Source organism: Cornus florida, unplaced genomic scaffold (assembly GCF_030987335.1).
Source record: "Cornus florida cultivar Cherokee Brave unplaced genomic scaffold, ASM3098733v1 CherokeeBrave_3.0.0_Hap2_Chr03, whole genome shotgun sequence".
NCBI classification, from domain to species: domain Eukaryota; kingdom Viridiplantae; phylum Streptophyta; class Magnoliopsida; order Cornales; family Cornaceae; genus Cornus; species Cornus florida.
Genome location: NW_026775573.1, coordinates 13,574,657 through 13,718,835, shown reverse-complemented (window position 1 = coordinate 13,718,835; position 144,179 = coordinate 13,574,657). Strand labels below are relative to the sequence as shown.

Genomic DNA, 144,179 nt, shown 5'->3' with positions numbered 1-144,179 from the left:
AGATAAACTTCCATCTTTTGTAATATATGACATGTAATACGTATTTAGTTAATTTCCTGTGTTTAATTTGGTATGTAATATATACTTAAATGGTATATTTTGGACTGCGTATTAGTTGCTGTTGTGTTCTCTTCTCTGTCATTTTGGGAGTAAGCTTTAGGGCATTTGTAAAATTTGCTACTGAGGTCATTTACACTCTATTTGCAACATTAGAGAAGAAAAAAAAAAAAAGGTTAGATATATCTTGTTTACTACTTCTAATTATTTCATTCCTACCGTGTGTTATTTTGTTTTTCTCTAATGTTGTTCATGTCTTTTGTTTTGCATGAGGTCATTTACACTTTAAATTTACAACTAAGCCTGAAAAAAGGTTAGATATATCTTATTTACTACTTCTAATTATTTCATTCCTACCGTGTGTTATTTTGTTTTTCTCTAATGTTATTCATGTGTTTGGTTTTGCATGAGGTCATTTACACTTTAAATTTACAACTAAGCCTGAAAAAATGTTAGATATATCTTGTTTACTACTTCTAATTATTTCATTCCTACCGTGTGTTATTTTGTTTTTATCTAATGTTGTTCATGTGTTTTGTTTTTGCATGAGGTCATTTACACTCCAAATTTGCAGCTTAGCCTGAAAAAAGGTTAGATATATCTTGTTTACTACTTCTAATTATTTCATTCCTACCGTGTGTTATTTTGTTTTTCTCTAATGTTGTTCATGTGTTTTGTTTTGCATGAGATCATTTACACTCCAAATTTGCAGCTTAGCCAGAAAGAAGGTTAGATATGTCTTGCTTGAATTAAATTTGTGGATGGTGTCCCTTGTTAATTGAATTTTGTGGGCGGTGTCCCTTATTGAAATAATTTTATGGGCGGTGTCCCTTATTAAATGAATTTTATGTGCGGTGTCCCTTATTGAATTAATTTTGTGGGCGGTATCCCTTGAGTTTATTGTGTTTGAAATTTTGGAAATGTCCATTTTTAAGGAGAAGTCATGCCGGATTTTTAAAAATAATAATAAAAAAAATTGAATTTAACTCTGCTTTATATTTTGCCACTATAGGTAATGTCTTGTTTTACATTCAAATTTATTTTTTGCTACTACATTAAAGGACATGGCAGTAAGTTATAGGCAGTGGCACCAGTGGGATTGATAGGAAGCATTCTCCAGTTGCTGCAACTCCAGAAAGTTAGTGATCTCTAAGTTAATCAAATGGAGGCCTATGTAAGTATAAAAAAGTGGGTGTACATTTTATGGAATGAATATTAGTGATCTCCAGTTGTGTATACATTTTATGTAAGTGTAATGAAGTGTGTGTGTGTGTACACATATACTATTTTAAAGGAATGTCTAGCTCCTTATATGTGGAAGTATATATGTGAATGATGCAACACTCAAGTTCTTAAGATTGTGATGTATAAAGCAAAACTATACGTGGAAGTATATATGTGAATGTTATTCAGTCTTATAAGAGGGATCTTCCTTAATTGCTTGCTTTTAATCTTTATTCATATTTATCAATTCTGCTTGTGGTTGGATATTGTATGAAATATTCACAAGTCCGTTATCAAAATAAATACTCAACAAAAGAGGAAATGGTCCTATGACTAAACAAAAAAAAATATTACCAATTTAAAAGACCTCCACTACAAAATTTCAAACTAATCTAAGTGAAGTAAAACTATTCACAAGCTTCAATGTTCACCAAATTTCAACTCTGACCAATTCAAGACGATTAACGTTTTGACTTTGTTTCTTGTTAGTTTCAACTACAAGGATCTCTCTCTCTCTCACATTCATCATGAATATATATATATATATATATATATATATATATATATATATATATATGAAACAAAACAAAGTTAAATGAAATGCAAGCCAAAAGAAAAAGATAAATGGAGTGCAAAGATCTAGTCTCATTGAAAGATTATTACAAAGTTAGATTTGTAATTTGGTTGCCATTAATCATATTTATGCAGATTTATTCATTATTATAAAGTAGTTTGGTTGCCATTATACATGTAAATTTAACCAAAAAAAATTTCCTAACTCTAATACAGAATTTTTTTTTTTTTTTTCTCACAAATGATCTCAAATCATAAAGAAAAATGGACTATTTTACATATAAACTTATAATTTTTTTGTATTCATATATATAATTTTTATAAAAATATATCAATTCCAAAACGGTTGTTTTTATATCATACCAAAACATAACATATAACGTTATCGTCATCCAAACGGACCATAAGAGGCAGTGGACCAACTCCTCCGTAGGGAGTTCAAGTGTCTTACGGAGAGGATTACTCTGTGGGACCTTGTTGGTCACACCATTATTGTATTAGTTACAAGATAGTGCATATACTCCATTTTACTTTAGGATGACAAAACAATACGAAGACAGTGTCAGAGGTTCGGATAAAAATCGTGCAAGAATAGATATGCATTCTTGTCTCATATTAGGGCCGGATGAAAAAAAAAATTTAATTGTATAAAAATAGACATTTTAATTATATAAAAATAGATATGCAGCAGTATCTACCAATTTCATTAATGATTCTTCAAGTAAATTCGATCAATTTCATTAATGATTCTTCTGTAAACTCGATCTATGCTGCTATATATAACATATCAATCTCACTTGATATATAAGCTTGATATGTTACATATAGAACCATAGATCGAGGTAATTCAACTAATTTTGCATCCATGATTAAAAAAAAAGGTTGGTGTGAAATGCAATTTCTGTGAAAATGATCAAGCAGATAGATCCCTATTTCATATTAAATTCAGAAATTAGTCATTTTGAATTTATAAATCTGTAATGGACCAGTACAGCCTCAATGATGGTCAGTAACAAAACTAATTAAAAACATTAGAGAGAAAGGTTGAGGTCTAAGCCGCCGCCACCACCGCCATCACCACCGCCGCCGCCACCACCTCCTTTATCTTCTACTTTATGTTCATCTTCACTCTTCTTAGAAGGACCTGCAGCCGTCATTGCTACGGTTGCTGCCTTACCACCTTTAGACAGATCACCAAAATCCTCCATGAAATCCTCCGGTATGAACGCCGGCTTCCAAACGGCAACCCTCTTCTCCTCCGCTGCCGCCGCCTTCTTCGTGGTGTCTCCGCCGCCGGTGGTCATTCGGTCACGCACCTCTCGGATATTTCTGATCAGAGCAAAAAACTTCTCCATCTTCTCCTCCTCGTCTTCTTCGTCCTCCACCTTTCTCTTCCTTCTTTCCCCATCCATACTACACAATATTGTTTTACATAACCTTTCAAAATCAAAAACAAAAACAAAACAAATTGTTATATAACTTATATGTAATGCACCAAAGAAACGCAAAAGGTTAGAGAGAGAAAGAAGAGTACCATAATGTTTGCTTGTTGACTGGTGAACAACTTGCAGTTGAGACTACTTTATATATAGAGAGTGAGAGAGAGGAAGAGTCACGGTTTCCCGAAGGTGCGCGGACACACCCACGCACGTATGGTGACGTCCTAATTTCAATTTTCTCTTCAAATATTTTCAACTTATTTGAAATATGAAATTCGGATAATTTCAATTGGTTTATGTAATTTTTTATCATTATTTTCTGTAGATAATCATATAATTATTTTTTTTTTGTGTAATTTTAATTAATAATGTGAAATAAGTGTAACTTTTTTCACATTAATTGGTAACAAAATCCTATCAAATATTCTACACAAATTATAATATCTCCTCTTCAAACGGGGAAGGTTTTTAGTGCATCGATAGAAACAGAAAAATACAAATATATATATATATATATATATATATATATATATATATGTATCACAGGATTAAAATTTGGAAAAATTACATATAAATGGAGTTAAAGTTTCATATTTACTTAGAGACTGAGTCAAAGTACCATATTTCTCTAAAATGGATTGCTGAGGTGGCACATAGTTTTTTACTGTTTAGAAAATTGTGGTGCCTAAAATGTCCTTCCCTAATAAAAAAGTAGTACCTTCAGTTCAAAAAAGTAGTACCTTCAGTTCAAAAAAGTAGTATCTTCGAAGAAAAAGTAGTACCTTCGCGGGTGTTTAAAAAATATGGTACCTGGACACCAAAAAGTAGTACCTTCAGTTCAAAAAAGTAGTACCTTCGAAGAAAAAGTAGTACCTTCGCGGAAAGGTATTTTAGGCACCACAATTTCTAAACAGTAAAAAACCATGTGCCACCTCAGCAATCCATTTTAGAGAAATATGGAACTTTGACTCAGCCTCTAAATAAATATGAAATTTTGACTCCATTTATATGTAATTTTCCCTTAAAATTTCAGTACTGTTGCCGTGTTTTTGTGGAAGATTTCACACCAGGATAACAAAAAAGGTTGTTTATCATTTTCCAAAAATTGATTCGATGGGTGGGTGGCAGAAGAATCTGCATGTTTAGGGTAATATGGCCCGTAACCTAACGTTTCCCCACCAACTCTACGTGACAGAGCCCATACTCTCTACCTGACATTGATATATAGATACAGTATATGTATATATATGTGACGTCTTTGCTCATGTTGATGGGAATGCTTTCGTACGTCATCACGTCCCCACGCGTTTTTCCCCAATTCCCTATTACGAACCCATCATCCCTCACGAGTCGTCTGACTCCTCTTTCTTCTTTTTCTTCTTTGGATGGGATCACATGGATATAATGATCGATCCAAGTGGATATTGAATTTAATGCCAAATCCCAGCCAAACTTCAATCGCATTTGAATTTCAATTCGAATTCAGACTTTAAATTTAAAATTGATAAGGATACAAGTTCTGAAAACAGTGGGCAAAAGTGAAAAAAATACTTATGAACTATAGAGTGAAAAATACCCTCTGAACTAGAACCCTCATCTATGTCAACCTTGTAAAAAGAACCCTCTTGATATCGGACCACATTTTTTAGCGTCCAATCTAGTCCAGAGGGTCAAAATTACTATTTAAAAAAAAAAAAAAAAAACCCACTTATTAATTTATATAAAAATTGTATAATATCAAGAAGTGTAAAATATCCATAATACCAAATAGGTCATAACAAAAATATATTGCTTAGTTGCAAGATATGTAAATCATTTTATGCCTGCGAATTAACAATAAAAAGAATAATAACTAATAATAATAATAATAGTAGTAGTAGTAATAATAATAAAAATGTAAAATAATAACTGATGGGAAAAAAATAACCTACCACTTTTTCTCGTCAAACATGTTATCATTATATTTACAGGATAAATGAAATCGGATGATAAAGTAAATCTCAACCATTAACATCAATTGAACCAACTTAATTCCAATCGATAAACATAAATAAAGCATCAAGCCATTAAAGAAAGTATGAGAAAAACTCCCACTTAACAACGATTTTATTTTCTCTCTAAACCCCTATTAACTTGATCGTCAGAGTGTCTTCGACCGGCACCACACTGGTCACTGACTTAATCATCTTAGTTTTGCAGGAAACGGTGTCGTACCAAGCCGTGCGGATTTCTTCCCCACAATAACAAAAATAAATTGATTGATTAGTTATTTCATGGATCCATATACCTATAAATAATTTTTGCAAGCTCATAAATTATTAAAAAATAATAATAATAATAATAATAATAATAATAATAACTAATAGTAGTAGTAGTATAATAATAAATACATAAATTATCAAAAAAAAATAGTTTTAATAATAATAATAATAGTGGTGGTACTAATAATAATAATAATAATAATTTGAAATAATAAAAAAAAAATAAGTTGTATAGTTCATGGTTTGATTTGCAACCCGAGATAGTTCAAGGGTTATTTTTCACATTCTTGATGGTTCAGAGGGTTTTTTGTACTTTTGTCAAAGGTATAATAGTCATTCAAAAGGATAATTTAGACATTATTTAAAAATATACCTACCCGTGAATGAACAACGTCGAAAAATGTGATCCAGTGATCGGGAAGGTCATTTTTGCAACGTTGGAATAGATTGAGCATTCGATTTACAACCCTAGATAATTTAGGGGGATAATTTTCACGTTTGGTGATCATTCAAATATTTTTTTGCACTTTTGACAAAAAAAAAAAAAAAAAGGTGTAAATTGTTTGGTAAGAAAGGGCAAAGGAAAGATTAAAAAAAAAAAAAAAAAAAGATGAGTAAATTTTCTTCCTTCTTGTCCCACAAATTTTAAAGTAAATTGTTTGGTATAAAAGATGGTGGAAAGGAAGAAAACAAGAAGGGAAGTAAAGAGGAGAAAAGAAAAATGGGCCGTCATTCTTGTCCCACAAATTTTTACTCCTTTGGAAGTGAACCCAAGGAAAGAAAGAAGGAATAAATTGACAATATTTTCTGTCAAAATTATTGTGTATCAATCTATATAATGAGGGTATACTAGTAAAAAAAAATATAAAAAATCTCTCATTCCTTTCATTTTAAGTTTTTAACAAAAGAAAGAAATGCATCACCTAAAAGTGAAGACTAATACACCTTCCTTCCTGAATGACCGAAAATTCTTTAAATAATTTGAGACAACATGGTCCTACCAATCACAACAACACACCCAAGTTTTCCCTTTTTCCTTCTATATCATACATGCATACATACATACATATATGTATGGTGATTGGTCAAGACCATGTATTCAATGGCTTAATTGATAGTCTCGTGTTGACGTGACACTAATGTACATCCAAAACAGATCTGTCTTGCAAGGTTTTTATTCTGATATTTCTTTTCTTTTTTTCCCCTCCTGGATTTTCGGGATTTAGAGCAATTTATTTATTTATTATTATTATTTTTTTTTCCAAGGCAAAGACAACCACAACAAAGGAAGCAAAAACTACCACAACCAACTAAAACCCAACATCCGCCACCGCAAAAGGGACAACGGAAGGAAGAAGAGAAAACAACAACTGGTCTGACACAAGCCCAGGCAGCGACAAAACTGCCAAAGCATGAGCCACCCGATTACACTAGCCACACACAAGTCAACTTAAGAGATGAAAATCGCCTCAAGTCCCTATTAATGTCAAAACATAGAGAAGCAATTGCTGACGGACAAGTCTTATCACATAACACCCCATCCACAACAACTTTGGCATCCGATTCAAACCATAAGCAAGAAAAATCCAAATTGAAAGCACAAATAACCGCACGCTGACACACCAACGCTTAAGCAATTTAGAGCAATTTACTTAAGCAATTGATTTAGCACTCTTTTTTACAAACATTAAAAAAAATAAATAAATAAAAATAAATCCCAAAATAAGTGTGCCCCTTTGAAAAGTCAATGTGTTATTTATCTATTTATTTATTTTTTATAATATTACCAATTTAATCTTCTAACTTTAAATCTATAAAAATAAACTTTCACATCTGACATCACTGGACCCTATTAGGGTAAATTTGGTAATTCACTCACTGTTAATACAATAAAAAATAATAAAAAACATTCTCTTTAAAAAATTAGATTATAAAAAAGGAACACTTATTTTGAGATGGGTGGAGTATTTGTTGAAGGAGAGTATATATCAAAATAAGGTACCTAACATACCTGTTCAGATTTCAGGATCAGTTCAGCTCAAGAGTTCCGTTTGTCAGGCGCAATACATATATTCTTCGTATTAAAGTGGGGATTATGTAATCTTTCTACCACCTAGAAAATCTGTGTATGTGGAACATGAACATTTAGCACAATAGATCATCAGAATAAACCCCACCAAACGTTACCAGGAAAGGCACTTTCTCACTCATCTATTTAGCATGATGTTGGGAAGACCGTTCCAGTTGTTTTTCGTCACCATGGTGAAGATTAGAACACAAAAATCTGTGAGTTTTGCTAGTCTTCTACCCATCGAACCCCGTGTTTTGCCCAGAGATAGAAGGCTTCAACTGGACCTCTACCCCCCAGCTCGTACAGTTCCGGTGCTATATTGCTCTTGTCTATCTCATCCAAAACCGGAGACAAAATATTCCATGCAGCAGTAACCTCATCGCTTCTCATAAATAGATGGTTGTCTCCGTCAATGACATCAAGAAGCAGCTGCTCATATGAATCAGGTACTTCCACATTATACCTAAAGTATTAACACAATGGAAATGAGGTCTTGAGATAAATGTGGAAATGTGCACAAGGAGCAAAAGTTTCACAGCAATAAACAGCTTACTTATCCTTGTATAGCAAATTCAGTTCTGAAGCATCCAACACCAAGCCTAATCCTGGAATTTTATTGTTAACCTTGAGTAGGATTGCTTCATTGGGAACGTCACGTAAAATCAGCTCATTAGTGGCAAGATCAATGTTGTGCCCTATGCGATCACGATATATGCTTCCAGGAACATGATGAAACTGTATACGTATCTCCACTCTACGTAATAAAGTTCATATGGGTGAAGAAATTCTATAATGCAAGCCTAATACAAACATAAACCAAATTTATAAAGTTAATATATACAGACAGTAATTATCTAGTAATAAGCATAATGCAAGTGGATCCCCCTCCCAAAAAATAAATAAAGAAAGAATTAAAAGAAAAATAGAATAGAAGACCGTGAATGAAAACGGAAGGGTTTCTTAATTATTACACGATTCCAGCCCTTCTGTGTTTGAGCATTATCACCAAGAGAGGATGCAACATCTAGAAGTGCTTCTTGTGGCACAGAAAGGTAAAAGATTCTGTTTGCTTCAGATTGCCCCTGAGGTAAGCAAGCTGTTAAAGAATCAATTACCAAAAGCCTCCAAACTGTACAATTAGGACTTATTAGAGGCTGATCGAGCATCAGGTGGTTCTCCAAACTATTGACCTGATCTCTTTTACTCTAAGATTACCTCAATCTGCTCCATCCGGGTATGGAGCTTTGACATCCCTTCCATGTTGTCATGACCTCCGTTCAGATAGTATGTTCTACTAAGAAAAGCATCCAGTTTGTCCTCACAATTTTGCCTGCAGCAGAGTAATACTTTCTATTCTTGGTTAATAAAAATTGAACATTTAATATAAAACTACTATATATGCAATTATCCATGTGTGTGTGCGCTCCACTCTGTATACACCAAAAATCCAATAAGGATTTGTGTTAAAAGACAAAAAATTAGATTGAAGACGTAGTTTGCTGTTGCACTTGAATCTCAACTAATTAGCTAATTGGCTTCTGGCTGTATGCACTTCAATGTTATAGTAAAATAAAACACTTCCACCCACAAAATATAAGGACAAGCCAGGAGTTATGCAAGCCATCCACAATGCTACTGATTATTTTTATCTTTTTCAGAAAGTTGAAAGAGGGCAATCTCTTTCTGTTGAAAGTTTTTAATGAAATGATTAAATGCACAAAATTATAGACTCTTGCAAAATCTGTCAGCTACAAGTTTTAATCTGCTCCGCAAGCCAAATGGAAAGTAAGCAACCTACAGAATTTTGATGCATGCCACAATTTTCTTCTGGAAATTAATAAGTTGAAGGGTTTAAATAAGAAATTTGTTTATGAGGAAACATAAAAGAATAATTCAAGATTATCTGAAACGAGGACCGTACTGATGATCAATGCGGCAAGTTAAAGTTGATGCTATCATGGATCTGAGATCTTCATCCTTCAAATTCTTTCTCGAATAACCAAAAATACCAACATTCTGCAGCCATTAAAGCAAAAGTGAGGCTGGAAATTTTACAATATATTGTTGGCAAAACAAATTGTCGATCCAATTCATAAAGTATCTAATTCTATTTCAACATCAAAATCATGTTAATTGCCTCAACCCAAAACTATAAAACCTTGTTTTTCTTAGTATTTTTCATCCCCTTATATTTTTTCTTACATTTTGCATCTCAAAGCCCAAATTTTGATTTACCAGTCATCTCTAGACTAAATTTACTCATGATTCATGCAGATAATCTTTTGAGTTTCTGCAGAGAGGCTTGAAATTCAATATGAGTTTAAAGTAATAAGACGTGGACATAGTGGCCAACTAGAGTAGGGAGCATAGCTGTCCTAGAAGATTAAGTGGAGTTCTATTTTTGGATTTCTGTTCAACCAACCAATACTCTTATTTGTAAATTATCAAACCACCTTCGCAGAATAACCTATGATATTGTTCGCTTACAAGTTATTCATTTTAAGGATCACTCAAACATAATAAAATCAAATTTTCAAGTAAATGACAAACTTTACTGGCTCAAACGCCCTCTTCAGGAGAAAAAAACAAAAACAAACAAACAACAGCACCAGCAGCAGCGGTAACATATAAGGATACAGCAAAGGAGTCCAAGATACACTCAATATTCAACATAATGATCATAGAAATGAGACATGTATAAAAGAAAATTGAAAATGACAACAGTGATTGACATATTTAGAAATATCAGTTACTATTTCATACAAGTTAAGAAAGTAAGCTCAACTGGAAGGAAAAAAAAAAAAAAAAAAACTACTGCAATAAAATTATTGAAGTAGTTCTACCTCAGGAAGAAAGCCACTGTAATACAGAGCAAATAGTGCAGGAAAAATCTTACTCCTCGCCAGTTCACCGGTAGCTCCAATGACAGCTATGCAAAGAGAGGGTGGTCGAGCACCCTTGTCATCATTATTGAAGGAGTGAGTTTGAGGCGAAGGTGGAAATTCCATGGCAGCAACTCCTCTCGTGGAAATACCAGGTTTAGAATTAGGTACAGAACTTAGTTCAGTCTGGGAACTTGTCTGCATTACCTCTTCAGTTCTTGGGAAGGATGAAGGAGATTCTATGGATGTGGCTACGCCAGTGGAAACATGAGGTTGAAAATTTAGTAAAGAACTTTCTCCAGGCTGTAAAGCCGTCTTCTTCGGTCCTTCATTGGAGTCTGTATCTTAAGCCACATAAATTATGAGAAGTTTCAGAATTTTATTGTTAAATTTGAGAGAAAATACAAATCACAAATAAGATGTTTCATAGATTAGAAATACACTAGATCTTAATATGGCTGTTTTATATTTTTTGTAGTTTCCAGAAGAAAGAAGAAAAGATGAAGCAGGATTAAAAACTCAATAAAACCAAGTAATTTCATCAAGTTCTAATGCTTTTAAACTTTTTCCTTGGGTACCCAATTATAAGAAAACCAATTCAATTTTACGTTATATTAATCTATTTTTTTCCTCCCTCTTCTCGGCATCAAAATAAAAATATAATGACACACACACACACATATATATATGCAAGTATAAATGCGTACAGGGAGAAGAAGAAAGAGAATATTACTAACCATTTGGCAAATGGAACATTTGTGCTCCTTCAGAACCTTGACCTTCAGATTTTTCCACATGCTCTGTCGAATTATCTTTATCTTGAATATGTAGACTTTTAAACTCATTTCCCTGTTCACGCTTTCTATTGGGATAATGTTCAAAAAGTAGAGAATGTGTAAATCATATAATGTGAAAGAAACAGAGCAAAGCTACTTTTTCCAATATGTTTCAAAGTTGGTGCTAAGATAATAATTTACTTAGTTTTAAATAACTCTAAAGTTTATAACTCACATGCAAATTTCGCATGCCATCCACTAGTATCAAAACAAAAAGGAAAACAAAAAATTTAAAAAAAAAAAAAACCTAAAAGATGTAAATATTATAAAGATGAAAGCAAGTCCAGTAAAAAAAAAAAAATTGTTCATCTTGGTTTGATATGTGTGAAAATATGAACACATCTTTTTTTTTTCATAATTGAAAATATGAACACATCAATAACAGAAAATTTAAACTTTATAGTAAAACTGCTTGAATGTGTATTATAATCCATTTTTCAAACTGTATCTAATGAAAGAACGGTCAAACTGAATTTAAAAAACAAATGAAAGTCTCACAAAAATATTTTCAATGTGTATAGCAACAGGATCACTAATGCTCAATCACAAAATGTTAAATACAGTCTTAATTCTATTAAGGCAATCATCAAAAGCCTCAATTCTATCATTTCAAAGTTGAATAAATAAAAATAAAACAACAACAACAATACAACATCAAGTATGATCCACTTGCATTATGCCAATTATGCCAAGAAATGAGATCTGAAATGAAGGATGCTATGATTGTCTATGTAGATATATATGCCATCAAGTATGATCTAATTGCCAACTCTAGCAAATACGGTAAGCTTATTAAATTTATCTTTTTTCCAATTAGTGAGTTAAAAATTTTCCGACCCTTTTTATGCTGCAATCATGATGATTGGGATCAGAGTTAATTTGCTAGTGCTTAGAACATTCATGTGATAGTAAGATGCATCGAGAGAGCTGGAGGATCCTCGTAAACTTAAATTGTCTTGCATGAGTTTCAGATGAAAAAACAAAAACCAAAAGACAGAAAAGGATTTTAAGAACTAGATATATAGAAGTATTCCATCTAGGATGAATTAAGTTCATTGTGTGGACAATTTTTTTTAGATTTTTTCTTTCTTTTTTTTTTTTTCTTTTTTTTTTTTGGGGAATGATAAAGCAAAAACACACCCTTTTTGTCCATGTCTGCGCTCAAACCCCTCCCCTCTTCTTTAAGGATGGGGAGGTTATACCATTGGGCCAAAGGTCCTTAGGTTTATTTAAACTTTTTTGTGCTAACAAATTATCAATTGAAGGATTTTGATTACTTCAATTTTGTAGGTTTTGATGTATCATGATATCAGTACCTTAAAAGTTATTAGTACTCTCCGATTTAGATTTTTTTTTCTTTGTTAGTTGGTACTCGTACACACATGCCTCCACTGAAGTCTGAACCCGTGAGCTCCCTTTGGAAAGTAAGAGTATGCTACTGCTAGGCCACTGACTGGCCTATTGGTTCCGATTTAAATAGTTTCCTCCCTCATTTTTTTTCTTTTTTAACATTGATCCAATGCAAGTTCACTCAACTTGTGCAAATTCTTAAAATGCTCGGGGAATCAAATTTTCAGTGTTTGATGGATATTCCAACTCAGTTGAGAAATCTTTTCAAGAAGAAAAATAAAGCTTGACATCTTTAATAGCTTATAGTTCTTATTTCACCTTTCAGGTTTCTCAAATCCACTAATGGCGTGTTGCGGCTATGGAGGACCACCATACAACTATAACATTCAGGTAACGTGTGGTCGGACTGGCTACCAAGTCTGCAACTTGGGATCTCGATATATAAGTTGGGATGGAATCCATTACAGCGAAGCAGCGAACACCTTTATAGCCTCCAAAATACTTTCCATGGCCTATTCAACACCCAGCGTCGCATTTGATTTCTTTTGCCTTGCATGATTGTTCGTCAAGACATTTTGGTATCATTATTTAATTTGTTGCAAAAATGCATGATGAAATGTTTACGAAAATGGAACTGTTTAGGGTTTCTCATTGCTTCTGGTAGATTCAGGTTTAGCATTATCTTTGAAATGCCAGACCTAATAGGAATATATCACAAAATTGTTCTGTTTCAAAGTGACAAAACTTATAGTTGAGGTATTGATGAAGAGAACATTAGGTCATAAGAAATTACATTGGTAGCAAATTTCGACACAGATCATGTACACAAACTCCCGAGAAGACATCTCGATAAATTAAATCGAGTTTCACATGATTCTTAGTTGAGTTTATTTGACAGGTATAGTCTTGAGCTTTTCATTTAGTTCAATTGAGTCTCACATCACTCTTAATTGAGTGTACAAGAGTTTTCAAATCTCAATTTAGGTAAAACTCTTAGATTTTTTTAAATCATTATATATATATATATATATATATATATATATATATATATATTTATTTACTTTTACACTACTACTCTTTTATAACTATATATATATATTTATTTACTTTTACACTACTACTCTTTTATAACTTGAGGGCCACACGTGCATGTACACACTGAATTCTAAACCCAATTAATTTGACCACGCGTTTATAATTTTTGACACAAATTCTAATCACATGTACATGTTCCCATTGCACACATGTTTTACACTCATTGACAAATTTAATTTACTGTACATTTTTTTCTTTTGCACTTGTGGGTGGATTGTTTTAGTAAAAATCGAAAATACGATTTTGAAAACAAAAATGTTAGGTTCACGAAGTGTTTTAACACTGTATAAAATATAGGATAAATTACACTCAGACCCCCGAGGTTAGGACATATTTCAGTTAGATGAAGATTTTGGTTTTGGATTTCACATATATTTGAATTAGTAGTTTAGTATTTCATTCACACCCCAAATGTCATTTTTCATGGGTGGCAGAGTACTTTTACATGCAAAATGACTATGTTGCCCTTGTTGACTAACTCTTAACTTACAAGAATGATATTTTAATTTTTTGAGGACAAAAATACCCTTCACCCAACTTACCCCTCTCTACTCTCCCTCTACAAAAACACATGCACATCTTCTCCAAAACCAAGAATGTTACAGACCCATGCCCGCCACCTCTACCACCAGTCACCACCACAAGTCACATACATATATATACACACTCGCACATGATAAGTGCTTAAATGTTGCACATTTCAGCATCTAAGGTAGGGTATTTCAGTCTTTGCATCTATCTTAATTTCATGTTTTAGTCCTAATTTATATTTATGTGTATTTCAGGGCAATAAAGTTAAAATGAGCTAAGAACGGTCCATTAAAGCCTTTTTGGAGTTAAGAAAAGATATTCAGAAAAAGTTCAGAAAATGACAAAAAGAGGTCGTAGCCCACTGCTCGTATAGTGTGTTTATTCTTCGAAAGCGGTCAATCTCGGGCCTTTGATAATGTTCCCAAAGATGAAGAAGCAAACCAATAAGCCCGAGACCAAAATGGAGCTAAATAAGGCTTAAAGGAAATTTCCAACTCTGGGGGGATCGATCCACCAAGAGTTGGCAACATTACAGATTTTTTTTATTGTTTGGGCTTATTTTGTGAACTATTAGGCTTTAATAGAGTTGTTACTTAAGGCCCAGTGAGCCATTAGATTAAGGTTAATATTTATTTTATTTAGGTGAATATTATTAGAATTATTAATTTTTTTTTTCTGCACCGTGATATCACGTTCTCTCTAGGAAAAAAGAAAAGGTAGGGGTTGAAGAACATTTTTATAGAGGCTTTGTCTACAATTGAAGGAAGAAGAAAAATGAGCCAAAAGATGGAGATGGAGCTTGTTGACACCATGATCATCTTCTCCATGAGCTAATTCTTCACTTAGGGCATAGATGAGCCCTAAGTTCATGTAACCCTAACCTTTGTATTTCTTTTCTTGGGGAATTATTATGTTGTAATTAAATTATATGGCCTTGTGATTTCTTTATATATACATGCTTGATTTGATAAATTAGGGTTTGTAATGATGAATTCTTCCATTGAAATCTCCAATTAATTGTATGTCTATGTATGATTAATTAGGGATTTTATTCTTCATTAGATGATTAGAACTTAATTCTTTCATTAATTCTATATGTAATTTGCATGTCTATGTGTGGTTGCTTTAGAATTATATTCTACATTAAATACTTCTTGTAGTTATGTTTAGTGATGGCCATAACATGATACTTATTTGATACATTTGTCAATTAATTTGATGGATAAAGGCTTAATCTTGATGGGTTGTTCTAAAAATTAGCTTTCTTGTTATTAGTTAATTGTAGTTAAGTAGGCAATTTGTGCTTGATTATGTTAATCCATACTTCTAATTACAATTAGTATTATTCTCTTGATTGATGTGTGCTCTTATTTGACACATTTGTGAATGTGTATGGTGGGTTATGACGTAGTCTTGAATGGGTTCTACACTTTAGTTTAATTGCCATTAGGTAGACAATTCATTCTTGATGTTGATAATCTATGCTTACAATTGTGATTTGTGATGATAATGTGACCACATCTATAATTACACTAATGAATTCCCCATTAATTGAAAGTATATGGTTAATTGCATGGGCTTAGTGGTGAATCATAACCCTAAGACTCTCTTCATATATCTTTAATTCTTAGTTTAATTTAATTTAATTTACTTGCATTGTCATTTCTATTTCCATGTTTTCAATTTAACTCTAGTTTAATCACTTCACCAAAAATCTTTCTCTCTCTCTCTCTCTCTCTTGTGCAATCTCATTAGCACTAAAATCAAGTTTAATCCCAACACGTGTTCAATCCCTTGGGTTCGATCCCTACTCGCTTCATACTACATAGTATAAGTGTTTAGTGGTTTTATAAATTTTAAAATATGATGCCCACTTGACATTATTTCTAAACCTAAAGTGTTGTGCATTATTTTGTGCACACGCTCGGGTTGCATCAGCACACATATACAATCTTTTCCCCTCCCTTACCAAACCTTAATTTATACACAAAATTAATAAATACAGTCAAACACACATATACATTATATATCTATATCTACATAAACACACTATATATCTATGTGGTGGTTGTGTGCCGTCTATTTTCTGACCTGTCGACGGCATTGTCGGCTTCTCTTCCTCCTCCTCCATCATTGTCGGTGGCATCTTCCGCTTCACTGTTGCCTTCTGTGCCTTTGGGCAAGTCGAGGCAGCCGGATCTGAACAATTGCCTGAGCACGCCTCGCCTGGTCACAGCTTTTGAACACACCCGACCCGACAAACATCCCATCGTATATTCCATCATCTGCGCCTGTGAATCCAACACCGCATGTTACTTTGGACCTCTGCCAGAAGGGAAACTCTGCCCAAAACCCACAAATCGCTGCTTTTCGTCGGCTGTGAATCTAACTCTACACCGCAGCTTCTATCTCGGCGCAGCATAATACCAGCCGACGGCAGCAATTTCGATGAGATTACTTGTTCCTCGCCGGAATTCGAAGGCGACACCATTTGCACCATCGCCACCGGAATTGACGCCGCCGTAGCCCCAGCTACGACGAGGATACATTTTCCCATTTAAAGGCTATCGTTGTCACAGATCGTCATCGTTATTGCAGATTGTTGTCACTGCCGTCGCCACCGCTGGAAATTGCGTCGATGATTGTCGGATCGTTTTGTGGTGTGTTGTTATCATTGTTGCAGATTGTTTTCACTGCCGCCGCCGCCACAAATTACATCAATGGTCATCGAATCGTCCGGTGGTGTGGTGTGGTGTGGTGATTGTTAAGAAGGTGTTTTGGAACTTTGACGGGAGAGGGAGTGTGTGATTTGCTCTTAATGATTTTCACCATAAGCAAGCTTCCTGTTTTGCCCCTGGCGAGATGAGAATCTCCGACCAACCTGTGATGGCGATAGTGACTTGAACGACAGTGGAAGGGGAAGCGGTGGTGATGTGCTACGGCTACTGCTGCCCATTTTTTTAGATAGGTGAAAGAGAAAAGGGAAATAGTGATTTGGAATATTAGTATTTCATAGGATATTTTTGCCATTTTAATTTGTAGAAATTTTGTATTAAATTGTATTGAAAAAGGTGAGGGTAAATAGGTCAATTCACATGTGTCAAAGTTCAAAAAGCAATTTGGGGTATAAGTGAAAATTAAAACCAAAATTTTTATATAGGTGAAATATGACCTAACTTCAGAGGGTGTCGGTGTAATTTACTCTAAAATATAACAAAGTTAAACATATTTTTATTGTCAAAATCGATACTGTAATCATTCAAAAATAAAAATAATAAAAACAAAACACATGTAAAACAGATTTTAACATTAAATTTAAAGGCATCACCCCTTTTCTTTTTCTTTTTCTTTTTTTTCTTTTTCCCGAGAATCAAACACCAAAGGGCCTGTTCGGAGGCCCATATCTGATATTGTTTTGGTGTTTTGATTTTGGTTTTGGGCCAATATCATGTTTGGAACGGGCTGATATGGTATTTAACAGTGCCAAAACATTATCATTTTTGGGCCAAAACCCATATCAACATTTTGGTGATATTAGACTGATATGGCACTGTAGCGGTGAATTGATCTCAAACCAAAACCAAACCAACCCTCGTTTTTACTGTAGCAGTGATATCACGTATATAAGGTCGCATATCAGATTTTAGGGCATTTTTCAGCGCCGTTTCTCTCTCTTCGCGTAGCTCCCTGGAAGGCGACTTCAGTGGCGATCCAACCTCTTCCACCACCGATCTGGCAGAGCTCCTCCACCAGGTACCTCATTTTGTGTCTCTGTTTGTATCTATAGATCACATATATCTTCGCTTTTGAGATTTACATTTGGGAGGTCCTCGTGTTCATTTTCTCTCTCTAATATTGTGACAATCAGAATCTATATTGCGTTTCCAAGTTCTGATATTTATTCCAATCATGTTGTGAATGTTGTAATTTAGGGCATTTGTGTCCAGATCTCAAGTTTCATGAGGCTGTGACGGAGATCTAGGGTTTGATTTTAGCCTTGTTTCTGGGTTTTTTCTTCTATCAACCATGGTTCTGATATAAGGGTTTATATGTCATCCATCGATTGTGTGTGTTGCAATGTGGAAGCAATTAGAATGTTGACTGAGTTAATTATAGCTATCAATTTTAGCAATATTTTCAAGATCTGTTCTTGGTCCAAATTACAATTTTGCAAAGGATCTGTATTATGTATAAATCAACCTAACAGGCTCTTAGATCATATTAGGCTTGATCCTGCATTAAAAAGCAAAATTAAGATTGATATTTGTAAATTATTAAATTGTTTGAATGATCAATTTGTTGTATTATATTATTTAAGGACAAATGGGAGGACAAAAGATTCGACAAAAGGATAAAATTTAAACATTCATCAACTTTTAAATTCTCAAACTTAGGATGATGAAATCTATGGCCAATATTTTTTTTTTTTTTTAAATTTGTGTATTATATTGGCTGGGCCCCGCCAATATTGTCATGTATTGTGAAACTACTCGGATCCGAGACACAGGTTGATCAGGCTCAGGCCCAAACCCGAGGGAATATCAAACAATTAAAGTATTTTAAAACGAATACAGATGACAACAAGAAACAATAAAGATAAAATAAAGCTGAAAGAAATAATAATAATAAAACCCTCCATGTATAACTGAAAATTGAAACTCCAATCCTCCAAAACTTCAAGGTTACAACTTGGGAATCCACTGATGGACCCCTAACCAAAAGTTCAACTGAAACTGAAAACTGAAAATAGATAATGCTAAAAACATCAAGAGAAGTCCTACGTAATCAGACGAAGGTAAGACTGTCCTCGACAAGCACGATCAAGCTCTAAGGCTGGAACCGTCCTGTACCTGAAAAGAATAATGAAGGAGTGGGTCAGACCCACGAGCAAGTTCTAATCTAACTGCAATCCATACAGTGACCCGATACGCAGATACACCGTAGACACCTCACAATATCTATCTAGTCCATACGTATAAATATATTCACACTAAGGGACATTCACTAGTCTATAATAGGGGTCTCAACCTGAATAGAAGGCAACATGCGAATATGCACCCAAAGGTGGGCATGAGTACCTAGACCTAACAGGGCACACCTCAACCTATTATAACCAGCTACGCATCCACTGCATATACGCACCCTAACCAACGAGTCTGAGACTCAAGCTCAACTCGTGGTACCATAAACATATATATAAAGTCCGTCCAAATCCAGGGTATGTAATTCAACTATTTATTAAACTGACATACAATAAACCAACTAGTTAGTCACTCAACTTATTCAGTTGATATGACTTAACTACCATCTGTTAATCCAGGAAGTCATCCAACTTGGTTACAGCTGATCTGACTTAGTCACAATTAGGATTTTGATATCTTTCAATCCATTCCATTAATCCAATAGGTTAGGTTTATGCGTTTTGAGCTAAACCGTCCCTAGTATGTCACCGTCCCATACCGGTACATACAATCCTCTATATCCATGTAAATTACAACATATATAGCAGTTCAATAATTTACAGACCAAAAAGCACCATCCAAATAATTGCAGAAAAGTATTTAAGATTTCAGCAATTTAAATCCCAGAATTAAACCATGTAGTTGTAGGAAACATTTTAATAGTTTACACAACTAGCATCCAAAGCATGCATAGACCCAATCCAATATATCAATGAATCTATCATGCATTTAGAACAAATTCTATAATCTTATTATAGTCCAACAAATTGCTAAATTAACCTAAACAATTTATTTCGTCCCATCCGATAATAGTGTATTAAGTCATACGATTTTATACTGTTTTATCTTTTATCTTAGAGACTTAAACCATGCATCAACTAGTTTAATCACACTTAAAATCAAGTAATTAAATCCTCTGTAAAGTCCCCACAATCCATTAGGAACATCCAAAAGCTCAAACAGTGCCCAGAATACCAAACAGTACCTTAAAAACTAAAAAAAAATAAAATAAAATCGTATATTAGAGAGGGAGCCTGCTCCAAATTTTGGGAGCAGGCTCTTTCAGCCTAGAGCCGGCTCTAGGAGTCCTTAGATCCGGCTCTACTTGTTGTCGGAGCCGGCTCCCACATCCATGGAGCCGGCTCTCACCTCCTTTGAGAGCCCTGTTCCCCGTTGCTTCGTTTCAGTCCGTCTGCTCCCTCTCTGATCAGTTCCTACCACTCGATTGGTTTCTAAAACTAATCTTAGGAGTCTTAATTTAGTCTAGAAGCATCCCCTAAGGTTGTTTACAATAATTTTGAAAACAATTACAGAATTTAATCAAGCCACTTAAACTAGCATACTTGGAAAACAATACTGGAACAGGTTTCAGAAACTTTCAGGTCTCTATTGAACCCTCTATTCCTCTTCACCACTGAACCTACAGATCTTATATCAATCCCAATAACACCCCCATGGTTCATTTACAGAGTCAAAAAACATAATCCAAAGACTATAGTTTCAACAGAGCAACATGCTTAAAGAACAGAAAACTGAAACGAGCCATGCATGAACTGTAACAAAACGGTTTTCAACATAAACAGATCGTTCATATGACATATATTAAACATATATCTTCCAGTTATTGATTGATTAAACCCTAGAGATTATCTAGGTGCACAGAACACGAGCCAAAGAGAAGGAGAAAGAAAAGAAGTTGCCTTTGAGTTTCAGACTTGAAACTCTAAATTCCCAGTTTCTGTATTTCCCGTTCAATTCCCCACTGCTGTTCCACAAACCCACATTCCTTCTACCTTGCTCCCACCTATCCTTCCTCTCCTATCTCTCTCTATTCTCCCTCTGTATCCCACGGTCTCTGTTTTTTTTTTTTTTTATTACAGAAATTACGTTTAATTATTCTAAAACCCTAAACCACCGTGACACACATACTTATAGGCTTAATGATTAAACCCTAATCCATGTATAACTCGGCCCATAAAAACCTAGGTTATACTCACTGTCGGCTCATAAAGCTATCTAGGTTATAAGATACTCGGTTTAATACAGTAACTGATACTAATTTAGTCTATAATTTAATCTAATTAAAATATTTAAATAAACCAATTACACATTAGAAAGACCAAACCAATCCAAATACAGAAAACAAGAAATAATTAACAAAAAAAAAAATTCATAATTAAACAATAAATACCAGTTAAACAATTAAAACACTTAAACAATAAATGCCAATTAAATACATGTCACATAGGTAAACAATTAAATAAAATAATTAAACCAAATAATCACGCAAAAATACAATAAAAATAATAAATAAATGCCGAGACTATCCTTTTAAAATTAGGGGTATTACATGTATGCTTCACAGTTCTGTAAACATTCAAACCAGTATAATTTAGACGACTTGAAAAAGAAGAATAAATACAAGTAAATCCTCGAATAAAATTTAAACTAGGGAATTCAAATATCAACAGAAAATGGAGTTTCACTATTATCTTTCCACAAGACCATAACCAACAAAAACAAACCCTAAATGTAAAAAACAGAACAAGACTTGAGAATACAAGAATTAGAGTACTAATCTTGATAACAAAACAACTTCCAGTTACAACACCAAGAAATCCAAACGACAGCCCTGATATTATGAAGAATGCACCTAAAAAAAAAATAACAGACCTAGTCAGAGCTAACAGGCCTGCTGCAGAGTAAGAGATAGCACAACATAAGCAAAAGCATTAGATCCTCAAAACACTTTCAGGCAAATCCAAATCCTGCACAATCATTATGTTAGAATGATTATCTTCAAGTCTGGCAGAAGAGAATAGCTTCAGTCTAACAGTCTCTATCAATTCCTTTTATACTCATTATAAAAATTCTGGAATTCCTTTCCCTCCAAAGAACATAGATTGAAGCAGCAAGAACCATTTTATTTAAAACTGTTACCAAAGACTTTCCTCTAAGAGTCAAAACAGCCCAGTTCAAAAGAGTACACCAATTACCAGTAGGCCAGGGCAGTAAGCTTCTAACAAGTAGCAACAGCATAATTCCATAGTCTCTTAGTAAAGCAGCATTGGAAGAGCAAGTGATCTATGTCCTAAATGTTTTGCCTGCAGAAAACACAACTAATTCTAGAAATCACCCCCCATCTCAGTAATCTGTTCTGAGTTAGCAATTTATTTAAACAGGCAAGCGAACAGATAAAAGAATGCTTGTGAATAGCTCCTTTAAACCAGACAGTCTCATTCCAAGCAACAACATTTTTCTTAGGTCTAATATTTTCCCAAGCAGTTTTAATGGTAAACTGCCCCTTACTAGGTAACAAAATCACTTGATCATTATTTAGAAAGGCTGGAAATCTGAAGGTATGGCATTCCTTAGCTCAATAAGCTCAAGGGTGTTGGTTTGAGGCCACTGCCACTGGTTATTAACTATAATATCAGCCACAGTTGCTTGTTCACCCAAACCTGAGTCAAAGATGACTCTATTACCTATTCTCATCACAATAGGGCCCATAGGGAGCCAATAGTCATTCCATAACCAAGTGTGTGTCCCATTACCCACTTTATGCATAATAAACATTCTAAAGTCAGTTCTAATTTGTAAGATTTTCCTCCAGCTCCAAGAACTACTTTGAGGAATTTTCATAGACCAAAAGTCTCTATTTCTAATAAGACGAACTTTAACCCATTCAGTCCATAGAGATTGAGGCTTCACTTGAACAACTTCCCATAAGTTCTTAGCCATAGCGGCCCTGTTCCAAGCATTCAACTCCAAAGACTCAAACCACCTTCCTTTTTAAGGTAACAAACATCCTCCCAAGCTACTTTAGAACCAACATTCATTAAAAAACTACCCTTCCACAAGAAATGCATTAAAACTGAATTTATATCTTTAAGAACAGCCTTATTTAATTTTTTTTTTGTTATAAGTAATAATATTTAAAAAGGCGTTCAATAGGGGAACTCGTCCCGTAGACATAAAAGAAACCGGGGTCTAAGGCCCCAAAGAATCCAAAAAAGAAATTAAATCAACAGAAGAGGAACACGAACTTTTGTTCACATAACTAAATAGAGAACGAATCGCTTATTGAATGTTTTAATATTCATTGGTAATATAAGAAAAAGAATAAACATTTACATCTCTTTCAAAAAAATGCACAAATAATTTGTCAAGTCTTGTCAATTCACATTTGCATATTTGTTGATATTATACAAAAATTCATAGGGTTGCAATTAAGTTTCTAAATAATGGCCTAAAGAATACTATTACACATTTATTTACTGGAACACTCACTATGCACTAAATGATTAGAATATTCTCTCAGTATATTATGCACACATCTAAAACATAAATATGATTGTTGCCATCCAGAGGTATTACTTCTGTGAAATGTGCTTGCAATAATATTTCCTTGAAATTTCGTAAAGAGATAAAGAACAATCCAGTGTGTTATATTGTTATGTACCACTTTCCTTCACCTTGCTCTTCGTGAGTGCTTTTTCAGTTCAGATGAGTCTCATCCAGTGTGTTATACTGTGATGTACCACTTTCCTTCACCTTGCTCTTAGATATGCCAAACTAGTCGTTAGTGTACAAACTAGAACAAAGAGCTAGCCTCAAATACTAAATTTCGACTACGCTAAACTAGTAGTTAGTGTACAAACTGCAACAAAGAGCTAGCCTTAAATACTAAATTTTGACTACAATTTTTGTTTTATTTTTGCAAAAAACAATTTTAAAATGTTGAAAATTGTTTTATATCTTAATCTTTGCAGTGCTTCATGTATACATGTATTATGTGTGGATATAAAAATATACATGAAACATTGTAAAATTGTATGAATATATACATACCAAAATCACAGCTTTGATGTTGTCAGTTGTAAGAGAGAAGTTGAGATCACTGCTCTTCTCAACCTTTAGGAGAACATCAACTAGAGAAATGGAAACTTATCCAATTTGAATCACCTAGCTTATATAGAAATTGCCTTTGAAATTGAGGAAGGAGACTGATTTTTAAGAAAATCATGTGGTTGATTTAATTGATTTTGACAAATAGAATTTGAACTGGAAAATGAAGAAAATGGTGAGAATTTGAATTGAAGAAAATGGAAGGAGACTAATTTTTATCACATTTTTACTTCATTTTTTTTTTTTCTTTTTTGCCCCTTATTAAAGTGTTTTATAGACAGTACCTTTTTTACTTATCATTGACGTGTTGAATTATGAGTCAAAACACAATTCAATGTATTAAACTGTTCAATTACTTAATAATAATCAGATGGACATGAACAATGACAATGTTGAGCAATACCCATCAAGAGACATTCATTCTCTTGATGGTGACAATGGTGAGGATGTTGTAGTTGTTGAACAGGCCGATGCCACTGTTTGGTGTGATGCCCATCAAGAGAAATTCATACTCTTGATGGAGGAATAGGTTAGAAAAGGAAATCGTACAGGCACGACTTTTAATCCAAATGGGTGGACACATATTGTGGACGCAATGTTATTGGAAACTGGAAAGAAGTACACAAATGACCAATGTAGACAAAAATTCAATAATATAAGAGCATTGTACAAAGATTGCAAACAAATATTATCTGAGACTGGTGTAGGGTACAACAGTGAAACTGGAATGATTGAGTTGGAAGCTGAAAGATGGGTTCGATTGTGGAAGGTTAGTATTTCAATACGTGTCTATTTACCATACATACAGTTAGTAATTAGTGATTTAGTATTAAAAGGGTTTGATAATAATAATTGTAAGCTGATAACGTATAGGTTATCAAGCATGGCAAAAAAATAAAAAAACAGGGGTGTAAGAATTATGAGCAGATGGTAAGGATTTTTGGGAATAGACATGCTACTGGCAAGCATGTTCATCCTTGTACAAAGCCACCCAGACCTCACCAAGTGCTAATAATGCCTCAAGTGGCAACACATGAAGCTCAAATTCATAACACTGAGGGCAATGTGGGCATGATTGATGTAGAACGACCTAATGTAGAAGGACCTATTGACCTCAGTCCTACTCCCAAACCTGTAGCTAAGAAACAGAAGAAAGAAACTTTTTCAGAAACAATGTCTTTAGTGATGGAATGTTTGACTAATATTAGAAACGCGAAAGCTGATAAAATTGCAAAAGCCATAACAGAATCATCTTCTAGTTGTCAACCACCTCGATTTACCGAAATGCTTAAAGTGACATCTCCCAATAAAAAAGAAAAAGAAATGGATCCCCAGCTTGAAAAGTGCGTTAAGATCGTCAACACATTAGTGGGGATTGATGATACCCATTATGCTAAGATCATAAAGATGTTTGGTAAGGACAAGGTGTGGAGGGACATATTTCTTCGCATTCCTGATGAAAGGAAGGTTGGGTGGGTGATGAATCAGCCTCTATGATTTCTTCGGTATCTTACTTTTATATGCTTTTGGATGACTGTTTTATAACTGCTTTTACATTACTGTTGGATGACTGTAATGAATTTTTCTTATCTACTGCTTTTACATTATTGTTGGAAGACTATATTTAATTCCTCTATCTACTGCTTTTAAATTAATGCTGGAAAACTATTTATGTTCTACATCTATTGCTTTTACATTATTGCTGGATAATTGTATGATTTGGTATGTCTTTTTCATTTTGCTTAATTTTTGTTACAATAACTGCTTCTGTTTATTCTTAAATAGGATAGTAGCTATGGATATAAGGACAATATTAACCATTTATGATGATGATGATGAGGAGGAAATTCTTGTATTGATCGCAGCCGTATATGAGTACTATTATAAACATTTTGATAAGCAACGTTGTAGGGATTCCATGTTACAAGGGGAAGATTACATATTCGAGGTCTTAAATGGACATGAAGATAGGTGTTATGAAAATTTTCGGATGTACCCCAATACCTTTAGGGCATTGTGTCGTGACTTGAAATTGTTAGGATTAAAAGATTCAACATTTCTAACTGTAGAAGAACAAGTTGCAATTTTCCTACTTACCGTGTCTCACAATGAAAGGAATCGTGTCGTTGCTGAAAGATTCCAACACTTTACATCCACAATTTCATATCACTTTCATACTGTATTAAAGTTAATTTGTGAGTTAGGGACTAAGATTATTGTTCCCCCGAATTTGAATGAAATTCCTAAAGAGATAAAGAACAATCCAAAGTTTTACCCATACTTTAAGAATTGTGTAGGAGCCATAGATGGTACTCATATCCATGTTGTAGTGCCAGTTGACCAACAAATACCCTTTCGTGGTAGAAAGGGTGATACGACCCAAAATGTCACGGCCGTGTGTTCATTTGATATGAAATTCACATACATTCTAGCAGGGTAGGAAGGGTCTGCTAATGATTCGAAGATTTTAAATGAGTGCATTCAGAATGAGGATTTCAATTTTCCATCACCACCCAAAGGTAAAAGTATTACCTTTCCATATTTGTGCATTTAACATTACAAATACGTTAATTTTAATACTTAACATGACAAGTAAGTTTTATTTAGTCAACTCTGGGTACGCCAATCAACCGGGGTTTTTGGCCCCTTACTGAGGTCAACGTTACCATATGCAGGAATATCGTAGACATACTAGAGGACCACGTGGAGAAGAGGTATACAATTTTAGGCACTCGTCATTGAGGAATATCATAGAGCAATGTTTTGGGTTGGTAAAGATAAGATTCGCTATATTGAAGCAAATGACCCCTTATCACTTTGACACTCAAGTTCTTATTGTCATTGCCTGTTGTACATTGCATAATTTCATAAGATCCCAAGGTGAATCTGATGAAATTTTTTATTCTGAAACCCCTCAATCTTCACAAAATGAACCTGATGTGGATGACGATGTTCAGGTGGTCAGTGCTACTAATACACAAATACGACAGATGGATATTTATCGTGATGGTATTGCCAACCTAATTTGGGAGCACTGTAATCACTAATTATAAAACTGTCTAATAATGTGTAGAATTAAAATATTGATGACTGTAATAACTAATTATATTACGTAAATTAAACTCAGATGCTCCTTATTTATGGATAACTGTAATAACTAATTATATTAGAACATCAAATATTAAATACTTTAGTACTTGTAGACGCACTTATGTATAGGCTTGAAGGTGAGCGACCACAATGTGCATGTGGTAGAGGTCTTATGCATCTGTATAGGGCTCGAACTCCAAAAAATGATGGTTGACAATTCTATAGGTGTTCAGCTCGGGAGGTATGGTCAATTACTTTTAGGTGCTATTTCTGTTACTGTTTCCTAATTGTATAATTTATATTTCTTGTAGTCACATATTAATGCATTTATGTGGGTGGATGAGTTGCACCAAGGTGCAAAAGTTAAAGAACAGGTTCAATCTGACTTGGACAGAGTCATTGCAATGATTCAAAATGAACAATGTAGACAGAAGTACATGCTCTTCCTAGGTTGTGGATGTCTTGCTATCACAATCATGTTTATTGTTATTGTCCTCTTGTTGCTCATTATCGTTGTTATTGAAAGATGAAGTTAGATAAACTTCCATCTTTTGTAATATATGACATGTAATACGTATTTAGTTAATTTCCTGTGTTTCATTTGGTATGTAATATATACTTAAATGGTATATTTTGAACTGCGTATTAGTTGCTGTTGTGTTCTCTTCTCTGTCATTTTGGGAGTAAGCTTTAGGGCATTTGTAAAATTTGCTACTGAGGTCATTTACACTCTATTTGCAACATTAGAGAAGAAAAAAAAAAAAAGGTTAGATATATCTTGTTTACTACTTCTAGTTATTTCATTCCTACCGTGTGTTATTTTGTTTTTCTCTAATGTTGTTCATGTCTTTTGTTTTGCATGAGGTCATTTACACTTTAAATTTACAACTAAGCCTGAAAAAAGGTTAGATATATCTTATTACTACTTCTAATTATTTCATTCCTACCGTGTGTTATTTTGTTTTTCTCTAATGTTATTCATGTGTTTGGTTTTGCATGAGGTCAATTACACTTTAAATTTACAACTAAGCCTGAAAAAATGTTAGATATATCTTGTTTACTACTTCTAATTATTTCATTCCTACCGTGTGTTATTTTGTTTTTATCTAATGTTGTTCATGTGTTTTGTTTTTGCATGAGGTCATTTACACTCCAAATTTGCAGCTTAGCCTGAAAAAAGGTTAGATATATCTTGTTTACTACTTCTAATTATTTCATTCCTACCGTGTGTTATTTTGTTTTTCTCTAATGTTGTTCATGTGTTTTGTTTTGCATGAGATCATTTACACTCCAAATTTGCAGCTTAGCCAGAAAGAAGGTTAGATATGTCTTGCTTGAATTAAATTTGTGGACGGTGTCCCTTGTTAATTGAATTTTGTGGGCGGTGTCCCTTATTGAAATAATTTTGTGGGCGGTGTCCCTTATTAAATGAATTTTATGTGCGGTGTCCCTTATTGAATTAATTTTGTGGGCGGTGTCCCTTGAGTTTATTGTGTTTGAAATTTTGGAAATGTCCATTTTTAAGGAGAAGTCATGCCGGATTTTTAAAAAAAATAATAAAAAAAAATTGAATTTAACTCTGCTTTATATTTTGCTACTATAGGTAATGTCTTGTTTTACATTCAAATTTATTTTTTGCTACTACATTGAAGGACATGGCAGTAAGTTATAGGCAGTGGCACCAGTGGGATTGATAGGAAGCATTCTCCAGTTGCTGCAACTCCAGAAAGTTAGTGATCTCTAAGTTAATCAAATGGAGGCCTATGTAAGTATAAAAAAGTGGGTGTACATTTTATGGAATGAATATTAGTGATCTCCAGTTGTGTATATATTTTATGTAAGTGTAATGAAGTGTGTGTGTGTGTATACATATACTATTTTAAAGGAATGTCTAGCTCCTTATATGTGGAAGTATATATGTGAATGGTGCAACACTCAAGTTCTTAAGATTGTGATGTATAAAGCAAAACTATACGTGGAAGTATATATGTGAATGTTATTCAGTCTTATAAGAGGGATCTTCCTTAATTGCTTGCTTTTAATCTTTATTCATATTTATCAATTCTGCTTGTGGTTGGATATTGTATGAAATATACACAAGTCCGTTATCAAAATAAATACTCAACAAAAGAGGAAATGGTCCTATGACTAAACAAAAAAAAATATTACCAATTTAAAAGACCTCCACTACAAAATTTCAAACTAATCTAAGTGAAGTAAAACTATTCACAAGCTTCGATGTTCACCAAATTTCAACTCTGACCAATTCAAGACGATTAACGTTTTGACTTTGTTTCTTGTTAGTTTCAACTACAAGGATCTCTCTCTCTCTCTCACATTCATCATGAATATATATATATATATGAAACAAAACAAAGTTAAATGGAATGCAAGCCAAAAGAAAAAGATAAATGGAGTGCAACTCATTGAAAGATTATTACAAAGTTAGATTTGTAATTTGGTTGCCATTAATCATATTTATGCAGATTTATTCATTATTATAAAGTAGTTTGGTTGCCATTATACATGTAAATTTAACCAAAAAAAATTTCCTAACTCTAATGCAGAATTTTTTTTTTTTTTTTTTTTCTCACAAATTATCTCAAATCATAAAGAAAAATGGACTATTTTACATATAAACTTACAATTTTTTTGTATTCATATATATAATTTTTATAAAAATATATCAATTCCAAAACGATTGTTTTTATATCATACCAAAACATAACATATAACGTTATCGTCATCCAAACGGACCATAAGAGGCAGACAACCAACGCACCTCTTCGTAAGTATGATAGCAGCAGTGGACCAACTCCTCCGTAGGGAGTTCAAGTGTCTTACGGAGAGGATTACTCTGTGGGACCTTGTTGGTCACACCATTATTGTATTAGTTACAAGATAGTGCATATACTCCATTTCACTTTAGTATGACAAAACAATACGAAGACAGTGTCAGAGGTTCGGATAAAAATCGTGCAAGAATAGATATGCATTCTTGTCTCATATTAGGCCCGGATGAAAAAAAAAATTTAATTGTATAAAAATAGACATTTTAATTATATAAAAATAGATATGCAGCAGTATCTACCAATTTCATTAATGATTCTTCAAGTAAATTCGATCAATTTCATTAATGATTCTTCTGTAAACTCGATCTATGCTGCTGTATATAACATATCAATTTCACTTGATATATAAGCTTGATATGTTATATATAGAACCATAGATCGAGGTAATTCAACTAATTTTGCATCCATGATTAAAAAAAAAGGTTGGTATGAAATGCAATTTCTGTGAAAATGATCAAGGAGATAGATCCCTATTTCATATTAAATTCAGAAATTAGTCATTTTGAATTTATAAATCTGTAATGGACCAGTACAGCCTCAATGATGGTCAGTAACAAAACTAATTAAAAACATTAGAGAGAAAGGTTGAGGTCTAAGCCGCTGCCACCACCGCCATCACCGCCGCCGCCGCCACCTCCTTTATCTTCTACTTTATTTTCATCTTCACTCTTCTTAGAAGGACCTGCAGCCGTCATTGCTACGGTTGCTGCCTTACCACCTTTAGACAGATCACCAAAATCCTCCATGAAATCCTCCGGTATGAACGCCGGCTTCCAAACGGCAACCCTCTTCTCCTCCGCTGCGGCTGCCTTCTTCGTGGTGTCTCCGCCGCCGGTGGTCATTCGGTAACGCACCTCTCGGATATTTCTGATCAGAGCAAAAAACTTCTCCATCTTCTCCTCCTCGTCTTCTTCATCCTCCACCTTTCTCTTCCTTCTTTCCCCATCCATACTACACAATATTGTTTTACATAACCTTTCAAAATCAAAAACAAAAACAAAACAAATTGTTATATAACTTATATGTAATGCACCAAAGAAACGCAAAAGGTTAGAGAGAGAAAGAAGAGTACCATAATGTTTGCTTGTTGACTGGTGAACTACTTGCAGTTGAGACTGCTTTATATACAGAGAGTGAGAGAGAGGAAGAGTCACGGTTTCCCGAAGGTGCGCGGACACACCCAAGCACGTATGGTGACGTCCTAATTTCAATTTTCTCTTCAAATATTTTCAACTTATTTGAAATATGAAATTCGGATAATTTCAATTGGTTTATGTAATTTTTTATCATTACTTTCTATAGATAATCATATAATTATTTTTTTTTGTGTAATTTTAATTAATAATGTGAAATAAGTGTAACTTTTTTCACATTAATTGGTAACAAAATCCTATCAAATATTCTACACAAATTATAATATCTCCTCTTCAAACGGGGAAGGTTTTTAGTGCATCGATAGAAACAGAAAAATACAAATATATATATATATATATGTATCACAGGATTAAAATTTCAGTACTGTTGCCGTGTTTTTGTGGAAGATTTCACACCAGGATAACAAAAAAGGTTGTTTATCATTTTCCAAAAATTGATTCGATGGGTGGGTGGCAGAAGAATCTGCATGTTTAGGGTAATATGGCCCGTAACCTAACGTTTCCCCACCAACTCTATGTGACAGAGCCCATACTCTCTACCTGACATTGATATATAGATACAGTATATGTATATATATGTGACGTCTTTGCTCATGTTGATGGGAATGCTTTCGTACGTCATCACGTCCCCACGCGTTTTTCCCCAATTCCCTATTACGAACCCATCATCCCTCACGAGTCGTCTGACTCCTCTTTCTTCTTTGGATGGGATCACATGGATATAATGATCGATCCAAGTGGATATTGAATTTAATGCCAAATCCCAGCCAAACTTCTATCGCATTTGAATTTCAATTCGAATTCAGACTTTAAATTTAAAATTGATAAGGATACAAGTTCTGAAAACAGTGGGCAAAAGTGAAAAAAATACTTATGAACTATAGAGTGAAAAATACCCTCTGAACTAGAACCCTCATCTATGTCAACCTTGTAAAAAGAACCCTCTTGATATCGGACCACATTTTTTTAGCGTCCAATCTAGTCCAGAGGGTCAAAATTACTATTTAAAAAAAAAAAAAAAAAAAAAACCCACTTATTAATTTATATAAAAATTGTATAATATCAAGAAATGTAAAATATCCATAATACCAAATAGGTCATAACAAAAATATATTGCTTAGTTGCAAGATATGTAAATCATTTTATGCCTGCGAATTAACAATAAAAAGAATAATAACTAATAATAATAATAATACTAGTAGTAGTAATAATAATAATAATGTAAAATAATAACTGATGGGAAAAAAATAACCTACCACTTTTTCTCGTCAAACATGCTATCATTATATTTACAGGATAAATGAAATCGGATGATAAAGTAAATCTCAACCATTAACATCAATTGAACCAACTTAATTCCAATCGATAACCATAAATAAGGCATCAAGCCATTAAAGAAAGTATGAGAAAAACTCCCACTTAACAACGATTTTATTTTCTCTCTAAACCCCTATTAACTTGATCATCAGAGTGTCTTCGACCGGCACCACACTGGTCACTGACTTAATCATCTTAGTTTTGCAGCAAACGGTGTCGTACCAAGCCGTGCGGATTTCTTCCCAACAATAACAAAAATAAATTGATTGATTAGTTATTTCATGGATCCATATACCTATAAATAATTTTTGCAAGCTCATAAATTATTAAAAAATAATAATAATAATAATAATAATAATAACTAATAGTAGTAGTAGTATAATAATAAATACATAAATTATCAAATAAAAAATAGTTTTAATAATAATAATAATAGTAGTGGTACTAATAATAATAATAATAATAATAATAATAATTTGAAATAATAAAAAAAAAAAATAAGTTGTATAGTTCATGATTAGATTTGCAACCCGAGATAGTTCAGGGGTTATTTTTCACATTCTTGATGGTTCAGAGGGTTTTTTGCACTTTTGTCAAAGGTATAATAGTCATTCAAAAGGATAATTTAGACATTATTTAAAAATATACCTACCCGTGAATGAACAACGTCGAAAAATGTGATCCAGTGATCGGGAAGGTCATTTTTGCAACGTTGGAATAGATTGAGCATTCGATTTACAACCCTAGATAATTTAGGGGGATAATTTTCACGTTTGGTGATAATTCAAATATTTTTTTGCACTTTTGACAAAAAAAAAAAAAAGGTGTAAATTGTTTGGTAAGAAAGGGCAAAGGAAAGATTAAAAAAAAAAAAAAAAAAAGATGAGTAAATTTTCTTCCTTCTTGTCCCACAAATTTTAAAGTAAATTGTTTGGTATAAAAAATGGTGGAAAGGAAGAAAACAACAAGGGAAGTAAAGAGGAGAAAAGAAAAATGGGCCATCATTCTTGTCCCACAAATTTTTACTCCTTTGGAAGTGAACCCAAGGAAAGAAAGAAGGAATAAATTGACAATATTTTCTGTCAAAATTATTGTGTATCAATCTATATAATGAGGGTATACTAGTAAAAAAAAATATAAAAAATCTCTCATTCCTTTCATTTTAAGTTTTTAACAAAAGAAAGAAATGCATCACCTAAAAAGTGAAGACTAATACACCTTCCTCCCTGAATGACCGAAAATTCTTTAAATAATCTGAGACAACATGGTCCTACCAATCACAACAACACACCCAAGTTTTCCCTTTTTCCTTCTATATCATACATGCATACATACATACATATATTTATGGTGATTGGTCAAGACCATGTATTCAATGGCTTAATTGGTAGTCTCGTGTTGATGTGACACTAATGTACATCCAAAACAGATCTGTCTAAAATTGCAAGGTTTTTATTCTGATATTTCTTTTCTTTTTTTCCCCTCCTGGATTTTCGGGATTTAGAGCAATTTATTTATTTATTAATTTTTTTTTTTTTTTCCAAGGCAAAGACAACCACAACAAAGGAAGCAAAAACTACCACAACCAACTAAAACCCAACATCCGCCACCGCAAAAGGGACAACGGAAGGAGGAAGAGAAAACAACAACTGATCTGACACAAGCCCAGGCCGCGACAAAACTGCCAAAGCATGAGCCACCCGATTACACTAGCCACACACAAGTCAACTTAAGAGATGAAAATCGCCTCAAGTCCCTATTAATGTCAAAACATAGAGAAGCAATTGCCGACGGACAAGTCTTATCACATAACACCCCATCCACAACAATTTTGGCATCCGATTCAAACCATAAGCAAGAAAAATCCAAATCGAAAGCACAAATAACCACACGCTGACACACCAACGCTTAAGCAATTTAGAGCAATTTACTTGAGCAATTGATTTAGCACTCTTTTTTACAAACATTAAAAAAATAAAATAAAATAAAATAAATCCCAAAATAAGTGTGCCCCTTTGAAAAGTCAATGTGTTATTTATCTATTTATTTATTTTTTATAATATTACCAATTTAATCTTCTAACTTTAAATCTATAAAAATAAACTTTCACATCTGACATCACTGGACCCTATTAGGGTAAATTTGGTAATTCACTCACTGTTAATACAATAAAAAATAATAAAAAACATTCTCTTTAAAAATTAGATTATAAAAAAGGAACACTTATTTTGAGATGGATGGAGTATTTGTTGAAGGAGAGTATATATCAAAATAAAGTACCTAACATACCTGTTCAGATTTCAGGATCAGTTCAGCTCAAGAGTTCCCTTTGTCAGGCGCAATACATATATTCTTCGTATTAAAGTGGGGATTATGTAATCTTTCTACCACCTAGAAAATCTGTGTATGTGGAACATGAACATTTAGCACAATAGATCATCAGAATAAACCCCACCAAACGTTACCAGGAAAGGCACTTTCTCACTCATCTATTTAGCATGATGTTGGGAAGACCGTTCCAGTTGTTTTTCGTCACCATGGTGAAGATTAGAACACAAAAATCTGTGAGTTTTGCTAGTCTTCTACCCATCGAACCCCGTGTTTTGCCCAGAGATAGAAGGCTTCAACTGGACCTCTACCCCCCAGCTCGTACAGTTCCGGTGCTATATTGTTCTTGTCTATCTCATCCAAAACCGGAGACAAAATATTCCATGCAGCAGTAACCTCATCGCTTCTCATAAATAGATGGTTGTCTCCGTCAATGACATCAAGAAGCAGCTGCTCATATGAATCAGGTACTTCCACATTATACCTAAAGTATTAACACAATGGAAATGAGGTCTTGAGATAAATGTGGAAATGTGCACAAGGAGCAAAAGTTTCACAGCAATAAACAGCTTACTTATCCTTGTATAGCAAATTCAGTTCTGAAGCATCCAACACCAAGCCTAATCCTGGAATTTTATTGTTAACCTTGAGTAGGATTGCTTCATTGGGAACGTCACGTAAAATCAGCTCATTAGTGGCAAGATCAATGTTGTGCCCTATGCGATCACGATATATGTTTCCAGGAACATGATGAAACTGTATACGTATCTCCACTCTACGTAATAAAGTTAATATGGGTGAAGAAATTCTATAATGCAAGCCTAATACAAACATAAACCAAATTTATAAAGTTAATATATACAGACAGTAATTATCTAGTAATAAGCATAATGCAAGTGGATCCCCCTCCCAAAAAATAAATAAAGAAAAATAAAATAGAAAAAAGAAACATCCTGAGTATACCATCATGAGGGCGCTCTCACCCTAACTTCTTCCTACCCATTATATCTGAAGATAAAGACTTGTGTGTTTAACCACCTAAATCTCCATATTAAAAGATTTAACTAAGAAGCACCAAAGTAAGTCGCTCAAACTTAATCAAAGCATTATGATTCGAGTGTGTTCAATCATCCACTTTCAGACATCTCCCAAACCATAATTTAATTTATCATGATCATCAAAAACTTTCGTGTAAGAAAAAACAAATCATGCTAAATAATAACTTCCCTATGGGCAAAATATCCCAATCCAGAGAATTCAAATCACTAGTGAACTCCAGATATAGATCCCATGACCAAAAAATTCATTTTAGTGAAGTCAAGATGCAACATTCTTTGCAGGCAAAATCAAGATTTTGGGGATCAAATTGCCAATGGACTAATTTTAATATCGAAGTGTCAGTAAAAAGAAAAAAGGATCAACCCAAACTTTCAGTCGTGTACTGAAATCTGATACTTTGAGCAGTCATGCAGTAGGATCTAATAACATTACCGACATTCATACAATAGTAATAAAACCTACCTGTCTTTGACGAGTCCCATGCCAGTTTTGATCAGAAAAGGCACACCATCCCAGCGTGCATTGTCAATAAACAAAACAGCAGCAAAGAATGTGGGGTTAAGACCGTTCGAATAAGCATCAACCTTATCTTCAGAGCTACTTTTATACTGGCCAATAATGGCATCACTGAGTTCCAATTTCCTGATTGATCTCAAAACCTTGACCTGAGAAGAAGTTTCTTGTCAAATGTCAACACTACTAGATACATTCGTATTGGTATACTACGTGTTCATTGCGAAAGAAAGGTCCACACCTTTTCATTTCGAATATCTTCACCATCAAGACTTATAGGTGGCTCCATAGCAAGTAATGCGACTGTTTGGAGTATATGACTGTGTACTATATCGCGGATTATTCCATAATCATCAAAATACCTGTGAAAACCAATATAAGATAATTAGGAGTGTACTAAATTGATTCGTTTGTACATGATGCATTTCCTCCACTGAATGAATACCACTACTATGATTACCTTCCATGTGTCATACCCTCTTCTGAAAAGATGATCTGCAAATAGCAAAAATTTCAGATATAGTCTTTAGAGCCAAATGTTGGGCTCAATTCTCAAAAGGAAACATACCTGCACATTGCGTATGTGTGTTCGTTTCCATAGTGGCTGAAAAACTAGATTGGAGAACCTTAGAACAGTGAGGTTTTCAATAATGTTCCTTCCCAAAAGATGATCTATCCTGAAGAAAAAAATTATTTTAAATCGTATTTTTTATGAACAGGATTTTTTGTGTCAAATCAATTTTTAATAAATTGTGGATAATTTTTTGTGTGTGTGTATACAATGTACATGTAATGTGCATTCCCACCTATACAATTGTTTCTCCTGGAACTTGGAAAGAAGAGATTGAGTCAACTGGTGAGAAGACAGTGAATGAAAACCAAAGGGTTTCTCAATTATTACACGATTCCAGCCCTTCTGTGTTTGAGCATTATCAGCAAGAGAGGATGCAACATCTAGAAGTGCTTCTTGTGGCACAGAAAGGTAAAATATTCTGTTTGCTTCAGATTGCCCCTGAGGTAAGCAAGCTGTTAAAGAATCAATTACCAAAAGCCTCCAAACTGTACAATTAGGACTTATTAGAGGCTGATCGAGCATCAGGTGGTTCTCCAAACTATTGACCTGATCTCTTTTACTCTAAGATTACCTCAATCTGCTCCATCCGGGTATGGAGCTTTGACATCCCTTCCATGTTGTCATGACCTCCGTTCAGATAGTATGTTCTACTAAGAAAAGCATCCAGTTTGTCCTCACAATTTTGCCTTCAGCAGAGTAATATTTTCTATTATTGGTTAATAAAAATTGAACATTTAATATAAAACTACTATATATGCAATTATGCATGTGTGTGTGTGCGCCACTCTGTATACACCAAAAATCCAATAAGGATTTGTGTTAAAAGACAAAAAATAGATTGAAGACGTAGTTTGCTGTTGCACTTGAATCTCAACTAATTAGCTAATTGGCTTCTGGCTGTATGCACTTCAATGTTATAGTAAAGTAAAACACTTCCACCCACAAAATATAAGGACAAGCCAGGAGTTATGCAAGCCATCCACAATGCTACTGATTATTTTTATCTTTTTCAGAAAGTTGAAAGAGGGCAATCTCTTTCTGTTGAAAGTTTTTAATGAAATGATTAAATGCACAAAATTATAGACTCTTGCAAAATCTATCAGCTACAAGTTTTAATCTGCTCCGCAAGCCAAATGGAAAGTAAGCAACCTACAGAATTTTGATGCATGCCACAATTTTCTTCTGGAAATTAATAAGTTGAAGGGTTTAAATAAGAAATTTGTTTATGAGGAAACATAAAAGAATAATTCAAGATTATCTGAAACGAGGACCGTACTGATGATCAATGCGGCAAGTTAAAGTTGATGCTATCATGGATCTGAGATCTTCATCCTTCAAATTCTTTCTCGAATAACCAAAAATACCAACATTCTGCAGCCATTAAAGCAAAAGTGAGGCTGGAAATTTTACAATATATTGTTGGCAAAACAAATTGTCGATCCAATTCATAAAGTATCTAATTCTATTTCAACATCAAAATCATGTTAATTGCCTCAACCCAAAACTATAAAACCTTGTTTTTCTTAGTATTTTTCATCCCCTTATATTTTTTCTTACATTTTGCATCTCAAAGCCCAAATTTTGATTTACCAGTCATCTCTAGACTAAATTTACTCATGATTCATGCAGATAATCTTTTGAGTTTCTGGAGAGAGGCTTGAAATTCAATATGAGTTTAAAGTAATAAGACGTGGACATAGTGGCCAACTAGAGTAGGGAGCATAGCTGTCCTAGAAGATTAAGTGGAGTTCTATTTTTGGATTTCTGTTCAACCAACCAATACTCTTATTTGTAAATTATCAAACCACCTTCACAGAATAACCTATGATATTGTTCGGTTACAAGTTATTCATTTTAAGGATCACTCAAACATAATAAAATCAAATTTTCAAGTAAATGACAAACTTTACTGGCTCAAACGCCCTCTTCAGGAGAAAAAAACAAAAACAAAAAAACAACAGCACCAGCAGCAGCGGTAACATATAAGGATACAGCAAAGGAGTCCAAGATACACTCAATATTCAACATAATGATCATAGAAATGAGACATATATAAAAGAAAATTGAAAATGACAATAGTGAATGACATATTTAGAAATACCAGTTAATATTTCATACAAGTTAAGAAAGTAAGCTCAACTGGAAGGAAAAAAAAAAAAAAAAAAACTACTGCAATTAAATTATTGAAGTAGTTCTACCTCAGGAAGAAAGCCACTGTAATACAGAGCAAATAGTGCAGGAAAAATCTTACTCCTCGCCAGTTCACCAGTAGCTCCAATGACAGCTATGCAAAGAGAGGGTGGTCGACCACCCTTGTCATCATTATTGAAGGAGTGAGTTTGAGGCGAAGGTGGAAATTCCATGGCAGTAACTCCTCTCGTGGAAATACCAGGTTTAGAATTAGGTACAGAACTTAGTTCAGTCTGGGAACTTGTCTGCATTACCTCTTCAGTTCTTGGGAAGGATGAAGGAGATTCTATGGATGTGGCTACGCCAGTGGAAACATCAGGTTGAAAATTTAGTAAAGAACTTTCTCCAGGCTGTAAAGCCGTCTTCTTCGGTCCTTCATTGGAGTCTGTATCTTAAGCCACATAAATTATGAGAAGTTTCAGAATTTTATTGTTAAATTTGAAAGAAAATACAAATCACAAATAAGATGTTTCATAGATTAGAAATACACTAGATCTTAATATGGCTGTTTTATATTTTTTGTAGTTTCCAGAAGAAAGAAGAAAAGATGAAGCAGGATTAAAAACTCAATAAAACCAAGTAATTTCATCAAGTTCTAATGCTTTTAAACTTTTTCCTTGGGTACCCAATTATAAGAAAACCAATTCAATTTTACGTTATATTAATCTATTTTTTTCCTCCCTCTTCTCAGCATCAAAATAAAAATATAATGACACACACACACACACATATATATATGCAAGTATAAATGCGTACAGGGAGAAGAAGAAAGAGAATATTACTAACCATTTGGCAAATGGAACATTTGTGCTCCTTCAGAATCTTGACCTTCAGATTTTTCCACATGCTCTGTCGAATTATCTTTATCTTGAATATGTAGACTTTTAAACTCATTTCCCTGTTCACGTTTTCTATTGGGATGCCTAACATTTAGAATTTTAAATATCTGAAGTTTCAAGCCATGAAATCTACGACAGAACTGGGAGGCACTTCCACTGAGCTCATGGCTGCCATCTATTGCCAAAGGTAAATGGCTTGATGCAACCTACATACACCAAACAGTAAGGTACATAGAGAGTATCATGACCACCCAATATTGATAATCCACAATATAAATTATGAGAACTCAGAAGTTTTTCAATTAACTATAATAGTTTACTTGCCACATTGGCTGATTAAAACAATTAATGGTTCTACTCACAATGTTCAAAAAGTAGAGAATGTGTAAATCATATAATGTGGAAGAAACAGAGCAAAGCTACTTTTTCCAATATGTTTCAAAGTTGGTGCTAAGATAATAATATACTTAGTTTTAAATAACTCTAAAGTTTATAACTCACATGCAAATTTCGCATGCCATCCACTAGTATCAAAACAAAAAGGAAAACAAAAATTTTTTTAAAAAAAAAAATCTAAAAGATGTAAATATTATAAAGATGAAAGCAAGTCCAGTAAAAAAAAAAAAATTGTTCATCTTGGTTTGATATGTGTGAAAATATGAACACATCTTTTTTTTTTCATAATTGAAAATATGAACACATCAATAACAGAAAATTTAAACTTTATAGTAAAACTGCTTGAATGTGTATTATAATCCATTTTTCAAACTGTATCTAATGAAAGAACGGTCAAACTGAATTTAAAAAACAAATGAAAGTCTCACAAAAATATTTTCAATGTGTATAGCAACAGGATCACTAATGCTCAATCACAAAATGTTAAATACAGTCTTAATTCTATTAAGGCAATCATCAAAAGCCTCAATTCTATCATTTCAAAGTTGAATAAATAAAAATAAAACAACAACAACAATACAACATCAACATCAAAAACCTCCAATTCAAACATCTGGTGCTTAGATTCACTAGTCAATAACCAACGTTTTGCAATAAAATAGATCAACAAATCACTTATTAAAAATAAAAAAATAAAAAAATAGATCAACAAATCAAACATGATTGGACCATCGAAAAACTTAGAACATGATTCAGCGTTTAATTCACGATAAATTGTAGAAAAAGAGCATAAAAACTAGAGATTTTACATAAACGACTATTTGCAACAATTTAGAATCAAAACAGCATCGATCATAAAATTTAAAATTCAAACTCCATTGTACTTTTTTTCAGCTTTCTCGGCAACCAAACAGAGAAGTTAACAAAGCAATAGTTACCGGGAAGCAGCGAACTGCTGTGGCCGAGAGGATGATTTTTCGGCCGCTTGGACAGAACGAGATGGGTCGTACGACGTAAGTTTCCGAAACGGGTAGTGAAAGAGATGAGAATTGCATTGACATCTTGTTGAGTTTTGCTCAGGGTTTTGAACTTCTGATAAAGCCCATGAATGAAAATGGAAAGAAAATCCCCTGATTTTAGGGTTTTGAGGTTCTGAAATCAATCGAAGGTTTATTTATTACTGTAATTTTTACGCCATTTCATCCAACTTCAAACGTAAGCACTCCGTCCATTATGCTCCGTTCGGTAGGGAATAAAAAAAATGAATGGAAAGGAAAAAATAAAAGGATGATTGAGACATTTCTACGTAAAGATTAAGGGCCCGTTTGGTAAGTGTAGTGTGATGTAGTCTATTGCTCTAGTTTAGAACAGAACAAGTATTTTATAGTGTGATGTTTTGAAATGAAAACAAAACATGTTTGGTGTTCCAAATTTGCTCTGAAAATTTTGGAACAAAAACATGATAGAACATGTTTGGTAATGTATATTGTTCTAAGAAATATTAAAACAAAACATGTTTGGAAGAGTAAAAGTGTAACCAAAATCACTAAAAAAAAATTTATGAAATATATTTTTTTTTTAAGTGAGAAATTCCAAAATTATAAGTTACCAAAAAAAATTGTTGGGTTTGCTTTGTTAAAAAATTACCAATAAAAACCTGTAAATATTACCAATAAATTTCATTGCATGAAATTAGTACGAGTGTTGGTTTTTTTTATTAAAAAATTACCAATAAAAACCTGTAAATAAAAAATTTGCTTCTTCAGTACCTTTTTACTAAAAATAGAAAAACAAATTTAATCATATATTATATTATCTAATAATAAGTCACAACTATTTTCTTTCTCCATTTAAATTTAAATTTTTTAAATTTCAGATAGACAAATATAAAAAATGAGGATTCAAGCTATTTTGATATATATATATATATATAGAAAAAAAAATTTTATCATATATTATATTATATAATTTTAAGTCATATATTATATTATCTATAAAAAAAATTTTAAATTTCAGATTATATATATATATATATATATATATATATATATATATATATATATCAGGTGAAAAAATTGCAAGAGATATGAGAATTTGGATCAAACAAAAATTCAGTTAAAAAAACGCAGATGTGGGGTTCGTCGGAATCGGCAGACGAGAGCGCACAAGAGCTCGCCGGAGTGACAGATTTACGCGCCGAAGCTTTGGGTTTGTCGGAAAACACAGAGGTGGGGTTCGCCGGAAAACGCAGAGTTGAGATAGTTATTGAAAGAGAGAGGGGGGGGCAAGTTCACAAATCTGCTAGATTTTGTAGTTTGCAATTGCACAGAGAGAGGGGGCAACTTCAAAATTGAGAACGAGAATAGAGATGGAGGTGGGTTTCGAACTTCTGATTCTTGTAGATTTTGTAGCTTGCAGTTGCAGAGAGAGAGGGGGCAAGTCAAAGTGTTTTTTCAGAAATTAGGGCAAGTTCACAGTTGAGAACGAGAATAGAAATGGAGGCAAGTTCACAATTAGGGCAATGTTCCACCGATTCTTAAATATGTGTTCTCAGAATTCCTGCACTTTGGGCTGTTGTTCTCCTTTCTACAGTGAATAGTGGGCCGGCTGAAATTTGGGAACACTTTGGAACATGAATTTTTTGTTCCGAAAATTGGCCCAAAAACAGAAATTGTTCTAGCACTGTTGGACACAATACAGCCCATACCAAACAAGTTGGTGTCCTCAATAGTGTCCATTTGCACTGTAGGGAAGGGCATAGAACAAGATGGAGCATCCCTTAAACAGGCCCTAAGCGTGTGTTTGGATAAATAGGGGGAGAAAAGAAAAGAAAGGAAAGGATAATATTAGTTTTCTATAGAAGAGATTAAGGGTGTGTTTGGATAAATAGAAGAGAAAATAAAAGAAAAGAAATGATAGTATTAGTTAGGAGAGAAAAGAAAATATAGTAATAATTTCTATTCATGTTTGGATGGCTAGGAGCGAAAAAATAAATAAATAAATAAATAAAAAATAATTATTCTTGTTTGGATAAGATAGAGAAGAGAAAAGAAAAGAAAGGATAGTGATCAAATTAGTGTCCTACCCTTGCAGGTCAATAAAATTAAATGTTACATATTAAGTAATTAAATGTGTTTCTTTGGTCGTCAACTGCCAATTATATTTAAAAAAATAAATAAATGATTAATACTTGTACGAATAGAATCAGCCTTATAGCAGCAAATAATTTCAAGAAATTATTAAATGATGAGCGCTGAAAAGTGTGCATTTAAACCCCTTAAGCTTAGGTATTCTAGGACCTTTATCTATATTACTTTTTTGTTTTAGACTAATTTCGTATTATTGCCCTTTTTAGGTGGTTATCCCAAAAATAAGCTATTTCAGCCAAATAAGAGTTTCAAAGAAGCTAACTCAAGCTGGATGGAATAAATGAGCAAAGTGGAAGCAGATTGAAGCAAAGTATGGAAATTCACCAGGTTCGATCGATCTCAAGAATACTTCGATCAATCGAAAGTTCATCGATCTAGACTCTCCAAGATGGATCCAAGCTCTGTTGTCCTTATCCAAAGATCCCACAAAGTTCGATCGATCCAACAATTCTCAGATCGATCGAAAAGATTCTATCTTATCATGTTGTACCACCCTACCTACCACTTTTGTCTCTTTCCCCAAAATATCTCAGATCTGTCCTTATCCAAAAAGGCGCCGCCATAGGAGGATCGATCCAGCCAAAGTTTGATAGATCTCAGCCATGTTCGATCGATCACAGCACAGGTTCGATCGATCGAATCCTCTCAAATCCGAAAAAATATATATTTCCAGCTCATTAAAAGTTATCTCATTGTGCAATCATTGGAGGAGCCCTTGTGTACGAGCCTAGACCATTGGGTGTGACATTTGAGTTACCTATATAAGGATTATGAGCCACTTTTATGAAAAGGAGATACACAAGACAAAATACACAATATTAGAGATTGTCCTAGAGAGGAAGAAAATAGAAGAGGAGCTAGAGACACATTCTTGAGAGGTTTTGCATCTTCCTCAAGAAGAAAAGCACTTCTACCATAGAGATAGCCCTTGAGGGTTGGAGGATACCATTCGTGAGTGGCTAGACATCCTCTTGGGGCTAGAGTTAGCCCTAAGCATGCTTTCTTTACCTTGATTTATGTATTTTTGAGGGAATTTGTGTTGTAATACATGTTTTGACATATTTATATACATAAATCTTGTTTATTCAATGATTTGTGTGGTTTAATTCTTCCAATTGATCATTTCATTCTATCCATATATCTATGTATGATAGGATAGATGTTCATGTGTTTATCTCTATCTCTTGTGTTGTTGATGCATATCTATGTGTGTTGATGCTATAGATTTAGAGATTGTCAAGACATAGTGCTTAATAGAATGTTCTTGTGGTTTATTTGATGGTTCATACTCATTTCTTGATGGATTGTGCCTCTTCTTTAGTCTAATTAGTTTAATTTCCATGTCATTAGCTTAGATGTAGTTACCTTAGTTGTTAAATGGGAGGACAATCCATGCTTATTGTTTGATATTCCATACTTATGAATGCAAGTAGTATATTTCTCTAATTATGTGATGCGTTTGGATTGTGAACTTAAAGGAAGGATTAATGGCTTAGTTTGATGTATTGTGCTATTCATTGTGTTGTTTAGACAATATACACTTAATTGGTCATCCATGCTTGTTGAAACAATCACACACATTCACTATTATTGCAACATATGCCTTCCCCTCATTAATTATGAATTGGGTGTAGAGAAAGGTGATGCTTAATGATGATCTCTAAATCCCAAGATCTTTTTCTCTTGTTTTCTCTATCCTTTAATTACTTGTTTTATATTGATCTTGTTTAATCTTAATTATAGTTTAATCAACCAAACAACCTACCTTTGATCACTCGACTTACTAACCCTAAGCATTGTTTCCATTACTAGTAGCCCTCTAATCCCTTGGGACGATCCCTACTCACCTTTGCTATATTTTTAGTTAATGGTAGTAGTGACATTTATAAATGTAGAACTTGGCTACATTGCACATTTACTATCTTTTGCACATCTTTAAGCGTTGGTACGGCGACACCCCAAGTTTTTGGCGCCATTGCCGGGGATTTAATTGGCAACGCCGTGTTTTGGAAATAATTAGGGATTATTACTCTTTTGATCGTGTCTTTTCTTTATTTTATTTTAGGTTACTTATTGTGTTTGTTCTTATTTGGCTAGGTGAAATTGAGTAAGGAGGTTAAGCAAAGGAAAATTCAAAGTAAGGAGCTAAGCTAAGCACAAAAAGGACTAAGAATCTAAAAAAATACAAAGCATAGCAAAGTTTGGAAGTTGAAAATGATTTGAAATTGCTTAAAAACCCTTTGTGAGATCTTTCTAACTTAAACTCTAGTTAAATCTTCTTAAAAGTCCCCGTGTAGTTGTGATCCCTTCTGGTGATTGTATGCCAACCTAAACCCCGTAAAACTGTCCCTTAATAGTGTTAAAATTGAACACACTTACAAGTGCAGTAGTATAACCAGAAATAAATGCACACAATTGAGTTGGGTTTAAACTAAAAGATGCCAACTCCACCAAGTATAGCTTTACATTCTCGCTAAGTTTTCAACATCCTATGAATTCTAGAATGAAAAGTAAAAATGAAAGTATAATACCCCTAATTTTAAAAGGATAGTCTCGGCATTTTATTATTTATTTTATTGCATTTTTATTTGTTTCATTATTAATTTTGTTTGTTTAATTGTTTATTTGCATTTATTATTTGATTTTATTATTTGATATTTGACTTTCTTGAATTAAATGGAATTAATTGTATTCTTTGTTTTATTTTCGCTAAATGAATTAAATGTTTTAATTTTAATTTGAAATTGGTTTAACTGCATTCTTTGTTCTATTGTCTTTAAGTGAATTTAATGTTTTAATTAGGTAATTTAGTTTTATTAATTGGTAGCGGACATAGATTTAACGTAGGTTTTGTTCTGTGGGCCTACTAGGGTTTAACTTAGATTAGGGTTTCCGTCTTGGATTACCATTAGACTTAGGTTATATTTGTGCCTATAAATACATGGTTATAGTCTGTAGTAAGGGTTGGAGAAACCCTATTCACATATTAAAGTTACAGAGAGAAACAGAGAGAGATTTTGAGAAAACAGAGCACGTTCGGTGAAGGTTTCGGCTGCGGCTTAAAGGTCGGACTAAGGAGAAGGGAAGAGCAGGAGTAGTAGAATGCTTGACGGTGTTCAGTATTGCCGGAAACTTAGAGACGACGCCGAGATTTCATTATTGAAATCACAGTCACGTTCTTTTCTTCTTCTCTCCCGTTAGCTTGTGTTCTGTGCACCTAGATAGTCTCTAGGGATTAAATTGATCATTAACTGGAATTCGCATGTTTATTATATATTATATTGATGATCTGTATGCGTTGAATTAATTCAGTTATAGTTCTTGCATGTCTGAGTTTCAATTTTGTTCTTTAAGCATGTTAAATCGATATGGTTGTAAACACTGTAATTGCTTTCAATTATTGTAAACAAACCATTGGGATGCTACTAGGATTATATAAGACTCTTAGGTTCAGTATTAAAGAGGAACAGAGGGGTTAGAACGGCCAAAAACGAAGCAGAACGGTCAAAAACGGAGAAAACTGGATTGAAGGCTCTCAAAGAAGAAGAGAGCCGGCTCCATGGAAATGGGGGCCGGCTCCCACACTCATAGAGCCGGCTCCAAGAGTCATGGAACCGGCTCCAAGCATAAAAGAGCCTGCTCCCAAAGTTATGGAGCAGGCTGTCTCAATTTTTCTTTTTTTGAAGTTTTTTTGACGCACTGTATTGAGACTGTTTGAGGGTTGAACTGTTTTGATTAATTCTGGGACTTCACATAGGGGTTAAATAGTTAATTTAAGGTGTTATAAAGAACTTTAATTGATTAAAGTTTACCTCTAAGTTAATGGGACAAACAATATAAAATTAATACACTTTTTATGCTGTTAACGGATGAAAGGAAATAAATTGCTTGGATTAATTTTAGCAATTTAATGGGATATTATAAAACTTATTTTAAATGCATTATAGGGTCCTTTAGTTATTGTTTTGATCTATGCATGCTATGGATTCTAATTATTGAAATATTAAACCTTTTCTGCAATTGCATGGATTAACGCTTGGGTTTTAATTGCTGAAATATTAGATACTCTTCTGTAATTAGTTGGATAATGGTTTTGGACTGTAAATTGTTAAATTATTATTTATGTGTTGTAATTTACATGGATATGGAGGATTGTATGCACCGGTATGGGACGGTGGCATACTCTCAAAACGCTAAGACCTAACCTATTGGATTAAAGGAAATGATTGTAAAATATTAAATCCTAATTTTATTTAAGTCAGATCAACTGAGTAAATTGAGTGACTATCTGGATTAATTGTTGTTTGGGGTTAAGTCAAATCGACTAAGTAAGTTGAATGACTACCTGGATTTATTGTTGTTCGCGGTTAAGTCAGATCGACTGAATAAGTTGAATGACTACCTAGATTTATTGTTGTTTGCGGTTAAGTCAGATCAACTGAGTAAGTTGAGTGGTTAACCGAATTAGGAGTCTTATGTTAGATCAAAAAAAAATTGAATGACATACTCTGGTTTTGGACGGACTTTATATATATGATTATGGTACCACAATATGAGCTTGAGTCTCAGAGTCGATAGTTAGGGCGCGTATATGCAGTGAATGCATAGCTGGCTATGATAAGTTGAGGTATACCCTGTTAGGCTTAGGTACTCATGCCCACTTAGGTGCGTTTTGCATGTTACCTTCTATTCAGGTTGAAACCCCCCTATATAGTCCAGTGAATGTCCCTTAGTGTGGGTATATATATGTATGAACTAGATATCTAGGGTGTATTTGCGTATCGGGTCACTGTATGGATTGTAGTTAAATTAGAACTTGTTCGTGGGCCTGAGCCACTCTTATATCTTTTAGGTATCGGACGGTTCCAGTCTTAGGACTTGTTCATCGGAGCAGAGACGATCATTTAATCTACTAACGACGTAGGATTTCACTCCATGTTTTGGATTTGGATTTTATTTTCAATTGTTTTAGTTTCAGTTGGGATTTTATTTAGAGGTACACATGATGGATTTCCGAGTTGTACTCTTGAAAGTTTTTGAGGAGAGTTGGATTATTTAATCTTTATTATTTGAGAATTATGTATTTTAGAATTCTTTCAGCTTTAATAATTATTTTTTAAATCTTTTTGTCATCTGTGTTCGTTTTAAAATATTAATTGTTTGATATTCCCTCGAGTTTGGGCTTGGGCCTGATCGACCCGTGTCTTAGATCCGAGGGGTATCACAGAAAGTAAACTAATCAATTAGAATACTTTTGGTATTCTTAAAAGTTAGCAATTAAGACTATTTTGGACATTCTTAAAAGGGTAGTTTTTAGGATTTTTATACATACATAAATATTAGATATAAGTATTCTGAAAATTATCATTATTTATCAATAAGAAATCAATTTTCTTATTACTCAGCTTTATAAATTTGAAATTGTCCGAGTTGTTTGCTTGCTTTCACATAGAACAAATCATGAAATGCACTACTTGTACTATTAAAAATCTTCAATCAACAAAGTAAAAGCATATAATTAGTCGCCCATCTATATTCTTGAATTTTCTTTCCATTTCCAATAAAACAAACTGGTACAGATAATTCTGCTAATTCAGTACAAGTATACTTCTCGAACAATACCTCCCAAACATTTCCATGGAAAGAAAGAAAAAAGAAAGAATTAAAAATGCTAAACAAAAAACAATTATATTAGGGGAGTGTCTGCGCAAATTTCTATCTAGGCAATGCCATATGCCTCGAATTCTCGACCCCCAACTCATCACTTCATGAATTTTCTTCACACCGGATGTTGCTTCCACACCCTCTCGTTCATGACATCGATAGGGACACCCTTTGTTTCCAGCAATAGGAACACCACAAACAACCTCATCACGAAAATCCAAGCCGAGAAGAAGAAGAATATGAAAGCTTTCATATGGCATAACATTGACAAGAATGCCTGAGCAATGAGGAAAATGAACAACATGTTGGTGCTCACAGCAAATGCAAACCCTGCTGTTCTCGTCTCCACTAGGAATGTCTCACTCGGTATCAACCAACCTAGAGGTCCCGAGATCATGTGTGCACTAATGCATGGTTTGGATGGTAAATTGTCTTTCCTGTATGTCCCATATACTTTAAAAGCAACCTGTCACTAATGTATACAAAAGACTCAACCCTGCTAAATTCAAAGCATGAAATTTCTCAGATAAATGATAATAATGACTAAAACATCCCCTTAGCATAGAACAGAAGACAAAGTCTCCTGCTCCTAGATAATATCCACATATTGTCATCGGTATGCAAAACAGGAAAAGAAGTAACAGAAGAAGATATGTATACATCATCTACTGGTACAAAATAAACAGAATTAAAAGTATTATTTTTACTTGGAATTACAAGAATCTCATCATTTTTCCCATCAAACAACAGCAGTAGAAGGAACACAACCGCATAGCCACCAGAATGGAACTCACCAAATGCTTCCACCACATAACAGAGACACCAGTAGTGAAAAAAATAAATAAAGAAACCCATATCAAGCATTCCATAATAGAAACCCATATCACCACTCTCTGTGCATTAACTTATTTTTTGGCACTATTTTTCTCTCTAGTCTTTACTATAATTACTCTTACCTACATTTTGTTTCATTTATATATTTTTTCCCAGGGAAAGTATATAGGAAATATTGTTGCTATGAGCATATATTGTAGCTATGATTAAAAACTTAATCATTGTTAAAATAAATAAATAAATAAATCAAGGGACTAAGGATTTTGAACTTTTCTCTTAGATAATCCGGGAGTCGTTTGTGCGCTATAAGGTAAATATATCAAGCATTCCATAATAGAAACCCATATCACCACTCTCTATGCATTAACTTATTTTGGCACTATTTTTCTCTCTAGTCTTTACTATAATTACTCTTACCTGCATTTTGTTTCATTTATATATTTTTCCCCGGGGAAAGTATATAGGAAATATTGTTGCTATGAGCATATATTGTAGTTATGATTAAAACTTAATCATTGTTAAAAAAATAAATTAAAAAATCAAAGGACTAAGGATTTTGAACTTTTCTCTTAGATAATCTGGGAGTCGTTTCTGCGCTATAAGGTAAATATATTGTGAGTACAGGCATTTGCTTGAACTTTTGAAGAAAAAGAAAAAGAAAATAAAGAAGACAAGTACGAGTTAATTTTGAAAAAATAATTTTCATGAACTTTAAAAGCAAAAACTACGTTTTCTGAAACCGATTTTTCTATGTTTTTCTTCTTCTTTTTTGGTTTTTAGGTAACAGGTTTTCTAAAACACTATTCAGATGAACTTTATAAATACCATTTCCAAGGAAGTATTCATGTTCATTTTATTTCCTACTAACCCTCATTTTTAGTTAAAACTAAGTTAGTCTCTTATTGATCAATTAATGTCCAATAGTCAGAATCCTTAATTATCATCATCATTATTATTAACATCATCACCATCTTCACTCCTTTGATGAAAGTGCAAAGAAATTAAAAACTAGGGTTTACTAAAAATTAACAAGAAAAACAAATCCAAAAATTGATTCAAAAGCATCAATTGATTGCAATAATACTAACCTGATCTGATTAGAGGAAGATTTTTGGTGATGGCCGAAGCTGGAGAAGAGAAAAAAGTAGTGTCGCCCTTGCCCGAAACTGGAGAAGAGAAGGAAGCATCGTCGCCTCTCAAGTTAATCGGTTTTAAGCAGCGTCGCCTCTCACTTCTTAATCGGTTGTTGCCCTAGTAAGAATAATATATAATTGGGACATGAATGAAATTACATTTCAATATGTTGATTTGTAAAGGGCATTTTTGGTATTAGGACTTTACAACTTATTCCACTATCACTTCTCTCCTTATCTTATCGAATTGGAAAAGAAAGGCAACAAGTGATAGGGAGGGATAGCCCTATCTCTCCCTATCCCTCTCTATCCCTACACTTAACCTACCGAAACAAACCCTCACACTATCCTCTCTTTTCTTTTCTCTTCCTATCCCTCCAAATCAACCCTACCAAACACACCCTAAGTATTTCCTCTTTTTGTTTTATTCGGTTAGATGAAAAAGAATGAAAAAAATGATAATTTAATTTGATTGGTAAAATAAAAGGAAAGATAAATTTTTAAGTTGTTTTTACCATTAAACTCATCCCTTACTTTATTTATGGGATTTATTAAATATTTATGAAGGATGACGTAGTAATTTAAAATTTATATAATAGGCTCACTTATTTCTCTCCTATCTTCCGCCCATATTTAAACGGATGAAAATTTGTGAAGAATGAAGAATGAGATCCTTCTTATTATACTTTATTTCCTTATATCATCACCACCAAACGAAGGAAATTTGTTCCTTCCTTCCTATTTTTCTTTCACCGCTCATCTTTCTTTCCTACCGAACATAACATTAGTGTGTTGATAATTAATTCATGGCTAAAGTGCAAAAAAAAGAAAAGAAAAGGGAATTACATAGGAGGTCTTTGGTTTCTTTTATGTCCTCGCTGACTCTAGTGGTAGCGCAAATACCGATTTCAAGTAAAAGTTCATCTTTTTCGTTTCTGACTGACTTTCTTCAAAGCAATGCTTTGCAGTTCGCTAGATCTACTGAAAAAATGATCACAACTTATATGTGGGCTACCAAAAGAAAAACAAAGGAGCTCCCGAGATGGACTATCATTTCCTATCACAATCCATTTTCCTTTTTGTTCATCAATCGGCATAGCATGTTCGAAGTGATGAGACTGAGCTGAAAGCGAGCAAGAATAAAGAGACTTTCTGTCAAACTTGGTAACAATTCCTATTCTCAGAGGTTTTTTTCGGTGAAAATGCCCCAACAAAGGCTATTAGACTATAATAAGTAGGATCGCATAGGCAATTCTCCTTCCCAGGCCTTCAAGCTCCGCCAACCTCCGAGACTTCAACACTTTTGCGCATTTCCTCTCTATAGCCAGTCTGTCTAGACCCTTCTTATCTTTATTTGATGTGCCAAGATTGAGCTTTAAAAAAAAAAAAAGGGGTGAAGTCCGAGCACAAATTCGAGGGATACCAAACAATTAATATGTAAACAAGCAGGAATACAAAAATGAAATAAGAATAAAATAATAAGCTGAAAATAATTCTAAATACGAAAATCCTCCAAAATTATAAATTAATATAATTTAAACTTTCCAATCCGTACAACTCGGGAATCCATCTAGTGGAACCCTAATAATTCCAAATGAAAGTAAAACACAGAACCAAAATCCAAAACTAAAATAAGAACGGAAGTCCTACGTAGTTGGAGGAGTGAATGACAGTATCTGCTCAGCACGATTAAGCTATAAGAGTGAAACTGATGAACACCTGAAAAATAAGAGTAGGTCAGGTCCACATGCATGTTCTATCCTATTACAATTTATACAGAAACCCGATATGCAGATATAGCCTAGATAGCTCGGCAATAACTAAAATAGTCCATATAGATATAAATACACACTATAAGACGCTCACTAGACTATAGTGTAGTCTTAGCCTGAATAGAAGGTAACATGCAAATCGCACATAACGTGGTCATGTATATCTAAACCTATCAGGGAACAACAACTATGTCCAGTTATTCATCCTAGGCGATATACATACCCTAACCATGATCTTGAGACTCAAGCTCATATTATGGTACCATAAAGATATATATATAAAAGTCCGTTCAAGGTATGACATTCAAATGTTTATTGACCTGCCATATATATAAGTAACACTTAATTTTTATAGTTAATCCACCTTACTTCAGAATAGGTAAGACTTGGTGTTTTGAACTAATCCATCCCCATAATAAGTAGGTCTTAGTGTTTTGAACTAATCCATCCCTGATATGCCACCGTCCCATACCGGTTCATGTACATATATATAAGTAGGACTTAACTTTTATAATTAGTCCAACTTATTCCAGAATAGGTAGGACTAAGTGTTTTGAACCAATCCGTCCCTAATATGCCACCGTCCCATACCAGTGCATACACACACAACAAATCCAATAATTGACAAAACAGAACAAGCAGTTTATCAATTATAATCTAGAACAATATAATGATAATCAGAATCATTACTGAGCACATTATAATGAAATTCTTAAACGTAAATGTCATAAAAATCTACAAATCCAACAATTGATGAAATCTAAACAGTTAAAACATCAATTAACTCCATATAAGCATACTACAGTTTCAAATAGTCAATTATGCTTATTACAGTGCTTAACCATGATTAATACTGTTTAATCATACATAGACAAATTGTTAGAATTTTAGTAAGCAATTAAATCCTTCAATCAGTTCATAAATTGATACAGTTTATAATATATTAAAAATATCAATTTAATCCAATCCAAGCACAGCTATTTTCAGATAATCCCTTACACTTATAACACTGTTAGAATATGATTAAATATTATTAAATCATATACAAAAGATTTGCTAAGTTTTAGCAAGCAAATAAATTAACAGAATAGTATTCCACTTGTAGGCTTTTATTTCACTTTATGTTACTCCATTCCTTAATACATTAATGTGATAATGCTTCCTAATATTTTCATAGGTCCATCACAGCTATTTACATCCTTCAGTGCAATTTAAACAGTTTAAAAATACTCCAGACAGCCCAAACAGCTCCAAAAAAACCAATTGTGCGCGTTTTAGGGCTAGAGCAGGCTCTCAAAAGTTAAGAGCCAGCTCTCCCCTTGTGAGAGCCGGCTCCCTCCATGTGGGAGCCGGCTCTTACAGTAAGGGAGCTGGCTCCCTCTTTTTGGAAGCCGGCTCTCTCTCCCTTAAGAGCCGTAACTTGTTTTATGTTCGTCTTCTTCGCCTCCGGCGATGTCCACACCGTCTGTATTACTTTATTTAAGATTCCTAGGGTTCAATTTATGTCCCAACAGTTTCAAAATTTCATAAAAATTCATTATGCATTGTTAACAAGAATTTAAACCTAATCTGAAACAATTGATTCAATAATTCAATTTAGTTAATCAATACACAGAGATAGTTCAACGACAGAATTACCATGCATAAAACATCCATTTTAAATTCTGATTAAGTCCTAGAGACTATCTAGGCATGCACAAAACACATGTTTAAGAGAATGAGTTAGAATATGAACTTGCCTTCAGTTTCAGTTTTGAAACCTTAAACTGTGATACCCCTCGGATCCGAGACACGAGTTGATCAGGCCTAGGCCCAAACCTGAGGGAATATCAAACAATCAATATGTAACCGAACACAGAATACAAAGTGATATAAGAAATAAAAATAATAAACTAAAGGAATGCTAATTTAAAATCCTCAAAATATAATTATTAAAATCCGATACTCCAAAACTCCATAAGTTTAACAACTCGGGAATCCATCCAGTGGACCCCTTATTAAAAATCCCAATAGAAACTAAAACATCATAAATAGAATCTAAAGCTAAACATAGAAATGATTCCTACGTAGTCGGATGAATGAATGTCTGTATCTGCACTGCACGTCCAAGCTCTAACCCTGGAATTGACGAACACCTGAAAAATAAGAGAGTGGGTCAGGCCCGCATGCAAGTCCTATTCTACTACAATCCATATAGTAATCCAATACGTAGATACATCTTAGATAGCCCAACAATATCTAGAGTAGTCCATATGTATATATAGTACACACTATAGGACGTTCGCTAGTCCAATAGGTCTGTCTCAGTCTGAATAGAAGGTAACATGCGAAAACGCACCCAAAGGTGGGCATAAGTACCTAGACCTACTAGTGAACAACACATATGTCCAATTATCCATCCTAGGCGATATACGCGCCCTAACCATGATCCTGAGACTCAAGCTCATACCATGGCACCATATAATAAGTATATAAAGTCCGTACTCCTCTAATACAAAATACCATCCATCTGTGTAGTGGTTTGATATATGTATAGACATCCATCCTGAAACCATATTAAGTCATTCAACTATTTTATTGACATGACACAAGTAGGTGATGGACTTAACCTATATGGTTAATCCGTCCCTTAATCCAAATTAGGTAAGACTTAGTATTTGAACTAGTCCATATCTAGTATGTCACCGTCCCATACCGGTACATACAATACTCCAGTTAACAAAGTTGACAAAAACAGTAATAAATACTTATCAACCATACTCCAGAATTAGCATAAACACAGTTTAGTATGTGTATGATCAAATTATACATCCAATATAAGATTTAGAAATCCTATTCCAGTCCTTCAAATTTATAAAGTAGGACTACGTATACAACTCCTCCAAACAGTATCACAACTGATGTAATATAAGTCGATTTTAAAACATCAATTAATTTCCATTCAAGCATACTTATTTTTCCAGATATATAACTATATACTTCTAACACAGTTGAGACATGATTAACAGTTTAAAATCATGCGAATAAACCAAATTGCTTTAGAAAAACAATAAACAATTCCAATGTATAATCCAACCTTCCACAATCAGGTTTATTGTTTAACCTTATATTATTTCCTGTTGTAACATATTATCATCAACATACTTTCCAAGAGTTTTTACAAGTCTGTAACAGATATAAATCTCATTCACAGCCACTGGAGCCATTTCGAAACAACTCCCACAGTCCAAACCAACCCAAAACAAAGGAGCCGGCTCTCCCCTTGGTGGAGCCGCCTCCACCTCATATGGGTTGTAGAGTCGGCTTCCTCTTTTGGTGAGCCGGCTCTCCTCCTTTGAGAGCCGTATCCCTTAACCTGTTCATCTTCTTTGCCTTCGGTGAAGTTCAGAGTCACTGTACAGTTTTTATAACTTATTTCAGGGTTCAATTAATGTCCTAGAATTAATTATAAGTATGCATCCAATCCCAAATATACCAAGGTTAAGCAAGATTAAAACCAATGCAAACAGAATCTTAAGCGAGAACAACATTCAACACAAAACAGATTTATGCAACGATTTAAAAGTTGTTTCAAACATGCTTACAAGATTAATATTAACTTCAAATTTAATCTGTTTTAATACTTGATTAATCCCTGGAGTCCAACTAGGCATGCACAGAACACGAATTAAAGGGAATGAATAAAATAGAGACTTGCCTTGAGTTTCAGTTTTGAAACTCTAAACCACCGTCTCTAAAACTTCCGTTCACGTCCAAGACTCATGTTCTACACCTCCGGTGCTCTTGGTTCAACCCAGAAGCACTCCGTCCAGTTATCCTTGAACCTCTCTGAAAATCTCTCAAAGATCTCTCTGTCTCACCGTAGTGAATGGGGTGTTGTTTGTAACCCTAAACTAACGTACTGTTATATATATATATAGACGTGAATACAAACCTATTCCCAGTATGATCAGAGACAGAACCCTAATCTTAACCCTAGTCGGCCCATAAAATAACTTACATTTAAAATCTATGTCGGCTATAAACTGTAATCCAAATATAACTATATGTGTGTCACCATACAGTCACGTTAAAACCAATTAAATTTAATTAACTTAATTCAATTAAAACAACTAAATTAAACACTTAAATAATGAACTATAATTAGGTCAATTAAAGTAAAGCAAGTAAATAATTAAATTCAATTAAATCACCCCAATAAAAATAATTAAATCAACACATATACACGTCAACGATTAAAGCAAATATAAACAAATAAAACAACCAAAACGAAAATTAATAATAAATAAATAAATACCATGAATATCCTTTTTAAAATTAGGGGAATTACATAAACCACCGTCTCTGAGTTTTTCGACCGATTCCCGACTGCCGTTCAACACCTCCGTTGCTCTTGGTTCAATCCAGAAGCAATCCCTCCCTTCTCCTTTAGCCTCCCAGGTTATCTCTCAAGACCCTCTCTGTTTTCCTCTCAAGCTTCCCTCTGTGCCTTCTCTGTTTCTCTCTACCTCCAGTCACGGGAAAAGGGTTCTAAAACCCTTGCAGACATAAAACCTATATATATAGGTTTCTATAAAACCTAATCCTAATTCCAACCTAATTATAAGGCGACTAACCTAATTACACAAAATAAAACCCTAAACTATTTATGACGTAAATAATTTATAAACAAATGACTAAACAAATTACGTCTACCAGAGCACACATGTAACTAATACAAATAAATCATAAGGATAATTTCACTTACTTCCCCTCAGGTTAGGCTTAATTACAGGCAGTACCCCTAACGTTTCAAATATTACATCGACCTCCCTCCAGGTTAGCTCCGTCATAACAGTCTGCCCCTCCCGTTAGTAGTTAACGCTGTCTTTTGATGATGTCAGCCTCTTCTCAATGTGAAATACCACATTTGTCCTTAAAAAGGTTGCAAAGACATTTACACCCTCACTTTTGATTTAAAATTCTTTAATACCCTCAATATAAAGACAAAAAGACCTACTATGTCTATATATATATATACATATATAGATATACTATATCATCTCCTCTCTCCTCTGTATGAGTCTCTCTGAACTACCATATCTATATATAGAATTTCTCTCTAAAATTCTATATACAAGATCTCTCTAATGCCATATGTTTGTCTATTTATTAACAAACACCAAAAAGTAAACAATGAATTTCAAGAAAACCCATACTAAACATTTTTTTTTTTTTTAGGTAATTACCATATTAAACATTTTGTCAAAGGGAAGGCCATATATAGGAGTTTCTGATAATGAAAAAAAAAGGAAACAAAGAAACCCAATTTGGGTCTCTACTTGGGTCACTGAAGACAGGGAAGAGTTCTCAAAGACGGAGAGGAATTTCCAGGCCGTTGTTGCTGGGGTTAGGCGGTGGCGATCTCGGCGGTGATGAGGGCCTCCGGGTGCGCAGGTGAAGGGGAAGAAGAAGAAACCGAGGACGGCGAAGAGAGGGCCATCGGGTTAGACTACATGTTCTTCGCCAGAGAGGTGGGAAAGATAACGAGAAAGAGAAAGAGAAACAAGTGACAGGAGAGATCCAGTGGCCCGGTTTGCTTCGTAATTTTTTTTCTATGCTTTGTTCTCGAAACCCCAGTCCTTGCTTGCTTCTTGTTTTCTATCCATAAGTCTTTCTTTCAAAACTACTTTACCTATGGGATTGTTCAGCTCACTTTGGCCAATTGAACCCACATGCATCCAGAAGATCCAACTCTAAACCCATAAACCATCCCCTATTCTTTGATTGATTATCTGTTCCATAAAGGTAGCATGAGGTTGTTTGGTTGTTTTGTTTTTGTTTCCTAGGAAAAAAAAAAAAATCTAAGCTCAAGGGTACAAATGGTCATCTGTTAAAATAATTTGATAATATTTTATATTAATATAATAATAGAGGGTATATTAGTACTTTCATTTGAATTTCTACCAGAATCTAACGCCGGCCACATTGAAGGGAGGTTGGTATAATATTTGAAACGTTAATGGTACTGCCTGTAATTAGGCCTAACCTCAAGGGAGGTAAGTGAAATTATCCCATAAATCATATAAGCTATTAAATAAAATATGTCAATTAAATTACCAATCAATCAAAGAATTAATTTAAATAAACAATTAAACAATTAAGTTAAAATAAACAACAATAAACAATTAATTTAAATAAATACACAATTAACCAATTAAGCAAATAAGCACATAATTCAATAAAAATGTAATAAAATTCTTAATTAAAATACCAAAACCATCATTTTAAAATTAAGGGTATTACAAAATGTGATAGTTTAAGGGGTTTTATGCACAAAACATAGTTCAAAGGAGTTATTTGCAAATTTAGACATAGTTGGGGTTGCACTTTACCCTTAATTCATTATATTATTTAATAGTTAATATCTATTTTAATCAGGACTGCAAGTTGGGCTGGCCCAACCCAGCCCAGTCCTAACCCAACCCAACCTCAACCTCAACCTCAACCTCAACCCGAAATCGGGTTGGGTTGGGTTGGGCCAGCCCGAATTGTATCTAATATAAGTTATGGTCATAACCTGGTTTGAATATTTTGGACGGGTCAGCCCGGGTTTCAAAGGTTGATTTATTATTATTATTATTATTTTTCCTGAAAATTTTCAAAGAGAGGATTATTGAATCCATGGTGGTTATAAGATTGAATATATCCAAAATAATTGAAATTGCAGTAATATATATTTAGAAAATTAAACGCAAAATAAGAAACGTAATATGACAAATTCTCATGGTTTTAAGTTATAATTAACCTCCAAGAAAAAAAATTACAGAAAAGAAAATCAGCTTCTCAAATCTTTTTATTTTGTTAGATGGAAATACAATTTTTACATGGTTTTATTAATTTATTCATAAATTGTATGTAATATATATTAAAAACCCTAATTACTTCAAAATAGACCCATTTTAGGCTATTATATCATAACAATTACAACACATATATTTTCCCCATATATATGTGTTGATTCTTTGGCAGGGATAGATTTGATGAGATAGGCAAGAAGATTGAGAGAGAAACCGATGCCTCTCTGGGCTTTGAAAAAAAAAATGGAAGTGATGGCAACCGCGGTGGAGCAACGGCTAAAGCAGGGACGACGACGGCAAAAGGACGGCGGCAGCAGAGGGAAAATGTGTCCTCTCACAATTATTCGGGTTGGGCTCGGGTTGACCATGTTCTAACCCGAGACCAACCCGAAAATAGGCCCAGGTTGAAATGTGTCAACCCAAAGCTAACGCAATTTGTAGGTGAACCCAGTCCAATCCAAAAAATCTTGGGCTGGGCCAGCCCGTCCCAAGTTGCACCCCTAATTTTAATACAACGTATTCATTAGAAATATAATTTTGTTTCTTAAGTGACAATAAAAAATAAAAATGTACATAATTTTGTTTTCTCGAGTGACAATAAAATATAAAAATGTACATAATATTTTTTAATTTTTTTCGCTACTATCAAAAAGCCTTAAAATACCCAATACATATAATAAAATATAATATCTAATTTAAAATCACAAATTCTAATAATATTCAATACATAAGTACAAAATAAGATGTATTAGGACAAAAACACTCTTACCTAAGTGCATGCATATGCATCATCTATACATTTATTATATAATATATTTAACATATAGTATATTATAATAAATAAAAAATATTAAATAACATATCTATAATATAATATAGATATGGTATATAATAATATATTATATATGTTGTATAATAATTTAATAATATTGTATAAAATAAATAATAAATATATTAAATCATAAATATTTTTTTGTCCCAAAAAATAATTTACACTATTATATAATATATTATATTTTAAATATATATTTTTGTTAAATAAAAAATAATTTACACTTGTATTAATATAATTATATATTAAAAATATAATTTTAGTTGTATTTAATATGTAGCATTAGTATATAACATGCATAACATACATTTTATTTAAAATAAACCATATATATGTAATAATAATAGTGAACAGTTTTTGCTTAACAACGTCAAAAGAATGAGAAACACCTTTTTTATGTTTCCTCCTTTTTTCATAAAATGGAAAACGTTTTCTATTATAGAAAAATAAAAACATATTATTAAACACGATTCTTGTTTTTGTTTTGCCTTTTTGGAGGCTGACAATAGAAAACAGAAAACATTTTCCGTTAGTAAACGCAACCTAAGCTATGTTTTTTCGATTTTACAAGTAAATATGATAAAAATACAAGAGGAATAGAAAATGCAAAACTAAGTATTATTGTCGTAGAGAATGATATAAAAAATCTCTATGTAGCAAGTAATGAAAACTTAGCTATATCATAGAGAATGATATAAAAAGTCTCTAAAGTTTTCAAGATGTAATAGATTTAAGATTAAGCAAGCATGAGATTTGCCCAAAATAAGTAAGAGATGTCTACTAGAAAACATCTAGATGTCTACCACCAAGTGACCAAATGACTCTTTTGACATTTTTCACAAAAAAATATTTAAGTTTTGGGCAGAGTCATTTTTTGCAGGGACCTAAAAAATATTTGATTTAAATTTCAAGCCAAAGTCCTTAATTTATTTTAAATTTATTAAGTCTGAGATTTCGAATCAACACATGCAACATGAATTACTTTACATGTATTATTAATGTGAGTGATATTTTTTAATGAAGTGTAGATAAATACACTATTTGCATTTATATTTAAATCAACACTATCAATATTATTTGCATTCCTTTCGAAGTGAATGTGGTCGACCTCAAATGATTCAGTTATATAAATATTTGGTTTTTTTTTTTTATTAAATTATTATTATTATTTTAACCTGACAAAACTAAAGTGTTGAAAGTTGAAACAGTTCACCAAAAAGAAAAAAGCTTTAAAATGACATGTCGAAGCTTTTCCACCGAAGAGGTAAGAGTTCCATTATTGCCTCTTTATGGTTGGGCTTTCAATTACTTTTTCTTTTTGGTTTATTTTACTTTATACGCGCTCCAATTAGTATTTTGGTAGCTAATACTCTCTATGTCCAATATTAAAAGTTTATTTCGAGAATTGTGACTCACAAATTTTAAATTAGACTTTTAAAATGGGTCAAAGATAGTAGAAAAGTACCCATAGAAGTATTGAGAGGAAAATTTTCATTATTTCATTATCATAACTTTGGAAAAAAAATTTCATTATTATTATTATTTTTTCATGGCAATTATGTTGGAATCTTTGATTTTGGTTCTTCAAATTCATGTACTAAGGGGATTTATTAGTTGGTAGTTTCAATTATTATTTTTTTCTTTTTTTTTTTTTTTTTTGGATGAGTTTGGGGATTATTTGTCTTTGATAACTACTTCACAACTTAAAAAACCATTGAGTTTAAATTGATATATTAGGTTGATTTATAAATCTCAAATGGAAAATAATATTCTATCCGAAGAAAAATAATACCAAAAATGTATCTAAAGGAAAAAAATCATTCGCCCCCTCTTTCAATAGTCTCTTTTACACTTCATTTAATTTATACCGCAACATGTTTTTAGTATTTGTTTGAGATTTTGCAGTCACTTAATTTAGTAGAAATTAATTAATTAATACCACGTAAAAAGCTAAAGTGCATTAAACTAACTATCTTTTTTTTTTTTTTTTTTTTTTTGGGTAAATAAAACTTCTTAGAACTAGTATCACTTTGTGGCTAAATATCATTAATTATCAAGTCAATAAAATAATAGCAAAAAAATAAAAAAATATATTAATGTACTATTAAAAAATGTTAAATTGCTGTGTACTATTAAAAAAAAAAATACTCATGTATTATAAAAAAATGTTAAAAAAATCAATATTATTCGATCAAATAATTCTCCTTAACTAATTTGCTTAATTACTTATGTATCACTGCTCTTAAAATCTCATAGCCTACAAATGAAAATTTACCGCACAATAAAAGTGGTCTCAGCCCTACTCACCTCATACCTACTCATAAATAACATTACTCTTAATTAATAAAAAATTATTAGAATGTCCTGCACAATTAACACTCAATAAATTAATTAAATTCAAATTTATATATCAAAACTTTTATTAGATTAACCTACCAAATATCAAATGAAGATCCTCTAATAATTTTTTGATTAATTAAAAGTAATGTCATTTTATTAATTTAAGGGCATGAATTTAAACTATCCACCAAAACAATGTAATAATTTATATCTAATTAATCAATCAAAAAATTATTGAGGGTCCACTGTAGGTAGCTACCGTGTACAATTATGAGACGATTGGTGTGGAGAAACCAAAAAGCAATTGAGTACTCAGAAGTCACATCAATAGATAAATTCGAGAAAAAAGATGTACATCTTCAAATGTCCGATATATTATTATAATAGAAATCCCACACACTACGTGAAGCTCACAAGCGCTTATTATAATATATATATATATATATATATATATATATATATATATATATATATATATCTGTCCCAAAATAATAATAATTATTTTTAAATAATATATTTTACATATTTTTATATATATTAATTTATATATATATTCTCTCAATTTTGGGCCAAATGCAAAAAAAATAACCTTTTGGACTTTCACAAAAAAACAGCATGAATATCTTTAACAATTAATTCCTTTTATAACTATCATGAAGAAATCATTTTAATTAACCTCTATTAAAATAATTGTGTAAGGAAAATTTTAAGACAATTATTTTTAACATGAAACATGTATTTGACTGATTGTATGATAAAATTTTTACAAAAATATTTTTTATAAGTATTTTTAGCAATTAATACTCCTTATAATATTTAAAACTTAAAAAAATAATTTAATAATTTTTTAACGAGAGAGTGCGTAACCCACAGGTTTCCTTAAAAACTACTATTCACTTCCATTGAATTGGTGGAGAAAGTATTTTATACATTAAAAAACAAAAAAAATAGTACTACAACTACGCCATTACTGTGTTTGTTTTGTATGAAAACGACCCACCATTATCACGTTCTCTTAATGCAATTTTTTCTCTTATCTGATAGGGAATCTCAATCAGTTTAGTCTCCGATTAAATCATTCTCAATTCATAATAACTGGTTGTTCGGCCATTGCTTTTTCGATTGCTTTATTGACTCATTCAGGTGAGAGGAAAGCTCTCTTCTTCTTCTTTTTCAATTTACACTTCATATGCTTCCATCTTAATCCTTCTTAAAGGTAGATTTCTGATTCATTTAATGAATTGGGTATGCGATTAATTGTTATTTCGTTTTTTTTTTTTTAATCTATAATCCCAATTGGGTTTGTGGTTTTTAGTCTCAATTTTTGATGGGTTGACTGTAATTCAGTGATCAGTTGAGGGTTTTTGGTTTTGCCAAATCGGTGGTTCTTTCATATGTTTGCTCTGTTTTTGTATGAAATGGCATGTCTTTGATTTTGGATTAGATTTTTGGATTGAAATGGATCTCTAACATGGTTCTGAAAAATGGGTTTTTGACTATTTTTGTTTAGTTCAATTGGGTTTTTGGTTTCTAGCTTGAAATCATCTTTTCTGTATATTTCATCTTTCTTTTGAGAATATTGGGCTTGTTAACGATCTCATTTGTTTTTGATTCTTCTGTTTTTCTTAGTAGAAGTTTTATGCATTAATGTGACGCATCATTACTTGCCATGGTGGGTTAGTATCAGAGGGAATAGAATATTTAGTTGATTCGTGTTCACATGTTTCATCAGCACCCAAGTGTTATAGTTGTCTTCCTATAAAAATTGGGAATGCCCTACCTTTGAGTGCTTTTTGAACTATTGTTTTACCTAATTGGAAGCAACCGATCCGATTCAGTTTAGGACGAAAACTTGAAATCCATCACTGATCCAATTCGAGTAATATTACGGATTCATCATGTTCGGGGTATAGATAGTAAGCCCTTGTAAAATAAAGAGTAACACAAAATAATTTGTTTTCTAATGGAGGTCCATGAATTCTGAGAGGAGCTCGTTGTTGATACATGTGATAAGCTACAACATAATCATGCTTGTGCCATTGTATTTTCGTGGCTGGTTGACTGTTGTAATAAATGAATCAAACTTTTATCTGAATGCCAGGTTGAGTTTTATGTCATGTGGGAAAAGTCATTTTTTGTGTAGTAACATGGGTGGTTGGATCAAAGTTTGGAGGGTGTGGTAGGCTAGGTCTTTTATTGTTTGGGAATTGGGTCTTTTCTTATCAGTGTGGCAAGTGGTAAGGAATGCTTGGCAAATTAATGTCGGTGGATTTCAGATGTATCCTTGGTCAGAAAAGATCAAATCTTGTACTCATTGTTTGTCATTTGATGCAGGTGATCAGATACTAAAAGTTGATGCTATAACACCAATTTGATTTGTGTAGACTATAAATTGTCAGTGAATGGGGTCTGAAGGGCCTCTCGGGGTCACGATACACATAACAGGTTTCAAGAAATTCCATGGAGTTTCAGAGAATCCAACCGAAATGATTGTACGGAATTTAGAAGAGTATATGAAGAAGAAGGGTCTGCCTAAAGGGATGATCCTTGGGAGTTGCAACATTCTTGAGACTGCAGGACAGGGGGCACTTGTTCCCTTATACCAGACACTACAATCTGCTGTGAACAAGAAGGATCCCATATCATCAAGTTCTGATAGAATTATTTGGGTGAGTTGCTCACTTTTTACTTCATACATTTTGTGAGATTTATCGCCCCCTTCCCGCTTCATTTGAATTATGAACCTTTTTTCCCTTCTCCACCTTTGCTTTTGAGGACATGCTTGGATGATTGGTTATCTGTAATGTCTTTGGAACTATATCTTTAATTAGAAATCACAGCAGGCCTATTTGCCATTCAACAAATCTTGTGGTAAACTCATTATATTATTTGTATATATCCTAGAAATGGTATTAGAAAGCCCTGTTGTTCTTAGAGCTTTAAGAATATGGATTAATTATTCAGAATAAGTTTTAATGTCCTCAAAAATGCAACAAAGTGGCTTCTTTCTCATTTACGGAAGCATCCTTCTGGTAAATGGGCTGAATCTTAGCATCCTTTTTCATCTCATACATTGTTTGATTATCATGCTAGCATTAGAAGTATGTGTGAACCCAACCCCCTCCCTCCAAAGAAAAAGTGTAAAAAAAAAAAACCACCTAATCAATAGGTCAGACTTGAATAAGAGTAGAAATCATAGCTAATTCCTTTCATTTTTGCTCTCCTATAAAATATACAGTGTGCCATTTTAAATAATAAAGACCTCTCTTAGTTACAAAGAAGGTTGAAATAAAACCTATTATTTATGTTCCGGGGACAACCTTTTAGCGTTCTGCTGAGACTAGCCATTGTGTATAATGGCATTTTTAGATGTTCAGGTTATTAGGTTGCATGTCCATCTATGGTAGAAGTAATCCTATTATCTATCTACATTTGTTTATCTAGAGTCTTTTGTCTTTTCTAACAACATATTTACAGCTACACTTTGGAGTTAATAGTGCTGCAACAAGCTTTGCCATTGAGCATCAAGCTGTCAATGAAGCTACCTTTCGCTGTCCAGATGAGATGGGATGGAAGCCTCAGGTCACTTAAAGCCTCTTAGGTTTCTCACTAGTGCAAGTGCTCTTTTATCTTGGGTTTCTTGTTCCAAATTTAATCTAATTGAATTTCCGTTCTCTTCTTGTTTGCAGAAAGTCCCCATTATTCCTGCAGATGGCGAGATATCACGAACTCGCGAGGTAGAATGGGTTTTCTTGATTCTGTCATCTGTACCCTTCCATGTATTTCAGTCAGTTTTTCTTGATTCTTTCATCTGTACTCCACATATGGGTTGTTAACATATCTGTATTAACTTGCTTTGTAACCTAAACCGGGCGTGTGTTTTTGCATCCAAGGCCAATATCATTATCATCATCCTTGCCTTATTCCCTCATGAATGGGGTCGCCACATGAATTCTGTCTCCATTCCTTTCTATTACCCGCCATCCCACCTGCTATGTTTAACTTTTTTAAAGTCATCATCCAACACCAGTAGTCAGTTTTTAATCCCCTAAATGGGTTACTCGGTGTTTTCCCGATGTATCCACATTCTCCATCCTTGTCATGATTTTGCATTTTTTATTAATTTCTGTTGCGGATGATGCTCAATTGTTTGTTTTTCAATTTTTGGAGATACATAATTTTCAGGAGGACCCAATTTTCATTGATTGCATGTGGTCCTTTTGATGCTCATGTAACACATGCATCAGTATCTATTTGCTAAGGCATGGATGTGCATACTTGGATCCTGCTGTATTTTGCTAGTTATTGACATTTAGATTGTAATATCTGTAAAAGTTTGATTTGAGCATGCTTGCCAAGTTCTTCTTGGCTTTCTGCTAAACGTTAAATCACAATTTTCTGATGAGATTCAAGATAACACGTACAACTTGACTTGATACATCATGGCATCACTCACTCATCAGAGTTTTCAATTCTTGTAACCTGAAAACCATTGTGGTCCAGTCCAAATTAAAATGAAATATTAAAGAATTCAGAAATATCTTTGGATTGACTATAATTTTATCTCAAACAAATGCTGAGATTATGTCGATATATTCAATGTTTTGTCAAAACTAAGTTCTTACCAAGGACATACGCACGTGTCTGTCACTACATATATATAAATAATATATTTATATATATATATAGAGAGAGAGAGAGAGAGCAATGCAAATCTCTTTGTAGGGAGAGTATTTTGACTTGTTACTAGTCTTGTTTCTATCTCAATTTTTTTTTTTTTATTTCAACTATTTTACCCTAATGGTAATTCATGTCCATTAAAACTGCATGCAGACTCCTCTTCCAGCTGAGGCGATTACCAAGGCCTTGGCAAAGATGGGCTATGAGGTGATGACATCCAAAGACGCTGGGCGATTTGTCTGTAATTATGTATATTATCATTCCCTCCGCTTTGCAGAGCAGCATGGGATCAAATCGCTTTTCGTGCACGTGCCTCTCTTCTTGACCATCAATGAGGCGACCCAAATGCAATTCACTGCTTCCTTGTTGGAGGTACTTGCTTCTTTATATTAAGTATTCCACCATTGGCATGTCTTATCTTTATGCTCCAGAGCATGTATGCCCGAATTCTTATTGCCCATGTAACCGAAGGTGGATGGTTGTGTTTTTATTTTTGTTGCCACAATAAACAGTTAAATGTGTATGTGGATGGCAAATGAATTTGTAGCACATACATATCTCATGTATTTTGTGTGTTGTTGTTCCTCAGAAGGTCGGAATTGCTTTTATTTTGTTGAAGCAATCTTCTGTGTTTGTGAATAAAATTGCTGCTTGCCTCCTTCGTGCTTCTTGCTCATTTTCGGATAATTTTATCTTATTTCTTTCATTTGGTCTTTTTTCTTTTACATGCTCCTCTTTGGATAGTGTAAGTTTCTGTATCAAATGGAAAGATTGTCTTTCTCTTCCTTCTTTCGTAGGTCAGCGTTCAGTAAACTGATGACCGAAAAGGCTTATTCTTGAGCATAGATAGCTATATTGTTTGAATAATGGCAGTAAATATATTATTTGCACATAAATTATAGACTTTATTGTTGTGTAGGAGATTCTTAGAACATCTTGAAAACATTTTCCTCTGTTCTAATGCAAATTCGTCTAATTTTAGTGTGTGACACTTTCATGTAATCGAATAGTGTTCGGGTTTCCCTCGAGGAATCCTATGTAATTGTCTGAGACTCAAATCGGTGAACCTCTCAAACCTCACGCACATGATTGTGATACAAGGCTATTGATCTGCTTATTTAGAGTTCTACAGCCCTTAACTGCTACTAAAAAAAAGTGTGGTTATTCTTCTGAATTGATGATTAGCCATCCAATGTCTTTGATACTAACAAAATATGGTTTTGTATGTTTCAAATCAATACTAAGGTGTAATTTTGTTTAACAGAATACAATAGAAGGAAGCAATTCTATTGATGTTTGATGGTAGAAGAAATATGATCCCAATATGTACAAAGAGTATAATACTAAACTCTCTCTCTCTCTCTCTCTCTCTCTCACACACACACACACACACACACACACACCTGCATGTGCATGCATTACCTACTATACTAGAAATTGATGTTTACCTACATCAAAGATTCAAGTCCATTCGTATACTAATTACCTTTGAATGTATGTAGGCAGGCCATTCATGTATTAGTTAATACTTACCTTTTGTATGTACATAGGCATGTATACATGATTTGGAAGCATGAGACTGATGGAGCCCTTCATGGGTCATGCATCATATGCCTGATACATAAATGTACATATAGATATATGTATATTATACATACCATTTGCCTTTACTGCAGACATTTAATTAATTTTCATCAAAAGAGTGTGTCATTCTTTGCAAGCTATTCACAGCAATTCTTATTGGTGTTAAAACCTAGTACTATGTCCATTTCAATGTGATTGTCCCTCCTATATTCCAAAGTTTATAATATTAATGGAATCTTTATTCCCCCTGCTTATTTTCCATCTAAATATTCATCATTAATTTATAACAGTTGAAGAAAATATAATTTCTCTTATTTTATTACGGCCAACTCTCTGTCTCATCTCTATCTCTATCTCTATCTCTAACCCAATTCAACTAAAAAAGATTATCTTGGTTCACGGCCTGCCTTCCCTTATATAATTGTTATCTTATTTTATTTTTTCTTTTAATTTTTAATTTTTAATATTTAAAATTTTATTTTTTGGGGTTGGTGGGTTCTATGCACCACCAAACAACCTCACAGGTGAGTTGGTGAAAGCCAACTCCAAGCTGCAACATAGCTGACCTAATAATAACTAGTGAATTAACATATAACATTTTTGATAATCACAAATTTCTATTATCTTATAGTAGTTTTTTTTATTTGTTTATTTATTATTATTTATTTATCAAATATAATTCTTAGATAAAGTCAGAGTAAGCATCTTTGACAGAGTTTGGACTAACAAATCAATTATGTCATGGATTACATAATTGATAATATGAATTGGGACTATACAATGAACTCACCGAACTCTATCAAGTCATCCAACGTTACGTAATTCAAATTGTTGGCACAATAATATATTGAAAAGCATATAAATAATATGATAAAGTATAAATCGGCAAAATGTTTTAGCATAGTGATGAATCAATCAGTCCTACCAATCAAAATCCTCATTAGCTAAGGGCGTATTTGACTATTACTTTTATTTCGGGTTTTTAATGTTAGATCGTAAAAGAGAAAACATGTCCGGCAACATTTGTTACGTTTTGCAAAATACTGTATTTGTTTTTGTTTTGTGTTTTTTTTTAAAGACCAAATTTAAAAGCAAGAATAAAATGTTTTTAGGACTTTTGTTACTGTAAGTGAACAACTGTAGAGATTATTTTTATATATATATAAAAAAGTATATATAAAAAGGTCAATATTATATAAATACTCCATATTAAATGTCCCTCTTGGAAGTAAAACTTTTTAAGGAGAAATTGCATAGTCCCATTTAAAAGTTACTGAATTATCCTTTCAAATTTAAATATATATATAATCAAATTTGAATTTTTTTAAAACTTCAAGAGTATTTTATAGAAATATGTGAAATATATTATTTTAACTTTTTAAAGTGACAATCCTGTGGGATAGCTCAGTTGGTCAGGCGTTGAGTTTACTCCTCAATGGTTGCCATTGGAGGCTTATCCGGTTGTTAACTTCAGGGTCTCGTGGAATTAGTCGAGTTGCGCGTAACCTAGTTCGGACACCCACGATTACCAAAAAAAAAAAATTTAAAGTGACAAATATTTTAGAATAATCCAAAAAGAAAAGATGAACAACTAAATTATGACGAAAAAATATATATTTTTGACTTTTCAAATCTATATATATATTTATGTATGTATTTATTTCAAAATATTGTGCAACAAATTTAAATACAAAACAAATTCCTATTTCTAAATACATGACAGCACAACAAAAACATTGCATGAAGGCCCTGTTTGTTTCGGCATAAAATATTTTTTTAAAAAAATAATTTTTTTTTCCAGGTAAATTATTCTTTTATTTTTACTTTGTCGGTGTTCAGTAAAGGTCTACGTCGAGGTTGAGGTTTAATCCATCGGACAGAATATGTAAAATAACTTGTCGAAAATTAATGAATAAATTATTTTTATTAAATTTAAAATTTTTTTTTCTTCGTAAATATTTTACTACAACCAAACACTAAAAAATAAAAAATATATTTTCTGAAAAATATTTTACTTTATCCGAAATCCAAAACACAAAATAGAGACAAACACGCCCTTATTGACAAACTTAACATAGATACTGTATTGTTATTATGTCTCTATTTCCTTGTCATCACGCAACCTCCATCTTCCACGTGGCGTATGAGCCGCTTTTCACGATGCATAGAACTAGTTTTTCACTTTATTAACACAAACACATTTGACAATCACAATAAAGAACTTCAATAAACATTACATTTAAACCCATAAAAACACTCTCAACCCTTCATTTAAATCCCAACAAAACCTAGTCCCTCTTTGAAACAATTCTTCCAACCTCAAGAACCCTAAATTTTACGAAAACCAGAATGTCAAACAATCTCATGACTTCCCCATTAACTTCCACAAGGTGGGACGAAGGTGACATGTCACTACCTGAAAACTACTCACCAAGACCATCTTCAGTCGGCGCGTGTTCGGCGAGAAGCAATAACAGCGTCGTAACACAGCCAACTTACGTGGCAAATATGCCGGCATTGAGGTCAGGTGGGTCGACGCCGGAAGTTCAGAAACGAATAGAGAATGCTTCGCCGGAGACGGCCAGGTACGTTGCGTTGAGGATGTATAAGAGCCTGAAGAGGCACGGGCTGAGAGATGAGGTTGGGAGGGCGTTTGAGACGACAGAGGTGGAAGAGGTGAAGGATGGTGGCGGTGAAGTGAATGGGGTGAGGAAGAAGAGTGAGGAGCTCATGGGGATGGAGTACCTTTTGAAGGATGGTTTTGTTAGTTATTTGCGTGACGTGGCAAGAATCACTCCTCCTATTCCTCAACAGGTAGGGTAACTCTGTCCCTTGTTTTGTAGGGTACTGCCCCAAAAAAATCATAGGCTTGCAGTCATTCACCTAAGCATGTTATAGAATTATAGTTTAATAAATAATGATTCTCGTATTTAATAGTCTAGCTCATAATCCTAATTCATGAATTTCAAAACAATTGGGTAGGTTGGATGTCATAATATATATATATATATATATGATAGGTATGTATTTATCTTTGACCTTTCTCTTCTCCTAATAATATATACACTATTTTATTCGCATTATTCTATCATATATTGTCATATTGATTTGGCATAATTGCCAGTTTATGAGATCTTTTGCACTAATCCACCTATAGCATGGTATAGCAATGTGTTAGAGGTTTTGAGTATACAACTTTGGAAAAGTAACTAATAAATACACAGTAGTAAGTTAGTAACACATACAAATATATCCATATATATATATATATATATATATATATATATATAATATATAAACATGATTACCACTGCATATTACTATATGAGCTCACAGAATATTTGGGAATCTTTGTATTGCTGGTGGAAGCTCCTCTTTTTGTCTCTAATGGTTTTTATTTTTTTTACTCCTCAGTTCCGTAAAATTTGTTCACTATTCACACTTCTTAAAATGAACAAGTTTTATGATACAAAATGAGTTTTTTTTTTTTAATTTAATTTTTTATTTTTATTTTTATTTTCTGACAATGATAGTGTCTATTGGTAATTTTTTTTTCTTCTTATACTTCACGTTTGAAAATTTATTATCATTCAATCTTATAGAAATAGAAATGATTTGACTTCAAAATGTCAAATTAATGAATTAAAATTTGGTAGCACTTCTACTAAAGCGCTCACAGCAAGACATTTGTCACTCAGCAGTCGCGTAAGTCTTCAGTCTCAAAAACAATAATAATTGTGCTCACATGACTAATATTAACACACTTATACAGCTTCTTCCGAACTTGAACTCTTAAACTTTTACTTTAAACGTTATTGAGATACCAGATGATATGCGTTCAAGCAAAACTTTGACATTCGCTTAAGAATGCATAAATTTGGTGTCTGGGCCCCATACTTGGCTCTGCCCTGCTTGGTTTTCAGATCACGGACCAACCCAGGAACAAGGAAAGCCTGCCCTGAACCCATCCTCAGTCTCATACAATCTTTTTTCATTCTGTTTGATAAAACATTTGCTGAATCTTTTCTACTGAACTAACTATTTGCCATTAGATATGGTGTTTTTTTGAAATTTTTAGTAACACAAGGTAGTTTTTATAAACTCTTTTTTAAACCCATACAAATAAACCAAAGGCTTCAAAGTTGTGACATGCTTATAAAATTTTATATGCTTTAATATGCTGATATTAAACAAGTGACGTGAGTCAATTTTTATTTTTATTTTTAATTTTTTTTTGAGTAATTTTATCTTCATTTTACATTATTATTATTATTTTATTTTTTATTGATAAATGATGTGAGTCAGGCTAGTCAAGCTAGTCACGCGTTATATTCAACTTCACTCAAAGATATTTTGGATTTAATTGTTGATGTTCATTGCGAGTACATGGGACAGTTGGCAAGAAATGTAATACATATCTAACAGAGTCGGTTTGGAAGTTAAAATTTTCTATATTTTAAGGGACTTTACATTTTCATGTAGATGACTTGGTATGAAGGGAGCATCATGCAATTTTTGCATGAATTTTTCATTTATGTAGTACCATACTACTTTTGTAGTAGTGATACAAATGGTCAATGTAATTAATTTAATCAAAAACAATTTTAATTATTGATATATTGGAGGCAACTAAAAATAAGAATTAGCCTTCAGAATAGCTATCTTCTCTAGATAAAATCTTAGTTATGGTGTGTGAAAAGATAAGAGAATCAAACCTGGAAGTGATGATAGAACACTTAACAAAAAACAAATAAATAAAATTTCCGCAATTTTGATCTACCTGGTCAGTCAATTCTTTCCTACCAATTTCTGAGGAGAGAGATGCAAACGAGGAACGATTGAAATTTTATTTTTGACAAAAATAGAGATTTATAAAAGTTCATTTAAAAGTGAAAAATGTAGTTTTAAAGAAAAAGCAACCACAATGTTTTCAAGAACAGATACCATGTCCCAAGGTCTATTAATCTTCTATTAGCCTCACTGATATTGCTAAATTTTTCAGGTTGTTCGATTTTCTGGCATAAAGTACTCGAAGAAGTTTGAGAATCCAAGCAACAAATATGAAACTTTTGGAAATAAATTGGTGGGATGCTTTGTTGGTCCCTTCAGGACCCTTTTTCAGAGAAATGATTCAACTTGGGTGCATATTTTGAAGGGAGTGGATGGATATGTCATGCCTGGGTCTATGACCCTTCTACTTGGCCCTCCAGGTAGGGGAATATAGATATATATATATATATTCTGAAAAGTTTAAGCAACCGACACACACCAATGATATTGCCCCTAACAAGGGTCTTGAATACTCAACTTCTTTTTTGAAGAGAGAGATCATACAATTGGGCTACTGCCCATTGGGAGGGGGAAAGTTTCTTGATAAACATAATTGCTTCAAAATTTAATTCTTTAACATATATACATATAAGAAGTTTCCATTTACAAGCTATAACTATTCAAAACACTTTATTTTGGTTTATTTAGATAAAAGTTGAAATGAGTTCACGACAGGGAAAGAGAAGATCATAATAATAATAATAAATTAAATTAAATTAAAATTAAAAAATCCACTTATCTCATAGCAGCAAATACAGTATTCTCAATCATCTTTCATCTATCACACATGATTCATCTTTCATCTATCACACATGATTCCAAAAGTCCTAAACAAGAGAATGGAACAGGTGATCCAAAATTAACACGGGTTATTTGAATACATGCAACAAAGATGGATTGGACCTAGGGTTTTTGAATAAATATCACAACTCACCCCCACTGTGTATTTGTTGTCCACTTTGCACTCTCTCCGGACTCAGGATTTTCAAAACGCATCTACACAACTAGAAGGCATCCGACTCATATAAGTGCCAACAACTTCTTTTCCCAGGTGATGTGGAACATCACACAAACTCTACCCAAAAGAACTGGCTAAAAAAAATTGGCTTTTCTCTTTTCATTTTGCTGACATAAAAAAAAGTAACGGACAACAATTCATACATTTTCCCAGAACAAAAAAAAAAATTTGTATTCTTGCAAACAAAATCCCCAACTTAAAAAACTTATACCTGGAAGTGATATTTGCCGGACGGTTTTTTCAAGGAGGTTAAGTGTTACAGGGCTAAATTTTGTCAAGGGGCTAACATTAAGCCACTAGATAATTAAGAAAACGTGTTTCTTATAGAAGGGTGAAAGTCGTTTCCAACATATTTCTTAACAAACACATGAGATACCTAGTCATTTCAATTTGTAACAAACACTGTTACAATCAAATGATCATAGTCATTCAAGATATACCTTAGTAACATTTTTCCAGCTAAATAATGAGGACCACAGGAATAAATATAGTAAGAGGAAGTAGATTAATAAGCAACACAACAGGATCATAATTGCAGAAACTCCGAAATAAATAAATATAATTGCCAGCGACAGATGAAAAATAATAAATTCTTTACCTTGTTAGATTGCCATTGATTGATTTATGCTGCCACTGCTGATATTACAAAGACAGCCTTAGTTTCTGAAGCTGAAGAAGTTCATAAAGTTAATCCACAGATCAAATCTTGCAGGATGCGGAAAAAGCACTCTCTTAGAAATTCTAGCAGGAAGAGTAGAAGAAACTAAGAACTCAGACTTGCAAGGTGTGGTGATGTACAATGATAAATTCGCCACCGAAATACGTCTCAGTAGGCTCATTGCTTTCATCAGTGGCCAACTTGACAAGTATGTGCTCTAAACCTAAATGCCATAAAATCGTCATTGATTCTTGGAAATTCAAGATTTATATTTCCGTTGTCCCTGAAATTGCAGACACATTCCATTTTTATCAGTTCGAGAGACGCTTGAATTTGCAAGGGACTGCACTCAGGGGCTTCGGCCAGAGAACTTCACTCCTCAAATGAGAAAGTTCTTTGCCCATGCACTGGTGGAGGGACAAGATCCATTTCTAGAGTATGTCTTAGAAATCCTAAGCTTAAAGAATATTGAACACAAACTTTCTGGAGAAGCAATTTCTGACGTAGACCGACAGAAGCTCACAACAGCTGAGTTAGCACTGGGAACATATTCAGTCATGCTTTATGATCAACCATTTACCGGGTCCGATCTTGCAGCTACGTACGACTTAGTGGACACTATAAGGACCATTAGCAGGATTCAGCAATCTTCTGCGATCATGTCCCTAACCCAACTTTCACAGGAAGTGTTTGATCTTTTTGATCGGATTATACTTCTCGGTGATGGTCACGTTTTGTTCCAAGGCACTCGTCAAGATGCAATTCCTTACTTCATCAAGCTCGGGTTAGTACTATAGTCATAGTGATAGAAGAGAGTATTTGTCTGGTTAGGTTCAGTTTTCTAAAACTAGTTCTCAAGAACTCAAGAAATAGAAAACTGTTTTAAAAAAACTATAAAAGACAGGTCTTTGAAGATGACACTTTCTTAACTGAGTTTTCAAAAAACAATTTTCAGAAACTGTCAACCAAACAAAATTTTGCATTATTTCTGACTTCAGTTATCAAAAAACAGAAAACTGTTAAATTGACTCAAGCAGGCACTATAATTGTTGCTCATAAGCACTTACGGTTCCCTTCGTTGCAATAACACAGAAAAGTAGCACCATTGATTTTAATATGCAGGTATAAGAAACCATCGCATGTGGAGTCCGCTGAGTTTCTCGAAGATATCGTAGCTGGATATGGTTCCCAATATATGGGATCAGAAGCAATTCCTTTGACCATTGAAGAACTTGTAGAATGCTACAGGGCTTCAGATCATTACAGAGATATTATGAGGATTGTTGACGGAGATGATGTGAAACACACGTATTGGGTAGAAAGTGAGCCCGGGCTTGGCCTATCCCTTAAAACGCCATCCATATACCATTATTCAGTTGATTCACAGCCAAGAAAAGAGACAGGTATTTAAGTCATCTACCGACATATTTGATAACTTGCCACTCATGGTTTCTCAAAAATCAATGACAATTACACTTACTCTGCACATATGATTTTGCAGAATTGGTGGTTGCTAAGCTCTCTACCAAAGTAGGGCATTCAGGGGGAATTGAGAGCACAGGAAGAGTTCAGATTGGAGATGTGGTCACAGCAATATCCATGAACAACGAAGAAATGCAATACCTAGCTGTGGGCTCACAAAAAATCCAGCGCAAGCGTGCCTCACATGCATACTCTGTGTTAAAGAAGGAACGAGGCCCCATCCATCTCCAAGTTGAGCGCTACAAGGAAGAGGTATGCCAACTTGTTAACACCAGCAAAGAAGTGACAAATGGTGAATCAGATGGATTGCATACTAATTTCAGATGTAAATAACGATGCAATAATTATGTCTTAAAACCAAAAGAGAGATCTCACCAATAAGAGAGAGAGAGATCCTTATCCCTCATTTTGGTTTTTTGTTCTTTAGGAGGAGGAGTATGAAGCTCAATGGGAGCAATTCCAAAGGCCCTTTGTTCAGACGTGGTGGAAGTCTACTAAAACTCTAATAAAGAGGCAAGTCAAGATCACTAAAAGGCTCCAAACTTTGCTGAAGTTAAGGTTATTCCAGGTCAATACTACCACTTGTCTGACTACGACTGATTATGTATGAGGATCAACCAATCATTACAATCTTCAGGTTATCTTAAGTATCAATTCTTGAGTTTTGCAGGCAATTGTACTCGGTGTGTTTGCAGGGACTCTATTCCACAAACTAGGAGATCAATATACACAACAGCAAATGAATTCAGTGAGGGCCCTGGGGTTCGTGTCTACCATGAGCATAATGCTCATAAATCTAGTGCAGCTTCCTCTATACATGCTCCAAAGACCAATCTTTTACAAGCATAGGGCTCAGAGATTCTTCAGAGCTTCTTCGTACATAGTTGCTCATTGCATAGTCAATCTCCCACAAACCCTTTTAGAAGTAATGTTCAATTACTTTTTTATGCACTGAAGAAGTAGCCATAGCTATCACAGAATTCAAATCTGCAGTATTTTTTTGCAGGCACTGGCTTATACTCTCTGCGTTTATTTTTTGGCGGGTCTATCATTGGCAGGAGATTGGGCACCATTCTTTGAGTACCTGCTTCTGTTATTCTTGGTTGCATACTTTGGTTCTTCTGTCTTTTTCTTTATTAGCGCCATCTCTTCCATTCCAGAAGTGGGAAATGCTTTAGCAGGTACTTCTGTTTCTCTTAACTAAAGTTTTTTGCACTCGTTTATGATCCCTATTAGTGATTCAGAACATCTAGTGTGTGACCAATAAAGTGAAACCATGCATATGCATTGTGAGCATTCTGCAAGCAGTTGTGTGAACAGAGAGTTCTCCTTTGAACAAAGAAGCTTCAATTCCCATGCTTCCCCAATTTAAGTATCGCGGAGAGAATGCAATTGATGCCTGAAAACCTTTGAAGTTCAATGTAACTTGGGAATTAATTATATCAATTCACTGCTTGCAGGTCTACTAGTTTCGATCTTCCTACTCTTCAGTGGCTTTGTGATCTACCCATCCAATATCCCAACATACTGGAAATGGCTCACTTATGTGAACCCAATTCACTGGGCTAATGTCTCATTCTGCCGGTTCCAGTTTGAGGGTTACACTGAGCCCTGCTCCAACTTCCTTGGCAAGCTTCCTTTCTGTGACCAGTACCCAACAATGACGGTTGGAAAAGCCTATCTCATCTTCTATGAGCTTTCTGAAGACGGCAAGAGACGATGGCTGCCTTTCGTCATTATCTTGGGGTGGACAGTAGCTGCCAACTTGTTAGCATTATTGGCACTGAAGAAAATAGAGTTCACAGCAACCAGCCAGTCGTTGCCTCATCTCAAAAAATGCCCAGTAATAAGCAACTTTAAAGAAGATATGGAGAGTGGATTTGAGTCTGACAGAAGTCCCAATGGACATTCTAATGATTACAGCAGTGCTTCCACATATAGTAGGCCGCAAAGTTTACTTTCCGCTTATGGCAAAATGAACCACAATGAGGGAGTTGAGAAATGGATTGAAGAATTCCGAATTGATTTTGAGAGGAATCAGCTAGGAATTCCAGTTGAACCAGTAACCCTCCTGTTCAAGGATTTGTCATTCACAAGGTGTGTTCTCCTATCTATTAGTTAGTTAAACATTTAGAATCATAACCTAAGGGCAAACACAGTGCACGAGGCTCCCGCCATTGCGGGGTCTAGGGAGGGTCAGATGTACGCGACCTTACCTCCGTATGGGGAGGCTGTTTCCGGTTTTGAACATGTGACCTCCAGGTCACAATGGAGCAACCTTACCATTGCGCCAAGGTTAACCCTCATTTAGAATCTTAACCTATTAAATGTAATCTCTAAATCCAAATCTCAATGCTCCTACTGTTCCTGTTGGTTCCCCAGTTGCTTCAAAAGAATATTATATTACCAGGTTGGGGTCAGATATTCTCTTTAAAATTGGTGTTTAACCACAGAAAAATGTTTATGCATCAGGTATGATGAGGAAACTAAAGAAAGTACATCAATCTTCAACAACATCACTGGCTATGCTAGACCACAAAACATGCTAGCCATATTAGGTGGTTCCAGAACAAGCAAGCCCATACTGCTCAAGTGCCTGGCTGGAAGGGTACCTTTAACTGGCAACCTCACTGGAAACATTCAGGCAAATGATGTAAAACCTGGAGCTACCTTCTTTAGACTAACAGGCTATGTTGAGAAGCTTGATGCCCACCAACCTTATCTCTCTGTACGTGAATCCCTTCAATTCAGTGCAGCACTTCGTCTTGACCAAGCAATCAACACCAAGGGCCGTCGCATTCACGTTGAGCTGGTCCTTAACCAACTCGGTCTAATGCCCTACTCCAACCAACTAGTTGGTTCCCTTCGTGATACCACTGGAAAGACTTTCGAAATAGCCAAGAAGATGACAATAGCAGTAGAGCTCGCTGCTAACCCGAGTCTTCTCTTTCTTGAAGAACCAATATCTGGCCTCGACACAACAGGAACACTGAACATCCTCAAAATTCTCTTTCAAATTTCAGAGTCAGATCGTGTCATTATTGCTACTCTTACACACCCCAATGCTCGTTCTCTGTCCTTCTTTGACCAGGCTCTCATTCTAACACAAGAAGGGGACCAAGCATACTTTGGTCCAATAGGATCTAACTGCAAAGATTTGCTAGATTATTTTGCATCAATTCCAAAGGCCCCTCAATATTTCATTAGAGAAAGTCCAGTTAGCTTTGTCATGGGGGCTCTTGGCCTAGGCATAAAAAATAGGGGTACTCCTTCATTGAACTTTGCAGAGATCTTTAAAGTGAGTTGCTTGCATGAGATCAACCAAAAAGAGATGAGAAATTTAAAGAAGTTGACCAAGAATGGAACAACAGAGCGCCTATCTTCTACTTACTCAGCTCCATATTCACACCAAGCAATTTTGGTATTGCTAAGAACACAAAGGTTCTTATGGAGAAATGTGCAATATACATATGGTAGACTTACAGGGTGCATCATGATTGGTCTGCTGATGGGTTCCCTTTACTTTCAAATCGACTACAAAGATACATACAGCTTGACTTCACGTTCACTTTACATATACATGCAAGTTATACTCATTGGGGTTATCTCAGCAAACAATGTCATCCCCCAAATTGGCACAGACAGGCTGGTATACTTCAGAGAGAAAAGGGCTGGAATGTATCTTCCAATATTTTATCCAGTCTCATGGGCAGTGGGTGAGATTCCATATTTTTTAATCGCAACGCTTGCAGTAGTAGGAATTGGGAATAGCATGGCAGGAATTGGGACAGGTTCAACTACAGAATTCCTACTGTATTGGCTAGTGCTCTTCATGTTCACATTGTGTGTTACATATTTCGGGATGATGGTCACTTTCCTAGCACCAGTGCCTACACTCGCTGCATTTGTTGTGTCAATTGTCACCTCATTGTGGGTGTCAGCTTCTGGAGTAGTTGTTGTGCTATCCGACATAAAGTTCTACAGGTGGATGTATTGGAGCAACCCATTCCAATATGCAGTGAACGCATTGACCTCAATCAGTTTTTATTGTGATACAAAGAATTGCAGATCAGACTGCAGCTGCCCACGGCTTCCAGATGGCTCATATGTGTGGGATAGACTGGCAAGATTGAGAGCTTTAAACCACAAGAGAGTAGATACAGCCATACTCACCTTGTCTGCAATGTGTGTGTTGTTTGCCTGTCTTGCCTTTATCTTCTTTATTGTGCTGAAGCACAACTCACGCCCTCGTTTATAGAATGGTCATGGGAACCTGGTAGATGTTACTAAGCCAATGAGCAAAATGCTGATGGAGCAAGGTGCACAAGCAAATAGGGCAGTCTGGCTGAAGGTTTACAACTGAAGATGTAGAGAGGAGTTAAAAGGTAAAATGAAGTTGAAGACATAGAGAGAGTTGTAAAACTAAGATAGAGTGGTCTACTCAAGGATGCCTAGATCACATATTTCTTGACCTTATTATTCTTGTTTTTAACATAAATTGTATCATTACTAGGATGTATAAGTGCAACCACCCCAATTAGCATGATCATGAAAACCACTTAAGACAAGAATTTGGGCATCATTTGGGCACTCATGTTATGTTTGGTGGGGGGAAAAGAAGAGGGAAGGAAAAGTGCAAGGAGGAGCTCCCCCTGTTTGGTAGAGGGGAGAGGGAAATATATATATGTGAATGTACATGTATGCATGTGTACAACTATAAATATGTATATAAATATATATGTGAGTATAAAGGCAAATCATATGACAACTGTTTTGTTCCTCCCTCACTTCCTTTCTACTTAACCAAACAGCAACAAGGCTCCCTCCTTTCTCTAGGATACCTCTTCCATCTCTCTCGCCTTCCTGTCCATCCAATCCTCTGTCATTGATCCTACCAAAAGAAGTATCAGCCCTACCTATCTGTTTGTTTTAATTAATTTCCAAATGGAGGATTTACATGATCTTTAAATGTTGCCCTCAGGAACCAGAATTTACTGCTTGACAAGCTTTCCCTTGTATTAATTATCTCATATGCTTAATCATTGGAAATTAGTCGCCGTTTCCGAATATAGGAATGCCTTAATCCTCCCGTGCTACCATCATCATTCAAATGAGTTAAACTTCAATCTTACAAAGCTCCTAACAGGGGAATACACTACTACACCACATCAACATTCATAGTTGCTTTGTATTTTGCTCAATTATTATTTCGGGTGAATTTGACAGAATTCTGGAATTCTATTACCAATTATATTCCTAACAAACACCAAATATCTGCAAATCCTAAAACATGGGTCACACCTGACTAAATTGCTTATATCATTTGTTTCTCCTAAAAATTGAAAAAACGAAAAAAGAAAAATCAAAAAAAAAAAAAAAAAAAAAAAAAAAAAAAAACTAACAATAAATAAATGGAATGAAACACAATAAATGAAAGTTTTCTGTAAAAAGCAATCAGAATATAAAAACTTAAACATAAAAGAAAACCAAAGTAATATATATATTAACACATGGATGTGTGTGTGTGGAAGAAATCACAATCAGAAAGAGTTGTACCATTGTAGCGAAGCAATTTGGGAGCTTCCGCCACCATCAAATCCACATTGGGAACATATATGTTCTTCTCCTTCATTCTCTTCTCTCTCCTTTGTCTATCAAGTCGCCTCTGCCACCACTTCATTTTACCCAATAATCACACCAGCCGCGGCCGCCGCCACCATTAAATCCAATAAGCACATCAACAAGCATAGAAGATAACAGAAAAGAATCAATTAAAAAAACTTGGAATGATTTTACCTCTCAATCCTCCCAGGACTATCAATTCCTCTAATTTCTAACTTTTCTCATTTTTAATCCCCAAGCAACCACTGTCCACCATCATAGTTTTCAAATTTATCATAACAGAACACTTTGCATCAATATTGAATAGATCAAAAGACATCAGAAAATCTCTAACTTGGTGACTCCTTTCTCTCGGACAATAAATTCAAAGGTCCTATTTTCCATCCAAAACACTAACCAGTAGCTCCAAAACGACGTCAACAATGAAGATTGAAACACACCAACGAAGGCCAAGAAAACCAGCAACGGTTCAAGGACGGTGACCTAGAGTCACAACTCGAAGTCATTGTGCGTGCAGTGGCCAGGTGGATGTCCTTGAGAGGGAAGAGCATGCCGGTGTCACCCTCACCACTGTTGTCGTACAACACACAGACAGAAAAGAGAATGGACTCTGCAATAATGACTAATTCACCAACACTTAGGGTGGCAATTCGTGTTCGCACGTGGTAATTGTGTCAGTGTCAAATTAAGGTATTATATTTAAACAGCTGAACTCGAACACGACCCATTTAATAATCGTGTCAAAAATTCACAACATTAATACGACCTGTTTATTAAACAGGTTACACAAGTAACCTAATAACTTATTTATAAAAAATTTATATATATTATTTAAATTATTAATAATACTCAATAAAATAATAAATATTAAAAAAATATATAAGTTTTAATCAATCAAATTACTAAATTGTTTATAATTTACAAAAATTAAATTATATGACATTATTAATTTTAGAACTTAAACAAAAATTTATTTACGACATATATAATTAAACGTGTATAAACGAGTTATACGAGTTGAACCTCTCAACCTAAACACGACACGATTAACTAAACGGGTTAATCGTGTCAACCCGTTTAAGGTCAACCCAAACCCGCTTAACTCGTGTCGTGTTGACAGGATGTGTTAACTTTTGCCACCCCTACCAACACTGTGTCAGGCCCGCCCAATTTGAGAGAGGTTGTGTCACGCAAGACATGTGTGCGTTTGAGACTACTTTGTCTGCATGCCCTTATGTGAGAGTTTGGTTCTAAAATATTCCACACTTCTGCACACTTTCGCGGAATATTGAGTGTGGGATAATTTGCATAGATATGTAAAGTTTTTGGGAGATATTTATTTAGAGTTTATAAATATCCTGATGGTTTATATAAATGGGAGGAGTGTTAATGGTTGTCCTAAGTTATCAAGAGTAATATTCACCCACTAAAATAATGAATAGTGTTATAATGTTTTAGAAGGTGAATATGATCAAGAGTTGCAATAAATTATACAAATTTGTGGATACAATTTCAAAACGTGTGTCATTCACATATTAATTCACTGTCTAAAAATGTGTACGGGTTGTAACTGTCTAAAAATGTGAACGGTCTACAATTGTCATTTTATTTGATTCAGCAAATTGTATGCCACTCTTCAGAAAATGTATATGAATTCGTATCACTCTCAAAGTAAATATTAATATAATCTCAATTTATAATGAAACTTCTCTAATTTAATTTTGTGTTCAATCACTGATATATATGAGGAGAGGAAAAAAATGAGTAGAGGAAAAAGAAAAAGTCTAAAAGAAAATTAATGGAACACACAAAATTTTTCTTTTTCATATATATATATATTTTTTGACATAAACATATTCACATAGTGGTTTAAAACTTTTAGTCTGAGATATTTTGAAAGGCAAACAAGTATCCACTAGACTACTTTGATAAATAGATAAGCGGAGAATGATTTTAGATTGAGCAAATAATTGAAACTATAATTTATATAAAATTACAAGCGTCGGGTGTTAAATGCTTAACTAGAAATAATAGAGAGTATTTTGTTGGTAGAACAAATAATTTATGACTGTATTGTGGAACAAGAGGTTGATGGTTCCCATCCACATCAGGAGCTTTTGGATCCCACAAACTTTTTGACCATGCCATTTTTATGCTGAATATACATATTAACATAACAAAAATTGAATTTTAGAATGATTTGATTGATCTTCTCCCAATGTTGAGTTTTCCCAGCATTTATACTCTCTCCAGCGCTTCTATTCAATTACTCTATTTTCGTATGTATTTAAACCACCATATGCATATATAAAACCGTTAAAATTTGAGAGCCCCATTAGATTTCATCAAATTATTGTAATCAAAGGACACCATTTTGATTTCACTCAAATTACTGAGTAGGATAACTCAAAAAGTTTTGCAAGACCTCAGTTTCATCTCTCTTAGGGCCCATTTAACATAAATGATTTCTGATTTTTACTGTCAATTCCTAAAATTGAGAATCAAAGTAAAAATCATGTTTAATAAAATATTTTTATTTTATTGTTTTGAGAAAGTACTTTCTAATTTTGTGACATAGAAATTACTTTCTGTACTGTATCATTATTCATAAATAAATAAATAACTTATTCATAAATAAATAAATAAACGTCTCTCTTCCTTTTCGCTTCTAGAATTCTTCGCACTGCAACAATGGTGAGAGGCTCACCTCAATCCCAATCATCATCCTCGTTGACCACCAGACCTGGTCCCATCGACATGGCACCTTCGCGGCGGACTCAAGATATCGCCCACCACTGTCCTCGTCATGAGCCTCTGCTTCATCTGCTTTGTCACCACCCTCCACGTCTTCGGCAAGCTCTACTGCTACCAATCTGGTGCCGGAGCATAGTTTTTCGGATTCTGATCAAGATCGGATTCATCATGATTGGTAATTGAAATACCCCGAAAAAACGTCATAGTGATGATATATACTCTAAAAGTAGCAGATTTCAACTGGAAACAAAAAAGTCTCATAAAGACAGGTGTCTCTACAAAAACGAATTCTTGACTAGGCTCAATCTACGGCGACAAAGAATCAAATTATCATGAATGACCCTCTTGCTTGAACAGACGACCCCCACAATAAAATGAGCATTTGACGCGAGATGCCGATCTTTCAATTCAGAGTTTTGGTAGTGCATTCCACCAATTCAATGAATGGAAGAGCTCTGCCCCTTACCTACACACACCCACACCCACACCCACACCCACTCACACGGTATATAACATTGATTGTCAATTTTAAAAACAAAATCAAAATTTTAATTATTAAACTTGCTTTCTAATTTCTTGCTTTGAAAATATTGAAAGCATAAAAAATTAAGATTATGATTTTAATTTTGGAAAAAGAAAAAGCCCTAAATGAACTTAAACAACCGACACTTGCAATCTTGCAGTCATCACATCACAACATTGATTTCGTGCCTGGTTCAGACACACTCTTACACACTGCATTCTTTTGTGTGTGTACACACAGAGTGAGCGCAGAAATGCAGTGACAATCCGTTACAAGATTCTGCAGACTGTACGCTTATAGTTCCAAAGAAGTCACAGAATTGGTTGATTTAACACAATGGCAAAAGTGAATGAGGGCTACTAGTGGTAGCTAGCCACCAACTTTTGGACCCTCTCAAAATTAAACTGAAATCCGAGTATCAAACAGATCATTTAAACAGATGTTCATCCTTGACAATGTAATGTTACAAATCTGTTGGTGATACAGAAACAGGGTAATCATGATACCCATTGAGGTTGGCCAAAAGTTGGGTAGTATTTTCCTAAATCTGCTTTTACAAAACAAGATAATACAAAGAGAAAATACTAACAAATGAGCATGGAAAAGAGCGGGAAATAACACATGGCTTCCATATGGAAGACTTGCTAGTTTGTCACTTCAAATCACAATCCAAGGAAAGAACATTGCTTTCGAGCATGCTCGGGTATCAACTTCACCAACGTCTCCACTGGCACTCCCTTCAACTCTGATTTGACAATGACGTGCAGGCAGCATAAACAAAAGGAATTAGAAAATTTTGAGACAACAAACTTAATGTGAGAAGAATTGTTCCAAGTTCTAGTTCATACCATGAGGTTTAAAGTTGAATAGTGGGGGAAGAAAACGTCCATTTGGAAGGCGCGCGTTTGGATCACGTAGTTCATCAAAAAAGGGGTGGGTCAAGGCATCCAACTGCATTGAAAGTTAGCACATGATATTACTAATCTTAAAAATCAGAAAGAAGCATCGAGGGAAAATTATAGGGGAGGACTAATAAGTCAAATCCAGAAATAGTCGTGTTCTTCTAACTTTTATCATTCTGTCAAATCTACTAATCAGGGGGAAAAACAGTAATCAAGAAATGCGAACACCACATTGTCACAACTGGGTAATCAAGCTGGTGCAATGGTGCAATACCAAGAACATTTACAGCCAACTCCAAGGGGTAATTTGTAGAGTTTTAAACCACCGAATAAGCAGTGAATCCAATTTCAAATCACGAAAAGAAAACTAACAAAATAACTAGTAGTTAATGTAGGTACATACAGCTACCAAATTCTCTCGGAAAGCACGCCCACTTGAGCTCGGTTTTTGGTGGAAAATTCACGAGACCCAAATTTCATATCATTTGTCTATTACAGAGAATATTACCCTCGATTTCCACCTTATGTAATCAGTTCATGCTTGACTAAACCAACCAATGCAATCTGGGAATAGATTGCCCTATATACGACCAATGACATGTTCAGTTGCATGACTAATTCAGGAGATTATCAATCCCACATCATCATCTACTATAGAGGGTATTAAAAACTTCCGCTCTTTAGACAAGTAGCAATTTATCTTTGACTACACCCACCAAGATAGGGAATCCAGGAATGATAAAATGTTCTATATGAGACAAATGACATCATCTATCTCCATTCTTAATTAATTTCCTACAATCTATCTTATAATGACCAGATAACACAAACCATTACTGTTTCTTAGTAATGACCATCCCCAAAAGAAAGAAATAATTATGCTTACAGCTGTGCACCGTAGGTTAGGAGAGTATTGCAGCAGTCTCGAAACTAGATCAACAGCTTCTGGAGGCATGCGTTTATGGAATATCTGATAACAAAGAGGAAATGAATATATAAATATATCTCATTACATTGAAAGGTGACATGCAACCACACACAGAAAAAAGAATAAAATAAGTTTCCTAATACCTTGTGCCAGGGATGAGCTTTAATTTGTGGGAATTTGAACTCTGTGTAGTTTGGGTTCATGCATTTAATTTCCTCCCTTGTTGGAGTACCCAAAACCTGCAAAAATCATAGAGTGTGAAACAAAATGGAACATGCACCTCACAGAATTTGAACTAAAAGAAGCAATCCTTGGGTCAAGAATGACGACAAAATTGAAAGAATTTATCATTTGTCAATCCACCAAAAAGAGAGCAAAATCTGCATCAATACAACCCATTTGTGTAATAACAATATTAATAAACTTCTTTCAGGCTATTCACAAGATTTAATACCAAGAAATGTACCCTGAATCATTTGTTGATTCATTCATCTATAGTTGACCCTGGTTTTTTTTAAAATATATAGACTATTTAACAGTTGGCAATTCCCAGCAACAATATATGTGCCCCAAGCCCCCAAAATTTACAGAGGATTTTTTCCATCATTCAAAAACACAATGCACCAAGTATTGATGTATATATATATATATATAGAGAGAGAGAGAGAGAGAATTAAAGCTTTTTACCTTAATAATCTCAACAAGCTGGTCGACTCCACTTTCACCGGGAAACAAAGGCTTAAAACAAAAGAATAAAAATTATATTCAAAATATATCATAAAGTCCAGATATCCATGAGTACAGACAACCTTGTCAACAGGTACCTGTCCAAGAAGTAGCTCAGCAAGAACACAACCAACAGACCAGACGTCAATAGCTGTAGTATACTCAGTCGCCCCAAATATAAGTTCAGGCGCTCTATAATACCTTGAGCATATGTAAGAAATATTTGGCTCCCCTTTAACCTGTAAAAAATAGGAATCAAGCATTCCAACAAATGGATGAGACGAAGGCAAAAACAACAACAGCAACAACAATATTATTATTATTACTACCTAAAAGGAAAGAAATATGGAAACATAAAGAGAAAAATATATGGGAACATAAACAACAACATACCAAAACTTTAGCACTTCCAAAGTCACATAGTTTGAGCTGGTGGGTATGTGGATTCACCTGCACAAAAGAATAGAGATCTTAGTCTCAAAAAGTTGCTGATGGGAGAAAATGTATATAAAAGAAGCTCACTGGAGAAAAAAAAAAAACATATAAGAGCATCAACATTAACAAGACAATAGCCAATGTTCCAAGGCGAAGCTCAGAATTTATGTCATTTACTTAAGTTTATACTTAATCATGTCACTTTATGGAGTATTTGTTGTACAAAAAATCTACATTTCAGGTAATACCGGTTGTAACATTAAAACTATTAACATGGAACCGCAATTGGGGGGCAATGCTTGGTGATCATTGGAGTATTTACAATGCACCGCGGGAAAGAGAGGCTCTCATAAGATGCTAATTATAAGATATATTTCAAAGCAACGCAGCACGTATAAATGCTTTTTACAGAGTTTTAAGAGCGAAGTTCCATTAGTTAGTAATTCTCTTCCTAAGAAAAATTAACAGGAGGATTACTTCAAAAACAAGTATATAAAAACTGAAAATGAATGTGATTTAAGACTTCAAAAAAATATGTCACTTGACCAAAATCAAACCTAATGTTAAAAGGAAGCATTCCATGGTAATGATTAAAACATTCATTAATGTCACAGTCAACACTAATTGAAGGTACCGAAAAATCAACACTAATCCAAGTTGTAACAAATTGAGATAAATGGTGTATCTCTGTTTCTTGATATCTAAAGTAAAAACCCACTAAATAGAAAGTAATTAAATCGAAAGCTTAGAAGTGATAAGAGTGCCCCACACAATACACAACAAAGGCACCGTTGTCAGCCTTAAAATAGAGCCAAGAACCCATGCAAATTCAGGAATACTAATGAGAAATGGTCAACTGGAAGTGAATGATTACATGGTTCACAATCAAGCCTGCTACCATTACATAATTTCGGGTGACTGCATCCCGAGAAGTCCAGTCACAGCACTTGATCATATTACACACAAATAAATAAATAAACATGTAAACATACCAAAAGGTTTTGAGGCTTTATGTCCCGGTGACACACTCCAATACCACGATGAATGTACGACAACGCCCTGAAGATCTGCCACATATCAACAGCATATTATACTATCTACAAGACACCTATCCCTTTTATGAGGGAAAAAGAGTAAGATTAACCAAGAAAATTAAAAACGCAACTACTGTTTATTATACAAAAAAGGGAGGGCAATTTGAGAGGAGAAAGAAAATAGAGGGAAAAATAACATGAAAAGAAAACTAAAGCAGTCCACCCACCCTCAACCCCAAAGAGAGAGAGAGAACAAGCAAACAAGATAGAAAGAGGGGGAGAGAATGAGCAAGAAGAGTCAACATTAGACAAGTTCTCTTTGATTAATAAACTTTAAGATAACCCACCAGTAGTAATTAATTTTGAAGTTGGTATTATTACCATCATTCAGTTATTTTCTTCTTATTTGTTAAACAGGGATGATACAATTTTGAAAGGCGGTTTAACCTAATTAAACTACGAAAAAATGTTTTCTCAAATGAAAATTCAAAAGGAAAGGTACACATCAGACCATAAAACGGAGGTTTGATTTTATTCAGAAAAATGAGATGGTGTTTGGGGGAAGCGTGTTCTGTAACCTCAAATTTCAAAGAAATATCAATGAGAACAGAAAAATGAGTAAATATTGCAGCTATAGAACTTGCCAGAATCTCAAACGTTCTGAAGTAGAGAAAATATAAATAAATAATACTACAGCAACCTCAAATTTCAAAGAAATAGCAATATACCTGATATGTATACAGCTTCACATATATCAGTGGCATCCTCTGGTTCAGCTTATTGTAGTGTTTAATTACACGATGAACAGTCTCAGGAACATACTCAAGTACCAGATTAAGAAAGAGTTCATCTTTTTCAGTTGTAGAAAAGAAACAGTGCTTTAAAGCAACAACATTTGGGTGGTCAAGGAGACGCATGGTTTGTAACTCTCTATTCTTGTATCTCTTGTCTTGGAGAACCTTCTTTATAGCCACAGTTTCACCTGTCTCTAAGCACTTCGCCTAAAAAATAAAAAATAAAATCAGAATATAACAACATATTGAATTGTTGTTGATGAGAGAGAATATGTTAACATAAACTCTTACCTGAAATACTACTCCAAATGACCCTTGTCCTACAACACGCTCAGCCATGTAGCTAATAGTCTAAAATCATTATCAGAGAAACTTATTTTAGAGGAAACCAAGTCAAATTATGAAATCAAGGAGAATAAATAAATATAAACATCATACAAGCGAGAATATTTGATATAGAAAGAAATTTAAAATAATTAAGCACACCCCAAAATAAGATGTGCTTAAGATGGACCACCCCCATATTGCACTCCAATTAAGATTCAAAAGAATCAACTAAATTTGCTTGTACAAAAAGTTACTCATGAAAAAAGTGAATAGCAGCTCCACGTACCTGCTTCGGCTGGCCATTTCGACCACCTATAGTTGTCACTATTATATGACCTGTCTCGGTCCCATTACCATCGACAACTGTGGCTTCCATGTCCTACAAAATACAGAATAGACTAAATCAATCAATGGCAAATAATCAGCAACAAATACAAAAGAATGTGAGAGCAAGCACTCAGAGAGAATTGCTTAACTAATGTCAAAAGTACCTTATCATCCCTAATTTTCATGTCATTCATTTCCTCAGGCAACCGATCAACACCAACTGTATGGACACTGGATTGTCTTACACCAAAAGTAGGTGCTACACCCACCGAAGCCATTGCTATACAAATCCACCGATCACGTTTTTACTTGTTACAAAATCATTTACCTGCTGAAATTGATATGAGGTCAAAACAAACTCAGCTCAGAAACTAAATTTTACAATATGAATACAATTTTTCTTTCTTTGGTCTTTATAAAAATTGAAGCATCCACAGGGAATTTATAAATATATAAACTGAAACTTTTCTAGCAAAACATAAAAGAAAGCTAATAACTAAAGTTCAAATGACCAGCCATCCAGGCCATTTATGTGTTGAGCCTGTTGAAATATAAAAGTCTCAATGAATAAACTGAAACTTGTCTAACAAAACATAAAAAGTAAACCAATATCTGAAGTTCAAATGAAAACAATCCAGGCCGCATATATGTGCCTGTCGATGTATCAAGGTCTCAATAAATAATAGATTAAGGCCAATAGACCTCATAATGGTAACAGCATGAAAGAAGACGTTATCGTTACACCGTTAGTTCTTCCTAATAAATGAATTAAGAGAGACTAAATCTGCAGTGGGAGAAAATCTTATCTAATAAAACATTTAAAAATAACTGATATGTGAATTTCAGTTGAATTAAAACTCAAAAAAATTACTAGTGTCAACTATAAAAGTTATTAGACAACATGTAATAGCCAGTGAGGCACCATTATTATTGATAGTAGCAATATTATAACAAAAAAAAGTGGTCAATACATGAAATTCGTTAAGCCACCAAATACAGTTTGAAAATCTTGTCAAATAAAACATTTAAAAATACCTGATATGTGAATTTCAGTTGAATTAAAACTCAAAAAAATTACTAGTGTCAACTATAAAAGTTATTAGACATGTAATAGCCAGTGAGGCGTCATTATTATTGATAGTAGCAATATTATAACAAAAAAAAGTGGTCAATACATGAAATTCGTTAAGCCACCAAATACAGTTTGAAAATCTTGTGCAATGCCCCCATACAATAATATAAAAAATATTGTCTCCTGGATCCTAGACCTATCCTCTCAATCAATAGACATTTTCCCCATTTGTCAAACAGATCAATCATTACCAGCTATGCACTTCAAAAATTACACATCCAGGTTCACAAAGAACACCACAGATAGCTAAAGTCCACCATCAGGTAATGCCTCAAGTTTCAATTCAATGCCACCGACATTAATGAGAATTAGATATGATAATTAAAAAACATTTTCAAACTTTCACAGCAACACAAAGAACACTGATGAAACCATTTTTATTTTGGAAGCTCTGCCCTTACAATTTTTTTTTTTTTTTTTAATTTATAAGTAGCTCTGCCATTGTATATGCCAGATAAATTTGGAATCTGACAGAAGATACCATTGATGAATCAAAATTCCTTAAAACGTCAAAGAAAATAAATCTTTTGGTACACAACTTTTCGTATACTTTTTGTTGCCCTTAACAAGTAAAATCTAAGATACCACAATAAATACAATTGATGAACCAAAATTCCTTAAAAAAATCAAAGAAAATACATCTTTTGGTACCCAATATATCTTAAGACTTTCTGTTGTCCTTAACAAGTAAAATCTAACAGTCCCAAAAAAAAAAAAAAAAATTATAACTTCTCCAAGTGTCCATTTCTTTGTGAGTGCAGGCTCTGAAGAGAGATTGATAATTATTGCATCAAGTAAAATTTACTCGAACACCACCACCACACACAGAAAACGAAAATAAACAAAAATTAATATATATACCATCTATATAATAACAAGAGTGCTATGTACATAAATACACACACAAACAAATATAGAAACAAAATTGAAAATAATCTAGAACCAAAACTGAAGATCTTTAGTATAACCCTCAATCGAAAATCAGAAAGAAAAATTAATCATCCAGAAAAGCATCAAAAGTCAACATAAAAAGCATATACAGACCCAAATCAACAAAACAAGTAAACAATATCCCCAATCTAACACTTCCGATCATAGATCCAAATCCCTAAAAGCCCATCCACGAAGGAGAAAACCAAAGAAAGAGAACCATACCCCGATCGAATCGGATCCTCAGTAGATCAAGAAGAATAAACGGGCCTCAAATCTTTCCTTGCGATAACTGGTGCTGTGGATAAGATCGTGACCTTGGAAGAGGAAAAACCTATAAATAGAAAGAGAGATGGATACGGGGAGAAAGAGAGAGAGTGATATAGAGAGAGAGAGAGAAACGTATAAGCCTCTATGAGATTATAGACTGTTTATATATATTGTATATATCTATATATTCACCTTCTCTTTTGTTTTTGTGTTGCTTTTCTCTGTGTGGTCAAACTTGAACCCTATATAAAAGTATTTTTTGTTTATGTATATATAACGATACATTATATATGTATATATTGTGGTCTCGGACGAAGCAGTTGTTGTTATCTTTTTTGACCGTTCAAACCTCTACTTTAATTTTCACTTTTTAAAGAAGGAGGAGGAGGTGAAGGGTAATGATTTTGGCGCCAGCTTGAGATTGGGCACCCCTTATTTTTCATGTGGGTCATTTATGTGAGCACTCCCTTTCCACACAAGGGCACTTGAGAAAATATATTTTACAGAACTTTTTGATTTGTGGGGTTTTGTAAGTCCAAGAAAAATATATAATACTGTATTGATAATTGGAAAAAAGAAGAAAAATAATATATTTATGTTTTTTGTTTTCTTGCAAAATAATACTGTATAACTTGTCTCCTATTTAATTAAAATTGAAATGCATTAATTAAAATTGAAATGCATTATTATGGTATTGTCTCCCGTGGTAAAAAATAATAACAATAATTTAAATTGACAGTGTCAAATGGACTATGTTTTTTATTTGTGGTCAATTGATTTTGTCAAAACAATATTTATTAAAAATACTTGTATGTTTATCTTAATTTGAAAATTTTAAAATGTTAAAGCTATTTAATCACATTTCAACTTGCAATAAATAATTTGCACTTTGTTTCATTCTTATGTCAAATTTATTGAACATAATTCTACCAAAGCACATAAATGTGATTTATTTATTTTTATTTTTTTGACAATCATAAATGTGATCAGAGTTCTCATTTTATGAATGTTATAATACATATATTAAGTTTATATATTTTTACATATATGTATGAAAAAATTCATATAATGCCTCCTAAAATTTTTATTTTCTAAAATTATTTCTTAAATTTTGTATTTTTTTCCTTTTTTACTCTTTAAATTCGTTTAATTTCCTTTAAAAAAAAGTCAATTTTTCCTTTTTGAATTAAACTCTAATTTTTTTCTTTTCAAAATTCTCTCATTTTTCTTTCCTTTTTAAATTTTGTTAACTATTTATCTTTAAATTACTCATTGATTGACATATTATTTTGAATAATTTTTCTTCTTTATCTCTTAATTTATAAAATCTGTATTTATTGTCGTGATTATAAAAAAAATAATAATAATAATAATAATACACTATGCCTCTCCTAAATTTAATTTTTGACTTACTTTTATAGCTGAAAGGGAAACATATGTTAAATGAAGTATTGACTTTCCAAATTAGAGATAGTGGCATAGATTTGCCATGTAAAAGAAAAATTTTAAAGAGGTTGAAAATAGTGTCTAGACATATAAATGTGATTTAAAAATAAAATTGCAACAAATAATTTTTTCGTCACGTGTATTAATATAATTTCAGTCATTAAAGGAGGTCTCAAACTTCCCAAGTGAGATTATAAGAAAATTCACAATAAATAGTCTTTTGAGTGTGGAGATGGTATATATATTAATGGTATCAAAGTTGAAATAATCAACCAAGTGGTACCATCATTTAATTCGGTACAACTGTTGGTTGGGTCACCGTGGTCGGCTAGGATTGATTGATTTAGGGTAATTGTGTTAATGTAAGTGTAAAATCTAGGTATGTCTAAATTACTTCTTCTTGTGTATTAAAAAATTGGAATCTTGTGTAATAACTTATAGGGATCAAATTTTAATACGAATTCGTTTTGATTAGTCAAGTATGAATTAAAAATAATAATAATATTTCAATAATGATCTGAATTCATAATTCATTAACTTAACAAATCAGATATGCATTATAAATGATTGGATCAAATTAAAACTATATATATATATATTACTTTACAATATATTATATACGAATGCTATATTAATTATTTACTTAGTATTATATATATATATATATATATATTAAATTTTTTTTTATAAAAAAATGATTTCTTAAACAATAAACTACCTTCATCTAAAAAAAAGGTTTTTGTGAGAAGACATTAATACCCTTTTGAATGGGCGCTCAGGTGGGTCAAATGGAGGAGCCCAAATAATTGATAGTGGTGTGAATATGAAATAAGCGAATATTCGACCGCCACAGACGACTTTCTGCCACTGAAAGACTGTGCCCCAACCTTATCTCAAATCACCATCATAACATCACAACAACTGTTGATTTATCACTCCTCAAAAACTCATTGGTGGACCATATACTTGAATTTTGGCCTCCTAATGTTTGCACCCAAACGGCACAGAAAGATGGAAAGCCATGTCAACCATTCATTGCTTGACACGTTCCACAATTTAGCCATTCGGCCTTTGTGGGTCCATATCTAATTTGGATCCCTCCTACTCATAAATTATTAGATGGTTCAAGTTCATATTATCCGTAGCAGACCAACTAAATTCAGTTCCTTATTGATATTTTTTTGTAATACATTAATATATTCTGCTTGAGTCATTTTTTTAATCAAAGAGTCTTTGATTCACAAAATGTCTGATCTTAATTATATAATAATTTCTCGCACAATTATATTTTATCTCCGTCTTTCTGTTTGGAGTGGACCATGAGAGCATTTGAGTTCACACGAAAATATCATACTAATCTATACGGTGGTTGAACAATCATGTTACTTGGACCAAATATTTAACAAACATAGGAAGAAAAATAACAATAATAATAATCATCATTGTTTTTAGAGTTGAAAAAACATTCTTCGATCCAAGATGGAACGCTTGGATTGAAGTAGGGCATAAATTAGCTGGTGGAATGAAAAATACATGACTAATATCTCCTGAAATCTAATGTTTTGTTTGGTTAGATGGATGAAAAAATGGACAGAAGAGATAAGGGGTGAATGAAGAATCTCTAAGGAAAAGTTTTTCCCCTGTTTTTTTATTTGGTTGAATAGAGATGAAGTGATACCTTTTTTTTTTTGGTCGGAATGGGAAAATAATTTTAATTTATTTTTTACCAATATACTTTCATTGTATAAAATAAAAAAAGGTAGATATTCATTTAAACTTTTTTGAAAAGGTTAAAATTATAAATTGTATATTGGAAGTGGTAATTCATTTTCTCTCACCTCCCATTCCCAAAATTGGAGGAATAGAAAAACTTGAAGAAACATGTAATACTTTATCCAATATTGCTTCCTTTCTCCATTCCCTTCCCTCCAACCAAACACGATAAGTTTCATCCATTCCTCCTCAATTCTTCTCTTTTATCAAACATAGCGTAAGTTCTCGAAAAAGCGCGTAAGGTCTGGGGCTGTAATTTTAAGGATTTGAATTGCATGCGAGATCAATTCGAGTTTAATTTGAAGCATAAGAGAATAAACTCAAATCTAAACTAAACTCAACTATTAAACCGATGAGATAAATCTAATTCAAGATTAACTTATTGTTCTAAACTTAAGTTGCATTTAGGAAGAATGAGTCAAACTCAATCGGGTTAGACTTGGTTTGTACGGTTAGACCTTGGTTTCACTCACTATAAACAAAAACAATCACAATAATCATAATTGAAAATTGAATGAATGGGGATATAAAAAAAGCATATCCAAGATCCATAGCTATATTATTCAAGTAGAGATACATAATATCAATTCAGGTAAAATTGGAGGCATTTAGGTAATTTCCAACTGGGTTAATCAAGATTCCTAATGAAATTGGCATGCTTTGCTGTCATGTCTGAATTATGTGGAGTCACACAAATGATTAATAGTAGTCAAAGTAGGTAAATAGACAAACATTGGTCCACCTAATGGTGCCAAATGGCTACCTCCACCATATTTATCTATTCAGATGGTCCAACTAGATACAGCAGACACTTATACCAACATAATGTACTAAATGCAATCCTTTTTCAAGATTCTGAATTCAATTTTGTGAAAAAAAAATGTGTTCTTATTAGAGAGAATTTTTCCCTATTAGAGAAATACATTGGGTTACATAAATTTGCACTAACAATTAATCAAGAAAAAAAAAAAAAAAAAAAATCACGAGTTCGTGTAAGCTCTCTCATATCAGTATCTTAATTTCTTCCCATTGATCCTTTCTTAGAACTGCTGCAATTCCCTATCAAACAATTGGTAACTGACAAAGCATTACCAAATGCTCAACACAAAAATCACAAACATATAAATTATCCCATAAAGAATAGTAACAATAAATATATTTAATCAATTCATAAACTCTCGAAACGTGTTGTCCGACAATACAAAGTTGATAAATTAAATTCTTAAAACATGTAAGAATAATGTTGTTAGGAGGACCTCTCATGAGAAGAGTCATTCCTACTTAACCATTTGATTGAAATAATATTTTTGAGATTGGTAAATAAATTATTTAATATGTATTTCAATGCAAGAGTTTTAAAAGGAGAGCTCTTATCATGAGAGAGATTATAAGATTAAATGCAAGCAAAAAAAAAAAAGGACAAATATATATCAAAGTCTCAACAATTTTAAAAAATAAAAACAAAAATTAAAATGGACCATTTCTTTAAAAGTCTACAAAACCTTATAAGTTTGAAATGAAAAAAAATAAGAAAAAGAAGTCAAAAAATTTTATATTCCAAAATATAAAAAAAACTAAATTGTTTTGAAGAAATAAATCAACTACATACCACCTACATACATCATATACTTCCGTGATGTGCCTATAAACACTAATCAGAACTCAACAATAAATCACATAAAAGACGTTTTGCTCTACACCCACTTTGGAACTTAATTGGCTAGGCTGCTATCCTATTTATAGGTATTTGTTCCATAATCGATTGCTAGATGCCTTACTCAAGTCTCTGCTGTTTTCTAGTTCTCTAGAATCTCCCTCACACTATAAAATCCTACAACATTTTAGAATTCACCTTATACAACTCTGAAACACTTTAGATATAAATTAATTCTCTACACATGCCAAGCCCTAATTCCAACTATCTAAGCTAGGCATGAATATCCTACAAAATATGTTTTGTGGCCTTCCTATCTAATTCAAATGCCTCCATATCACAATAGTGGCCAACATCTAATCTAATTAACAATGCAAAGATCAGGTAATTAACAATGCAGAGAATGCAAAGATCGGGGGATTGTTTGCACCCTAAAAACAATTTTCAACCACCATTTTTTTGAAATGAGAACAGTAATTTTCAAATTGACGAAATTAAACATGTAAAACTATTTGACTATAATAATAATAATAATGATGGTAAGTTCATGAGAAAGAGTGTTATTATACATATGCATTATATTTGTTTTCTGTTTTTTTTTCTCCTTGATTTACTCAATTATAATATATATATATATATATATATATATATATATTATATTCGGTTTTTCTTTCTTTAATCTTTGATTTCCTCTTGATTTATTCCTTTTGTTTCCCTTATTTCTTCTTTGATTTATTCCTTTTGTCTGTAACTTTATTTCTCATATATTGTGTATCAATACAATGTAAACATATCAAGAAATTAATAAGAGAAATGTAGCTTAATAGCTTTTGATCCGTGCATATAGACCGAACCATCTAGATACTGTGTTTTTAATCTTTCTCTATTTCATCTTCTTATTTTATATCTTATATTTTCCGCACTATGAACCCTGTGAATGTGGGATGGGGGAGGATTACACGTGCTCGGTGATAATTTATTGAATGTTCTCAGAGATCTGATATTATCATAAAAAAAATTTAAATAAATAATAATAGTAATAACAAAATCCTACAACTACCTTATATGGTGAATAAATTAACTTTAAAGAAAAAAAAAGGTTGGATAAAATTAGATTAATGATGTTTTATGCTACTTTTATTTTTTCTTTATTTTACTTTTGCCACCAAACAAAAGAAATTGAAGTACTGTTCTGGGAATTTTTTTTTTAAAAGAAAAGAAAAGAAAACTGCGATTGGGTTGAAATAGTAAAGGATTTTAAAGCAAAAGCGTGTTTATTTTATATGTTAAAAATTTGTTTATTTTTTAACCCAAGTAATTTATAAATTAGGGAGGCATTATGTGTACAAAATGTTAGCGTGACACATTTCTTGGAGCCTAATTAAATTAATTCGAAACCTGACATTTTTTATTATTATTATTTTTTTAACCCTCAATTCGTTACGCGGCATCCAACAATTCCCAAAATAAGGGTTTTACTCCCACAGTCACTCCTCGGTCAAGAAACCCTACAAGTGATTGCATCAAAACACTAGGGTTTAACATCTCTTTCTTCTCCAATTGAACTCCTTTTTTTTCATTATTCTGAATAGAGTTTAGCGAATCAGAGAAAGGAGGAGAGAGCTCAGTGCGGTCATTTATACACATATACATACACATGGATGAAGTTAACAACAGAGAACTGACTCTTGTGACTAGAAAACCCTGTTTTGGTTTGCCAACTGCGTGCCCGTCATGCTTGCCCGTTTACATTTATCTAAGATTTGCGAAAGTTCCCTTTAACTTGGATTACAATCTAATTCACCCTGATTCAGGTACTCTCTCTATACATATGTGTGTATGTATGTATCTCAAGATATGTAATTGTGTAATTTCTTCTTGTGTTCATGTTTCTATTCCTTCCCTGTTTGGTGCTATCTAGTTCTCGAATGGTGTTCTGTTTGATGTTAATTCATCACGTGTCTTGATGGGTTTTTTTTGTTTTTTGTGACATTGTATTTTTTTTTAGCTTGGTTAACTCAATCAGATATAAAAAGGCGGAACGGTCTTTTATTGTTCTCTGAAAACTGTTTTATGTTCTCTTTTATTGAGAACTGTTTTCTGAGTTACAAATCAAGCAAGTCCATTTTGTCATATTTGCATTACCTTGAAAACAAAATTCGTTTTCAACAAAATTCTTGGATAATAGCAAGTTAGAATGCACTTATAATGAGGGACGGTTGTTTATCTTGTTTTGATTATGTAAGCATGGATAACCTAGATGTGATGGATAGATGGAAGCTTTGTTGGTTACATTTTCGCAATTATATAAAAAATAATGATATTTTTTAACACGTCTGGGGTTGTGGCAGGAAGGTGTCTAGGAGTATTTGAGAAGTGTTGATGTTTGACACTAATGTGCATCCTTCTTAGAAGTGTTCTGTGCTTCGTAGATCATTCATCGTTGCCATTTTTTTATTTTTTATTTAATAAAAAAATGGCACTTATCTGGAGGGCTATTTTAAATGATTGGCTTGCTAGAAACCGCGATTTTCTAATGGAATATGAATAGACTAGGAACATAACAACTATACATAAACTAAAGTCAATACTAAATAAAGTATGACAAACATAAACTTACAACTAAAAATGCCATCAACCATTTGGGGTTCAGCCATTAGGGGTAGTAATATGAATAAACTTGTACAAACCAAACCTATGGCTTTATTCGTACGAAACAGCTGCTCTTATGTGCTAATTTGTGTCCCAGTGGTTCTGCCTGGCCTTATCGTGTCAAGTGGACTGGTTGTCATGATTTACACTCGTCTTGGATGTGCTTGTATCATTGGACCAATCTTTTGAAGGGGTGACAGTGTAATTTGACAAAATTTCCCCTTTCCTTGGCACATATAAATTCTTCAAACATGTTATAATCTTACAGAGTGTTCTTTCAGAAGTAAGGCTTTGTATAATGTAGCAAAAAAAGAGAGAAGGGAAGAGTTTAAGAAGCCTTCAACAGTTCAATCTTAAGAGGGCATTTGACGATCATTGGATTGTTACCAAGTTTAGTGCTTCCTCCTTAGTGGGATGTCTGTTTAAAATTACTGAACTGGTAATCTATGGAGTGTTACTTTGCTACGACTTCTGGTATATGAGTGTTTCTCTTCTGTAGCTGGTTTTTTTTTGAGTAAGCCAGTGAATCACATAGTTTAAACTAAGTTGGGGATAATGATATATAAGTTAGGGGTAAAATTTTGGAATTTGAGAGGGTTTAAGATAGCTAGATAAGGGGAAATATTTCATTTATGGAACGAAACTAGCAACCAGAAGTAGAAAAATAAACTGACAAGAAGAAAAGTAATGCAGAAGCAGTTAAGATCAATGGAAAATACTTATCAAAAAAAAAAAAAAGATCAATGGAAAATAGATACTAACAAATGAACATTTCTGTTATCTAGGCTTAGTTATTCATATAGGCGTAGGAGTGGTGTAATTCTGGAGTGATTTGCAATCCACATGCATTTGGGAGTCTGAAAGAAAAGTATTTTACAACACCATTATGAAACCAACCATACTTTGTGGAACCAAATACTTTGAATTTAATACACAAGGAGTTTGTAAACGTGGGGTTTGATGTGGATACTAGCAAGATTGCAAAGAAAAACTTTGAAGTGAACTCATTGACGAGAAGTTGGAAGTAGCACTAATTGGCAATAAAGAGAAAAGTTAGAAAACTAGTTAAAATGATCTAGTCATGCGAAATAAGGACCAATAACTGCATTAGTGATGAGGAGGAGTGGCATGGTTCAATTGGTAGGGTGAGAGGAAGACCAAAACTGTTAGGGGAGATTTGACTCTCATGGTTAGCTACTTATCTCAAATTGTGCCTTTGAATGGGATGGTTGACAAAACATGATTGATGTAGCAAACCCTAGATAATTGCACAAAGATTCATTGAGTTGAGTTGTGTGGCTTTATTGAGTTGAGCTGTATACTCACTATAACCAGAAGAAGCATGTTCAGATTTTAATCACTCCTTTATCTTGTCTATAATTTATTCTTTGGATCCGGCTTATATTTATACATTGGCTATTGATAACGCAAAAAGGCAAAAAACTTTATATAGTGGTTTAAAGATTTTTTGAGTTCATACACTTCGTAGAAGGAGGACATTATTCTTGTTCGACCATGTTTTGTAGCATAATAAAGGAGTGGCTAAACTCGAATTTAATATTTCTCACTTGGAAAGATGATTTTATCACCGTGAATTACTCATTTATTGTTTTAATTGAAATGTGTAGTTGTTGTAGCATGCATTTCTGTAAATTAATTGCTAATTAATTTCAACATGAGCAAATGATTAGTGGTCCATAATTTTATTATAATCAATAAATATGCACATTGATCACAGTTACCATAACATGTTGGTTGATTTAATTTTGCTAGATCAAATTCCATATGTTGAGTCTGGTGTTTATGTGGCCTATAACAATGAGAAGGGTGGAGTTATTGAGAGCTTAAGAGAAGATGGTATTGTTGATTTGGATTCTGAAGTCCATGCTATTCCAGAATGGTTATCAATGAAGGCAATGATCAATTCATGGCTTGCAGATGCAATAATGTACGAACTCTGGGTGGGTTCTGATGGCAGTTCTGCACATAAGATTTATTATTCAGATCTTCCATGGCCAATTGGAAAATTTCTATATTTCAAGCAAACTCGTGTTGCAAAGCAACAACTTGGGATAACAAAAGAAAATGCTGAACGAAGAGAAGAAGAGGTACTATTTCCATCACTCTTCTCTATTCCCCTCTCTCTTATAAAAGTACGTTTTCTAGGGGGTTTCTGCTGCTGTTTGGTGGGTACCCACTAAGGGAATTGATTATTTCTTCTTTCTTTATCGTTTTATTACTTGCACAATACACAAATGCCTTAAATATAAAATTATCACTGCTTTTTATTGGGCAGATTTACAGGAGAGCAACTATTGCTTATGGAGCCTTGTCAACTAGATTAGGGGAACGGTCCTTTTTCTTTGAAGACAGGTGACTCCTGAAGAAATGGCATTATAAATTTCTTTTAACCACAAGTCAAATGGTTCACACAACTTTTATGGTCTTAAATGGTTGTCACGAGCTCACTTATAAAAATAAATAAATAAATAAAAATGTTGTCATTAGCTGATAAATGATATTGATGCACTATTGATGTTCCCACCTTTCGTTGTTCTTTAATACAGGCCAACAAGTTTGGATGCAGTTTTCCTTGGGCATGTGCTTTTTACACTTCAAGCATTACCCGTGAGTGCTTTATGAACTGTACCGCAGTTCTTATCTTTCTTGTATTCGATTGTGGTTCATTGAAGATGCATTCATGCTAAAAAGAACCAATTTCTGTTGCCTTAGAAAGTACATTGTTTTTTTTTTTTTTTTTTTTTTTTTTTTTTTAAATTAGAAATAGAAATGTTGATCCCAAGCATGAGATTGTATGATATTTTAGTCCCTAAGGCTGTTAACGGGTTCCACAATTATAAAATTTAGACGTCAGTAGGAGTCTACAAATCAACTCTAGTTTTATACCATCTGCTGTTGATCTGTATGACTGTTAAATGATTTCAAGTTTTCAAACTACTATAAATTGCTGTGAAAATTTTAATTTAGATTCAGGCTTCTTCATCCCCTAAAATTGAAAGGTAAATTCCTCGAAACAATTATTAAGACCAGGCATACTTTATGGGACATAATGTTGAACGATGAAGAAACAATATATTCATAAATGAGTTTGACTGAAATATGAATGTTGAGATGGGTGTGTTGTAAGACAAGAAAGGTCAAATTTTGAAATGTATGCATTCATGAGATGTTTGAAGTAGTAGTGCCAGTTGGTAATAAGATTAGAAAAATCCCGATTAAGATGGTTTTGCCATGGGCATCAAAGACCAATAACTGCAGACCCAAGGAAGAACATGCGGTCTACATTGAGGGTATGATAGAAAAAGGGACTAAAACTAACATGGATTGATATATTTATGGAAGATATGATAACGCGTGGTTTGTCTGACGTTATGGCCCAAGATATAGCTGATTGATGAAACAAGATTCATGTCGCCAACCTCGAGTAGTTTGGAAAAGTTTTGGTTAAGTAAGTATCGGCTTCCACATGAGCTTTGGTTAAGGAAAGTTTTGGTTAAACCATCTAATTGAAGATTGTAGGCATTTTGTTTTGGTGATAGATGAGCTTTGGTGAAATGTTGCACTTTGGCAGTTGACGGACCCTAGCTTTTAACAGTTCATATATGAGCAATTTGGTACACCCTTCCTCTTCTCCTATTCCTCCGTCTTCTATCATCACATGTTGGATGTCTAGTTTTGATTATTGAAGATTTGTTTAAAACTGGGTAGGGTCAAATATGGGATGTACATCAAATATTTTCAGCTTTTATTTACACGGATCCACTTTACTAGAAACATTAAGTTGTCAGCAAAATCATCAGTCTCTTGGGTATCCATTTTCAAACACTGACAGTCCCAAGTTTCGGTTAATCATATTAAAGCTGTTAATGGAGGATTTCTGCTGCTAAAATAGTAGAATTAAAATTCTTCTAATGGGATCTCAAGATCTGCTGACACTTGAGCCAATGATAGAGGCACACTGTTACTTGAAGTAGTGAATAGATAAATAAGAAGCTGGCTTGGAGCCATTTGGGGTGTTGTTCAAACACAAAGCCTTGATGACAACTAAGAATTGTGTCTGTGTGTACCATATATACTCCGTTGGAAATTAATTTACTTGTCTTTCAAAATAACATCATATCCTAGCATTATATCTGCGTAAAATCTACATATAACTTCAAAGTGTACTTGACCATAACATGCGACATTGAGCGTCAGAGTTGTTGACATTCTTGTTTTTTTTTTTTAAATTAAAAAATGTAGAATTGTGTGATTTACCGAAGAGGATGGTTTTTGATTAGAGAAAAGAAGAAAAAAATGTGATTTTGACTAAAATGTACTTGACCATGATGTGTGTCATTGAAGAATGCATGCAATCCTCTATATTCTGGTCTTTTTAGTATTATATGTATTAGGTTTTGTAACAAACTTATTTGAACGGATGAAACATTTTTGTTACATATTTGTAAAAGATGGTCCGGTTCAAACTTTCTGATTTCCATCAAATTATTGAAATAGTCTGAACTTCTTTTACCTGTGGTATATTAAGAATGGTTGCCGCAATCTTTGATAATGTGCCAATAGGAAACATCAGTTCTGCGGAGCAAGCTCTTGGAGCGTAATAATCTTGTGCAGTATGCTGAAAAACTTCAGATGTCATTCTTAGAAGCTGGTTCCTCTTCTTCTATTCCACATGTCCGCTCAGATCCATCATCATATGCACCAAAACGAGGTCCCTCAAATTGGAGTAAGTTACTTTCAGTTTTCCATGCATGGATTTTTTCTTCTGCTAGTTTATTCTTTTAGTTGTTTCTATTTTCATGGGTTGATAGACACCATAGACTAGTACGGTATGGTTTCAGTTGCCCAATAAAAATTCTATTAAGAAAACAACGCCCTGAATCATAAGTCATAACGGCCAAGGCATGAGGTATTCCTTGAAACATTGTTGGTTAATTTGAGCTTTATCCCCATATCATGGCTTTGGTATTCTGGAGCTTTTTTTAAGCTCATGTTTGTAGTTCTCTGTTTTTAATGAAAAAGGTGGGTTCATAATTTTTTTTGGTAGATCTTGTCAACAGTTGGCTAGTGCGTAGGGATGCAACTTGGGTGGGTAATCTGAGCTTTAGCCCAAACCCAATCCAAATTTTCATGATCTAGGACAACATTTTTATGACTTGGGTTGGGCTTCTATTGAAAAACTATAACCCGAATTTAAACTGTGTTTCACTTAGGTTGAGATGTCGACAACCTGAGGCCATCCACCTCATGTGTGCGCAGACTTGCTTGCTTTGGAGGAGGGTTCTGCTTCTAGACAGCCATGCATGGCTACTCAACCAACATTCTTATTTGAGTTTTATTAACATCAAAGAGGTTTTACTAAATCAATGAGCAGATTATAATTGCATTTGTAATTGAGCATTTATGGTTGACATTAGAGTTGATGTGATTTAATGTTGAGGTTTCTTTTTTTTTTGATAAGTAAAAAATATATTAGAAAAGCGTTCAAAAGGGGAACGCGTCCCTAATACACAAAAACCATTCCTTACAGTTGAGAAAGTTTCATTATAACCGTTCCTTGCAGTTTGTGGTGTTTAACTTTTTACTTGCACATTCTGTGATTCTCTCTCTTTTGGATTAATTTCTGTTTGTAGAGTCTAATCCCAACTATCTACTTAAAGTTTTCTGTTCTTCCCCCTTCTTCGTGCATGGTTATAGAATTGACCTAGTAGTTTATAATCCATTCAGGTTCAAAACCCAAGAGCAAACCTAAGAGGGAAAAGACGGAGGAAGAGAAAACCTTCAGAAGAAGAGCCAAATACTTCTTATTAACACAGCTGGTAGCGGTTTTAGTCTTCTTGTCGCTCGTAAGTGGATCTGATGATACTGAAGTAGAGCTTGACGATGACGAGTACGATGATTAAAACAAACATTTATCAATTGAGTTTATTTCTTAAATCATTCTAGCTTTCCTTGGTTATGGGCCAAGCTTAATGAGATATTTCTTTTCCTTGTGCATGTAAATTTTGCAAATTATGCATGCACAAAAATTGATTGGATATTATTGTGAAATAGATCAAACGGGGGAATATCCAGTTTATTGTTTGAAGTAAATGTCTTCTTTGCATTTTTGGCTATGAATGTTCAACTTCAAATTGCGCGGATCATTTTAATTCAGTTTTGTTATGGCCGTCTTATTTTGCAGAAGACTACATGGATCTCTTTTTGTGTTCTAATTTGAGGAAAGTGTAGTATCTCTCACTTTTAGCTCTTTTTGTTTATAATCCATTGTTCTTTAGATTCTGTTTCAGATGATTTTATCAATAATGTTATTGAATAACTTGTATATATCATCAGTATGGTGGTATTTCTGTTCTGTTCTGGGATGCACATGTTGGTTTTCTGCACAAAGTGGTGGTATGGTGGCCTCTGAAATAAAAATTACAAAATGTCAAGCTTAGCCCTAGCCTTGATGTTAATGTGTTTTGCCGTCTACACCATTTATATGTTCAATATATATCCCTAGCCCTAATAATGTTAGTTTTGTTTTACCATCCGAATCATTTCTGTATGCAATTATTTATTGTTTTTCTTTGAAAGACGAGATTTTAACTAGTGTTTGGCTTCATAGTTAGCACTGGATCAAGATACGAGCTTCTGTTTTGTGTGATATGGAGCAATTGCTCTGATTATTTCATGCTGGGAATTTTAATTCCAATCTTTTCTTGTTGCATCACTTTACTACTACTACCTTACTGCAAATATTTTCATTTTCATTTTCTATCAGCATATAGTTTAGTATCACATGCTTTACTGCAAGTATTGAGTTGCCGGCGAACTTGTCATGTTGCTTTTGAAAAATGTTATCAAATTATATTTTCTGTTTGGTTACAAAAAATGTGAAGGAAAGGGAATTGGAATTCTAAATGAAATAAATTACAGCTAACATCCTAAACACCCACTAGTCTTTTTTTTTTAATCCAGAACACCCACTAGTTCTATGTTCTGAAGTTTCTTTTATTTTCTCATCCTAAGCAAACAGGAGTTCCTTCAAGAGGCGAATTTGGTATCCGCGAGCGTTCGAGATTTATATGTGTCTCTGTGGGTGTGGGTAGTGTATGTATGTGTGTGTACATATATATATATATATATATATATATCGAATTGAGATTGTTCAGATGAAAAATGAAGGATTAGGAAGAAAAAACATTTAAAAACAGAAGTAGAAAGAGATCAAAGCAAATGGGGAGAGCTTGTGAGCTGCGAGTTCAAGTGTGCTTTTAAGCCTTTTATAGAGAAATCTTTTTGAAAAGAGACAAGTTGTTGAGATAAATTACTCTGAAAGCCACTGTGGCATTAAAATTACTAAAACCTCCCTTAAAAGTGGGGGAAAATTTTCTTACTAATTAAACAATTACTAGTATTATACTATGAAGCACTTAGCAAGGACATTCATATTGCAATTTTATTTTTTATTTTTATTTTTGCGGTAAGGAAATGTAAATGTGAAACTCACACTTTCAATTTTCTTGTAATTAATAAAACTATAAATGATTTTAATTCTACTCTCTCAATACAATTATGAGTTGACTCATTAGACTAGTGAATATGTTAATGAATGGACTCGATTATATTCATTTATTTTAAATATGGCTTATTCATTAGGAATTGTTTGAAAACTATTTTGTAAAAACTCATATTAAAAGAGGCACAAAGAACTGTCTTTTATAATTATTTAAAAATAAAAAATAATTTTTTTGTTTTGCAAATTTTGAGATCTATTTTTTTTTTTAAAAATAACCAAACATGTCATAAAGTTTTTAAAATTTCTTGACCTTTTGCTTTCAAGACCCTATTGTAGTAAATAAATAGTCTCTCTACTTTGGTTAATTTGTTAATTTTTCATTTTTTTTTTTTTTTTTTTGGTCTGAAACGTAACCACTTGGCAACACAACAAAAAGTTTTATGATTCTTTGAAGTAAATTAACAAAGGGCCAAAAGTATAATGAGGTAACCAGGATCACATCAAATAGCATTGGAGGAATTGGAAGAAAATGAAAAGCAATACCAAGGAAGAGTAAAAAATAATTAGTTTTCGTTTAAAATTAACGACGATGAAAAAAAGAAAAAAGAAAAAGAAAAAAAAGGGCCCCTTTAGTCACTCAAATAAGCAATATCGATATCCCTCACATTTACACATATTATACAGACACATACACATATACATATATCTGTATGCAGTTATGCACGCATCTCAAGGACTAGGGGAGTTTCAAAAGAAGGGATAAGAGATTTATGATCCATTTTATCCTTTTTCATAATAAATGAATTTCTGATTTCTCCTCTCCACTCACATTAAAGAACAGTTATTTATTTATGTTTTTTTTTTTTTTTTTCTTTTCTTTTTCCCCCTTTTCCCTTACCTTTGGACTAATTGTCCATTGCTCTTAATTTATTTTTTAACCAATTCTATTACTTTCTTATATTTTCCTCCTTTTTTTCATGACTATAAACACACGCATCCATAGGGGAGGAGCTGGGGAGCCGGCAGCGGCAATGGCCTCCCAATTTTTTTTTTGAATTTTTTTTTACTATCTCCTAAATATTAATTAATTTGTAAATTTTGTCCCTCAATCTATTAAAATTTTTAATTGGCCCCCCAATATTTTTGACACATATATTAACCAACCAAGTTTTTTTCAAAATTCTATTAATAGCCCCTAAATATTAATTAATTCCCCCCCCCCCCAAGTTTTTCAAAACACATATATTGACCCAAAATAAAGATTTTGAAAATAAATTTAATTTGTGTCTCTTTGAAATTTAATTTTTTTTCAACTTGCACTCTTTTAACTAAATATTATGAAACAAAAATTTAAGCTCATTATTATTATAGTCATTTCTTTTTGGTAAATTTTTTTTTCCTAAATGAAGAAAATTTTATAAATAAACAATAAAGTACAAAAAGAAAGTGAGATAAAAATTTCACTGAAACACACCCTTAGGAGTAAAGAGAAGCGTAGATAAGCCCACAACATTCCAAAACCTCCTAACTATCCTAGCAAATCTTGAAGGTTAACCCTTGCAACATCTAAGACATCCCAAACAATACATTTCAATAAAATAGAAGAGGATCGAACAATATTCGTGGGAAATCTGCCATTCCTTTCATTCCATAAATAATAGAGTGTTGCTGCGAAAATAACCTTGAAGACCTTATTCCCACAAGAATTGACAGCAAACTATAATCCCAGATCATTAGCAAAAGTTATGATACAACTCAATTTTTGAACCTTCCAATGCAACATGAACTAAAGTGTTGAAGACCTTATTCTTTTTGGTAATTCATTATTATAATTGTACAATATCTAATAATATTAATTCAAGAGAAAAAAAAAAGGAATAAAATAACTAATGTTTCTAGTGTTTGGTAAAAATGCATGATGCATTTTTTGTCAAACATTTTTGTAAAATAGTATTTACAAGAAAATTATCTAAAATTATATAACAATTTTATTGGTAAGTTCTAGAAATATTTGGAAAGAAGATAAATTAAAGTGTTGTCACTTTTAATAATATCATATATGCTAATACTTTTAGTTGTCACTTTGTGAATAACAAATGTTATAACTATTTGTATCTTGTTTAATAACTCAATAATAATCTTGTTGAATTTTAAATAGTTTTTTTTTGACTTAAAATTCATTATGTTTTTCTAATCTGATCTAGATGTATCTTTCTGAAGTAGAATCAAAGCAATTAATTTTCTTCTTCCAAAAATTAATTTTTTGAAAAACTGAAACAATTGATAAAAGAAAATTGATTTTATAACTATACTTATTTCTTTACTTTTGTTCTCCATATTTTTCTTTCTAACATTAATTTTTATTTATTTATTATTATTATTTTTTGTCTAAGTTGTATTTTTCTCATTTTAAAATTTTTTCAAAGATATATATACTATGACTAGTATTTAATATATATATATTATAATTGATTTATAATTTTTTTAAAATTTTTGTTACATCGTTCAAATTCGATTCCCAACTTTGCATTTCTAGCTTGTTCCTGGACATCTGCAATTTTTCTTTTTCTTTTTTTTTTTTTTTTTTCACATCAGCGCTCAAATTCCTTTTTCTGTTTTTAGGATAAAGAAGTTATATTTAGTTAAATGCGAATTAATTAATTTCCTCTTACTTGACTTGCCGAGTTAGGATAGGATAGGATAGGGTCGAAAAAAGGAAAAAAAAAAAAAAAATATATATATATATATATATATATATAATAATGTTATTATTCATTTTAAGTTGCAACCATGCTCTACTCTCTCATCTCCTAAGTCCTAACCAAACGCCATCATTTTACCATGTTTTCCCTCTCACTTAACCAAATGAGTTAGTTAAGACACGCGCACGCGCACGCACACGCACACGCACACGCACCAACGTTTCTTCTCTTTGCTAAAGTCGCCCACCAACTCCACATCAGAACTCATCGTCATATTTATCAGCTCTCTCTCTCTCTCCTGCACCATCTCTCGTGTTTGGTAAGTAAATTCGTCTCTTCGAAGCAAACCTCTTCTAGATTATATATATATATATATATAGATTCAATCAGAGTAGTGTATTTATTGTTGTCACATATCATTCGCTCTTTGTGCAGAACTAGTAGAAGAAGAATTTCATTGTGGTTTTAGTGGAACTTTATAAAAATGGCTAGAAAGAAGATCAGAGAGTACGATTCCAAGAGGCTTCTTAAGGAGCACTTGAAACGACTCGCCAAAATCGACCTTCAGATCTGCTCTGCTCAGGTATCTCTCAAACTCTGTCTCTCTATATTGTACTATCTATCAATCTGTTTATCATTCGTTTATTACTTTTTTAATATATATATATTTAGAATTATTGATGATCGTTTGTAATTGAAGTCTCTACATGTGCTCGACTTGAATACATCAATCTGATTTGAGTTTGTTTGATATCTGTTGTGGATTTTTTATTATTATTATTATTTTAATTTTCTGCTGAATTGAAATGATTTTTACTAGAGATTTGTTATTGAGACTCCAAGAAAAGCTCGGGGCACTCCACTTTCTTATGATATATGAATGGAAGTAGTGGACTTTTCAGGCTTTTTGTTAGAGTGTCAATTACTGGTTTGAGTTTTTGTGAAGATTGATCTTTGTAAGACAATTATGTGTTTCTGTTCTGGTCTTGGACACTATAGATTGTTCCAAGTGAGTTGAGATCAGTATCTCTGTACTACTTCAGTTTTTTTCTTTTTGGTTCATTTGCTAGTGAAAAGTACTCATTTTTGCTCCTGGAAGGCTGGAAGCGAAAATATGACAATAAAGTAGATATAGAAAACAGGGGTTTCCTTTGGTAAATTGATTTCAATAAATGATCTTTTTGGCGAAATTGCCTTAAATCAGAGTACAAAGATTGTTCTTTTAGAAGCAAAAAGCAGTTACCATTGATGCTATTACCATTATTGCTACCATGGACAGCTAATGGCATTCCTCCAAAAAGTTTTTCTTTGGAATTCAGGTAAAATGTTGAACTTTGGAAATAAGAAATTAAAACATAGTTTTGTTTGTGCGCACTTGTAAGGTAATAAAAGTGAAAATAGCCAAAAGAAAAAAGAAAGAAAAAGAATCTCATTGTTGCAGAAAAAAAAAATTGCTCTCATAACTTCAAATCAAAATATCAAATGGTGCATTCAGGCCTTCTCTTATTGCAATTGCATTTTTTTTTTTTTTTTAATTTTTTAATAATATATTTTATCATTTGAAATATTTCAAAAAAAATTATTTACATGGTTCTGAGAGAGGTTATGAAAAGAAGCTATATAAAAATTTGAAGTCTTTATATGGTATAATTGGACTTAGAAAACATAAAACACTTCCACTTTTATAAAAATTCAGATGTTTAAATTCTATGTTCTCATCAATAAATCCATTGGTTAAAAAGAAAAGAAAATCATATATACTTTGCTATTATTTTTTATACTGATTTTGTGGTCTTAAATGTGATGTTCTTGATAAATGAATGTAAATTGTCCTCAGGATTTTTTTATTGGCACTTCCATTTTGTTGTAGTTATGTTTACTTTTACTGCAAACTGACAGTTGAAATTGCCCTGTCATTTGAAAATATTTTGAGTACATCCCATTTTTATACTACTTACGGTTGTCATTCTGAAAAAAATTATTCCTTAGGTGAATGAGTCCACAGACTTCACCGAGTTAACAAACAAAGAACCATGGCTTTCATCCACAAGGTTGGTTGTGAAACCTGATATGTTGTTTGGGAAGCGTGGAAAGAGTGGCTTGGTCGCTCTGAATTTAGATCTAGCTCAAGTTGCTGAATTCGTGAAAGCACGTCTTGGCGTGGAGGTGATGGGCTAATTAAGTTTACCAGAAAACTCTTACTTTGCATGCGATTTCATTCTACTCATGCCTGACCTGGATTCTGTGCAGGTAGAGATGGGTGGCTGCAAGGCACCAATTACCACATTCATTGTCGAACCATTTGTTCCTCATGACCAAGAATATTACCTTTCCATTGTCTCTGATAGGCTTGGCTGCACTGTTAGCTTTTCAGAATGTGGGGGTATTGAAATTGAAGAAAACTGGGACAAGGTAAGTTGATACAATACTCGTGTCATTGCATTTATGCCTGCTTCTCTTAGTCTGACCCTATTGTTCTGTTTGAATGCATTTTTCCATCAATCATAGTTTGTGTCAATTATTTATTAGTCCTTGCATTAAAGTTGGCATTATTCAATTTTTTACTGGTACAGGTCAAAACTGTAATCCTTCCAACGGAAAAACATATGACACTGGATGCATGTGCTCCATTGATCGCTACACTTCCATTGGAGGTAAGTTTTAATATGTTCTTTCTAATTTTCAAGTTCTTTGTCATCATTTTAACTTGGAATGACTCATCTAGATTGGTGATACTGAAAGCTTTCTTCACACAAACAAGGCAATAGTTGTTTTTTTCCATGGATGTATAATTCATGCACCTTGACATTAGTTGCCATGATTCAAAATATGGAATTTGAGTTTTCATGGAGTTGGTAACTTATAGGAATTTATAGGTGTTTCATGTTCTCTACATAATGGAGACATCTAATGTCTTCTCATCTGCTTATTACTTGTTCTTATTTCTTTTCCACATCTTCCAACATTTTATTAGTTGAAATTCTTCATTCTTTTTCTCTTTTCTCCATAATTTGGATATAATGTGATGTTTGTACCTTTCTTGGATTCAGGTTCGAGGGAAAATTGGCGATTTCATAATGGGCGTCTTTGCTGTATTTCAAGGTAGGCAGTACTCAAGGATGGAAAATGCTTGTTTCCTGCCTCATTTGTGAAATATAAAAAATTACACTCAAAGGATTAGTTCTCCTTCGCCATCCAGTGAAGTTCTCTAAATATGCAAATGATGTAAGGATCTTCTCATGATTTTTCGTGGGTAGAAACTAATTGGAATTTTTGCAATTTGATGGAGGAAAAGATGTTAAATATAGTCCCCCCCTCCCCCTCCTCAGCGTATGATTGTTGATGCTTGTTTAAGAGGTGGTCATCCTCTGAAAATGACGCTGTTTACTTTCTATTTCTTTCATTATTTTGTTCACAGATCTGGATTTCAGTTTCCTTGAGATGAATCCCTTTACCCTTGTCAATGGGGAGCCATTCCCATTGGATATGAGAGGGGAATTGGATGACACTGCTGCTTTTAAGAACTTTAAGAAGTATGTGCTTGTTGTTTAATACATAGTAAATTAAATTCTGAACTGTTCATCTTAAAAATACCCTGTAGATTTTGCTATGTTATTATAACTTTTTTTATTCTTTCAGGTGGGGTAAGATAGAGTTTCCTTTGCCTTTCGGCAGAGTCCTGAGCCCAACAGAAAGTTTCGTACATACGTTGGACGAAAAAGTAAGTTCATAAAAAATTTTAAAAAAATATCATGCATGTATTTTGTCATAGAAATTTTCTGTGATTAATGATTATTTTTATTATTCTTTGTAAGCACGAGTGCTTCTGTTGTTATTCACTCAAATGATTTTAATGATATGTGCACCGGTTGATTTTGATTGTGAAGATTTAACGCCATAAACTGTTCTTGCGTTCCCCTTCTAGTTAATAAGTCTTTGAGTGATGAACTAAGGGCAAGACTATTTGATTACAAATCCTTAAGTTCCTTAAATTGGCTTGGTGATGATATTCTTGGAAGTATACCTCTTAATGTTCAGGTAAGAGCCTTCAAATATTGTTAATGGTTGTGCAAGAGCCAAGAGGCTATACGTTTTCCAATTTTAAATAGTGTCCCTTTAGCCTTTTATGTAAATCCATTGAGCCCAAATTCACATCCACGTAATTAAGAAATAAGCTTATTAACTGTAGATACAACTTGTTCTTCCCCCACCCCTCAACCACCCAGGGTTAGTAGATGCATTTTGTTTTGCTCCATTTTCTTTCAATCCTAAGAAGATACGCCTATCACATAATATACTAGATGTATTCATCCGTTTAACCCATCCTGTGATGACATTAATCATAGAGTCAAGATAGGATGTGTTAAATGGAGGATTGCATCTACTATATTGTGTGATAAGCATATCCCCTTTAGATTGAAAGGAAAGTTCTATCGAACAACTATTAGACCAGCCATACTTTATGGCATAGAATGTGGGCAGCTAGGAAACAACATATGCATAAGGTGAGTGGCGGAAGTGCGAATGTTGAGATGAATATGCGGTAAGATTAGGAAGGATAGAATTAGAAATGATCACATTCGAGAGATGGTTGGAGTTGCACAAATTCAAGATAAATAGAGAAAATCAGTTAATATGATTTGGACATGTGCAAAGATGACCTTTAAGTGCGTTAGCTAGGAAGAGTGATATAGTCCACATTGAGGGTACTATTGGGGGTAGAGGAAGGCGGCAAATTTAGTAAGGGATTATATGATAGCATGTACTTTTTGAATGAGGATATGGCCTTAAATAGAGTGGAATGAAAACATAGGATTCATGTATCCGACCCCAAGTAGTGGGGAAAAAGGCTTGTTGGTGGTGGTTGTATTTTCTTAGATAAATTGCTATCATTTGGTTTTTTCAACATAGACACAGTTCGGTCTGGAAATTGAAGTTTGCTTCTGCATCGGACAAAACCAAATGTATTAATCATATTATTGTGCTTACATTGCAGACTAGTGCATCTTTGAAATTTACCGTCTTGAACCCTAAAGGACGCATCTGGACAATGGTAGCTGGAGGTGGTGCAAGTGTAATATATGCTGATACTGTGAGTACTTCAAATATTGTAACCCCCAATCCTCCACTCATCATATGTCAAATGAGACACACTTAAATATTATTGTTGGAAAAATTCACACATTGATGATAATTTTTTATGATTTTTCCTTTCTGTTCAACTAGGTTGGAGATTTAGGTTATGCAACAGAGCTTGGTAATTATGCAGAGTATAGTGGTGCTCCAAATGAGGAGGAGGTGTTGCAATATGCCAGAGTTGTCATTGATGTAAGAAATTAAGCTTCATGTTCTTCCTGTGCAAAGTTAGAAGCTTTGGTACATCAATTTTATTGTTCTAACAATAACCATTTGTTTTTTGGTTGCAGTGTGCAACTGCGGATCCTGATGGTCGTAAGAGAGCCCTTCTCATTGGGGGAGGTATTGCTAACTTCACTGATGTTGCTGCTACTTTCAATGGGATTATTCGTGCTCTCAGGGAGAAGGTGTGTTCAAGTTAAATTATATGAATTGCCATTCAATAATTTGTTTTTTTAATTTACCTTAAAAGTTGCATTACTTCTTGGACAGGAATCTAAGTTAAAAGCATCAAGAATGCACATCTATGTTCGAAGAGGTGGTCCCAACTATCAGACCGGTTTGGCAAAGATGCGTGCCTTGGGAGAGGAACTGGGAGTTCCCCTTGAGGTATGAGATAGCATTCTACTTTCTGGATACGTTGTCACGTTTAGTTGGTTTTAGGCTTTTGATTGTCTTTACCTTATGATAAACTATAAGTAGCTGTACCACTTGTTATATGTGGAAAGCAACTAATAAATTGCCACCTGCAGTTCAGAAAAAATTGGGACCTTTTGTATTATATGGAAGTGTTTGCATCCAAAATAAATTAAGAAGAATAGAACGATGAGGTATATTCTATAGACTAAACTCCGTGCAAAGGCAAAAAAAATTCATTATTAATTTGGAGGTATAGTGGCTTTGGCTTTGATATTAACACAAAGGGCCTCATTTACCGGGAAAAAAGGGTAATAGGTTCTCATCAGTCTAGCACTCGAACTTTGTAGTTACTATGTATTTCATAAGTGCAATGTTGAATAAAAAGTAATATCTGAGATAATAATTTGAAGAATCATGGGCATTTTTGGTGTCTCTACCTGGTTTATGTGATTTACGTTGTACTGATACCATATTGAATTTCTTACCGTCATTATTCTGTAGTTCTGTTTTCTTATACTTGTATGGTTTCTCTAACTGAGGCTTTCTCTTCTGCGTGTTCCTACTCGAAAAAGCCTTTTTTAGTTTCCTATATGGAACTTAATGTATTATGTAATTTTCCCTTCTGGTTGCAGGTTTATGGACCTGAGGCTACAATGACCGGAATTTGTAAGCAGGCCATTGATTGCATCATGTCTGCAGCATAATCTCACCCTTTCTTTTCCCGCTTTCAAGTAATGCGAGGCATCTGTGATGGCACAAACTGAACAGGAATGTTTTTTACATTTTCCCAAGTTTTTCTTTTTTCATTTTGTAATGTTAATTTTCTCGAATTTTATACAAATTTCTGCAATAAAGATGTCACAGTCGCAACATACACTCATTGACTTTGTCAATGCTTTTGATTATTGATGACACTGCAGATCCTTTGTGGTCTATCTGAGAATGATGTAATTTCTTAAACATTGTTGGTAAGCCCAGTTGATGTGATTTGGAAGAAAATGTGTTTTTAACTTGATCTCTCTCTTAGCTTACTTATCCATGTGCAATTTTATTTTATTTTACCTATGTGACAGGATATAATTAGATGATGACACCGATTGCGATTGCGTGGTATAACCGGTGATGGAAGATTTTCTCCCTGGGATAGCATAAATGAGCTAGGCCCTCAAGTGAAAATTTCTAAGTCCTCACCCTACAGTTCTATTATAGATTAGGTAAAGGTTGATATGGGTTGGTGAAATGATGGTAAAAAGGTTAAAAATGCTGTACTTGTCTGGTAGACAGTGTGGGTAGTGTAACAGAAGTTGAAATTTTTTATCTACCAGAATAAAGAATCTGCCTTTATTAGGAAGTAAACAGAGTGTACAAACTTTGCTTGTATGTCCAGGTTTATTAACCTGTTTCATCTAATTTACTAAGTGCTTTAGTTGCCATATTGTTGGAATCAAATTAATTCCTCACATGTGTGTTACTTTTTCTACGAGCACTTTAGGAGTTGGTTCATTTAATTATTTTATTTTATTTAATTAATTATTTTTTTTGAAAGTGAGATTGCACTCTTGGCTTTCTATTTTGAAATCCAATCTGTATATTTCAAATGTGCAGTCACATAATGTTGGAGTGACTCGATACAAGTTGAGACTTAAAAGCAAAAATTGTACGTAATAAATTAATATATATATTAATAATTTCCTCTTCTATATTATTCTTTAGTTTATCTTTCGTATTTATTTTTAATGATAGTTATTCCATCATCTTCTCCTTAATTTTTCCTCATATAAATTATAGACACACTCTCACTTCAGTTTTTAAAAGAAAAACCACCTTAATGCAATACACATAAAATTCAGACATCGAAACCTGTTTTCTAACATGGATCTTTATTTAAATGGCCGTATCTACCAAAAAAAACAAAAAACAAGGAAACCAAGAACACACATGTAAGGCCTGAAAAAATTGTGTCCATTTCAAAGCCAGCATTGATATTGGCATTTAACTTGTTCAACAACTCTTGTTACTGTCAAATCCCAAACATAGAAAGTTTTAAGAGGGTAGGTTTGTGTGTGCAAATAAAAAAGAACAAAGTTAAAGGAAATGTTTTAAAGACCACACATGACACACACTATTATTCACACTAGGGTTTTAAAGGCTTTGAGCCTCTCATTTTCTCTTGTTAGGTTGGGCAAATCATAAATTCAGAACCAACACAATAAAAACCTTCTTAAATCCCTTCATAGAACCACCAACACATGTAACAAATGCTGCTTTGACAAATGAACCTTTGACGAAAAGACAATCTTGGCCTAAACAATGATACAAATTGCTAATTTAAAATATTGTTCTTAAAATTTTTATTTTCAATATATTTGGTCATTCACTGCTCCAAGGACTATATATATATATATGTTTCCAGTAAAAGAAAATTAAAATGAAAAGAAAAAGAAGCTATATATATAGTCCTACATTAATATTATATAAGAGGCCTTATTATTATTATTATTTTAAAAAAGAAAACATCCAAAGACCTTACGGACCGAATTAACGCGGACGTACCACGAGTCATGAATATGTTGTGTACCCTAAGGGCTCACTCTAGCGGTAAAACCACAACCAACACTCTAATATTCAACTCATTTACTATATGACGCATACACCAACATTTCTCTACTAATTAAGTTGATGGGACCCTCCCAAATTGGAAACGCTTGTACTATAAATTGTATTGCATGCAGACTCCTCTCTCTACTGTAACAAAAACCAGAGTTCTAGAGAGTAGAGAGAGAGAGGTTAAGATGGAGAGAGTTACTAAGGTTTTGCTGATCTTCACACTCTTTCTTGTAGTCTTCTCAGCTGAAGGAGGGAGGACCATCGAGAATAAGGAGAAGGTTGACCAGCCTCAGACCTTCTTTGGTGGCTTTCCAAGCCCTGGGCTCAGTGGATCATCATTCCCAAGCCCTGGGCTCAGCGGATTTCCGAGCCCAGGGCTCAGTGGGTCCTTTCCGAGCCCTGGGCTCAGCGGATCCTTCCCGAGCTTCAGCCCACCGGGAAGCTTTTGCTCGATCCCCGGTCTCTGTGTCCCGACCCAGCCCACGGTCCCTACTGTTGGGGGTGACTCACCGTGATAGAAGGGAGTGGACGTCTGTGACTTCGAACTCTACGTGCATGGTCCAGTAGTGTTGGTTGATGTTAATTAATTGTTCTAGGGTTAGGGTTTGCTTATGTTCTGATGTTGTTTTTAGCTCATTAATGTGTTGTCTACTGGTCGATGTTTGCTTTTAGTACTACTTGGATGGGCACAGCTAGTACGTGTTTGTGGAATCAGGACCCTGAACTTTGTTGAAAAAGTAAAACAAAGGTCAACATTTCATTAAATTGTGATGTTGACTGTTTCTATATGTACGGTCTTCATTTGGTTTGGGCTGTTTAGCATTTCCAACTATATTATATGAATGTCATCTGCAACATATATTTCATACGGTGGTTGTTTGCTAGTCTGCATGCTTATTTATATGAATGTATACCTCGTGTGTGAATTTCTAGCCTTGCCAATATATCAAAAAAACCTTGCAAGGTAGTTCAGCTAGTTAAGTTTTGGGTTTGCTCTTCAATGATTATCAGTTTGAATTTTTTCAGGACCATTGGAGGCTTATTCGGTCGTTAACTTCACTTCAGGGCCTCGTAAGATTAGTCGAGGTGCACGCAAGTTAGCCCGTACACCCACAATTGAATATATATATATATATATATATATATACTAAAAATATTCTTATAGTATATATATAGAGTGTATAACTTCTTATGTTTTAAAAAGTCCATAACATTTAATTTTGGAATAAATAAAGACCTGAATGCTAAAAAGACTAAAATGTTCTTCTATTGGTAAAAAACTAATTAAATGTGAAATGACTAAATTGTCTATCTTTCTTTTCTTTTAACGGACTTACATACATAGCATTAATGATAGATGTGTTATTTACCAAAAATGTAAATATTAGGAATATTTTTCTCACTTCATCCTTGATGAAAAGATATATATATGTGTGTAAAAGAGTTACAAGTCCAAGGACAGTCAATATTGCAATAATATGGTAAGAAATTTTTAAATATTTTGCGACACTCAGTAGGAGGAGAAAAAATATGGATCATTTCTAAATTTTTTAAATCTTGTTGGGAAAAGGACAAATGTTTTTGAATTTTGGAAAGTTTTCTTGAGGTCTTTTGTGAATTTTGTAGGAGTTCAGTGAGGGAATTTTTCCAATTATCAAAAATTGAGGCTAAAAGATGCAAATATAAAAAATTTCAGTCAAGGCATTTCAAGACCTTACAATGAGAAACCCTGACCAAACAAATGATATGTTTGTTGAAGAACATACTATATTATGATAAAAGTATGTCAAACCCCACCCACATAAAGTTTATCACGATAATAAATTGCAATTAATATTCAAACTGGTGACAGCAAAACGATTGTACAAATGTACGTTGAAAGATAGACAATATAGAAGATGGACAATAGTTAATTTTTTTTTTTTTTTAATTTTATAATTTCAGTAAAGACAATAGTATATAATTCAAAAACAAAATATCAGTTGTACATAAGACTTAAAAAAAAAAATTAATACGTGGGGCCAATTGCTCCCACTAAACATTAAACAGGTCCCTCCTTGCCTGGACGTAGACAAGTTTCCTACCCCATTTCAAGGCATGTTAAAGCTTTTAAGAGATAATACAAGGACAAAAAAAAAATTTGAAAAAATTACCCTCCCTTTAGCGTTTAGCAGTTGGACGCTGAAGATTTAACGTTAACACGTGACACATAGATCGATTGTTTTGATTAAAATACAATTACAAATACAATCAACTTCTCATTTATAAAATCAGTTGTAAAAGGTCAAAAATAAAATAACGTAAGGTTATTTTCATCAAATCAATTAGTCCATGGTCACGCAGCATTGCATTAACCACTTTTAACACCAAAATTCCAATGCTTGCCTGCCGGGGTGTTTTTTTTGTGAAAATAAAAAGTAGGGGAAGATATTTTGCAACTTTTTTATAGTTGCCAAGGAGTTTGGTGTAATTCGGCCTAAAGAAAATTCTCATAATATATATATATATATATATATATATATAATCTTATTTCATGTTTAACATTTTTTACAAAATAGCCAAATAAGGGAACATAAAGTGCCCAACGCTCCAAATAAAAGGGAGCTTGTGGACCTTGTCTTGACCATTCCAATCAAATTTTACTTCATTGCTCAATCATTTTCCTTCTTTTGTGCCCAAAACTTTTCTCTCTGGGCTCTCTATTGGACTCTTCCACGTAACCACATTGAGTTTCTTTCACAAAAATAATATGAGCTTGACCCTCTTACAAAAAAAAATCTTGAGCCCATTAAAGATCTATAAAGTATAAACTATAAAATAAAAGCCTTGTGAGTGATAGCCCATCTATTCTCAGTAACACACTTCTATAACATAACAGAAAAAATGATTAAAAAATCGGGTATCGTTGTCGACTTATGCATTTATTACTGGTTTGAACACTTTAAAAGAAGAGAAACATGTTCTTATTTATCACTAACTAAGATATCTTGTTGGACATTGAAAAAAAAAAAAAAAAAAAAAAAAAAAAAAAAATTCGATCATCAGATGTAGCAGTATTCTTCTCTGAACTCTTTAGTAACCCAAAACTAAATGGAGCATGAAGCACGAGTCTTTGTTTTTTTTTTTTTGGTTTTTTGGGTTCCAAGCATGAAACACAACTTGTATTCTTGGGCGGAGCCAGAAATTTGGTTCAAGGGGACATATTAACACTGATAAAATAATTTTTTTCAAATAGACAAAAAATATAATTGTGTAACAACTATGCATCAGAATAAGTGAATAAAAAATGAATTAGAAGAGAAAAAAGAAAAAAGAAAAAAAAAAAAAAAAAGGTTATTGCACATAAATTATGCATGAGTGCAAGAAAAAATAAATTTTTAAGAAGAAAAAGAAATTTTTTAAGAAGAAGAGGAAATAAAAAGAAATTTGAAGAATAAAAAGGAAAAGGAATAAAGAACTAAAGACATTTTTAGAAATAGATAATTTTATGGGGATAATTTAAAATTTTATGAGGGTGTTTTAAAAATATTTACAAATTATAAGCATAAAATAAAATAAAATTTAGTGGATTCAGGAGCAGAGGGGTCATTTTATTAATTTTAGGGGGGTATTGTGTCAATTTTTACAAATTTATATATATATATATATATATATATATATATATATATATATATAAATAAAAATAAAAATAAATTCTAATAGGGCAGCATGGGCAGGGAGGGCAACTGCCCCCCGGGCTGCCTCCGCCCGTTGCATCAATAAAAGTGAATTGTAAATGTGAAGAACCTTTTTAAAATTTTTATTTTATCATTTCTTAGCGCCAAAAAAAAAAAAAAAAAAAAAAAGATTTTTTTTCTTTTATCATTTAGACTCTGTTTGTTTCGGTGTAAAATATTTGTTTTGGAAAATATTTTTTTTTTTCAAGTAAAATATTCTTTTATTTTTATTTTTTTTGATATTTGATAAAGATCTACGTCGAGTTTGAGGTCGAGTCCATTAAGTAGTACATATAAAATAACTTGTCGAAAATTAGTAGATAAATTATTTTTATTAAATTTTAATATTTTTTTTCGTCGTAAATATTTTACAAACAAAAAATATTTTACACCCAAATAAACAGTCTAAAAGAACTGTAATGAGTGGTGACCTTTCTGCCGAAGAAAGATAAAAGAATCATACACAGCAAATGAGAATCAACTTTGAAGCTTTAGGTTCTTCAAAGGAAAAACAAGACGACACTGATTTAACATCATGCTCTAATATATATATATATATATATAGCACTATAATTTATTTGGTGAAGGCTTAGAATTCAACGGATCAATGATATGTTTGTCGAAAAACGTAGAATATTATGACCAAAGTAGCTCAACCCCTCCACCCACACAGAGGTTATCATGATAGTAAATTGCAATTAATATTCAAACTGGTGACAGCAAAACCACTGTACAAATGTACGTTGAAAGGTGGACATAACTTAGAAAATTATGGATTTAACCAAAAAAAAAAAACACTTAGAAAATTATGTATAAAAGATGAACAATAGTGATTTTTTTTTTTTTTTTTTTTAATTTCAGTAAAGGCAATACTAAAATTTTATCAGTATATAATTCAAAAACAAAATATCAGTTGTGCATAACACTTAAATAATAATAATAAATAAAGGAAATAAAGAAAAATTGAAAAAATAAAAATAAGAAGGAAACTCTCCTGTACTATCAAATAGATAAAAAATACCTTCTTTTCTTTTATGCAACAAAAAATCTCAATTTACTAAAAGTTGTAAAGTACTCCCGGGACGCTGAAATACTTATGCAAAGTAACAAATACTATTAACTTCTCATTTGTAAAATCAATTGTAAAGTATAAAATGAAAATACCGTAAGATCAAAGCAATTAGTCCATGGTCACACACATTTCATTGACCACTTTAATACCAGAATTTCAACATTTGGCTGCCCGGATTTTTTTTTTTTTTTTTTTGGTTCAAAATAAAAAGTATAGGAAGATATTTTGCAATTTTTTTATAGTAGCCAAGGAGTTTGGTGTAATTTGGCCTACAGAAAATTTTCATAATTTATTTTTTATTTTATTTTTTATCTTATTTCATGTTTTACATTTTTTACAAAATAGCCAAATAAGGGAACATAAAATGCCCAATGCTCCAAACATATATATATATATATATAGGAATAAGAAGAAATTTGGTTGAATCATCATATCCCAATAGATGAGTTATGCTTGGTTTTTTTTTTTTTTTTTTTTTGAACAAACGTACCTGGCCTTGATTTAATCCTCAATTTCTCATAAACCTTTCTTCTCTAGCTTAAATTTATGGCGTTCTTCATAATAATTTCCTTTCCATAAACACCCAAGCAATAAATCTAGGATGGAATGTCATGTCTCTTGTATGCATGTATTTTATTCAAAAGAAAAATAGGCATCCTTATCAACAAATAATGTAACTCAATACCACTTTGTCACATTCACGTAAAAGTTTAAGGATTCGTGTGGCGACTTTGTTAACGGGTATAAAGCACTCACAAATTATAACACTAGACGAACTTGGGTGCACAATTCTACATGGTCTGAATAAGAAAAAAGTGGAGTGCTTATATGTGATGGTGTTATTTTCAATTAGTATGAAGTTTTGTGGAGTAAAACCAAATAACAAAATCGTACAAACTCAAACTCAACCCACCAAAACTTCAGAATTAAGATCAACATGATTAAACCCGCCATTGTCGGTGAGCCCCCACAAAAGGATCCATGAGTGTCAACTTGGTCCGAATTCGAACAAGCACCATTGCGCAATCATAAAAGGTAGCTTGTGGACCTTGTCTTGAGTCTCTTGACCATTCCAATCAATTTTTACTTCATTGCTCAATCATTTTCCTTCTTTTGTGCCCAAAACTTTTCTTTCAAAAACTTTTCTCTTTGGGCTCTCTATTGGACTCTTCCGCATAACCACATTGAGTTTCTTTCACAAAAACAACATGAGCTTGACCCTCTTACAAAAAAAAAAAAAAAATACCTTGAGCCCATTAAAGATCTATAAACTATAAAGGCATTGTGAGTGATAGCCCATCTATTCTCAACAACACACTTTGATAGCATACAAGAAAAAAAAATGATAGAAGTCTTGGTGTCATTATCAACTTATGTGGTCATTGTTAATTTGAATATTTTAAAAGAAGAGAAACATATTTTTATTCATTACTAATTAATATATTTTGTTGGACATTGATATATATATATATATATCGATCATCAAGTGTAGCAGTATTTTTCTCCGAACTCTTTTGTAACCCAAAACTAAATAGAGCATGAAGCACGAGTCTTTTTTCTTTTTCCTTATTATTATTATTTTTTTGATTCCAAGCATAAAACACAACTTGCATCAATAAAAGTGAATTGTAAATGTGAAGAACCTTTTTAAAATTTTTATTTTATCATTACTTAGCAAAAAAAAAAACATTTTTCTTTTATCATTTAAAACCAAAAGAATTGTAGTGAGTAGTGATCTAGCTTTCTGTCAAAGAAAGAGAAAAGAATCAACCACAGCAAATGAGAATCAACATTGGATCTTTACGTTCTTCAAAGAAAAAACAAGACGACACTAATTTAACATCATACTCTTCTAATATTAATATATAGCACTGCAATTTATTTGGTGAAGGCATAGAATTCAACTGATTGATTGATGCACACCACTTAATCTTATAAATTCTATTATAATCTCAAAGGGTTAGGTGACAAGCTTTACCATGATGTGTGAACAACGCGGAGACCACCATATGTCAAAGGGTTAGTGGCATAGCATGATGCCATGATCTTACATATAATATATATATATACATATATTCACACACACACACACACACACATATATATGTGTGAATATGTCACTCATGATTTCAGTTCCTGCACTAGTTGGGCTCCTATGCTAACATTTTCTCTAAGTGGGTCACTTCAGCTTTGCTCACCCTCTCCCATTGTAGGTCCAAAAAGGATGTGTCAACTTAGAACCCAATTTCGGCTTGGTAGCTAAACTAGTGACTTTTGACGTATTTTTTTCTTTAAAAAAATTCTCTTAGGCCATTAAATTTTATATATATATATATATATATATATATATATTTGAATCCATAGTTCAGGCTTAAAAGAAAACCATAAGGCTTATTTGATGTTAGATATGTCTTCGACTAATGTTTTAGGTCAGAATTATCAATTAGAGTAGTATTGTTCTTATGCCAATTCAACTAAAATCAAATTGAGACCCACCATGGTCTCTATTCCGCTAGGACGAATAGGTCCAAATAGCAAAACTCTTTTTTTTTTTTCCCTCAACTTTCTTACAACATTTTATTAATTTAATAGTATTTTTATAATTTTGTAATAAATAGATATGAAACTCTTTAAATTATAAAATAACTATTGATAACATATTTCAAGTTTTGTTCATTTATTAAATGTGTTAATAGCTGAGAGTTGAGAGTCGAGACTAGAACATTTACTTGATGAATAAATTTTGATGAATTGAATCCAAACAATTAAATTCTTCAATTTGGTACATTATGCAAGTGTGGTTTGTAACAATTTCCCAAAAAAAAAAAAAAATACTTAAACGTATAATTAAATGTTGAACACAATTTATTGTTGTAATCAAGATAAGTTGGTTAAGCAATAATAGCAATGTAGCACTATTCAATTAACAATTTATGATGAATAGTGATATTCACATCGAAGATTTATAGTAAATTGTCTACCCAAATAGTTTTTGATTAATTATTTATGCTAAATACAAGTAAATAAAGGAACACTCTATTATTTGTTGTATAAATGATCAATTAAAAATAATACCTCTAATAATTCATTGCAATTAAGAGGTATAAAAATTATTTTTCATTTATGATAAAAAATTTCTTTTCATGTATCCCAATTTTATTTTATTTTTCAACGCCATTGATGCATTTCCTAACAAAAATTTATTATATTGCTAGTAAAGTAAGCACTAGTGAAATGAGGTGACGTTAAGCAAAATTTTATTACCTCTCTAACAAGTTATTATAGCCTTTTACCTTTTGGATTTATATATACACACACACGCACACACTGCGCGTTATTTTATATATGTTGAAAATGAGCATCTCATTTATTTCGTGGAGCCAGTGGCAACGTAAGAAAGCATAAAAAGAGCGTCACAGATTTTTCCACATGCACTGTAAGAAGTTAAAACATATAAATCACGTGATAAACAATCCAAAATAGAAAAGAATATAAGATTATGAATTCTTTCTAAATCATAATGGGAAGGAATATTATTAAATCCCACAAGTTTTAATTACCCCGTGTAAAAAAATAATAATTATTATTATATTTGTCACATAATATGAGTGATTTTATTTTATGTCACGTGTATATATTTATACTTTAATATTTTATTTATTGTAATGTATATTTATTAGTGGATTATTAAAATTTTAGTCTATCCAATTATCTAAAAAAATCATGAAGCCTGTGTTGTATGACACCGGTTGAGACGTGCTGAATTTTTTGGAATTTGAGCTTGGCATGAGTTGAGTTATTAGAATCTTGTATTTGGCATGAATTAACAGCCTCTTCGTCTGCCGAACCCAGCGGAGTACCACCCTGGTTGATTAATTTGGGATTAGACATTGGCACTCCGCCTAATCTCATTAATTTTGAAGGTTGGTGGAATGACTAAATTGTATCATTAAAGATAAAACCTAATTTGAAGTAAAGCAATTAGAGTAACACTATCATGAAAGCGCTCTCTTGGTGAGCTCTCCTTATTGAACCAATGAATAAACTAGCTCATTAAGGCTCCGTTTGTTTCATCGTAAAATATTTTTTGAAAATTATTTTTCTCATTTTTCAGTGTTTGGAGACTCCACAAAGTTAGGATATTATTTTTCATGTAAATTATTTTATCCCAAAATGACTAAAAATGATTTATCAAAAAAGTTTCCATAAGTCATTTTTCATAAGCTACCTTGGATAAATCTAACAATCGGTATTCTTATTGGACAATTATGTCCCTCTAACAACTAATCTTTTTCAATAATCTCAATCTAAAAATCTAATATTCAATATTCTCTCTCTATATGTATACATAGAGTGAGGGGATAGTGAAAGAGATGATAGAGAAAGAGATACACAAATTAGACTTGGTGGAGGAACATATTTGGGTTGAGAGCATGTTTTGGCATAGAAAGTGAATGGAGAGAGAAAGTAAGAAGAAGGAGATAGACCGAGAGAGGGATGGTTTAGCGTAGACAGAAAAAGAAAGTAACGAGGAGAGAGAGGGAATGGTTTAGGGAGAACTATTCCCTATCGGCGAGGAATACTAAAGAGAGAGGGAGAGATAGAGAGTTAATTGTTGATACTATTTTTTGTTGGTAAGAAATGGTTAATTGTGTACAAAAATTGATCTAGAAAATATTTTATGAATAGTTGTCAAACACCAAAAAAATATTATATATATTACATTAAAATGTTTTGTTTAAAAAATACTTTAAAAGAAAAATAGTTTATGTCCAAACAAATAGAGCCTAAATAGCACAACTAACTTTTCACGAATCTCAATAAACTCTTAAATCCAGTGATTAAAAGGAAAAGACTCTCATTATAACATTACTCAAATAATTAACCCCTAAATCAAGGTTGCATTTTGATAAAACTAGCCACTACTATTCTCTTCTTTCCTTTTTTTTTTTTTTTTTTTTTCTCTTTTTTAATCCTTCTCTTTTTATAAAAAAAAGTCACATACCCATCTTACCCCTACATAGCTTAAACAATAGATTCAACAGCTCTTTTAAGCTGAAAAATATCGAAGTGTCAATTTAAAAGTTGCATACGATGAGGTGGGGGCAAAATGAATTGTTCTTGAACTCCCTATTTAATTATGGAAGTCCTTTTAGCTCAACCACCAAATTTAGAGTTCTTCTTCACCAATTCCCATCTCACCAACCAAGTATCTAACCAACCCAAACTGACCAACTGTCGAAGGTTGGTGACTTTCCTCTAGTCATATATCTCACCCTCCACATAGTCAAAATTAAAATGACCAAATTGAGAAAAATAAATTGTAGTGTGGATAGTGATGACTACAATGGTAAACAACTAAAGATGAGGGAAAAAAATAAAGAGGGCAAATCTATTTCAATAATAAATAAATTATGGTCTTAAATGAAGTGGGATGGATACCTGTGGAGTTAAAAATATTAAATGATTGCGGGAATGAATGAAAAGTCCCCCGTTTTTTTAGTTTTGGGAGGGAATAGGGACAGAGTTTTTAAACGGTTATGGGGGTAGGGGATGGGGAGGGTACACCCGTTCAAACTCGCCCTCGCTGTCATCCTAGTGATGACATAATATCTCAATTTATTAAATACATACGTAGTGATAAGATTCACTAAAATAAATATTTTTATTTATTTTTTTATTTTTTCTTTCAGAGGCATAGCGGCGTTGGCATGGATACATGAAGTAAATTCTTGAGGTCTCCTTTTTGAACCGCATTCCTGACTTGAATAATGTCTGTGTTGTGAGACCGATACACGTACTAAAAAAAAAAAAACATTTTTACTTATGTAACAAAATATAATTAATTAATAACACAAATAATGAAAAAAAAAAATTCTCTACCAAACCCTCATATAAATTTACCATTAAAAAACTTTAACATATAATAATAATAATAATAATAATAAATAAGTCTAAATAATTGAGCCGAAAATAGTGACAGCTCGGCTCAAGGTTAGGCGTTGTTTGGAGAGAACAATGAATATGTCTAGTTTTTTTTTTCTTTTCAATCAATTAATTAATTTTGGTGGAAGATGTGTAGGCAAATCTAGTGACAGGCATGCATGCGATGGGCGTTGGGACCTGTTTGGCTTTCCCACGTGGTTTGGAACACATTTTGACAAAAAAACAACCCATTATTAACAATTATTTTCTGTGCCTCTGAGACATGAGTGTCGGCAGAGTATTTCACAAATACACTAATCACTGCAAAAGATTTTGTTTGGAAAAATCATCACAGCCTCTGAGAGCAAAATATCTCAGTGCTCGTTCACACCAAGTCACACAATTTTTTTTAATAAGTGTCTGTCCGTCGCACTCACAATTTGATCGCATTCTCTCTCTAACATTTCGTGCGTGTTCTCGTTCAAATTCTCACTATTCTTATGCTCCCGCTCTTAAATTTGTTCTTACTCCCACTCTCATCTTATGTGACTTAAGAACTTTCACAATCATTTTTATTTTTATCTAAAATTGAAATAAGATTTTACTGTGATTTATATTCATTTGTGATTAAAAATATAGTTGGCAACCTAAAATTTGTTACAAGATTTTTTAAAATAAAAATTTGAAAATATATTCGGTAAAAAAATATTGCATGATTGAAACAAAATGATTTGTGAAGGGTCAGTTTGGTACTCATTTTTATTTTTGACGTTTTATTTTAACTTGAAAGAAAACAAGTGTTTTGTAATAAAGCGTTTTGAATAGTAATCGAAAACATATTTAGTAACGTTCATTTGTTGCAAGATTTTTTAAAACAAAAATATTAAAACATGTTTGGTTTGTTGCACGTTTAGAAAAGATAATGGTTAGTTGAAAAATGTCATTTAAGAGTTTTTCAAAAAATAAAACGTCTTCGTCAACATAAAACATCTTCATCAGCGTGGAAACATATAAAAAATACTAAATTTGGTGTTTCGTTTTTTGCCATTATTAATGAAGCGTTTCGGCATCATGTGAAATAAAATAGTTTTCACTAAATGTATTTTTTTCATTATTCACGGTTACTACCCACAAAAACAAAAACACCAAAACACAAAATTCATATCGAACAGGCCCTAAAGAATTGTTTTAAGTGTTTGTGTTACCGTGCCAAAAATATTAAGTAACATATAGATAGACCAATGGATCGGATTCTGATTCGAATTCGATTCGATTAGTCGGATATAGATTAAACAAAAAATTCAGATTACTCGATTAGGATCCTAATTCGATAACTTGTTAGTCTAGCAAATCAGATATAGATTATGCTGGTTCAATTCGAATAAAATTTACATATAATAATAATAATAATAATAATAATAGTATTATATATATATATATATATATATATATATATATATATATATATTTCAATACTCCTATCAAATTTGTATTTAAATTTAGAGAAAACAAAATAATAATAATAATAATAATCATAATGTTATACGTACAAATAGTGTGCTATGTTCTCACCCACATATTAATAAATCTCTTTATATACATACTAATAATATCATAATATTTATTCATTTACTCTTTGATCTATTTTATTTTTTATTTTCCTTCCATATTTTATTTATCTTTTGTTTTTTACAATTTTTTTTCTTCTAATCATTATTTTTTATTATCTTTTGACAACAATTTCTTTTCTTTTTTCTTTTTATATAAAAACTACAATATCAGTTTATCAAATCGAATATTCGTTTATTAACAAACCAGATATGAATTAACTTACAAAGAAATTTGTCTAATTATCGGATCAAATCTAATAAAAGACTTTTCAGATTCAGATCGAATCAAACTAAATCCGATCGGAATTCGATCCAGATCTATATCTCTATCTATACTATTATTAAATGTGCAAAGTATTTCAGTGTTTCAGTATTTTAGTATTTATTTATTAATTGATATAAATTTTATAAAACTCAAAATTACCTAATAATATTAAAATTAATTCAAATTAACAAAATATAAAAAGAGTTTAATTCAAATTATAAAGTCTCACATTGGTTTTAAGTAAAAAAAATTACATGAAAGCCTCTTAGAAAACTATAAAGCTAAAGAAATAATAATCACACCTTTTCGGCCTTTTGGCTAAGATCAAGTGTGGTACTAAATTTTTTTGGGTAGGCATTTTGGCTAACCTTTCCTGGTCTTTTGGCTAGGATCAAGTGTAGTACTTCTTTCTCGGCCTTTGTGCAAAGAGAAGTTTCTTAATTGATAAAAATTCTATAAAACTCAAAATTACCTAATAAAATTAAAATTAATTAAAATTAACAAAATATAAAAGAGTTTAACTCACAATAAAGAGCTCTCATTAATTATTATATCCCATGATATAAATTCTATAAAACTCAAAATTACCTAATAAAATTAAAATTAATTCAAACTAACAAAATATAATAAGAGTTTAATTCAAATTACAAAATCCCACATTAATTTTAAGTAAAAAGGATTACATGAAAGCCTCTTATAAAACTATAGAGTTAAAGAAATAATAATCACACCTTCTCAGTCTTTTAGCTAAGATAAAATGTAGTACTAAATTTTTTTGGGTCAGCCTTTTGGTTAACCTTTTTTGGTCTTTTAGCTTAGATCAAGTGTAGTACTACTTTCTTGGCCTTTGTGCAAAGAGTTTCAGTATTTATTTATTAATTGATATAAATTCTATAAAACTCAAAATTACCTAATAAAATTCAAATTAACAAAATATAAAAGAGTTTAATTCACAATAAAGAGCTCTCATTAGTTATTATATCCCACAATATAAATTCTATAAAACTCAAAATTACCTAATAAAATTAAAATTAATTCAAATTAACAAAATATAAAAAGAGTTTAATTCAAATTACAAAGTCCCGCATTGGTTTTAAGTAAAAAGTATTAAATAAAAGCCTCTTATAAAACTATAGAGCTAAAGAAATAATAATCACACTGCCATTTGGCTAAAATCAAGTGTAGTACTAAATTTTTTTGGGTCGGCCTTTTGGCTAACCTTTCTGGGTCTTTTGGCTAAAATCAAGTGTAGTACTACTTTCTCGACCTTTGTATAAAGAGGAGTTTCAGTATTTATTTATTAATTGATATAAATTTTATAAAACTCAAAATTACCTAATAAAATTCAAATTAACAAAATATAAAAGAGTTTAATTCACAATAAAGAGCTCTCATTAATTATTATATCCCACGATATAAATTATATAAAACTCAAAATTACCTAATAAAATTAAAATTAATTCAAATTAACAAAAATAAGTATTTATTTATTAATTGATATAAATTTTATAAAACTCAAAATTACCTAATAAAATTAAAATTAATTCAAATTAACAAAATATAAAAAGAGTTTAATTCAAATTACATAGTCTGGTTTTTAAGTAAAAAAGGATTACATGAAGGCCTCTTATAAAACTATAGAGCTAAAGAAATAATAATCACACTTTCTCGGCATTTTGGCTAAGATCAAGTGTAGTACTAAATTTTTTTGGGCCGGCCTTTTGGCTAACCTTTCTTGGTCTTTTGGCTAAGATCAAGTGTAGTATTACTTTCTCGGCCTTTGTGCAAAGAGTTTTGATATTTATTTATAAATTGATATAAATTCTATAAAACTACCTAATAAAATTCAAATTAATTTAAGTTAACAAAATATAAAAGAGTTTAATTCACAATAAAGAGCTCTCATTAATTATTATATCCCACGATATAAATTCTATAAAACTCAAAATTACCTAATAAAATTAAAATTAATTCAAATTAAAAAAAATATAAAAAGAGTTTAATTCAAATTACAAAGTCCCACATTGGTTTTAATTAAAAAGAATTACATGAAAGCCTCTTATAGAATTATAGAGCTAAAGAGATAATAATCACACATTCTCGGCCTTTTGGCTAAGATCAAGTGTAGTACTAAATTTTGCAGTATACTACTACTCACGCAAAATATAATAAATTCAAATTATACTATACTACTCACACAAAATATAATAACAGTAATTACCTAACAAAATTCAAATTAACAAATTATATTATACTACTCTCATTAATTATTATATCACACGATTGCAGCAGGAAGGGATTCAAAACCTAAACCAAACCCAAATGGACCAAATAATTCTTTCCACACTTAAGAACAAACATATTTAAATTAAGTACCATATTTGATCTGAACATTTCGGAATAGCTTTAGAGTTACTGTTGAAAATTCAATTTATAATCAATTGTGCTTGACCAAATGGTCCATATATTAAATTATTTGTCAATTTTCATATTTTTTATTTAATAAAATCCTTGATGTAAATGAGTCGTGAGTTTATTGCTGTAAGCCACACTAAAAATGATATATTGGAAAACAAAATTAATACATCAAATGACAGAGACCAACCAATATGCAATAACCGACCAAGCAGGAAAAACAAAATACAACACAATCTCTCCTAATTTGAGAACCCCCAAAGCTCTGTAACTTACCACATGCTTCCACGGTAATAAATTACTAAATTATAATAACAATAATTAACTAATAAAATTATAATTAACAAAATATAAAAAGAGTTTAATTCACAATTCAAATTATACTATGCTACTCTTATTAATAAAAACCTATTCATAAAAAGAGTTTAATTCACAATAATTATATCTCACAATCAATAAACAGTTTAATTAAAATTCAAATTATACTAAAATTCAAAACATATAATAATTAAAATTCAAATTATATTCAAAGCCTAATAATTAAAATTAAAATTATACTATACTACTACTACTAAACCTAACACGATTGCAACACCTAAAATATAATAAATTATAATAACAGTCCCAGCAGGAAGGAATTGAAAACGTAATAAAATTCAAAACCTAACATGATTGCAGTAGGAAGGGATTCATGGCGAGGGAAAAAGAAAGTCCATTTTGGATATTAATTAAATCTATATTCTCTTTATATATATAAGTTTTTTTTTTGCCTTCATCTAATCACATCAATTTTCAAGGTACGTGTATTGTTTTATTTTTTACTCATGCATTGTTTTATTATTAATCTTATGTTTTGATCATGCATTGTTTTATTATATATATTGCTATATTTAATGTACACAAAAATAAAAAAACCTAATCAATTGTCTTTCTCTTCTTCTTCTTATTATTAATCTTATGTTTTGATCATACATTGTTTTATTACATATATTGCTACATTTAATACATTTAATGTATACAAATAAAATAAAATAAAAAAATAAAACATAATCAATTGTCTTTCTTTTCTTCTTATTAGTCCAAGTTTTGCCAAGATCGGAGCCTTTTTTTTGTAAGGTACATGTCACCCCCACTCCATATTGGTAAGGTAATTCATTACTTTTGTAATTATAATTTTTTTTTTTTTTTGATTAAATTTGAATATTGTTATTGTTCTCTCAATATAATAAATTTAATTGAATGTTTTTTTTTTTTTTTTCATTGTCTCTTTAATTAGTGCTAGCCATCTTTTACATATAATTTTTTTTTTGATTAAATTTGAATATTGTTATTGTTCTCTCAATATAATAAATTTAATTGAATGTTTTTTTTATATTTTTTTCATTATCTCTTTAATTAGTGCTTAAATTGCCTGATTATTTGATAGTTGTATAACCTTCTTTGTTAAAATCAGATGTTCTCATCTTTATCCTTATCTTTATTAATCCGGTTAAGTTTCCAATCCGGTTGAGTTTTGCAATGACAATAAATAAGGCACAGGGCCAAACAATTCCTTATGTTGGAGTTTATCTACCTGAGCACGTGTTCTCCCATGGACAATTATATGTCGCGCTATCTAGAGGAACTTCAATGTCAACTACTAAAGTACTTGTTAAGAAGGATCAAACAAATATTAGAGGTGGTACATACACTAAAAATGTTGTCTATAAGAATGGTTCTCCAGTCTGAAAGGTAAGGATACACCCACATTAATATCCATGCCTTCCCATTCCAAAATTATTTTGCATTGTTCGAAAGGTGAAGATACCCCACATTCACTACCAATTATTACAATATTTAAATCTTTCACTCACAATTTTATTCTTTTAAAAACATAAAAAAATATTAACTTTGATTTAACTTACTATTGATGTATATATATGTATTTTCATTTCTATTTTGATACTCGATCATTTTTATTTCACAATTTTATTTTTAATTTTTATTTTCTTTAACCTTAATTCTTTTTTCTTTTAATCATGTAGAAAAAATCATGAAAATGAAGAAAGGTCACCAAAGCTTTGACTTAATAAATTCACTTGTTAGTTTAAAAACAAAATCGACAATAAATGTAGTTGTACTTCGAAGAGCAATCGAGGAATACACATCAGGAACAATGTTGAAAGTAGTTCTGATGGATGATGTAAGTATACCATCGGCTCTTTCTGTTAGTTTCATTAAATGCATCTATATTTGTATGGCAACATTGTTATTTAATGATCTTATTAATTTATTTACACATCTTTTTTACTCTTTCAGGGAACACAAATTCAAGGTGTCTTATTTAATGAGCTCGTCACCAAATTCAGTGATTCACTATTGCTTCATAAGACATACAAAATTTCTAATGTAACTGTAAAAGACGTTAATCCTGTATATAGGAGTATGCATAAGGAGTATGAATTGAAGTTTCTTAATAACACCTTAATTGAAGTTGAAGAGTTTGAAGTAGTAAGTTTAGAAACAATAAACTATAATTTTATGGACTTCAAGGAGCTAAATAAGTACATTGATGCAAAAGAAAATATGGGTTAGTTTTCGTTTAATTCTCAACTCTCCATATATATGTTCTCTCTTGTACATATATAAAATTAAAATTAAAATTTTTTATTTTTTATTTTATTTTTAATCTGGCTAGATGCTTGGGGAATTGTTATTGAGGTATCTCTTACATTGAACATATGTAAGAAAAACAACAAATGCACAACCAAAAAGCGGGAAGTCATTATAATAGATATGAGGTACGTCATTACTATATTACATATACGATCATAATTATGCTAATATAATATAATGACTAAAGTAATTAATCTTTATTACAGTTCAAGGACAACTATTTTGACGTTATGGGAGGATCTTGCTGAGAATGAAGGAAATTTTGTCATGAAACTAATACAAGAAAGACCTATTATCACAGTTACACATGTGGCAATCAACACCTACAAAGGTAAATGTGATACCCCTCGATTCTAGAGTCATGGGTGATCAAGTCCGAGCACAGATCCGAGGGATATTAGACAATTAATATGTAAACAAACAGGAGTAAAAAAAATTGAATTAAGAATAAAATAACAAAACGCTGAAAGAATTCTAAAATAAAAACCTCAACTTAAAATAATAAATTAATATAATTTAAGTCCTTCAAATCTGTACAACTCGGGAATCCATCTAGTGGACCCCTAATAATTCCAACTGGTAAAACATTTACAGAATAAGTATCCAAAACTAAAATAAGAAAAGAAATCCTATGTAGTCGGAAGAATGAGTGACTGTATCTGCATCACCACGATCAAGCCCTAAGCCTAGTACTCACGAACACCTGAAAAATAAAGGTGGGTCAGGCCCACATGCAAGTTCCATCCTACTACAATCCGTACATAAACCCGATACGCAGATACATCCGAGATAGCTTGACAATATCTAAAATAGTCCATATATATATATACAAACTATAGGATGCTCACTAGCCTATAACATAGTTCAGTCTGAGTAGAAGGTGACATAAAAACACGCTTTTCAGCGGCCAAATACCTAGACCTACCAGGGAACATCAGCTATATCTAGCTAACCAACCTTTGCGATATACGCACCCTAACTGTGATCAGGAGACTCAAGTTCGTATCACAGTACCATAAGTATATATATAAATTCCTTCCTAGTGCAGAAAGATAAAACAAATATCCATTATGTCGTTCAACGGTTTTAGTTGACAGGACATGCATCCATGTAGGATTTAACTGTTTTAGTTAATCCATTCCTTATGTATGAATGGGTTGGAATTAGCGTTTTGCCTAATCCGTCCCTTCGTATGTCACCGTCCCATACCGGTACATACATGCATATAATCTACAGATGATGCACATTCAAATAAACATTAAATATATCCGAAAACCAACATAATAGAAAACAAATATTGTTAAGATCCCATTATGCATTCAGTATATGATTATAATCATTAATTCTCCAAATAAATTGTTAATGTAATGATAAACAATTTAAACCATCAATTTCCATATAATTGATAAAATAGAAATTACGACAGTTCAGCAATTATCATCCCTAACATAATATAATGGATATCAAAATTATAAACTGCACATTATACTAGAATTCTCAACCAATACATCCATACTAGTTCATTACACTATTAAAACGAAGATTAGCATTTAAATCCTCCTCAATCCTTGTCGGCATGCAAATTAATATTTAATTCTCATGGCGACTATTTAATCCCCAACTGTAAGTCCGGAGTATGATATAATGATACTTAGTTATATAAACTGAGCACACACACTCAGATTCTATCACCACACTCCTTTTAGTCCGTTTACTTTGCTAAAACAACAGCTAACAACAACCCTTTCATATTCCGTGACGACATGCAAATTATTATTTAAAATTTCATGAAGTCTATTAACACATTTTAAACCAACTTCCTGAGCCTTCATTTAGTTATATATATATAATCATATAACGTCTCACAAACAATTCAGTAACAGTTCGTTTAAGTTGCTAAACAAATCAGCAACTTGATCCTTCCTCCTTCTTTAACAGTATGCCTAATCATATGTTTATTTTTCATGATCAACCTTTTAAGATTAGCACACTAGCTTATACTAATTGTTTTTATGCTTAAACAGATTAATTTTAAACCTTTAAAACCTTCCACAATTTTTCCAAAATCACATCCAAGCCCCTGAAACCCAGAAATCCACATAAAACACCCGTAGGTGTTAGCAACCAAGGGAGCCGGCTCTGGAAACCCTTGGAGCCGGCTCCTAAGCTTCTAGAGCCGGCTCTACTTCTTGTAGAGCCGCCTCTACTTGTTGTGGAGCCGGCTCTACCTGTTGTAGAGCCGTCTCTACTCACCTAGCCTCTAGTTTTCCCTCTCTGTTTCCTCTGTTCTTCGTCTTCGTTTCCGGCGATAATTCCAGCTGTCTGTCCTAAGTTTTTTAAGGATTTTAAGAGTTCAATTTAAGCCCTAATACTCCTAGAAACTCTTTTGATTCCACTCCCAGTTATTTGACCAAAAATCTAAACAGAAACAGAGCAGTTTATGCAAGAACACTAATCACAGTTAACTGAACAAACAACCAGTTTTAAGTTTGATCCCATGCATCAAAATTCCATTTGAAAGTTTAATTAACTTCTTAACCATCCTAGCAACTCCTTACAATCCATCATAAATTAATTTACAAAGGTTTAATATACAATCCAATAGTTTATGTAAGGAAAACAAACTTCAGTTATTTATACGTTAATCAGTTTATAGTCCGGCAAACATGCATCAAACATCAGTTTTAAAAATTGAATTAATTTCTGGAGACTATATAGAATTCACAGAACACAAGTTTATAGGAAAAAAATAGACTGAAACTTGCTTCTAGGTTTCAGTTTTAAACCTTTCACCGTCTCTAAATTGCAGAATATCCAAGACTGTATTTTCCCCCTCTGATCATCGTTCCTTTCCTCTACTATTTCATGATTTCATCCAGAAGCAACTCCCTAATAAATCTCTCAAGACCCTCACTGTGTATCTCTCTTCACATCCCAGACCCTCTGTTTTCCTCACAGGTTAATACTACTTGAATAAGGTTTTTATTTTAACTCTAGCAGACTACATGAGAATATATATATATTGGAGTGTATACAACCCTCTCTATGTATCTCTGTTTATCTCTCAAATTACTCCTACGTGAATAGGGCTTTCTCCTAAAACCCTTGCAATATATATCGTTATATATATATAGACTCCTCTGAAACCCTAATCCTAAATCCAGCCCAACTACAAGTCGGCTATCCTATTTATAACAATTAAAACCCTAAACCTAAAACATACACAAACACAGTATTAAATAATTACATCATTTACAATTAACTAAAATAAGTAATTAATAACATGTAAACCAAGAAAACAAAGGAAAATAACTAAATAACTTTAATTAACTAAATCATTCCAAATACATAAACAATTAAACTAAAATAATAACAATTAACAATTAATTTAAATACACACAATTAATCCATTAGGAAAACAAAACAGCTAAATCACATAATTAAATCAATTAATCAATAAAAAACAAAATTAAATAGCAAAATTAAATACCCATTTTATCTTTTTGAAAACTAGGGGTATTACAGTAAATTATCATACAAATTGATATTATTTACATTATATATTATTAAGTAAATCTATAATAACAAATTTATACAAATAATAATGCTATATTCCAGGTCTGTCTCTTCAAACGCAAAAAGGATCTACATTGTAAATCAATTTGGATATTGAAAGTGTCAAAGCATTAAGTCATTTGTTCGTTATTTATTCCAACTTCTTTTACATTATATATATATTCATAAAGTTATATGTAATCTTTTTCTTTGAGCATGTTCATACATAACTAAACATATATGCCAGATGATATTTGTTTTTATATTTTTATATTGCAGACTTCTTGGTGCAAAATATATACTATTTATAGAAAGAGAACATGTTTTTCTTTTTTATTTATTTAATTGTTTTATAAGATAATTTATATGTGGACAGGTCCAAACAGAACATAAATAACAAAGATATAAGAAGTTTGCTTTCCAGTACAAAAGATAAAAAATTCAATGGTGCTGAAAAAGTCAAATTTCAAGACATAATAAGAAAATCTACAGTATCCTTTGAGGTATTAAATTTCAGTATATTTCTTAATCTTTCTTAATTGTATATTACATTTTTATATTCAATTTATATATTGAGAAGTTATATTTTGTTGCACAATCAGCAGAAAACAAATTACTGTTTCGAAGCAACAATTGAAAATGTCATTAATGTAACACCCCCTAATTTCGGAACACGGGTTGATCAAGTCCGCGCACAAAATTAGGGAATATCAAAACAATTAAAATATTTAAACAAGCACGGATTACAAAATGAAATAAAGAATAAAAGAAAACGCTGAAGAAATCTAATTAATAGTAAATCCATTAATAACTTCCAAATGGTTACAACTCGGAAATTCCGTAACTCAAGGACCCCTTAACCAAAAGTTACTATTTAGAATTTTAACCAAATAAATACTAATATCAACTGAAACAAAACTAATATCCTACTTTTAAGTAAATAGAAGGAATGGATGAGTCCTCCAGCTGCGGATCCTCAACCTTGAGACTTGACCTTCTAACAACCTGAAAAAAAAAATCGCGGGTTAAACCCTACGAGCAAGTTCTCTCTACCAAGCCTCTGAAAACCAATAAACAGATCATCTTTACCAAAACCATCCCTATTAAGCTTTAACTTTAATATACGATAATACAAATATATATAAATACTTATAAATATAGTACGAGAATCCTATATGTTAATAGGACATTAAATTGTCAAAACCACTCACCAATAATTAATTATCAGTCATACCTAGACCAAGCCCCCCCTTTTATAATTTTCTCATAAAGTAAACCCCACTCACCTTAACTCCATCCTAAACAGTAATTTAGTCATCTAAACATATAGCAATTTAAATATGCACCGGCAAATCAACCATGCCATTTATAAATATATTTATTTATATACTAGCAATTCAACCATGCTTCCTTCCATATATTTACTTTTACAATTAATTAGCAATTCAACCATGCTTCCCATATATGAAATTTATTCATAACCAATAAGGCAGTATATCAAAGCCTTTGACAACTCATCCATGCCTATAATTCAACCACGTACTAACTTTAAACTTAACTCTAAGTATAATTATACATAGACTTCACATGCATATAATAAGCATGTCCTTAATTTAATAACCGTGTATTTATTACGATTTTAAATCAACCATACCATCCACGAATCAAGTCATACCAAATAAGATTTACAATATTTAATAATCTTAAATAATATATATATACACATATATTTTATAATATATATATATGTGTGTATCATACATTCCATACTAATCGTTGACTATTTAAAATCATATCTACATATATATATACATATATACATCTCCTTTCATTGCAAAAATATTTAATTAATTGTATTTATACCACTAAATGTTACTAGGTATCTTAGTAACACTCTGAGGCTCTCAGAACATCAAGAACACACCCTCTAATGATTAATTTTAACCCTAATAAGCTTAAGATAAATACTGGAAATTCACTGGAGTCTCAAGCAACTTTCCAGGACCTCACATGCATCCCCACGTGCCTCCACGCGCCGCCACATACCCCTAGACTACTCACACGCACCTCCACGCGCTTCCCCTTACCGGCAGGTGCGTCCACGTGCCTGCACGCGCCCTCACGCGCCTGAGCCACTCTCGGCGCGTGTTGGCAACTTCTAAGTGGTTGCTGTTGGGTGCATTGGTACACCGCGCTACATGGGATAACCTCTCTTTTGACCAAACCCATTGAATGGTCCAGATGCTCAAGCGCACCACTCCTCTATGCGCCGCGAAGCACAGGATCATTCTAACCACTCATCCATTTTACCCATGGCCCAGATCAATAAGTGCACCCTTTTCCTACGTACGCGACCACACTGGATAAAAATCCTATTGATGCGCAAGTAACTGCCACCTCCAGTGTGTAATATGTTAAACAATTTAACATATTTATATATATAACAGTATATATAAATAATTTCTATAATAACATTAAAAATATAAATTAATTCCAGAAAATTTTCAGAAAAACTTAGAAAATTCCAAAAAATTTATTTATTATTTTAGGCGTAAATAAACATATATAATTAAATTAAGATCCATTAAATTTTAATTCATCATGCTACAAGAGGGTAAGCAAACTATGAAAATTGCAAAAATAAAATTTGATTAACCTAACCTCGTATACGAGATATAAATTATCAGAACAATTCATACATATACTCATATGTTTCAATCTAAAATTTTGTAAAGAATACACATGCTCTTCTAATCCGATTAATAATTTATTTTTAATTAACAAAACAGAAATATAATTTTGATACTCAAGGT

At 32.8% G+C, this 144,179-nt stretch overlaps 13 protein-coding genes across 17 annotated transcripts; 8 read left to right on the top strand and 5 right to left on the bottom strand.

Annotated features, from left to right (window-relative positions):
* Positions 1 to 2,746: 2,746 nt before the first annotated feature.
* Positions 2,747 to 3,820, bottom strand: LOC132298658 (uncharacterized). The gene is made up of 2 exons (XM_059795053.1): positions 3,389 to 3,820; positions 2,747 to 3,291 (listed from the first exon to the last, which is right to left on the bottom strand). Exons 1-2 carry the CDS (start codon positions 3,604 to 3,606, stop codon positions 2,886 to 2,888), a joined length of 624 nt encoding a protein of 207 aa, XP_059651036.1. The 5' UTR covers positions 3,607 to 3,820; the 3' UTR covers positions 2,747 to 2,885.
* A 3,733-nt stretch (positions 3,821 to 7,553) lies between these two features.
* LOC132301123 (inactive glucose-6-phosphate 1-dehydrogenase 4, chloroplastic-like) lies at positions 7,554 to 11,371 on the bottom strand. The gene is made up of 7 exons (XM_059798402.1): positions 11,245 to 11,371; positions 10,469 to 10,851; positions 9,547 to 9,641; positions 8,841 to 8,955; positions 8,546 to 8,707; positions 8,179 to 8,387; positions 7,554 to 8,088 (listed from the first exon to the last, which is right to left on the bottom strand). Exons 1-7 carry the CDS (start codon positions 11,261 to 11,263, stop codon positions 7,851 to 7,853), a joined length of 1,221 nt encoding a protein of 406 aa, XP_059654385.1. The 5' UTR covers positions 11,264 to 11,371; the 3' UTR covers positions 7,554 to 7,850.
* Positions 11,372 to 12,024: 653 nt separating this feature from the next.
* LOC132298657 (GDSL esterase/lipase At1g09390-like) lies at positions 12,025 to 13,301 on the top strand. The gene is made up of 2 exons (XM_059795052.1): positions 12,025 to 12,126; positions 13,019 to 13,301. Exons 1-2 carry the CDS (start codon positions 12,039 to 12,041, stop codon positions 13,249 to 13,251), a joined length of 321 nt encoding a protein of 106 aa, XP_059651035.1. The 5' UTR covers positions 12,025 to 12,038; the 3' UTR covers positions 13,252 to 13,301.
* Positions 13,302 to 24,783: 11,482 nt separating this feature from the next.
* On the top strand, positions 24,784 to 27,808 carry LOC132301122 (uncharacterized). The gene is made up of 5 exons (XM_059798401.1): positions 24,784 to 24,957; positions 25,062 to 25,660; positions 25,974 to 26,136; positions 26,864 to 27,148; positions 27,590 to 27,808. Exons 1-5 carry the CDS (start codon positions 24,784 to 24,786, stop codon positions 27,806 to 27,808), a joined length of 1,440 nt encoding a protein of 479 aa, XP_059654384.1.
* A 2,772-nt stretch (positions 27,809 to 30,580) lies between these two features.
* On the bottom strand, positions 30,581 to 34,560 carry LOC132299555 (uncharacterized). The gene is made up of 2 exons (XM_059796257.1): positions 31,203 to 34,560; positions 30,581 to 31,105 (listed from the first exon to the last, which is right to left on the bottom strand). The coding sequence occupies exons 1-2, from the start codon at positions 31,418 to 31,420 to the stop codon at positions 30,703 to 30,705; spliced, it is 621 nt and encodes a 206-aa protein (XP_059652240.1). The 5' UTR covers positions 31,421 to 34,560; the 3' UTR covers positions 30,581 to 30,702.
* Positions 34,561 to 34,865: 305 nt separating this feature from the next.
* On the bottom strand, positions 34,866 to 41,744 carry LOC132299554 (inactive glucose-6-phosphate 1-dehydrogenase 4, chloroplastic). 2 transcript variants are annotated; one of them, XM_059796255.1, is made up of 12 exons: positions 41,439 to 41,744; positions 40,052 to 40,310; positions 39,274 to 39,656; positions 38,352 to 38,446; positions 37,647 to 37,761; positions 37,308 to 37,513; positions 37,070 to 37,178; positions 36,962 to 36,996; positions 36,743 to 36,863; positions 36,451 to 36,653; positions 35,504 to 35,704; positions 34,866 to 35,413 (listed from the first exon to the last, which is right to left on the bottom strand). In XM_059796255.1, the coding sequence occupies exons 1-12, from the start codon at positions 41,559 to 41,561 to the stop codon at positions 35,176 to 35,178; spliced, it is 2,088 nt and encodes a 695-aa protein (XP_059652238.1). In that variant the 5' UTR covers positions 41,562 to 41,744; the 3' UTR covers positions 34,866 to 35,175. The 2 variants fall into 2 exon arrangements, with proteins under 2 accessions (XP_059652238.1, XP_059652239.1); XM_059796256.1 differs by having other exon boundaries at positions 39,274 to 39,650.
* Positions 41,745 to 64,030: 22,286 nt separating this feature from the next.
* Positions 64,031 to 68,401, top strand: LOC132299552 (uncharacterized). 2 transcript variants are annotated; one of them, XM_059796254.1, is made up of 5 exons: positions 64,031 to 64,279; positions 65,398 to 65,732; positions 66,541 to 66,645; positions 66,753 to 66,800; positions 67,897 to 68,401. In XM_059796254.1, exons 2-5 carry the CDS (start codon positions 65,466 to 65,468, stop codon positions 68,134 to 68,136), a joined length of 660 nt encoding a protein of 219 aa, XP_059652237.1. In that variant the 5' UTR covers positions 64,031 to 64,279; positions 65,398 to 65,465; the 3' UTR covers positions 68,137 to 68,401. The 2 variants fall into 2 exon arrangements, with proteins under 2 accessions (XP_059652237.1, XP_059652236.1); XM_059796253.1 differs by having other exon boundaries at positions 64,032 to 64,206.
* Positions 68,402 to 71,676: 3,275 nt separating this feature from the next.
* Positions 71,677 to 81,573, top strand: LOC132301121 (ABC transporter G family member 39-like). The gene is made up of 12 exons (XM_059798400.1): positions 71,677 to 72,141; positions 74,330 to 74,537; positions 75,888 to 76,041; positions 76,129 to 76,617; positions 76,956 to 77,236; positions 77,335 to 77,567; positions 77,743 to 77,883; positions 77,986 to 78,240; positions 78,322 to 78,496; positions 78,776 to 79,412; positions 79,464 to 79,610; positions 79,788 to 81,573. The coding sequence occupies exons 1-12, from the start codon at positions 71,677 to 71,679 to the stop codon at positions 81,571 to 81,573; spliced, it is 4,971 nt and encodes a 1,656-aa protein (XP_059654383.1).
* Positions 81,574 to 86,613: 5,040 nt separating this feature from the next.
* LOC132299551 (shaggy-related protein kinase alpha-like) lies at positions 86,614 to 94,179 on the bottom strand. 3 transcript variants are annotated; one of them, XM_059796251.1, is made up of 13 exons: positions 93,975 to 94,179; positions 91,852 to 92,018; positions 91,647 to 91,739; positions 91,325 to 91,384; positions 90,968 to 91,240; positions 90,198 to 90,272; positions 89,164 to 89,220; positions 88,869 to 89,009; positions 88,732 to 88,782; positions 88,188 to 88,283; positions 88,003 to 88,086; positions 87,063 to 87,165; positions 86,614 to 86,959 (listed from the first exon to the last, which is right to left on the bottom strand). In XM_059796251.1, exons 2-13 carry the CDS (start codon positions 91,963 to 91,965, stop codon positions 86,877 to 86,879), a joined length of 1,230 nt encoding a protein of 409 aa, XP_059652234.1. In that variant the 5' UTR covers positions 91,966 to 92,018; positions 93,975 to 94,179; the 3' UTR covers positions 86,614 to 86,876. The 3 variants fall into 3 exon arrangements, with proteins under 3 accessions (XP_059652234.1, XP_059652233.1, XP_059652235.1); XM_059796250.1 differs by having other exon boundaries at positions 91,852 to 92,015; XM_059796252.1 differs by lacking the exon at positions 93,975 to 94,179 and adding an exon at positions 93,864 to 93,942.
* Positions 94,180 to 100,331: 6,152 nt separating this feature from the next.
* LOC132299550 (mitochondrial outer membrane import complex protein METAXIN-like) lies at positions 100,332 to 107,920 on the top strand. The gene is made up of 6 exons (XM_059796249.1): positions 100,332 to 100,706; positions 103,318 to 103,652; positions 103,841 to 103,917; positions 104,112 to 104,172; positions 106,129 to 106,291; positions 107,293 to 107,920. The coding sequence occupies exons 1-6, from the start codon at positions 100,550 to 100,552 to the stop codon at positions 107,466 to 107,468; spliced, it is 969 nt and encodes a 322-aa protein (XP_059652232.1). The 5' UTR covers positions 100,332 to 100,549; the 3' UTR covers positions 107,469 to 107,920.
* Positions 107,921 to 111,934: 4,014 nt separating this feature from the next.
* On the top strand, positions 111,935 to 118,561 carry LOC132299549 (ATP-citrate synthase alpha chain protein 2). The gene is made up of 13 exons (XM_059796248.1): positions 111,935 to 112,090; positions 112,207 to 112,354; positions 113,761 to 113,937; positions 114,022 to 114,183; positions 114,345 to 114,425; positions 114,822 to 114,873; positions 115,190 to 115,304; positions 115,411 to 115,492; positions 116,768 to 116,863; positions 116,998 to 117,099; positions 117,198 to 117,314; positions 117,400 to 117,516; positions 118,179 to 118,561. Exons 2-13 carry the CDS (start codon positions 112,256 to 112,258, stop codon positions 118,248 to 118,250), a joined length of 1,272 nt encoding a protein of 423 aa, XP_059652231.1. The 5' UTR covers positions 111,935 to 112,090; positions 112,207 to 112,255; the 3' UTR covers positions 118,251 to 118,561.
* Positions 118,562 to 120,338: 1,777 nt separating this feature from the next.
* LOC132301120 (MFS18 protein-like) lies at positions 120,339 to 120,668 on the top strand. Its single transcript, XM_059798399.1, has one exon. It carries the CDS (start codon positions 120,339 to 120,341, stop codon positions 120,666 to 120,668), a length of 330 nt encoding a protein of 109 aa, XP_059654382.1.
* Positions 120,669 to 136,674: 16,006 nt separating this feature from the next.
* On the top strand, positions 136,675 to 138,168 carry LOC132301119 (uncharacterized). Its single transcript, XM_059798398.1, has 5 exons — positions 136,675 to 136,870; positions 137,271 to 137,338; positions 137,455 to 137,725; positions 137,834 to 137,936; positions 138,018 to 138,168. The coding sequence occupies exons 1-5, from the start codon at positions 136,675 to 136,677 to the stop codon at positions 138,166 to 138,168; spliced, it is 789 nt and encodes a 262-aa protein (XP_059654381.1).
* Positions 138,169 to 144,179: the final 6,011 nt, after the last annotated feature.

Coding starts and splice junctions, on each gene's coding strand:
- LOC132299551 (XM_059796251.1), bottom strand. CDS start 91,965: ATGGCTTCGGTGGGTGTAGCACCTACTTTTGGTGTAAGACAATCCAGT. Junction 90,273..90,967: donor TGAAGCTGTATACATATCAG/GTATATTGCTAT, acceptor GATATGTGGCAG/ATCTTCAGGGCGTTGTCGTA. Junction 88,783..88,868: donor CTGAGCTACTTCTTGGACAG/GTACCTGTTGAC, acceptor TTTTGTTTTAAG/CCTTTGTTTCCCGGTGAAAG.
- LOC132301119 (XM_059798398.1), top strand. CDS start 136,675: ATGACAATAAATAAGGCACAGGGCCAAACAATTCCTTATGTTGGAGTT. Junction 137,339..137,454: donor AAGTAGTTCTGATGGATGAT/GTAAGTATACCA, acceptor TTACTCTTTCAG/GGAACACAAATTCAAGGTGT. Junction 137,937..138,017: donor GTCATTATAATAGATATGAG/GTACGTCATTAC, acceptor TCTTTATTACAG/TTCAAGGACAACTATTTTGA.
- LOC132299550 (XM_059796249.1), top strand. CDS start 100,550: ATGGATGAAGTTAACAACAGAGAACTGACTCTTGTGACTAGAAAACCC. Junction 100,707..103,317: donor TCTAATTCACCCTGATTCAG/GTACTCTCTCTA, acceptor TAATTTTGCTAG/ATCAAATTCCATATGTTGAG. Junction 104,173..106,128: donor TTACACTTCAAGCATTACCC/GTGAGTGCTTTA, acceptor ATGTGCCAATAG/GAAACATCAGTTCTGCGGAG.
- LOC132301121 (XM_059798400.1), top strand. CDS start 71,677: ATGTCAAACAATCTCATGACTTCCCCATTAACTTCCACAAGGTGGGAC. Junction 78,241..78,321: donor TCCCACAAACCCTTTTAGAA/GTAATGTTCAAT, acceptor ATTTTTTTGCAG/GCACTGGCTTATACTCTCTG. Junction 79,413..79,463: donor AAGGATTTGTCATTCACAAG/GTGTGTTCTCCT, acceptor TCATAACCTAAG/GGCAAACACAGTGCACGAGG.
- LOC132298657 (XM_059795052.1), top strand. CDS start 12,039: ATGAGATCTGAAATGAAGGATGCTATGATTGTCTATGTAGATATATAT. Junction 12,127..13,018: donor TGCCAACTCTAGCAAATACG/GTAAGCTTATTA, acceptor TTCACCTTTCAG/GTTTCTCAAATCCACTAATG.
- LOC132299555 (XM_059796257.1), bottom strand. CDS start 31,420: ATGATAAAAAATTACATAAACCAATTGAAATTATCCGAATTTCATATT. Junction 31,106..31,202: donor GTCAACAAGCAAACATTATG/GTACTCTTCTTT, acceptor TGATTTTGAAAG/GTTATGTAAAACAATATTGT.
- LOC132299554 (XM_059796255.1), bottom strand. CDS start 41,561: ATGTCAATGCAATTCTCATCTCTTTCACTACCCGTTTCGGAAACTTAC. Junction 40,311..41,438: donor CAGCAGTTCGCTGCTTCCCG/GTAACTATTGCT, acceptor TGGTGTATGTAG/GTTGCATCAAGCCATTTACC. Junction 36,864..36,961: donor GAGGGTATGACACATGGAAG/GTAATCATAGTA, acceptor TGGTTTTCACAG/GTATTTTGATGATTATGGAA.
- LOC132301120 (XM_059798399.1), top strand. CDS start 120,339: ATGGAGAGAGTTACTAAGGTTTTGCTGATCTTCACACTCTTTCTTGTA.
- LOC132299549 (XM_059796248.1), top strand. CDS start 112,256: ATGGCTAGAAAGAAGATCAGAGAGTACGATTCCAAGAGGCTTCTTAAG. Junction 117,100..117,197: donor ATGCCAGAGTTGTCATTGAT/GTAAGAAATTAA, acceptor TTTTGGTTGCAG/TGTGCAACTGCGGATCCTGA. Junction 117,315..117,399: donor TTCGTGCTCTCAGGGAGAAG/GTGTGTTCAAGT, acceptor CTTCTTGGACAG/GAATCTAAGTTAAAAGCATC.
- LOC132298658 (XM_059795053.1), bottom strand. CDS start 3,606: ATGATAAAAAATTACATAAACCAATTGAAATTATCCGAATTTCATATT. Junction 3,292..3,388: donor GTCAACAAGCAAACATTATG/GTACTCTTCTTT, acceptor TGATTTTGAAAG/GTTATGTAAAACAATATTGT.
- LOC132299552 (XM_059796254.1), top strand. CDS start 65,466: ATGGGGTCTGAAGGGCCTCTCGGGGTCACGATACACATAACAGGTTTC. Junction 65,733..66,540: donor GTTCTGATAGAATTATTTGG/GTGAGTTGCTCA, acceptor ACATATTTACAG/CTACACTTTGGAGTTAATAG. Junction 66,646..66,752: donor AGATGGGATGGAAGCCTCAG/GTCACTTAAAGC, acceptor TCTTGTTTGCAG/AAAGTCCCCATTATTCCTGC.
- LOC132301122 (XM_059798401.1), top strand. CDS start 24,784: ATGTTATTGGAAACTGGAAAGAAGTACACAAATGACCAATGTAGACAA. Junction 26,137..26,863: donor GGGAAGATTACATATTCGAG/GTCTTAAATGGA, acceptor TACCATATGCAG/GAATATCGTAGACATACTAG. Junction 27,149..27,589: donor TGGATGACGATGTTCAGGTG/GTCAGTGCTACT, acceptor TATTTCTTGTAG/TCACATATTAATGCATTTAT.
- LOC132301123 (XM_059798402.1), bottom strand. Junction 8,956..9,546: donor ACTTGCCGCATTGATCATCA/GTACGGTCCTCG, acceptor ACTCTGCTGCAG/GCAAAATTGTGAGGACAAAC. Junction 8,708..8,840: donor CCCGGATGGAGCAGATTGAG/GTAATCTTAGAG, acceptor TGCTTACCTCAG/GGGCAATCTGAAGCAAACAG.